The following is a 144179-nucleotide window of genomic DNA, read 5'->3' as shown; positions in this document are numbered from 1 at the left end:
ATTCGTGAAAGATCTCCACTTAGGGTTCCACCCTACAACATCTTGGTAGCAGAGCCATGGTTACTCACGAAATTGGAGCCCCCCTTCTTAGTTTTCTAGCCTAATTTTGCTTGTTCTTGCCCAATTTCGAAAATTTCCCACAAAAAGATCCATACCAATTTTTTTTTGTGATTTGAAGTTCTTGTGAGTTTTCGTTGATTTTGATCTATGGATCTGATGTATAGCAAGTAGATCTAACTCCTATTGCGTCCCCATCCCCCAATTTTTTCTTCCCCCCTTTGAATTTGACAAGAAAATCGCGAAATTTCCGCCTACCCCGTGCCCACGGGCTCCCAGCCCCATGCCCATGGGCCCCCGCGTAGTCCTAGGTGACCCCGTGCCCTCGGTACGTGTACCGTGCGCACGGGACCCTGTGTCAACGGGCCTTGGACCCCGTGCGCACGGCCCTCCCAGAATCAACTGCGTCCACTTTATGTTTTTGGTCATAACTTCCACTCCGGAACTCCGATTTGGGTGTTCTTTGGCTCGTTGAAAAGCTAGCGACGTGCCCGAGCTGCTCATATTGGTTGTACCACCATTTGACTCCATCAAATTTTTTCCATTTTTGCATCTTTTGCTTAGGCCATCCACCATAACTTCCGCACCACCGCATAAAACTTCTGCAACCTAACCCTTTTCGGTTCTTTTGGCAGTTGTGGTTGTTTGAGTTGTGATTTGAGTCTCCTAAGGTGTTTAGGCTACTTAGGGATGGTTACATCTTCATCCACCACCGGTGACTTGTATCGGTCCATCGACTACATCCACCACGAGCTTCCACATCGACGACGACCATCCATCCTTTGAGACCATCTTCAACCGGAAGCAAGGCCGGTTACCCCCGACTTCGTGAAAGGTTAAGTGTGACGAAGGTATCCATTCCGTCATAAACTTTTCCTTCCTTGCCATTACATCTTAATAGCCCCACCATCTTTGTGAATACCTTCATACCTATTGAGACTAGCTATCCGAGTATTGCCGTGCTTCGCGAAAACTTGTGCACCATAGTGATACAATATCATATTGTTGCATCATTAGATATATCATATTGTGCAATTGCTTGCTCCCGTGCATATCTTGTGATACCTATCTCATATGTGTGGTTGAGGCTCAATAAGAAAAGTGGAGAGGAAGAGAAGTGGAAAAAAAAGTCAAAAAAGAAGAACTTTTTAAGCAAGAAAAGGATGATCATAAGCTTATAAGCAAAGAGTTGAGGATGAAAAGAGATACTTTTGCATGAGGATACATGGAATAGGAAACATTTAGCTTGCATACATATAGGTTGGTGCCAAGTGGTGAATCGTGCCCAATTGTGCAATCAAGGTAGTGCTCTCCTAGTGTTTGTGCAACAGGAGCTTAGTCTTCGTTAGGCAATTTTGTATTTCTTATCCCTATAGTTGCACAAGTCCCATTATCCCACCATGTGTGTTTATTTATTTCCCTCCTCTATATTTGTGATCAGTTGCTTTGCATTTTGAGTCCTTTGGATTTATTTCAACATTTACAATATCTTGGACTTCAATTTGCATGAAATTTGTGCCACTTGTCCTAACCAAGCCACTCGATAAGCTTTACTTTGTAGGTGTGAGTGAACAAGTCCAGTACCAATTCGACTATTCTTTCATCTCACATTGAGTGATACGAGATACATCCTCAATGTTGGGAAAAGGTAGCTTGGTATTGTTTATCTCATTTCCTACTCACCTTTGCTCGAGTCTTGTGATGGATAGGCAAAGCACATCATCTCGAGTCTAGAACCACGACGACGAGTTCGATGCTATGAAGAACTTCATCAAAGCCAAGATGGACAAGGAAATGGAGGAGCTAAAGGCCCTCATCATGAACCTCAAGCGGTCTTCCTCATCTTCGAGAAGACGCTCAAGTGCAAAGACTCTCGAGCTACCATCTCCGGCAAGTACACACAAGCATCTACATCGACATGACCATGAAGAACGAGCTTCAGGACACGCGTTGGCTGCTCTACCAACCCTGTGCACACGGGCCTTCGACCCCCATGCACACGGGACCCCGTGCACATGGCCTCCGACAACCCAATGCGCACGGGCTACACAGAGCCATGAATTCGACCTCAAGACTACGGCTTCTTCAACCCCTTTGGCATCTTCGCCAAGTGACTTCAAGGCATCTTCGCCTTCAGACGTACGGCATCTTCGCCTACTCCACGAGCTCAAGTCCACTACTCCCTGGAGCTACTACGACGTCGACATCACCGAGGAGATTCCACTGTTTGGGACTATTAACCCCGATGAATACCTCAAGTGGGAGTGCAATATGGACGACTACCTCAAGCTACATCAAGCACCCTTCAACGATCAAGTGAAGTGCGCCACAAGTACCTTCCATGACTATGCATCGACATGGTGGCTTCATAGATCTTCAACAAGATTCACCATGACGTGGCCCACGATGAAGAAAACGATGCGGCGAGAATTTGTGCCTTCCACATACACGGAACATCTTCAACGCCAATTGGAGAACACCATACAAGGATCCAAGTCCCTCGAGGAGTACTTCAAGAACATGAAGGAAGCCTTGCGACGTGCAGGCGTGGACGACCCCATTTGGATGGAGTTCTACTTCATGATGGGACTGAACAATGACATCTCCAAGACTATCTTCCTCGAGAACTACAAGTCCATCGATGACAACTACATTGGTGCTCTCAAGGCGGAGCAAGAACTCATGAAGGCCAACTCTACTCGACCCCGAGCTCACTTTGCACCGACCACGCTACAAGACGGCGAGAGTGATGATGTGCCATCTTCGGCCTTCATCCACGACGAGAGTGATGATGTGCCATCTTTGGCCTTCATCCACGGTGACGACTACGCGACGGTTGAGCATGGGATTTTCCCTTCGACCACGGTGATACATCTCCAAGGTATCTATAATTTTTGATTGTTCCATGCTATTATATTATGAACCTTGGATGTTTTATATGCATTTATATGCTATTTTATATGATTTTTGGGACTAACCTATTAACCTAGAGCCCAGTGCCAGTGCCAGTTTTTGTTTTTTCCTTGTTTTAGAGTATCGCAGAAAAGGAAAATCAAACGGAGTCCAATTGACCTGAAACTTCACGGAACTTATTTTTGGACCAGAAGAAGCCCACGGAGTATTAGAGATGGACCAGGAGAGTCCCGGGCTGCCCACGAGGGTGGGGGCGCGCCCCCTGCCTCGTGGACAGCCCAGAGGTCCACCGACGTACTTCTTCCTCCCATATATACCCATATACCCTAAAAACTTCAGAGAGCAGAATAGATCGGGAGTTCTGCTGCTAGAACCCTCCGTAGCCACTGAAAACCAATCTAGACCCGTTCCGGCACCCTGTCGGAGGGGGAATCCCTCTTCGGTGGCCATCTTCATCATCCCGGTGCTCTCCATGACGAGGATGGAGTAGTTCTCCCTCGGGGCTGAGGTTATGTACCAGTAGCTATGTGTTTGATCTCTCTCTCTCTCTCGTGTTCTTGAGGTGGTACGATCTTGATGTATCGCGAGCTTTGCTATTATGTTGGATCTTATGATGTTTCTCCCCCACTACTCTCTTGTAATGGATTGAGTTTTACCTTTGAAGTTATCTTATCGGATTGAGTCTTTAAGGATTTGAGAACACTTGATGTATGTCTTGCGCGGGATAACCATGGTGACAATGGGGTATTGATTCACTTGATGTATGTTTTGGTGATCAACTTGCGGGTTCTGCCCATGAACCTATGCATAGGGGTTGGCACACATTTTTGTCTTGACTCTCCGGTAGAAACTTTGGGGCACTCTTTGAAGTACTTTGTGTTGGTTTGAATAGATGAATATGAGATTGTGTGATGCATATCGTATAATCATACCCGCGGATACTTGAGGTGACATTGGAGTATCTAGGTGACATTAGGGTTTTGATTGATTTGTGTCTTAAGTTGTTATTCTATTACGAACTCAAGGATAGATTGAACGGAAAGAATAGCTTCATGTTATTTTACTACGGACTCTTGAATAGATCGATCAGAAAGAATAACTTTGAGGTGGTTTCGTACCCTACCATAATCTCTTCGTTTGTTCTTCTCTATTAGTGACTTTGGAGTGACTCTTTGTTGCATGTTGAGGGATTGTTATGTGATCCAATTATGTTATTATTGTTGAGAGATCTTGCACTAGTGAAAGTATGAACCCTAGGCCTTGTTTCAACACATTGCAATACCATTTGTGCTCACTTTTATCATTAGTTACCTTGCTGTTTTTATATTTTCAGATTACAAAAACCTTTATCTACCATACATATACCACTTGTATCACCATCTCTTCGCCGAACTAGTGCACCTATACAATTTACCATTGTATTGGGTGTGTTGGTGACATAAGAGACTCTTTGTTATTTGGTTGCAGGGTTGCTTGAGAGAGACCATTTGTGCTCACTTTTATCATTAGTTACCTTGCTGTTTTTATATTATCAGATTACGAAAACCTTTATCTACCATCCATATATCACCTGTATCACCATCTCTTCAACGAACTAGTGCACGTATACAATTTACCACTGTATTGGGTGTGTTGGGGACACAAGAGACTCTTTGTTATTTGGTTGTAGGGTTTCTTGAGAGAGACCATCTTCATCCTATGCCTCCTACGGATCGATAAACCTTAGGTCATCCACTTGAGGGAAATTTGCTACTGTCCTACAAACCTCTACACTTGGAGGACCAACAACGTCTACAATAAGAAGGTTGTGTAGTAGACATCAAGCTCTTTTCTGGCGCCGTTGCCGGAGAGGTGAGTGCTTTAAGGTATATCTTTAGATCTTGCAATCGAATCTTTTTGTTTGTTGTTTTATCACTAGTTTAGTTTATAAAATAAAACTACAAAAAATATGGAATTGAGTTTGCCTCATACGCTTCATATTTTTAATATCTTTCGTGAGTATGATGGAAAGGAAAATTGTGCCAAAGTTTTAGAAGAGGAATGCATTAAAATGTTTGGCACTAAATATTTGAATGATGAGCATGATTGCAATGTTGTTAGTATGAATTCCTTGAATATCCATGATGCTAATGATATGCAAAGCCACAAGCTTGGGGAAGCTATGTTTGATGAAGATGATATTTTTAGTCCCCCAAGTTTTGATGAGAAAATTTATTAAGATGAAAGCATGCCTCCTATTTATGATGATTATATTGATGAAAGTGGATTTGGAGAGGTCATGACTTTATTTTGTGATTAATCCACTATTTTGGAAGAGGTTCCAATTGATTATAAGAACAAAGTTGATATCTATGATGATTACTGTGATGACTTGTATGCTATTAATAATAATGATAACCATGAAACTTGTCATCATGATTTTAGTTTTCAATTGGATTATGCCTCACATGGTAATTATTATGTTGAGTTTGCTCCCACTATTATTCATGAGAAGAAATTTGCTTATGTGGTGAGTAACAAAAATTCTATGCTTGTGCATCATGAAAATAGTGCTTTATGTGATACTTATATTGTTGAATTCATTCATGATGCTTCTGAAAATTATTATGATGGAGGAATATATGCTTGTAGGAATTGCAATAATATCAAGTTTCCTCTCTATGTGCTTAGGGTTTTGAAGTTATCCTTGTTTTGCCTTCCTATGCTAGTTGATTATTGTTGTTACCATAAGTTGTTTGCTCACAAAATCCCTATGCATAGGAAGTGGGTTAGACTTAAATGTGCTAGTCATATTCTTCATGATGCTCTCTTTATGTTACAATTCTTATCTTTTATGTGAGCATCGTTGAAATCATCATGCCTAGCTAGGGGCGTTAAACGTTAACGCTTGTTGGGAGGCAACCCAATTTTATTTTTGTTCCTGTTTAGTAATAAATAATTCATATAGCCTCTGTTTAGATGTAGTTTTATGCCTTAATTAGTGTTTGTGCCAAGTAGAACCTTTGGGAAGACTTGGGGAAAGTCTTTGCGATCATGCTGTAAAAACAGAAACTTTTGCGCTCACGAGATTTGCTGCCATTTTTTATTGGATAGTGATATTTAGTATTCTTTTTGAATATGATTAATAGATAAATTCCTCACGTACAGAAATTTATTTGAGAATTTTATGAGTTCCATAAGTATACGTTTTATCTAGATTACTACAGACTGTTCTGTTTTTGACAGATTCTGTTTTCTATGTGTTGTTTGCTTATTTTGATGAATCTATGAGTAGTATCGGAGGGTATGAACCATAGAGAAGTTGGAATACAGTAGATATTACACCAATATTAATTTAGAATGAGTTCACAAAAGTACTTAAGTGGTGATTTATTTTCTTATACTAACGGAGCTTACGAGTTTTCTGTTAAGTTTTGTGTTGTGAAGTTTTCAAGTTTTGGGTTAAGTTTTGATGGACTATGGAATAAGGAGTGGCAAGAGCCTAATCTTGGGGATGCCCAAGGCACCCCAAGTTAATATTCATGGAAAACCAATAGCCTAAGCTTGGGGATGCCCCGGATGACATCCCCTCTTTCGTCTTCATTCATCGGTAACTTTACTTGGAGCTATATTTTTATTCGCCACATGAAATGTGTTTTGCTTGGAGCGTCATTTTAATTAGTTTTGCTTGCTGTTTGAATAAAGTACCAAGATCTGAAATTATTAAATGTTAGAGAGTCTTCAAATACTTGCATAATTATTCGACTACTCATTAATCATCACTTATATCTTTCGGAGTAGTTTGTCATTTGCTCTAGTGCTTCACTTATATCCTTTTAGGGCACGGCGGTGGTTTTATTTTGAAGAAATAGATGAACTTTCATGCTTCACTTATATTATTTTTAGAGTCTTAAACAGCATGGTAGTTTGCTTTGGTTATGAAACTAGTCCTAATATGATAGGCATCCAAGAGGGATATAATAAAAACTTTCATATAAAGTGCATTGAATACTATGAGAAGTTTGATACTTGATGATTGTTTTGAGATATAATGATGGTGATATTAGAGTCATGCTAGTGAGTAGTTGTGAATTTGAGAAATACTTGTGTTAAAGTTTGTGATTCCCGTAGCATGCACGTATGGTGAACCGTTATGTGATGAAGTCGGAGCATGATTTATTTATTGATTGCCTTCCTTATGAGTGGTGGTCGGGGACGAGCGATGGTCTTTTCCTACCAATCTATCCCCCTAAGAGCATGCGCGTAGTACTTTGTTTCGATAACTAATAGATTTTTGCAATAAGTATGTGAGTTCTTTATGACTAATGTTGAGTCCATGGATTACACGCACTCTCACCCTTCCACCATTGCTAGCCTCTCTAGTATCACGCAACTTTCGCCGGTACCAAAACCCACCATATACGTTCCTCAAAACAGCCACCATACCTACCTATTATGGCATTTCCATAGCCATTCCGAGATATATTGCCATGCAACTTTCCACCGTTCTGTTATTATGACACGCTCCATCATTGTCGTATTGCTTTGCATGATCATGTAGTTGACATTGTATTTGTGGCAAAGCCACCGTTCATAATTCTTTCATACATGTCACTTAGGAGTCATTGGACAACCTGGTACACCACCGGAGGCATTCATATAGAGTCATATCTTGTTCTAAGTATTGAGTTGTAATTCTTGAGTTGTAAGTAAATAAAATTGTGATGATCATCATTATTAGAGCATTGTCCTAGTGAGGAAAGGATGATGGAGACTATGATTCCCCCACAAGTCGGGATGAGACTCCAGACTAAATAGAAAAAAGACCCTAAAAAAGAGAAAAGGCCCAAATAAATAAAAAAAAGAGGCCATAAAAAGAGAAAAGGCCCAAATAAAAAATGAGAGAAAAAGAGAGTCTCCTATGTTGTCATGATAGAGAGTCTCCTATGTTGTCACTTTCATATAATAGTGGGAATTTTTCATTATTGAACTTGGCTTGTATATTCCAATGATGGGCTTCCTTAAAATGCCCTAGGTCTTCGTGAGCAAGCGAGTTGGATGCACACCCACTTAGTTTGTTTTTAAGCATTCATTCACTTTGTAACATCCCAAATTTTCAATTTGGAATGTTATACACTAGATCATATGCATATCATATTTTCTTGCATTTGGTTGATCTTTGTAACATCCCAAATTTTCAATTTGGAATGTTATACACTAGATCATATGCATATCATAATTTTCTCGCATTTTGGTTGATCCTAGAAATTTCACGCAACTCAAGGACCCTCGGAGAGAGTTGGAGATTTCGTTATTTTCATATTTGAGAGTTTTCTCGAATTTTGAAAAGAGGATCATTTGATTTATTTATTTTATCTTCAATAATTTTTCCGGTGTCAAAATATATGAGAGAGGGAATAATATGACTTTCCCAAATTTAGGAAAAATGAAGATATAATAAATAGATCAATTTTTGTTTTCCGGTGTTTATTTGCATTTTATTTGGATAGGGAAAAATGCGCGTTTTCAAAAATTGCATTTTAGGTCCGGAGAAAAGTTCATTTTGTTCGGCTCATTTTTAGGAGTTGGGGAAAATTTACTTTAGGTTTTTCGGAGTTCGTTTAGATCTCTTTTTTGTTTTTTTTCTGCGCGAGAACTATTTAAAAAAAAATTTGAGCAGCGCCTTGGGCCAAAGGCCCAAGCCAAGCCACCTACCGCCGCGCTCCCAGGCGCCAGGCGCCGAGCCAGGAGCCGGTCGGCCGCCGCCGCCTCTTGCTAGGACCGAATCCTTTTAGGATTCTAGGGCGCCCCCTTGTCCCCTTTTCCTTATTTCGTTTTCTTTAGTCCTACTCCGTTTATTTTCTAGATCTTTCCTACTCCTATTCTAATTCCTTGTCCTCTACCCCAAGTAAACCCCTCCCCTCCCCAATATAAATACCCAAGCACCCCCCCTCTAAACACATCAAATCAAAGCTCTCCTCCACACCGCGCCTTGCACCGCCGCCGCGCCGCCCACCGCGCCCTGCGTCACCGCCGCCGCGCCGCCTCACCCGCGCCGCCACCCCACCCCGCGCCGCCCGCCGCACCTCCGCCGCGCGCCGCCTCACCCGCGCCGCCACCCCACACCCGCGCCGCCGCCGCACCTTGCCGCCGCCCCACACCCGCGCCGCCGCCCTTCCACGCCGCCCTACGCCGCGCCGGAGCCCCTTCACCGGAGACCTCGCCAAGGTAGCCCCGCGCTACATCTATTCTTTTCCTCGGATCGTTTCTCTTCTAATCGTTCCGATTCTTTTCTTCTCTAAACCGTTCCGGTTTTCTAGATCAGTTTTTCGATCGGTTTTTCTTCTCCGAAACCCTAGATCGGATTCGTTTTCTTCTCCGATTTAGTTGCCTTTGGACCGTTCGCCGGACCGTTCGTCCTAACGAACGTGATCACCGGATTCTTCTAGGTTAACGAACGTCCGTTCGTTTAACCGTTCTTCTTTTTCTTTTCGTCGGATTTATTCCGCGATCGCGATCTCAGATCCGATCTTCTTCCTAGTCTATTTTTCGCTCGTTTATCGGAATCAGGTGATTCAAGCGCCTGGAGTTTTATCGAAACCGCCGTTCCGTCTAATCAACTTGAACAAGCTTTTGTTACAGTAAAATTTGACCTAGTTTCAACTTGCTAGAACCGAGTTGTTTTCTTCCGCCGTTTGTTTTTCGTTCTTTCTTGCAACCGGAGTTCTTAAGTTGAACTACCTGGTTCGATCTCTTGTTCGAGTTTTACCTGTGCATTAGATGAGTACTTATTGTATGCTTGTTGTTTGTCTGTGATAGATTACCCGGATTGCGCCGCTTGTTACTTCGAAACCCTAGGACTCGCGGATCATCAGCAAGGCAAGTAACACTTTGATCATACCTTTTCTACAACCCATGTTTTATTGCATTAGATCAATCCTCACACATTGCATGATTAGGATCTAATTAAATTGTGGGATGGGAAGTAGATGAGGTAGTACCTATTACCTGTATTATTATGAAACCTTTGGGAGTTACTTCTACGTTTGCTTATTATGCCATGCTATGCTAGTAGACGTGGATTGGGTGAGTAATGGTTTATTTAAGGTGGCAACTTAAACACACATCTGGGTGGATTGAGGCACCTGATGTCTATCAGGACTTGCCTGTTTTTTTTGGACCGCCACCCAGGCTCAAAGGGATCATAAGATCTTTCATGCTAGAAACTTCCGTGTGCAGCCACATGCTACTATGGGCTCTGGCATAGTTGACTAAGTTGTGCGAACTCTTACGGGGTGGACTAGCAGATGTAGGGGATGTAGGTGTACCGGTCTACCCCACATGTAAGGTGCTAGTGCTTCTGAAAGACTATGTCTCGGTCATCCGTCTTCTCAAACACCATGTAGTGTGAGAAACCAAACGGAGGCGATCGAGTCATGTGGGGAAAAGTGCGCAAACCTCTGCAGAGTAACAAACTAATCATGATTAGCCGTGTCCCCGGTTATGGACAACTTGAGTATCTAGTACTTGAATATCATTGTGAATCTCAACATGTTACTTCTAATTAATGTTATTGGGTTTTAGTTACTTTTAATTGGGATTGAGAATGCTGTCAACCATTCTCAATGTTTCACAACCACCATGATAGTAAATAAAATTTATTCCTTTGCAGTAGGGAAAAACTGGCTTTACGCAAAACTGTAACCATAGAGCTTTCCACCAGCCATATATGCATGTAGTATAGCTGTTTCATTCCATTACTCTCTATGTGTTACTTTGCCAGCATATTCCATGTGCTGACCCGTTTTCGGGCTGCAACGTTAATGTTGCAAACTTTTTAGACGACGATTGAGGTGCGTTTAGGTCGTGGTTCTATACTCAGTGATGCCGCTGGAGTTGATGGACCCATTTATCTTCCAAGTCTTCCGCTGTTATCTTTAAAATATGGCCTTAAGTCATATTTATTGTAATAAGTTTTTTTTGAGCCATCGATGTAATAAGTGTGTGATTGCAACTCTGCTATAAAACTTCGATGTACTGTGTGGTGTCAGCATTACTGATCCAGGGATGACACCGTAGCACAGTAGACGTGATCCATTCGGGTCAGGTCGCTACAGAGATGGTATCAGAGCACACGCTGACTATAGGACATGACCACTAAGTTAAAGCCATAGATCACCCTTCTCTTCTCATTTTCTAACTCCTCATCTTTTCTACTCTTTTAGGATGACGCACGCGAAGATTAAGTACGCTCAACCGGATGAAGGCACACCTTTTGGATTTCACCTGAAGGAAGTCACCAAGTACCTGAACATTGGATTACCAAGCTTCACGGGAGCCTTCAACGCCACTCTGCCTGAAGAGGAGCACTGGAAGATTCAAGCTCACGTTCCGGGAAGAACATTCGCGCCAATCACGAAGCCCATGGATAGTGTTTTCAATGCACCAACCTGGAATCTAGGAAGGAGCATGGCAGCTCATATCACCATAGGACGCATTGGAGAAGTTTATCAAGAAGACCTCAAGGATACTATCTACCAGATTTGCGGACGCCGTGATGAACAATGGGAGTTAGTCAGGACCAAGAAAGATAGATCCATTGCATCTTTCATCCAGGAGTTAAACCAGCACATTCGATGCCACGAGAACCAGATGTGCAATGATATGGTAGAGTTGAAGAATGCGAAGGCAAGGATCATCGAGCTAGAAGGAGAACTGAAGTCTACACGCAAGGACTACATGGACGAGATCGTAGCTCTAGCAAGGCACAATTGCGATCTTAAGCAGGAGATTGAAGAACTCAAGAGCAAGTTAGCATCCCAGGAGGACGACAAGTACGTCGCATGTCCAGACAACTACATCATCATCGACGACACCGATTCGGATCCAAGTGAACCCGACTTTGAAGACGAAGCTGGAGTAGATATCATGGAGTCTTCCACTGGTTCAAATTTCTAGATGACCACCAGATAGTAATAGTATTCCCCCATGTAAACACATTATAGTCAAGCACTTTTGCGATAGTTAGACCGTTTGTAAGCCCTTGTTTGATTGATTGAAGTGAATTGTGTGCTTTTGCCTCATGTGCATATGGGTAGTGTTTTCCCTTTTGACCCCCTCTATTCTTAATTCTCGTCTTTTCTAAACCCTCAGATGCCTCCAACCCAAGCCCTTAAAACACCTATGCTAGTAAGCTCGCCAGGAGCAGAATACATGGCCAGACAAGGATGTTTCCAAGTACCATTGAGTATAGGAAGGCATGTATTCCCAACGGATTTAATTATTCTGGAATCCCAAGGATTGGATGTGATATTAGGCATGGATTGGTTATCAAAGTATGAAGGGAATATTGAGTGTGCTAGTAGGTCAATTTTGCTTACCACACCAGAAGGAAGAAGGATCAAGTATGTATCCCGGCATGTACCAAAAAGGACACAAGTGAATTGCCTAACAGGAGTTGTGCAAGAGGAAGTACCAGTGGTAAAGGATTTTCCTGATGTATTTCCTGAGGAATTGCCAGGCATGCCACCGGATAGAGACATTGAGTTTTTGATAGAGTTATTGCCAGGTACAGGCCCAATATCGAAGCGACCGTACCGGATGCCAGCAAAGGATTTGGTGGAAATTAAGAATCAGATTAAGGAGTTACTGGAGAAAGGTTATATTCGCCCAAGTTCTTCGCCTTGGGGATCACCCGTACTTCTAGTGGAAAAGAAGGATGGATCATTAAGGATGGTTGTAGATTATCGGGGATTGAATGAAGTAACCATCAAGAACAAGTACCCACTGCCAATGATTAATGATCTGTTTGATCGATTGCAAGGAGCTAAAGTGTTTTCCAAGATCGATTTGCGATCAGGGTACCATCAGTTGAAGATTCGAGAGCAGGACATACCTAAGACAGCATTCACCACAAGATATGGACTGTATGAGTATACCGTTATGTCATTTGGATTGACTAACGCACCTGCCTATTTTATGAACCTGATGAATAAAGTGTTTATGGAGTTTTTGGACAAGTTCGTCGTAGTGTTCATTGATGACATCCTAGTTTATTCAAAGAATGAAAAGGAGCATAAGGAACATTTGCGTTTGGTTTTGGAGAAACTAAGGGAACATCAGTTATATGCCAAATTCAGCAAATGTGAGTTTTGGTTGAAGGAAGTTGGATTCCTCGGACACGTTATATCTGGAGAAGGTATAGCAGTTGACCCCACAAAGGTTGAGACCGTAACCGAATGGGAAGCACCAACAACAGTTGGAGAGATCCGGAGTTTTCTTCGACTCGCAGGATACTACCGGAGATTTATTGAGAATTTCTCAAAAATTGCGAAGCCTATGAAGGAGTTGTTGAAGAAGGAAACTAAGTTCAAATGGACTGAGGAGTGTGAGGCTAGTTTCCAGGAGTTGAAGAAACGTTTGGTTACCTCACCGGTATTGATTTTGCCAGATCAGACCAAGGATTATGAGGTGTATTGCGACGCTTCACGTCGAGGACTTGGAGCAGTGCTTATGCAGGAAGGGAGAGTTGTTTCGTATGCATCACGACAACTGAAGCCTCATGAGTTGAATTATGCCACGCATGATTTGGAATTAGCAGCCGTAGTGCATGAGTTGAAAACGTGGAGACATTTCCTCATTGGAAATCATTGTGAGGTGTACACGGATCACAAGAGTTTGAAGTACATTTTCACGCAGAAGGAGTTGAACCTCCGACAAAGGAGATGGTTGGAGCTCATCAAGGATTATGACATGAGATTGCATTACCATCCCGGAAAGGCTAATGTAGTAGCTAACGCATTGAGCCGTAAGAGCCATGTCAATACCCTAGTGACGGGGAAAATACCAAAGGAATTAGCAGAAAACCTTCGTGAGCTATGTTTGGAAATAGTTCCGAGAGGCTATGTAGCAGCATTGGAGATTCAATCAACATTGATGGATAAGATCAGAGAAGCTCAGAAATCTGACAAAGAGATTGCTGCTATAAAGGAGAAACTTAGCAAAGGAAAAGCAAAGGGATTTCGTGAGGATGAGCACGATACCCTATGGTTTGAGGACCGTGTTTATGTGCCCAATGACCCGGAGATCAGGAAGTTGATTTTGCAGGAGGCACATAATTCACCATATTCGATTCACCCAGGGAATACCAAGATGTATTTGGATTTAAAGGAAACATTCTGGTGGACCGGAATGAAGAAGGATATTGCAGCGTATGTAGCAGTTTGTGACGTATGTCAGAGAGTAAAAGCAGAACATCAAAAGCCAGCAGGATTGTTACAACCACTGCCGATACCCGAATGGAAGTGGGATAAGATAGGCATGGATTTTATCACAGGGCTACCCAGGACAAAAGCCGGATATGACTCGATATGGGTAGTAGTTGATCGTTTGACGAAGGTAGCACATTTCATTCCAGTTAAGACCACTTACACCAGTGCTATGTTGGCAAAGATATACATGAATAGAATCGTTTGTTTGCATGGAGTTCCGAGGAGTATCGTATCAGATAGAGGAACCCAATTTACCTCAAAGTTTTGGAATCAGTTGCATGAAACTTTAGGAACCAGACTAGAGTTCAGCACAGCTTTTCATCCGCAGACAGATGGACAGACCGAGAGAGTCAATCAGATTTTGGAAGATATGCTGAGAGCTTGTGCACTAGATTATGGATCAAGTTGGGATGAAAACTTGACGTATGCGGAGTTTTCTTATAACAACAGTTACCAAACCAGTTTGAAGATGGCCCCTTTCGAAGCTTTATACGGAAGGAGGTGCAGGACACCGTTGTCCTGGAACGAAGTTGGAGACCATCAATTCTTTGGACCAGATTTGATTAAGGAGTCAGAACGGAAGGTTAAGTTGATTCGCGATAGGCTCAAGGTAGCCCAGTCCAGGCAGAAGAGCTATGCAGATTCTAAACGCAAGGAGATAGTTTACGAAACCGGAGACAGAGTTTACCTTCGAGTATCCCCACTTCGAGGAGTTAAGCGCTTTGGAGTTAAGGGAAAGTTAGCACCACATTTCGTTGGACCGTTTAAGATCGTGAAACGTATGGGAGAAGTCGCTTATAAGTTGGAACTACCAGAAGGACTGTCAGGAGTTCATGATGTATTCCATGTTTCTCAGCTGAAGAGATGTCACGCCGAGATGGCGGAGGTACCGCTAAGAGATACAGTGCCATTAGAAGCAATTCAGTTAAAGGATGACCTAACATATGAGGAGAAGCCAGTCAAGATTCTCGATTATGCCAGCAGAGTTACTCGCAGCAAGGTTATCAAGTTTTGCAAAGTTCAGTGGAACCACCATTCAGAGGATGAAGCCACCTGGGAGAGAGAAGAAGATTTGCTCAAAGACCACCCTCACCTATTTTCTAGCCAACCCGAATCTCGAGGGCGACATTCATCTTAAGGGGGGTAGGTTTGTAACATCCCAAATTTTCAATTTGGAATGTTATACACTAGATCATATGCATATCATATTTTCTTGCATTTGGTTGATCCTAGAAATTTCACGCAACTCAAGGACCCTCGGAGAGAGTTGGAGATTTCGTTATTTTCATATTTGAGAGTTTTCTCGAATTTTGAAAAATAGGATCATTTGATTTATTTATTTTATCTTCAATAAATTTTCCGGTGTCAAAATATATGAGAGAGGGAATAATATGACTTTCCCAAATTTAGGAAAAATGAAGATATAATAAATAGATCAATTTTGCTTTCCGTTGTTTATTTGCATTTTATTTGGATAGGGAAAAATGCGCGTTTTCGAAAATTTGCATTTTAGGTCCGGAGAAAAGTTCATTTTGTTCGGCTCATTTTTAGGAGTCGGGGAAAATTTACTTTAGATTTTTCGGAGTTCGTTTAGATCTCTTTTTGTTTTTTTCTGCGCGAGGAAACTATTTAAAAAAAAAATTTGAGCAGCGCCTTGGGCCAAAGGCCCAAGCCAAGCCACCTACCGCCGCGCTCCCAGGCGCCAGGCGCCGAGCCAGGAGCCGGTCGGCCGCCGCCGCCTCTTGCTAGGACCGAATCCTTTTAGGATTCTAGGGCGCCCCCTTGTCCCCTTTTCCTTATTTCGTTTTCTTTAGTCCTACTCCGTTTATTTTCTAGATCTTTCCTACTCCTATTCTAATTCCTTGTCCTCTACCCCAAGTAAACCCCTCTCCCCAATATAAATACCCAAGCACCCCCCCCTAAACACATCAAATCAAAGCTCTCCTCCACACCGCGCCTTGCACCGCCGCCGCGCCGCATCACACCGCGCCCTGCCCGCCGCGCCGCGTCACCGCCGCCGCGCCGCCTCACCCGCGCCGCCACCCCACACCCCGCCGCCGCCGCCCCACGCGCCGCCCCCCCCACCCCCGCGCCGCCGCACCTCCGCCGCCGCCCCACACCCGCGCCGCCGCCGCACCTTGCCCACGCCGCCGCCCTACGCCGACGCCGCCGGAGCCCCTCACCGGAGACCTCGCCAAGGTAGCCCCGAGCTACATCAATTCTTTTTCTCGGATCGTTTTCTTCTAATCGTTCCGATTCTTTTCTTCTCTAAACCGTTCCGGTTTTCTAGATCGGTTTTTCATTCAGTTTTCTTCTCCGAAACCCTAGATCGGATTTGTTTTCTTTTCCGATTTAGTTGCTTTGACCGTTCGCCGGACCGTTCGTCCTAACGAACGTGATCACCGGATTCTTCTAGGTTAACGAACGTCCGTTCGTTTAACCGTTCTTCTTTTTCTTTTCGTCGGATTTTTCCGCGATCGGCGATCTCAGATCGGATCTTCTTCTAAGTCTTTTTTCGCTCGTTATCGGAATCAGGTTGATTCAAGCGCCTGAGTTTCGTCTCGAAACCGCCGTCGTAATCAACTGAACAAGGCTTTTGTTACAGTAAAATTTTGACCTAGTTTCAACTTGCTAGAACCGAGTTGTTTTCTTCCGCCGTTTGTTTTTCGTTCTTTCTTGCAACCGGAGTTCTTAAGTTGAACTACCTGGTTCGATCTCTTGTTCGAGTTTTACCTGTGCATTAGATGAGTACTTATTGTATGCTTGTTGTTTGTCTGCGATAGATTACCCGGATTGCGCCGCTTGTTACTTCGAAACCCTAGGACTCGCGGATCATCAGCAAGGCAAGTAACACTTTGATCATACCTTTTCTACAACCCATGTTTTATTGCATTAGATCAATCCTCACACATTGCATGATTAGGATCTAATTAAATTGTGGGATGGGAAGTAGATGAGGTAGTACCTATTACCTGTATTATTATGAAACCTTTGGGAGTTACTTCTACGTTTGCTTATTATGCCATGCTATGCTAGTAGACGTGGATTGGGTGAGTGATATCCATGACAGATGTGAGATGATAATTTTAATGGTTTATTTAAGGTGGCAACTTAAACACACATCTGGGTGGATTGAGGCACCTGATGTCTATCAGGACTTGCCTGTTTTTTTTGGACCGCCACCCAGGCTCAAAGGGATCATAAGATCTTTCATGCTAGAAACTTCCGTGTGCAGCCACATGCTACTATGGGCTCTGGCATAGTTGACTAAGTTGTGCGAACTCTTACGGGGTGGACTAGCAGATGTAGGGGATGTAGGTGTACCGGTCTACCCCACATGTAAGGTGCTAGTGCTTCTGAAAGACTATGTCTCGGTCATCCGTCTTCTCAAACACCATGTAGTGTGAGAAACCAAACGGAGGCGATCGAGTCATGTGGGGAAAAGTGCGCAAACCTCTGCAGAGTAACAAACTAATCATGATTAGCCGTGTCCCCGGTTATGGACAACTTGAATATCTAGTACCTGAATATCATTGTGAATCTCAACATGTTACTTCTAATTAATGTTATTGGGTTTTAATTACTTTTAATTGGGATTGAGAATGCTGTCAACCATTCTCAATGTTTCACAACCACCATGATAGTAAATAAAATTTATTCCTTTGCAGTAGGGAAAAACTGGCTTTACGCAAAACTGTAACCATAGAGCTTTCCACCAGCCATATATGCATGTAGTATAGCTGTTTCATTCCATTACTCTCTATGTGTTACTTTGCCAGCATATTCCATGTGCTGCCCCGTTTTCGGGCTGCAACGTTAATGTTGCAGACTTTTCAGACGATGATTGAGGTGCGTTTAGGTCGTGGTTCTATACTCAGTGATGCCGCTGGAGTTGATGGACCCATTTATCTTCCAAGTCTTCCGCTGTTATCTTTAAAATATGGCCTTAAGTCATATTTATTGTAATAAGTTTTTTTTTGAGCCATCGATGTAATAAGTGTGTGATTGCAACTCTGCTATAAAACCTCGATGTACTGTGTGGTGTCAGCATTACTGATCCAGGGATGACACCGTAGCACAGTAGACGTGATCCATTCGGGTCAGGTCGCTACGCACTTATAGCTCTAGTGCATCCGTTGCATGGCAATCCCTACTCACTCACATTGATATCTATTAATGGGCATCTCCATAGCCCGTTGATACTCATTCACTCCATAGCCCGTTGATACTCATTCACTTATAGCTCTAGGTCTTCCCCTTTTTGTCTTCTCCACAACCACCATTCTATTCCACCTATAGTGCTATATCCATGGCTCACGCTCCTGTATTGCGTGAAGATTGAAAAAGTTTGAGAACATCAAAAGTATGAAACAATTGCTTGGCTTGTCATCGGGGTTGTGCATGATTTAAATATTTTGTGTGGTGAAGATGGAGCATAGCCAGACTATATGATTTTGTAGGGATAACTTTCTTTGGCCAGGTTATTTGATAAGACATAATTGCTTTGTTAGTATGCTTGAAGTATTATTATTTTTATGTCAATATTAAACTTTTGTCTTGAATCTTATGGATCTGAATATTCTTTCCACAATAAAGAATTACATGGATAAATATGTTAGGTAGCATTCCACATCAATAATTCTATTTTTATCATTTACCTACTCGAGGACGAGCAGGAATTAAGCTTGGGGATGTTGATACGTCTTCATTGTATCTATAATTTTTTATTGTTCCATGCTATTATATTATCAACCTTGGATGTTTTATATGCATTTATATGCTACTTTATATGATTTTTGGGACTAACCTATTAACCTAGAGCCAGTGCCAGTTTGTGTTTTTTCCTTGTTTTAGAGTATCGCAGAAAAGGAAAATCAAACGGAGTCCAATTGACCTGAAACTTCACGGAACTTATTTTTGGACCAGAAGAAGCCCACGGAGTATCGGAGATGGACCAGGAGAGTCCCAGTCTGCCCACGAGGGTGGGGGGCATGCCCACCCCCTGGGCGCGCCCCCTTGCCTCGTGGACAGCCCGGAGGTCCACTGACATACTTCTTCCTCCCATATATACCCATATACCCTAAAAACTTCGGAGAGTGGAATAGATCGGGAGTTCCGCAGTCAGAAGCCTCCGTACCAACCGAAAACCAATCTAGACCCGTTCCGGCACCCTGCCGGAGGGGGAATCCCTCACCAGTGGCCATCTTCATCATCCCGGTGCTCTCCATGACGAGGAGGGAGTAGTTCTCCCTCGGGGCTGAGGGTATGTACCAGTAGCTATGTGTTTGATCTCTCTCTCTCTCTCTCTCGTGTTCTTGAGGTGGTATGATCTTGATGTATCGCGAGCTTTGCTATTATAGTTGGATCTTATGATGTTTCTCCCCCACTACTCTCTTGTAATGGATTTAGTTTTCCCTTTGAAGTTATCTTATCAGATTGAGTCTTTAAGGATTTGAGAACACTTGATGTATGTCTTGCGTGGGATAACCGTGGTGACAATGGGTTATTCTATTGATTCACTTGATGTATGTTTTGGTGATCAACTTGCGGGTTCCGTCCATGAACCTATGCATAGGGGTTGGCACACGTTTTCGTCTTGACTCTCCGGTAGAAACTTTGGGGCACTCTTTGAAGTAATTTGTGTTGGTTTGAATAGATGAATCTAAGATTGTGTGATGCATATCTTATAATCATACCCGCAGATACTTGAGGTGACATTGGAGTATCTAGGTGACATTAGGGTTTTGATTGATTTGTGTCTTATGGTGTTATTCTAGTATGAACTCTAGGATAGATTGAACGGAAAGAATAGCTTCATGTTATTTTACTACGGACTCTTGAATAGATCGATCAGAAAGAATAACTTTGAGGTGGTTTCGTACCCTACCATAATCTCTTTATTTTTTGTTCCCTATTAGTGACTTTGGAGTGACTCTTTGTTGCATGTGGAGGGATAGTTATGTGATCCAATTATGTTATTATTGTTGAGAGAACTTGCACTAGTGAAAGTATGAACCCTAGGCCTTGTTTCAACGCATTGCAATACCGTTTGTGCTCACTTTTATCATTAGTTACCTTGCTGTTTTTATATTATCAGATTACAAAAACCTTTATCTACCATCCATATACCACTTGTATCACCATCTCTTCGCCGAACTAGTGCACCGATACAATTTACCATTGTATTGGGTGTGTTGGGGACACAAGAGACTCTTTGTTATTTGGTTGCAGGGTTGCTTGAGAGAGACCATCTTCATCCTACGCCTCCTATGGATTGATAAACTTTAGGTCATCCACTTGAGGGAAATTTGCTACTGTCCTACAAACATCTGCACTTGGAGGCCCAACAACATCTACAAGAAGGTTGTGTAGTAGACATCACACGGCGACACATGATGACTTGAGTGACTTGTGCCACCATATTGAGAGTGAGAGTGACTTCACCACTAGCCCCATATATGACGAGTTGCCACAAATCCCATGTGAGGAGATCCACAACCCCCACCACTTGAGTGAGATGAGTGACTCCACCATATGTGAGTTTGAGTGCACCTATCTTGAGGGAGTGAGTGAACCACCACATAGAGAGAGTGAGGTAGTTGATAGGTCATGTGAGGCCACTTTCAACTCTAACGACTTGACCTCTACCTCTATTGTGTCTTCTCATTTGGTGCTAGGTCCCATATATGCTGACGCGCCGATACATGATGACTTCGTCCTTCTTTTGGACAAGACGATGGCCATGGTGGAATATGATGCACCCCCCATATGGTCCCATCAAGATGAAGATGATGACCACCATTTGGTCTTTGCCACCTCACCTACACCACATGAGTGGAATGAGAAAGGTAACATAGGTGAAGGTGATGCTCTTGTCCCACTAGTGGACGTTCTTGATATTGATTGCTTGCATGATGTTGATCCACCCATTACCATGCTTCGTGCTAGTATGATTTCCCCATGCGATGATTTACCCATTTATGATGAGTTTGATGATTGCCATGAGGATTCTAGTAGTTGTGGTGCCATGTTACATAGGATTTCTTGTGATAATTCTCTCGGTCACATCATGTTTGACAATCCGCTTGACTTGTCATAGGCTATGCATGAGATCCATCATATGTCATATTTGCAATCTCATCATAGTGACTATGCATATGCCATTAAAATAAACCCAATTTGCACCTATGGCATAGATGACAAGCCCATGGTTATTGGCATTTGTTTTTCTTGTGATGATATTGATATGCTTCCTTTGCATAATTTATCTCATATGCCATGCCATGACCACCTAGCTTCGGATATGCATTGTTTTGGATGTTGTCCGTTTTTTGCATATTATGCTTCCGCTATTGCTCATCAGGAGACCCCTATAGTTTACTCATACCCATTAGGAGATTTTTCTACATCCTATACTTGGCATGATTCCCATGATTGTGTGCACCATATGATCCCCATTAATAACCATGCTATTGATGTGCCATATACTTGTTTGCTCAATTTGTGTCCCCATCGTGTTATACATAACAACTATTCTTTCATGATGGATGACATGTTTATATACCATGCATCACATTTCTTCGAGCAATGCTTATCTTGTGCTAACTCTCACGTGCACATACACATCATGGTGGATGATGTGTACATTTACCACACACACAATTTCTTTCGTTTGTGTCTCTTTTGTGTAGGTGCCCATGAACACTCGTCAACCTCACAATCCCATGAGTTGACGAAACGAGCTCTAGAGAGCAATGATGACTTGGGATCCCGTGGATTGTCGTTACCACCACTCCCTTCGCGCAAAGACTTCACACATCTATTCTACATGGCCCTCACATGGTTATGGGTTATATACCACTTCTCACTTTATGCCCATATTGCCATGTTCACTTTGCATGATATTATCATTCCTACACCTTTGCCATGCATTTGTGACCCATGCTTTGCATTACACATGATGATTGATTCTAGTACATGTATGTGTATTTGCAAGCTTTGTGGAGATATCACTTGTTATTACCATGTTTGCTTTGTGCCCCATGCCTATGATGATACTATGATCTTGCTTTGTGTTCGTTCTTGTGATATGTCATGTGCATTCCCTATGCCTATTATTTTCTCACATGACATGATTGCCATGATTTCCTCTAGTGTGTTGCATCTTTGCTCCACTAGTTTGCATGACATGATTGATATGCTTACTTATGTTGCATCACCGATGATTCATACTTGCTTGTTTCTTATGGTTGATGACATCCATTTCCATGCTTTGCACATGATTGACTTGATTGCCTCACACATATAGAAAAATTGCTCTTTCCTTTGTGTTGAGTGCCATGATATCTTCACTACACCATATGCACATTATGCTTGGATTGTCTTGCACTTGCCCCATGTGTTTAGACATCTAATAATATTTGGTGTTGTGAATGATTCCTATGCATACCATAGACCATTTGTTGAGTGTTTTATGCATGCTTGCTATGACCATGGGGTAGATGCTTATTCTCTTGACACACATATTTGCATCGCTTCCTCATAATTGCATGCTTGTCCCCATGATATCTTTGCTTGTGCTCGATTGATATGCTTACATGCCATGTCACAATCCTTTGTCACACCATATGCTTTGCATGATGACGACACTTGTTTGGTGACTCACCTCTTGAATGCTCGGTTTTGCTTTAATGCCATCCACATTTGTTTTTCCAAGTGCTTGTTATCTTTGCTCCTTTTTAAGGAATTACAAGATGGTGCGACATTGGAGAGTGCCCATTTCAAGCTCCAAGATGATGCATGCTTGGTGATCGTCAACTCCTATACGGCGACACCATCTCATTCCCATGGTGATTTGGATTTCGATCCGAGGTCGGATCTTTCCCAAGGGGGAGGGGATGATGCGGAGCATCCTATGGACATCACCATGTCAGGAGTTCGTTCGGCAAGTGACACGTGCGACATCTACTTCATACATACAAAGGTGAATCATCTCCTTTACACGTGTCCACTTGTACCTTTCGAGGATGGCATACTACTTGACCCCTCTCTCGTGTGCATACATAGGTGTGTGCGGAGCTACACATTCATCGAGGAGGAGTCCAAGAAGAAGAGAATATCTACACCATCCAAGAGGGAAGCCTGGAAGAGGAGAAGGAAGCGCCAAGAAGAAGGCAGCAACTCCCAGGCGACCCCGTGCGCACGGGCCCCTCCGACCTCGTGCCCACGTGCCTCCCAGGCTGGCAGTCCTGAAGACCCCGTGCGCACGGGCGTGTACCATGCCCACGGGACCCCTGTGTCCACAGGCCCCATGGACCCCGTGCGCACGGGCTCATGTGTCAGGTCTCTGGATACCCCGTGCGCACAGGCTCCACTTACCCCGTGCACACGGGGCCCCCTATGTGTGGCTGTTGGGCTTGGCCCTTGTATCCCCATCTCGTCCCTACTTACCCCTTGATCCCTTGGACCTATATATACTCCCCTTCCTCCTCCATTTAGACTAAGCTAAGAATAGATCTAAACATTAGAGCTTAGCTCATGTATCTTCCCTTGTGGGATTCCTCTTGAGAGAGAAGACTCCATTGGAGTATAAGACCTCCATTGGAGAAGATCCCTAGGGATTCAAGACCCCCATGTGGGAAGGATATATCTAGATCATCAAGCCCTCATCTCCTTCATAGGATTTGGGATGAACTCTACCATGTATCTTGTTTCCCTTTGATTGTTCATGTACCTTGTGGATCTTGTGTGTCTGTTGGTCTAGTGCATGTGTGATTGGACTTGTTCTTGAGTGTTCCTCTTGTTTTCCCCTTGTGTTCTTCTTGTTCTTGGGGATTCCCCCTCCAATTCGTGAAAGATCTCCACTTAGGGTTCCACCCTACAACACCTGTGCGCCACTCAGGACACACGAGGCCGGCGAAAGCGGTGTGCGAACGCGAGACCGTGACAGAGCTCCTTCTAACCTGGTTAGAAGTCAGAGTGCGTCGCGGTCCACACGGCTTTCGCCACCGCCCACGCCAGCAGAAGCGCTGGCGCACATGCAATTGCTCCTCGACTTCCCCCCTGCTGCGGAGAATCTAGATGAGTGGAGGGCTACCATCCGAAGCCTCATCAGCTTTGCCAATAAAGACGAGCCGCTCCCGGCAGGACCCTCATGCTGGCGTTCTGTCGAGCAGTGCATCCCGGCGGTGGGAGGACCGGAGACGCTGCGACCATGGTGTGCTCTCCTCCCCCATGGTAGCGATAGCAGCCATCGGCTCGTCGGGCCGACGCCTGTGAAAATGTTTCCACAATGTCGTCCGACCCGCGAACCCGCTGTGACCAACGTCGAGTTCTTCGAGAGCGAGCTCAGGAAGACACTCGAACTACCATTGAGCGACGGCAGGGGGTGCGCCATCAGTCGGATCGGCGTGTAAGGCCTGCTATGGACCACCCTGCGCCGGGGGGGGGGGGCTGGTGACCTGCCTTACGAGGTGGGTCCATCACGATGCAAGCCGCCGGGGCTCACGACGACAAGGTACTTGCCAAGTACTTTCCCTTGGTGCTTAAGACCAACATCATGTCGTGGTTGATGCATGTGCCAGTGGATTCCATCTCTTCCTGATCGGATCTGTGCTATGAGTTTGTTGGCGCCTTTACAGGAGGCCACCAAGCTCCTGGGCAGGCAAGTGACTTGCATGTCATCCCCCAGAAGGATAGCGAGACCCTGCGGAAGTACATACAAAGATTCAGCCGTGTGTTGTACACCATCCCAGATGTTCATCCCGCCGCTGTCATCAGTCTGTTCCATCAGAACGTGCGCAACTGTAAGATGCGTGAAGAGCTGGCAATGAGCAAGGTCAAGGATGTATCCGAACTTTATGTTCTGGCAGATAGATGTGCTCGGGCTGAAGAAGGGAGGAAGTAGCCCGGCGAGGATGCCAGTGCGGAAACCAACTCCATGGATGAAGACGCTGCCGCCCCGACGAAGAAGGGCCGACGCCGCAACAGGAAGCGTAAGGGCAAGACTGTGCTTTCCGTTGAGGGATCTAGCGATCCCGGCGCCGCCAAGAAGGCCAGGGCTGACGACCCCGGCAAGGAGGTTACCAGGTGCGCCCCCTGCCGGGCCTTGGCGGCCGCCGACAAGCCAGGAGGCTCCGACAAGCAGTACTGCAAGATCCACCGCACTAAGGGCCATGACCTCCAGAACTGCCGACAGGTTGAGCTGCTTGCAGAAAAACAAAAGGCTGAATATGAAAGGTGGGACAAGGAGAAGGGTCAGGATGGTGTTGAGTGGTCCGGCAAGAAGCGTGGCGGCCAAGGAGGTCGCTGCGGCAAAGACAATCAACAAGAGAGGCCCGCTCAGGGCCGCGATAAGAAGGAGGAAGACGATGATCACGACGAGGATGATGAGTCCGGCGAGCACGAGTTCCAGAAAGCTACAGAGGCTATGTGCGTCGGCGGTGGCGCCTCGTTGCACACCTCTCACCGCCAACTAAAACAATGGGCACGAGAGGTCACTGCAGCGGAGCCATCGTTCGATGCCCAGAAGCCACTGAATTGGTCCCGCACACCCATCATTTTTGACACCGAGGATCACCCTGATCGCACAACTGCGGTCGGGTGTTTGCCGTTGTTGGTCTCACCAACAATACGCAACCTCAAGGTGACAAAAGTGTTGGTTGACGGTGGGGCCGGTTTGAACTTGATCTCGCCAATTGTGATCAAGAGGCTGCAGATTCCTAATGGAGATCTCGAGGAGACGGGCACGTTTCAAGGGGTCAACCCGAGAAGGAGCCAGCCGAAAGGCAAAATCACGCTGCTCGTTACGTTTGGGGGTGAGATGAACTATAGGACGGAGAAGATCGTTTTCGATGTCACTGAGATCCCCTTGCCATACAATGGGATTCTTGGCCGCCCATCGCTGGCCAAGTTCATGGCGGCGTCACACTATGCCTACAACACACTGAAGATGCTAGGGCTTCTGACCATCATCACTGTCCCCTCTAACAAGAAAGAGACGCTCATCTGTGCCGACCAACTCTACTGAGAGGCAGTTGCAGCAACTGCCACCAAGGCACTTGCTCCTGCCGCTCAAGCCCCGGGAAGGAAGAAGGCCGACAAGACACCTTCCGGCAAGACCTCTTCCGGCAAGACCTCTTGCACCCACTTCGGCAAGCGCGGCTACGCTCCCGTTGAGGACGTGCCAGAGACCTCCACCGGCAAGAGCAAGAAGTCCAAGGCTGCACCACCAGAAACCAAGAAGGTGTCCATTAAGGAGGACGACACGGGTGGGGCTTTCACTATAAGCTCCACCCTCAACAGCAAATAGGAAAGCGTGCTTGTCGCCTTCCTGCGGGCGAATGTCGATGTATTTGCATGGCAAGCATCTGACATCCCCAGCGTTCCCAGGGAGGTGACTGAGCACCATCTTGCTGTCTGTCCTCATGCGCGGCCCGTCAAGCAAAAGGTCAGGAAGCAAGCTTTGGAGCGACAAGAGTTCATCATCGAGGAGATCAGGAAGTTGGAGGCGGCAGGCCTGGTTAGAGGAGTGCTCCACCCTACGTGGTTGGCCAATCCGGTGGTGGTGCGTAAGGCAAATGGGAAATGGAGGCTGTGTATTGACTACACAGATGTCAATAAAGCCTGTCCAAAGGATCCTTTCCCTCTGTCACGCATCGACCAGATTGTGGATCCCACTACTGGGTGTGACCTGCTGTCATTCCTCGACGCCTATTCAGGATACCACCCGATCTTCATGATGAAGGAAGACGAAGAAAAAACAACATTCATCACCCCATGTTGTACGTACTGTTTTGTACGGACGCCTTTTGGGTTGAAGAGCGCTGATTCAACATTTTCCCGAGCAGTTCAGATTTGTTTTGAGCCCCAGCTACATAGAAATATGGAAGCTTATATGGATGACATAGTGGTCAAAATCAAGGACAGGGCCATGCTTGTGCAAGATTTAGAATAAACATTTGCAAATCTGCGCAAGTTCAACCTCAAGCTCAACCCAGAGAAGTGCGTGTTCGGTGTCCCCTCCGGAAAACTTCTCAGGTTCTTTGTGTATCAACGCGGAATCGAAGCAAATATCGACAAGATCAAGGCAATCGAGCAGATTGAGGCACCAAAACGGGTCAAAGACATCCGTAGGCTCGCCGGCTGCGTTGCTGCCTTGAGTAGGTTCATCTCCAAATCTACTAAGCGCGCCCTCCCCTTTTTCAAAGTTTTGAAAAGGCAGGTCCAATAAAGTGGACTCCGGAGGCAGAGGCAGTGCTGCACGATTTAAAAAGGTACCTTTCTTCTACGCCAATACTAGTCATGCCTAAACCACAAGAGCCGTTGCTGCTGTACTTAGCAGCAACGAATGAAGTGGTCAGTGCTGCGCTGGTGGCATAGAGGGAACTTGAGGAAGAAGCAACAATAGCGGTAGAGCCGCCGGATGGCGGGCCAGGGCCTGATGACGCACAAGTATAGGGGATCTATCGTAGTCCTTTCGATAAGTAAGAGTGTTGAACCCAACGAGGAGTAGAAGGAAATGATAAGCGGTTTTCAGCAAGGTATTCTCTGCAAGTACTGAAATTATCGGTAACAGATAGTTTTGTGACAAGGTAATTGGTAACGAGTAGCAAGTAATAAAAGTAAATAAGGTGCAACAAGATGGCCCAATCCTTTTTGTAGCAAAGGACAAGCCTGGACAAACTCTTATATGAAGGAAAGCGCTCCCGAGGACACATGGGAATTATCGTCAAGCTAGTTTTCATCACGATCATATGATTCGCGTTCGGTACTTTGATAATTTGATATGTGGGTGGAGCGGTGCTTGGGTGCTGTCCTTACTTGGACAAGCATCCCACTTATGATTAACCCCTATTGCAAGCATCCGCAACTACCATAGAAGTATTAAGGTAAACCTAACCATAGCATGAAACATATGTATCCAAATCAACACCTTACAAAGCAACGCATAAACTAGGGTTTAAGCTTCTGTCACTCTAGCAACCCATTATTACTTCCCAATGCCTCCCTCTAGGCCCAAATAATGGTGAAGTGTCATGTAGTCAATGTTCACATGACACCACTAGAGGGATGACAACATACATCTCATCAAAATATCGAACGAATACCAAATTCACATGACTACTAATAGTAAGACTTCTCCTATGTCCTCAGGAACAAACGTAACTACTCACAAAGAATATTCATGTTCATAATCAGAGGGGTATTAATATGCATATTGGATCTAAACATATGATCTTCCACCAAGTAAACCAACTAGCCTCAACTACAAGGAGTAATCGACACTACTAGCAACCCACAGGTACCAATCTGAGGTTTGGATACAAAGATTGGATACAATAGATGAACTAGGGTTTGAGATGAGATGGTGGTAGTGAAGATGTTGATGGGGATTGACCGCCTCCCGATGATAGGATCGTTGGTGATGACGATGGTGATGGTTTCCCCCTCCCGGAGGGAAGTTTCCCCGGCAGAACAGCTCCGCCAGAGCCCTAGATTGGTTCCGCCAAGGTTCCGCCTCGTGGCGGCGGAGTTTCGTCCCGTAAGCTTGCTTATGATTTTTCCTCGGAAGAAAGACTCCATATAGCCAAAGATGGGCATCGGAGGGCCACCAAGGGGCCCACGAGGTAGGGGGCGCGCCCAGGGGGGTAGGGCGCGCCCCCACCCTCGTGGCTGGTGGGTGGCCCCCCACTGGTGCTTTCTTCGCTCAGTATTTTTTATATATTCTGAAAATAACTTCCGTTAAGTTTCAAGACTTTTGGATCTGTGTAGAATAGGTATCTAATATTTGCTCCTTTTCCAGCCCAAAATTCCAGTTGCCGGCATTCCCCCTTTTCATATAAACCTTGTAAAATAAGAGAGAAAAGGCATAAGTATTGTGACATAATGTGTAATAACAGTCCATAATGCAATAAATATCAATATAAAAGCATGATGCAAAATGGACGTATCAACTCCCCCAAGCTTAGACCTCGCTTGCCCTCAAGCGAAAGCCGAAATCGAAAAATATGTCCACATGTTTAGAGATAGATGTGTCGACAAAAATAAAATACGGACATGAGGGCATCATGATCATTCTTAGAACAACAACATATATATATATATATTGTCATATGATCTCTTATTCTAAAGTAACAATTCAATGACAATTTCAAGTATGAATCATAAACTTCATTGAAAACTAACAAACTACAATCTCAGTCATTGATGCAATTTCAATTTATCATAACATCGGAAAGAGTCAAATAAGAGCTTTTCAGCAAGTCCACATACTCAACTATCAGTTAGTCTTCCACAATTGCTAACACTAACGCGATATTTATGGTTATGAAGTTTTAGCCGGACATAGAGAAAGATAGGGGCTTATGGTTTTGCCTCCCAACCTTTTACCTCAAGGGTAATGTCAACCATAATAGTTCATGAAAACTCACATCCAATTAGCTATATATATCTGGATCTTTCCAACACATTGTGCATGCCAAAAGGATAAAATGTAAAAGGAAAGGTGAAGATCACCATGACTCTTATATAAGGTAGAAGATAAAAGTAAAAGATAGGCCATTTGTAGAGGGAAGCAGAGGTTGTCATGCGCATTTATGGTTGGATGCACAAAATCTTAATGCAAAAGAACATCACTTTATATTGCCACTTGTGATAAGGACCTTTATAATGTAGTCTGTCGCTTTTATTTCTTCCACATCAAAAGATCGTATAAAGTTTATTTTCTCCACATTAATAAATCATACATATTTAGAGAGCAATTTTAATTGCTTGCACCGATGACAACTTACTTGATGGATCTTACTAAATCCATAGGTAGGTATGGTGGACTCTCATGGAAAAACTTGGTTTTAAGGGATATTTGGAAGCACAAGTAGTATTTCTACTTGGTGCAAAGAACTTGGCTAGCATGAGAAGGAAAGGCAAGCTCAACATGTTGGATGATCCATGACAATATAATTTATCTCAGATGTAAGAAAACATAACCTATTATGTTGTCTTCCTTGTCCGACGTCAACTCTTTAGCATGTCATATTTTAATGAGTGCTCACAATCGTAAAAGATGTCCAAGATAATATATTTATATGTGAACCTGTCTTTCTTTATTACTTCCTATTAATTTCAACAATGACCAAAACTATGTTTGTCAACTCTCAACAACTTTTATTCATCATACTCTTTATATGTGAGCTCATTACTCTCCATAAGATCTCTTTGTTTCTTTTTATTTCTTCTCTTTTTATTTTATTCCCTCAAGATCATAGTAAGACAATAAAGCCCTTGACTCAACACTAATCTTTATTATATTATATATAGCTCACGGGCTCGATTACATAGAAGGATCATAAAGCAAAACTCACAACTAGATCATACTAAAACTTTACTCTACTAGATCAAGATATTATCAAAAGGATCGAAGTAAGAAAAACGGTAAAGATGAAAGTGATGGTGAAACGATACCGGGGCACTCCCCCAAGCTTGGCAGTTGCCAAGGGGAGTGCCGATACCAGATACTCAGTTCTTCTTTGTTGGTGAAGAAGGTGGAGTTGTTGATGATGTAGGCTTGTCGTCTGTCTTCCAAGGCATAGGCTCACCATCATAGAAGGATGATCGAGTTTCCTAAATCCTCAAATCTGCAGCCAAACTCATCCTCTTGAATCTAGATTCATACTCACAGTTTTGATTTTGCAGGTCATAGATCTGGGCTTGGAGGTTCTCGATTTTCTCATGAAGCTTGAAGATGGCCTCCCCAATGTCCTTGACATCCAGCTTGTGGTTGTTGGTGAACTCGGCGATCATTATGTGATTGGAGTCGAGTCCACGCTCCACCATCTCCTGACACTTAAAAACTTGTTGGTCCAATGCCTCGAGCCTTGCCTCCGTGCTTACGGTCCTCCTTGGTCCCTCAACATCGCGGATGTGCAACAACCCCTCATGCATCTCAATGGTTTGAGGGTGTTGCAGCACCTCCGGGAGGTAGGGGTTGATGACCTTCTCGAAGAACTTGTCCTTGGGGGCACTTGAAGACGACATGAAAACCTAGATCTGTCAGAAAAACAGCTCGAAACAAAGACAAGAGATATTTGCATGATACGGTGGTCAAAACCTTTGGGAGATTATATAATGAATTTTTACCGACCAAAAGAAGTATCGCACAAGAAAACGGAGTCCGGAGAGCACACGAGGTGCCCACGAGGCAGTGGGCGCACCCAGGGGGGTAGGGCGCGCCCTCCACCCTCGTGGAAGCAAAGTGTCCTTTCCGGTCTGCTTCTTATTTTCCTATTTTTTATATATTCCAAAACGGAGAAATATTGCCATTAGAACTGTTTTGGAGTCGGTTTACTTACCACCACGTACCTATTCCTTTTTGGAGTATGAAACATTCTGGAAAGTGTCTCTTATGTATTCCTCCGGGGTTACTGTTTCAATAATATTAGTTTCAACATTTATGGGATTACCTGAGATATAATGTTTGATTCTTTGACTGTTCACCACCTTCGGATTTGTGCCTTCGAAGTTGTTGATTTTTATGGCACCGAAACGATAGACCTCCTCGATAACATAAGGACCTTCCCATTTAGAGAGAAGTTTGCCTGCAAAAAAAACAATCTTAAACAAGAGTTTTATAGCAATACATAATCACCTATATTAAAGTCACGCTTTTGTATCCTTTTGTCATGTCATCTTTTAACTTTTTCTTCAAACAATTTGGCATTTTCACAGGCTTGGGTTCTCCATTCATCAAGTGAGCTAATGTCAAATAACCTCTTCTCAGTGGCAAGTTTGAAATCATAGTTGAGCTCTTTAATGGCCCAATATGCCTTATGTTCTAATTCAAGAGGTAAGTGACATGCTTTACCATAAACCATTTTATACGGAGACATAGCCATAGGATTTTTATATGCAGTTCTATAATCCCATAATGCATCATCAAGTTTCTTGGACCAATTCTTTCTAGATCTATTAATAGTCTTTTGCAAAATTAATTTAAGCTCTCTATTACTTAATTCTACTTGACCACTAGACTGTGGGTGATAAGGAGATGCAATTCTATGATTAACATCATACTTAGCAAGCATTTTATGAAAGTCACCATGAATAAAATGTGAACCACCATCAGTCATTAAATATCTAGGGACTCCAAACCTTGGTAAAATAACTTCTTTAAGCATCTTAATAGAAGTGTTATGATCAACACTACTAGTTGGAATAGCTTCTACCCACTTAGTAACGTAATCAACAACAACTAAAATATGTGTATACCCATTAGAGGAAGGAAACGGTCCCATATAATCAAAGCCCCAAACATCAAATGGTTCAATAACAAGTGAAGAATTCATAGGCATTTCTTGACGTCTACTAATATTACCAATTCTTTGACATTCATCACAAGACAAGACAAACTTACGAGCATCCTTGAAGAGAGTAGGCCAATGAAAACCAGATTACAATACCTTATGTGCAATTCTATCTCCAGCATGGTGTCCTCCATAGGCTTCGGAGTGACACTTGCATAGGATCTGTTCCTGTTCATGCTCAGGTACACAACATCTAATAACACCATCTACTCCTTCTTTATAAAGATGTGGGTCGTCCCAGAAGTAATACCTTAAATCATAAAACAACCTTTTCTTTTGCTAGTATGTGAAACTAGGTGGTATAAATTTAGCAACAATATAATTAGCATAATCAGCATACTGTAGCGACCCGACCTCAAACGGTCAAGTCTCCGTGCTTCATTGTCATCCCTGGATCGGTAATGCTGACACACACAGTACTCGAGGATTTATAACAGAGTAGCAATCACACACTTATTACACCAAATGTATCAAAATAGAACTTATTACAATAAATATGGCTTAAGGCCATCTAATACGATAACAACGGAAGGCTTGGAAGATAAAGTGAGTCCATCAACTCCAACGGCATAGCTGAGCTGCACGGCAACGACCTGACGAACCTTACTCCTCGTCTGAAAAGTCTGCAACATAATACATTGCAGCCCAAAAACGGGTCAGCACATGGAATATGCTGGCAAAATAACAAAGTAGAGCAGAATAGAATAACACTATCACTACATGCATATTTGGCTGGTGGAAAGCTCTATGGTTACAGTTTTGCGAAAAGCCAATTTTTCCCTGCGACAAAGGAATATATTTTATTTAACTATCATGGTAGTTGAAACATCATTGAGAAGTTCCTCCAGCTCAATCCCAATTAAAGTAATTAACAACCCAACAATATTATTTTAGAGTGATGATATACTTAGGATACTCCAAGTACTAGATACTCAAGATGTCCATAACCGGGGACACGGCTAATCATGATTAGTTTATACACTCTGCAGAGGTTTGCGCACTTTTCCCCACAAGACTTGATCTCCTCCGTTGGATTTCTCGCACTACAGGTGGTTTGAGAAACAGATGACCGAGACACAGTCTTTCAGAAGCATTAACCCCTTACTCCGGGCAGACCATACCAACCTACATCCCTCTACCTGCTGATCCACCTCTTTGGGAGCTTCACGCAACTTACTCAACTATGATAGAGCCCATAATAGCTTGTGGCTGCACACGGAAGTTTCTAGCATGAAAATATCTCAGTTCCCTTTGAGCCTGGGTGGTGGACCATAGGATTATCACACGGGTACTCCAAGACATCCTAGGACAACACTGGATTCTCCAGGTGCCCAACAAACAATCCACCCATATATGTATTCAAGTTGCCACCTTAAGTTGAACCATTAATTAACAATCTCACATCTGTCATGGATTTCACTCACCCAAACCACGTCTACGAGCATAGCATAGCAGTATAAGCAATTCGTAGAAGTAACTCCCAAGGGTTTGATAATAACAGGGCAATAGGTTCTACCTCATCAATGACTTCCCAACCCACATGTTAATCACATCCTAACCATGCAATATTTGAGGATTGGAACTAATGCATAAAAACTGGGTGATAAAGAGGTATGATCAAAGTGTTACTTGCCTTGCTGATGACCCGCAAAACCTAGGGATTCGTAGTAGCACGCTTCGCACTCCGGGTGTTATATCGCAAACAAACAATATCATACATAAGAAAACAAGCAAAGAAACACGGGTGAATCTCAAACAAGAAGATTTAACCAGAAAGTTCAACCTAAGAACTCCGATTTGCAAAAAGAATCAAATCGAACGAAGCAACAAAACTCAAACTGCGAAAGAAACAAGATCCGTTTGCTAATCTGGATGAAGGTCAAATTTTACAGTAGCAAAAGCTTGTTCAAGTTGGTTAAATGGAAAGAGGGTTTCGAGATGAAACTCTAGGCGCTTGAATCGCCTGATTCCGACAAACGAGCGAAAAGATAAACTAAAATGAAAATCGGATCAGAAATCACGATTGAAAATAATCGCGGGAAATCCGAGAAAAAGAAAACTGACGAACAGGCTAACGACCAAGAATTCGTTGTCTGCGGCTAACGAGTGAACTCCGTTCTTTAAAACGAACGTACGAACGAACGTCCGCAAAGTAACTAAAACGAAGAAAAACCGGTGAACCGATCTATCCAAAAAAAACTAGGGTTTCTAAAAAACCGAACGGCGCTATACCTCTGGCGAGGTCCGGCGTGGCAGGCGGCTCCAGCAAGCGGAGGGGCAGTGCGGGGCCGCGGCGCGGCAGCGGCGCGGCAGCGAGGCGACGGGGCGGCGCGGCTTGCGGCGGCGGGGTTGGCGGCTTGCAGCGGTGGGGTGGCTCGGGGCTCTAGGGGGGGGGGTCGGGGCGGCTTATAAGAGACGGGGGGCGGTGACTTTGAGGAGGGGGCAAGGCGCGGGGGAAACGGAGTCCCGGCCGGACTCTGGTTCGGCAACGGCGGCGGGGAAGCGGGCCGGCTCGGCTGGGCTTCGGCCCAGTCGGGCGCTGCACATTTTTTTAAATAATTCCGCCGAAACTAAAAAAAATCCTAGAAAATGAAATAAAAATCTAAAAATGCCAAATCAAACTTTTTCCGTCTAAATAAAATATTTAGAACAGGATGAACATTTTCTTGGCCCTAAAATGCAACTTTGAAAAACATGCAATTTTTCTAATTCAAATAAAATAGCAATAAACTCCGAAAGAAATCAAATGTTTGATTTTAATATTTTCCCTCCAATATTTCATTTATTTTGGAGAAGTTATATTATCTCCTCTCATATATTTTAACATGAAATATTATCGCAGAGAAAAATATTTAAAACCAAAAATCCTTGTTTCGATATTTGGTAAAACCCAAATATGAAAACAGGGAAATCCCCAACTCTCTCCGAGGGTCCTTGAGTTGCTTAGGATTTCGAGGATCGCAAAACGAAATGCAATAAAATATGGTATGCATGAATGATCTATGTATAACATTCCAAATTGAAAATTTGGGATGTTGCAAACCTACCACCCTTAAGATGAATCTCGCCCTTGAGATTCGGGTTGGCTAGAGAATAGGTGTGGGTGGTCTTTGCGAAGATCATCCTCTTGTTCCCAGGTGGTTTCATCCTCGGTATGGTGGCTCCACTGAACTTTGCAAAACTTAATAACCTTGCCGCGGGTGACTCAGCTGGCAAATTCGCGTATCCTGACTGGCTTCTCCTCATAGGTCAAATCACTGTCCAACTGAATCACCTCCAAGGGTACTGTATCTCTTAACGGTACATTGGCCATCTCAGCATGACACTTCTTCAGCTGTGAAACATGAAATACATCATGAACTCCTGATAGTCCTTCAGGTAACTCCAACTTGTAGGCAACTTCTCGCATACGTTCCAAAATTCGATACAGTCCTACAAATCTCGGGGCTAATTTTCCCTTAACTCCAAAGAGTTTCACTCCTCGTAGGGGTGACACTCGCAGATATGCTCTGTCTCCAACTTCATAGGTTATTTCCTTGCGTTTCAAATCTGCATAACTCTTCTACCTAGACTGCGCTATCTTCAGTCTATCTCTGATCAACTTGACTTTCTCTTCAGACTCTTTGATCAAATCTGGTCCAAACAACTGTCGGTCTCCGACTTCATCCCACATCAACGGTGTTCTGCACCTTCGTCCATACAGGGCTTCGAACGGTGCCTGAGGGAGTCCGGGATTAGGGGTCTCCGGACAACCGGACTATATCCTTTGGCCGGACTGTTGGACTATAAAGATACAAGATTGAAGACTTCGTCTCGTGTCCGGATGGGACTCTACTTGGCGTGGAAGGCAAGCTATGAAATCCAAGCCCCCTCCTGTTACCATCCGCCTTAGACGCACAGTTCGGGACCCCCTACTCGAGATCCGCCAATTTTGACACCGACATTGGTGCTTTCATTGAGAGTTCCTCTATGACGTCGCAGTAAGGAAGGATGCCTCATCTCGTTGTCAAAAACAACATTACCGCCGGAGGAGCCTTGGCTGTTGACCAAACTCTCCGGCTAGGCAGTTTTGTCATGACCGCTTGTTCGGCTGCTGCACTGACGATGACTTCTCGGGTCATCGAAAATAGCCTCCACGTCGGCTCGGAATTCACCGAGCAGATGGATCCAATGGAGCTCTCCTCCCTAAACGAACTATTGGATCGCATCGCCGCCTTGGGAGTCGCTACGAACTATGATCGGATTGGGCTTAAACCCGATCAAAGGGAGATTAACTCTCCACCGGTCACCCATCATGTTGCGGTTGTGGAGGAACAATGTGACAACTCTTCCTCTATCTTGAGGACTAACTATGTTCGAATACCTAAGCTCTCCAAGCCGGATACCCGTTCATGGGAGGACATCACCCAAACCCTGAACCTAGAGTGAGGCAGCGGGCCACTCATCGGGCAACATACCGAAATCCGAACTTCCAAGATCGGAAACCCCTCGGCCCCTGGGTCTCAGATCGGGTAGGGGTCTAGACTCAAATCCACCTACCCCCCAGACATAAACGATCTTTCCAACATCAGGCAAGAGCCCCATGAAACAGTACATCATCATTGGGCCAGATTCCTCCTTGTGTTGAACAAGGTTAAGGACTGTCGTGAGGAAGATGCAATCTCACTTTTCTACAATAATTGCACGGACAAGGGAATCCTTAACGCCTTAAGTCGCCGTGACATATCACGCTCCGCTGACTTGGCGTCCATAGTACAAAAGTACTGTGCGATGGAAAGCGCCTGGAAAACCGAAACGAAATTTTGGGATAATCCGGCCCCAAATATACACCTAGTCCGAAGTAAAAGGGTGGACTATCATAAGACACCCGAGCTAGTTGCCAAAAAACCCTATACAGGGCATGGAACCGTATTGGAGGGATGGCTTAACGGCCCCTGCAAAATTCATAGTACGACACATACCATACCAACAGACAGCCTTAGAGCATGTTGGATACTCCGGCAGGTGGCTAAAAGCGGTGAGGATCTTCTCATCCCAGATGCCGCAGAGCACCATCCCACGGATAACAATACGGTATTAACAGTATTCGAGACCTTCGCATCAAATAATAGGCGCAAGCGAACACTCCGCAGCATTGCCAAAATCTGCCATGTGGCAGCAATAAATCCATGGAGTGACACGGGTATCACCTTCAATGCAAGTGATGAACCTAAATTCCGAACAGCCCAAGCACCAGCCGCACTGGTCCTCAGCCCAATCGTGGAAGGCTTTCCACTCACCAAAGTACTCATGGACGGCGGCAGTGGATTAAACCTCATCTATGAGGAAACTCTTCAAAAGATGGAAATAGACTGGAATCGCATTGAGCAAAGTAGCACAACCTTTAGAGGAATCATCCCAGTTGGGAAGCACGCTGTGCTGGGAAAATCACACTAGATGTGGTATTCGGCACGCCAGATAATTACAGGTCCGAAGAAATTATATTCCAAGTGGCCCCGTTCAGTAGTGGTTATCACGCTCTTTTAGGACGGGAGGCGTTGACAATCTTCCAAGCCGTACCCCATTATGGGTACATGAAGCTCAAAATGCCCGGGCCCAACGGAATCATCACTCTCGCCAGTGATCCGGACACAGCACTCCGCACCGAAAACAAAACAGCCGCACTGGCCCTCGAGGCATTATCCGAAGCCCTCTCGGCCGAGGAATTAACCACGCTACGCTCCATAGTGGACAGGGACGACGTGATACTCGACAAGAGATCCAAGTCCACCTCTTTTAAACCAGCGGATGAAATAGTCAAATTCCAAGTCCACCCAACGGACCCTACAAAAACAGCCTCCATCGGGGCACAGTTAAACCCCGCCGCGGACGCCGCACTACGAGAGTTCCTGCGCGAGAATTGGGACATATTCGCCTGGCATCCCTCAGACATGCCAGGAATCCCACGCAGGCTGGCGAGCATAGCCTCAATATCCTAAAGGGATTCTAGCCGGTCAAGCAAGCTCTTCGGCGTTTCTCCGAACCTAAGAGACATGCCATGGGAGAGGAACTAGCCAAGTTATTGGAGGCCGGGTTCATCAGAGAAATAGAACACCCGGACTGGCTAGCAAACCTGGTGATGGTACCAAAGAAGGATAATCCTGGTGCCTTTGTGTCAATTTCAAGGACCTCAATAAAGCTTGCCCAAAGGATCCCTTCCCCCTCCCCCGCATCGATCAAATTATTGATGCTACCGCAGGACACGAGTCATTGTGTTTCCTCGACGCATACTCCAGTTACCACCAAATCAAGATGGCAGAGTCCGACCAAGCCGCAACGACATTCATCACACCATACGGTCCCTTCTGTTTCAACACAATACCTTTTGGGCTCAAAAACGCCGGCGCAACATATCAGCGCATGATTCAGACATGTCTGGAGAAACAAATCGACAAAACAGTAGAGGCATACATAGACGATGTGGTCGTCAAAACCAAACACATCAACTCTTTAATAGACGACTTGAGGCTCACATTCGACAACCTCCGAACATACGACATCAAGCTCAATCCGGAAAAATGCGTTTTCGGCGTACCAGCCGGAAAGCTCCTGGGTTTCATTGTCTCCAATAGAGGTATTGAAGCTAATCCGGCCAAAATCCGAGCTTTGTCACAGTTGGCTACCCCAACAGACCTCACACAAATCCAGAAGTTAGCTGGATGCGTGGCGGCTCTAAGCCGCTTTATCTCCCGCTTAGGAGAAAAGGCTTTACCCCTTTATCGCCTCCTTCGGCGCACCGACCACTTTGAGTGGACGGACGCGGACACAGCCAGATTGGAAGAAATAAAGGCCATTTTGGCAACCAACCCAATCCTGGCCGCACCAAACATCGGCGAACCAATGCTGTTGTACATTGCGGCAGCTCATCAAGTTGTAAGCGCAGTGCTCGTTGTCGAACAGGAAGCGGACGGACATAAATTCCATCTTCAAAAGCCGGTATACTATGTATCCACTGTCCTCACTCCATGCAAATCACGGTACCCACATTATCAAAAGATAGCCTATGCGGTATTCATGGCATCCCGGAAGCTGTGACACTACTTCCAAGAGTGTTCAATTACAGTAGCCTCGGAAGTGCCACTTAATGATATTATAAACAACCGCGACGCTACAGGCCGGATTGCCAAAAGGGCCATTGAGCTCCTCCCGTTCGACATAACATACAAACCTCGACGAGCCATTAAGTCGCAAGTATTGGCCAACTTCGTCTCCGAATGGACAGAGGCCGAACTCCCTAAAGAGTACAGCGCATACTCCAATTGGATCATGCACTTTGATGGTTCTAAAATGCTGGCTGGTCTAGCGGCTGGCGTCGTCCTGACGTCCCCAACCAGAGATACCATTTAGTACGTACTACAAATATTGTATACAGACTCCAACAAGGCAGCCGAATATGAAGCTCTGTTGCATGGTCTTCGGATGGCAGTCTCCATGGGCATTCAATGCCTGAAGGTGCGTGGGGATTCAAACCTTGCAATATCCCAAATAAATTGAGACTTTGGCGCCAAGGATCCGAAAATGGCGGCCAATCGAAACGCCGTCCTAAAAATGTCAGCTTGGTTCGAGGGGCTCGAATTTCACCATGTGGCTCGGGAAAACAATCAGGCGGCGGATATCCTCGCCCGCATCGGCGCAAAACGCGATGCGGTCCCCCCCAACATATTTTTGGAGATGCTGCTCAAGCCATCCGTAGTATGGGAAGGGGACACCGGTAACAACAGTACGGACCCGGCCAAAATACCCGATACCGAACACTCTGACACAATCGGAGGCTCCGCCACCGAAATAAAACCTTCAGCCCACGTAATAATGGCCATCATTGCCCCGTGGACAGAACCATTCCTGGCCTACCTAACTAGATAGGAACTTCTGGAGGTTCGAAATGAGGCACGCTGCATAGTGCGGCGATCCAAGACCTACAGGGTCCATGAGGGAGAATTGTACAAAAAAAGCACTACTGGAGTCCTTCAAAGGTGCATCTCTGAAGAGGAAGGGCGGAACCTTTTGGCAGAAATTCACGCCGGACTCGGCGGTCACCACGCCGCAGCCCGGGCCCTTGTAAGCAAGGCCTTCTGTATAGGATTCTATTGGCCAACGGCCCGGGAAGATGCACAGGACCTGGTCCAACATTGCGCTGGTTGCTAGCTCTTTACAAATTAAAGCCACATGCCACCCACCGCCCTCCAAACAATCCCCATTACGTGGCCCTTCGCGGTCTGGGGGCTTGACATGGTTGGACCCCTTAAAGGGGGAACCCATAAGAAAAAATACTTACTGGTCATGGTGGATAAATTCACCAAATGGATAAAGGCAAAACCTGTTAAAACAACCGAATCTGGACTGGTGATAGACTTCATATCCGGGGTCGTACACCGTTATGGCGTCCCCCACAGCATCATCACTAACAACGGCACGAACTTCACGGTCGATGAGGTAAAACTCTGGTGCAGCAAAATGGGCATCAAGCTCGATTATGCCTCAGTCTATCACCCACAAACCAACGGCCAAGTTGAGCGACCAAACGGTCTTATAATGAGCGGCATTAAACCCAGATTAGTGCTTTCCTTAACGGAGTCTAACACGCACTGGGTAGAGGAGCTCGACTCTGCACTCTGGGGGCTGCGGACCATGCCGAATCATAGTACCGGATATACACCCTTCTTTATGGTGTACGGCGCAGAGGCAGTTTTGCCCTATGACATAATTCATGACTCACCTCGAGTGCGCATGTACGAATAAAGAGAAGCCGAGCTTGATCGGCAGGACAGTCTGGACACCTTGGAGGAGGAGCGCGACATAGAAAAAGCCCGTTCCGCATTTTATCAACAACAGGCTCGCAGATACCAAAGCAGAGAAGTACGGGCCAAAACTTACAACGTTGGCGAACTAGTTCTACGCCTACCGGATAAGAAAAAGAACAAGCTCGAGCCCAAATGGGAAGGTCCCTTCATTATTGACCAAGTTCTGACCGGTGGAGTGTACCTACTGCGGGATGCATCGACTAATCGACTCGAGCCGAAGCCATGGAACGCGGCCAGGCTCCGAAGATTCTACGCCTAGCGCCAGACTCTGTGTTCGTCCCCTTCCTCTATCCATTTTTTGCATATCATTATCTGTCTTGTGTTTCTTTCTTTATTTCTTTTATTCTTTCTCTAGGCCTTCAAGGGCCAACTTGTGCCTCGCTTGCACATTATAGATGCGCTAGCCGCACTCATCATACCTGGGGGTTCTTTCACAGAAGCTTAAATTATTTATCTAGGCCTCATGCCCCACACATGTGTTATACTTTCACATGTACCTTTTTTCGCCATTATATGCATCGATATGACTTAACTTTTGGCCAAGCTGGGTTGCCTGGCTCTTGTGTTTATGCCCTATGTTCTCATTAATTCGGCTAGGGCATAAGGGGAGCACCTCTACGATTGTTACTGTCGGGTCTGCCAGATGTGTACCTCAGACTGGGTGAAGCCAAAAGCTAGCGTTCTTAAGGGAATATTCGGTCGGTGAACAAAAGATGATTTTTACTTATTTTCCATATGTGCCCCCAGATGTTCTTTCCTGCGTTTCCTATCGCAGTCCGGACATGCACTTTAGGGCATGCGTACCTAGGGAAAGGAACCCTTAACGGAACTATTCTCCCAGGAAGATGTTTCTTACTACCCATGTAATATAACATAACTAGTTGGGCACTTGTCTGTTCAAGCACTAATGACCCCTACGCCTAGTCTCCACGCATACCCCAGTTCTTATATAACTGAGCAGGTATTCGGATACACTCCGGACTATCGGGTCCCGAGGTTGAAGTGAAAAGGTCCGCCATGACAAATGATCTACAATGCATCTAGAAGGCATTATACATGTCACTTTAATTACATAGTCATGCAGACTGACTAAATTCCTCTTCTATACCATCCAACAGGCGATGTAGCTTACAATCCTGTTGGGAATACTTTGCGGCTAACTCTACTTGCCCATAAACTAAGCTAATAGGGATCTCTTTCCCGCCGGGCCCCATAGGTCCGACCTCAGCCATGTGATTTGGGTCAGCCTTGGTATACCGCGTCTTCACCATGGCCTAGGCCTCCCTGGCACCTTGACGGCAGGACGATATCTTCCATAATCGGAAGCGCCGCCGTGCTCCTTTGAGCTTCTCCGTAAGCTCTGCAATGCCTTCCGGCAAGGAGACGGAGGGCCTTAAGGCCTGGGCAATACCTTGCATCACCTTCCGAACTTGTTCGTGCAGTTGTGAGAGCTCGGATAGAAGATTACCTGCAGACCCGAGCATTTCCTCCGCGGGACGACCCGTTAGCATACCTACAGACATAATGTTGTTAGTCGACTTCTTCGCCGAACTCCTTCCAAAGGATTTGTTCAAGCACTTACTGAAAATGCCGCGTCGAAGCCGCTTATTCTCCTTCTCGGAGTCGGCAAGCTGGTCTCGAATGTCTTTTAGTTCCACACTTAGCTTGGTATTGGCATCTTAGAGATCGTTTTTCTCCCGCCTCACCTGAGTCAGCACACGCTCGCCAGCCTGTAGCTGTCGCACAACGTGCTGGTTCTCCGGATTTCCTCCAGATTCATCTACAACATCTATTGTTAGATCTGCAGCCACGCCGCACACTATATGGTAACCATCATTCTTTAAAGTGAATATTACCAGCAGGAGACTTTTTCGGTTCCTGCAATGCGGCAACAGCGGCCCGCAGTTGGGTCTTGCATTCCTCCAGCTCCTGTGACAGCCTAGTATTCTTCTCTGTAAGAACTTGCACAATAAAGATGATCCTTAAATCAGTTCTGCTAACTGTTTCAAGTATCAGGGGCTACTGATACATATAAATCATCAGATTTACTCACCCGTACATCCTTTACATACTGATCCGTGGCTCTGGCTAGACCATCTTGAGCAGCATGGATGTACGCCTCTCTAGAATTGAAGGCATCAAATGCCTCTGGTGAGAAACAAGCGTCACGGAGTACGGCCCGACGGCGCTTATGATTCATGGCACTTTCCACTTCTGAGTTTGTAGTGGATAATCTATCCGCATCCTCTGTAGGGGGATTATCCAGCGCCTGCCCCATATCGGCTTCTGCCTCTATGTCCGGTCCTGGCGCCCGACTGGTGGAAGCGTGATTGGCAACATCGCCGGACATATTACGGCGAGCGTTTTTTCTGTTAAAGAAACACGGGCATCATTACATTTTGAGAAAGACGACAACCATGAAGCGGGGTTTTTGTTATGCCTTTGCGCCGGCGTCTCCATCCTGACCGCCTTCCTTTTTGGCCTACCCGGCCTCGGTGCCTATTGTTGGCGAGTTGCTGCGGGTTCGGCAAGGCGTCCTGAATGCCTTCCCTGTTAAAATGCCATATGTATATGGTGGGTGTAGTGTCTAAAAGGGGATGCCAGTTTTTGGAGTTGGGATTTTCGGTTTTCCTTACGTGCAATGCAGGGAGCAGTCCGGGATAGTCGGCCGTAATGGCCACCATGGCATCATCGCAGCTTAACTGATAGAACTGCCAGTCTATCAGCTCCACAAATATAACTGGATCTTCTTCAAGTCCGGAGTCGAGGGCCCGGTCGGGGTCCTCTGGTTGTGGAGAAGGGCTGCTGACCTCCTTTATGGCTTTTCGCAGTTCCTGCCGCAAAGTAGCAAGGTGAATATTTACGACAAAGAATGCGGGAAAAATGGGAGTGAGGAGATATAACTTACCCAGCTTGGGGGATTGAACATGGAGAATCCATCCCGCGGCTTTATGCGGATGAACTCCTCTTCCTCTCCCTTGAACAATTCGGACAGAATTTTTGCTAAAGCGGCAGCATTGTCCGGACCCTTACGCCCATAGCGGGTGGCGTCATCTGCCCCGTTAAAACACCACAAGGGGTGCCCACGATATTGAAGTGGTTGCACTCCCCGCATTATGCAAATCGACATAACTTCGATTACTGTCAATCCTGATTGAGCCAGTGCTTTAATCTGGTTCATCAGGTAGAGAACTTCTCCATTGTCTTCCACCTGGGGGCTCCGTGGACACCAGCTTCGGCGTTTCTTCAGAGGAGCATTGCTGAAATCAGGTAGACCCCGCCGAACAGGGTCCGGAAGGGGAACGTCCTCCATGTAAAACCATTCTGAAGGCCAGTCTTCAGACGACTTCTTTGGGGTACCGGACAGGTATCCGGTATCGGCGATGTGCCATATTTCGGCTCCGCCCACTTTATAAAGTGACCCCCTTTGTGTGCGGGGGACGAGGCACAATAGCCTTTTCCACAGCTCGAAGTGAGCCTCGCAGCCCAGGAACAACTCGTAGAGAGCAACATAGCCGGCAATATGTAGAATGGAGGCAGGGGTGAAATTATTTAATTGGAGGTCGTAGAACTCCAGGAGCCCGCAGAGGAACGGATGAATCGGAAATCTGAGTCCCCTCAATAGATAGGGACAAGGCATACCCGCTCCCCCGTAGAGGGGCTGGGGAAGCTCTCCGCTTGCTCCCCGCCATTGTAGGTGGCGAGCCTGGCTCGGACGGGCACCATATACGCCGGAGGGAGAAATCCCTTGGTCTGCAGTTCGACCAATCGACTGTGTGGGACTGAACACCGCTCCCAATCACCGGGCTTAGGGCTATGGGGGCGGGAGGAGGAGCTGCGGGAATGGTATGGATCGGATCTAAGAATCCCCATCCCTTTAATAGACAATTTATTTATCTGGCTAGGGGGGTGAATGTAAAAATGCCTTGGCGCCTCGTATTCATTCGACGCGTGGGAGATAGCCCTCATGGGGCACAGAAGCCAAGAGGTTCAACATTTATGAGGCCGGACACTGCTTACAAACACTCGAAAATTGGAGAAGAACCTGTCTTGCAATGCCGAAGACAACACTGCGCGCCGGACTCATCGTCATTGAAGCCTAGTTCAGGGGCTACTGAGGGAGTCCGGGATTAGGGGTCTCCGGATAGCCGGACTATATCCTTTGGCCGGACTGTTGGACTATAAAGATACAAGATTGAAGACTTCGTCTCGTGTCTGGATGGGACTCTACTTGGCATGGAAGGCAAGCTAGGAAATACGGATATGTATATCTCCTCCTTTGTAACCGACCTTGTGTAACCCTAGCCCCCTCCGGTGTCTATATAAACCGGAGGGTTTTAGTCAACAGGACAACATACAATCATACTATAGGCTAGCTTCTAGGGTTTAGCCTCTCCGATCTCGTGGTAGATCAACTCTTGTAATACTCATATCATCAAGAATAAATCAAGCAGGACGTAGGGTTTTACCTCCATCAAGAGGGCCTGAACCTGGGTAAAACATCGTGTCCCCTGCCTCCTCTTACCATCCACTTTAGACGCACAGTTCGGGACCCCCTACCCAAGATCCGCCGGTTTTGACACCGACAGTGCCATTTTCAAACTAGCTTGGTAGCTATGGTTGTATGAGAACTCCACGTAGGGCAAATTGCCGTCCCAACTAGATCCATAATCTAGCGCACAGGCTCTCAACATATCCTCCAGAATCTGGTTGACTCTCTCGGTCTGTCCATCCGTCTGCGGGTGGAATGTTGTACTGAACTCCAACCTTGTCCCCAAAGTTTGGTGCAGCTGATGCCAAAACTTTGAATTAAACTGTGTCCCTCTATCTGATATGATGGTCGTTGGAACTCCATGCAGACATACGATCCTGGTCATATATATCTTGGCCAACTTTGCACTTGTATAGGTGGTTTTCACTAGGATAAAATGAGCTACTTTGGTCAAGCGATCCACTACTACCCATATAGAATCATATCCTGATTTGGTCTTGGGTAATCCGGTGATAAAATCCATGCCAAGTTTATCCCACTTCCATTCGGGTATCGGCATAGGCTGTAACAATCATGCTGGTTTTTGATGCTCATCCTTCACTCTCTGACATACATCACATACGGCTACATACTCGACAATATCCTTCTTCATACCAGTCCACCAGAAATGCTCCTTCAAATCCAAATACATCTTGGTGTTTCCGGGGTGTATCGAGTATGGTGAGTCATGAGCCTCCTGAAGTATTAACTTCCTGATCTCTATGTTATTGGGCACATAAACGCGGTCCTTGAACCATAAGGTGTCGTGCTCATCCTCATGAAAACCTTTGGCCTTTCCTTCGCTTATTCTTTCTTTTATCTCGACAACCTCTTGGTCATCCTTCTGAGCTTCTCGAATATTTCCTAACAATGTAGACTAAACCTCCATTGTTACCACAAAACCTCTAGGAACAATCTCCAATTGAAGTTCCCTGAGATCATCTACTAACTCCTCTGACAATCCCGTGCTCACCAGGGTATCAGCATAACTCTTCCGACTCAAGGCATCTGCTACGACATTAGCCTTGCTTGGATGATAGTGAAGCTTCACGTCATAATCCTTTATAATCTCCAACCATCTCCTCTGCCTAAGGTCCAGCTCCTTCTGTGTGAAAATGTACTTCAAACTCTTATGATCCGTGTACACATCACAATGATTTCCAATAAGGTAATGTCTCCAGGTCTTCAACGCATGTACTACGGCAGCCAACTCCAAATCATGCGTGTCATAATTCAACTTGTGTGGTTTCAGTTGTCGCGAGGCATACGAAACAACTCTTCCGTCCTGCATAAGAACACTTCCAAGTCATAGGCGAGAGGCATCGCAATACACTTGAAACTCCTTACGTATATCCAGCAGAATCAGCACTGGGGCTGTAGTCAAACGTTTCTTTAACTCCTGAAAACTTGCTTCACATTCTTCTGTCCATTTAAATTTGGTATCCTTCTTCAATAACTCCGTCATTGCCTTCGCAATTTTGGAAAAATTCTCAATGAATCTCCGATAGTATACTGCGAGTCCAAGAAAACTGCGGATCTCACTAACCGAAGTGGGTGCCAACCATTCAGTGACTGAATGAACCTTGTTAGGATCTACTGCTACACCTTCTTCTGAAATAACATGTCCAAGGAATCCAACTTCCTTCAGCCAAAACTCGCATTTGCTAAACTTGGCATACAACTGATGTTCCCTGAGTTTCTCGAGAACTAAACGCAAATGCTCTTCGTGCTCCTCCTCGTTCTTCGAGTATACCATTATATCATCAATGAACACCACAATGAACTTATCCAAATATTCCATGAACACTTTGTTCATCATGCTCATAAAGTAGGCAGGGGCGTTAGTCAGTCCAAACGACATGACCGTATATTCATATAACCTGTACCGTGTGGTGAATGCTGTCTTTGGTATGTCCTTCTCTCGTATCTTCAGCTGGTGATATCCAGATCACAGATCGATCTTTGAAAACACCTTAGCTCCTTGCAGCTGGTCCAACAAGTCATTGATCATCGGCAGTGGGTATTTATTCTTGATCGTCACCTCAATTAACACACGACAATCAACAACCATTCTTAGGGACTTATCCTTCTTCTCGACCAAAAGCACTGGGGCTCCCCACGGTGATGAGCTCCGTCGAATGTAACCTTTGTCCAATAACTCCTTGATATGTTTTTTAATCTCCTCTAGATCATTTGCAGGCATCCGGTATGGTCTCTTTGATATAGGCCCGGTGCCTGGCAATAACTCTATCAAAAACTCGATGTCTCGATCTGGTGGCATGCCTGGTAACTCCTTTGGAAAAACATCCGGGTAATCCTTGACTACAGGCACTTCCTCCTGAACAACTCCTGTGAGGGTATTTAATTGGCTACTCCTTGGCGCATGCCTAGATACATACTTGATCCTTTTTCCCTCCGGGGTGCTGAGACAAATTGACTTACTAACATAGTCAATGCTTCCTCCATACTTTCACATCCAGTCCATTCCTAATATCACATCCAATCCTTGTGACTCCAAGATTATTAGGTCGGACGGAAAAACATGGCTACCAATGGTTAAGGGTATCTGGTCGCACCATCGACTAGCCATATACTCTACTCCAGGTGAACTCACTAACAAATGGGTCCTAAGGGTTTGGGTTGGTAGTTTAAACTTATCCACGAATTCCCTTGATATGTATGAATGCGATGCACCAGTATCAAAGAGAACAAGGGCGGTAAAAGACTTAACCAAAAACTTACCAATAACCGCATCTGGCTGCTCTTCAACCTCCTCTATGTTGACGTGGTTCACTTGTCCTTTGTTGAATGGATTGGGCCTCTTTCCAGTGCTCCCATTGTCATTTCCATTCTTCGCTTCAGGGCACTCCATGGCATAGTGTCCAGTCTTCCCGCACTTGAAACAAGTAACATGGCTTAGGTCTCTCTTCGCGGGTGTGGCTGGATTGGAGCGGTTCTGATTGTTGCTTGCTCCATTCCCATTCCCATTCCTTGGGACAGTATGATTATGGTTACTTCCTCCATTATGGGTGTGGCCTCCATGGTTATGAACAAGTCCTCCCGAGTTCGGGGTTAGGCGAGGCTTCTGCTGAGCTCCTGTCTTATACCTTCCTTGTCCATACTTCCTCTTACGGCTCTCAATCTGATGCTGCTTCTCCCTTCAATCATGAGAGCTTTATCTACCAACTCCTGGTAGTTGTTGAATGTCGCCACCATCAACTGCATGCTCATGTCCTCATTCAGCCCTTCCATAAACTTCTCCTGCTTTGCGGCATCTGTGGCCACATCATCAGGGGCATAATGAGATAACTTGCTAAACTCATCCGTGTACTGAGCCACAGTATGGTTCCCCTGGTGTAAGTTGCGAAACTTACGCTTCTTCATACTCATAGCTCCAGTTGAGACATGGGCTGTATGGAAAGCTTGCTGAAACTGATCCCATGTCACCGTGGCTATAGGGTAGGAGACGGTGTAATTCTCCCACCATGAGGCTGCTGGTCCATCCAACTGATGTGCGGAAAAACGCACCTTCTCAGCATCGGTACATCCTGCAGTGGTTAACTCCCTTCCAATCCCGCGGAGCCAATCATCTGCCACTATCGGCTCGGTGCTACTGGAAAACACCGGCGGTTGCAACCTCAGGAAGCGGGCTAAGTTGTCAACTAGTGGTGGTGGCGGTGGATTGTTGTTGTTGTTATTGTTGTTGCCTTGGTTCTGAACTAACAACTACATCAAGGTATTCTGTTGCTGGATCAACTGAGTGAGCTCCGGTGGAAAGGTAAATCCGGGGTCACATCTCGGAGGCACCTGATGGGTTTAGAGGGGAGAGATTAGAATAGAATCAGGTCTAATGAGAAAGAACTACCCATATGCACACGCGACAAACACAAACATTTCACTCAATCAATCAAACAAGGGCATACAATTGATCTAACTATTGTTACAAAAGTGATTGAACTATACTATATACATGGTGGAATACTACTACTGATGTGGTGGTCTACTAAGAATATTCTTCGGTTGAAGACTCCATGATGTCTGCTCCAACTTTGTCTTCATAGTCATCATCTCTATTGTCGGGGTCCGAGTCAGTGTCGTCGATGATGATGTAGTCCTCCGGGCAAATCTCCTTGGGTTCTTCGTCTTCTCCTCCTGGTGCGGGGTCTCCCAGGAATACTCCTAGCTTCATTGTTAGGTCAGCATTCTTATCCACTAGTACGACGATTTCCTCCTCATAATCTTCACGTGTAGCCTTGAGTTCTTCCTCCAGTTCCTTGATTCTAGTCTTAGCCTTCTTCAGATCTATCATGTCGGCGCACATCTGATTCTCCTGTTGTCGAATGTGTTGGTTTAGCTCCAGGATAAAAGCTGCGATTGATCTATCCTTCCTGGTGCTAATCATCTCCCAGTGCTCATCTTGGTGCCCACAAATCTGATAGATAGTATCCTTAAGCTCCTTATGATAAACTTCTCCAATGCGTCCCATGGTGATGTGAGCTGCCATACTCTTTCCTAGACTCCAGGTTGGAGCATCTAAGGAAAACTCTATGGGTTCAGTGACTGGCATGAACGTCCTTCCTGGAACTTGAACTTGAATCATCCAGCACTCTTCTTCCGGTAAAGTGGCGTTGTAGGTTCCCGTGAAGCTTGGTACTCCTATATTCAGGTATCTAGTGACTTCCTTCAAGTGGCGTCCAAAGGGTGTATCTTCATCCGGTTGCGTGAACTTATTCCTTGCATCCGCCATCCTAAAGAGTAGAAAAGATGAGAAGTCAGAAGAGAAGAGAGTGAAAAGTGATCTAGGTCTTTTAGCTTAGTGGTCGTGTCCTACAGTCAGCGTGTGCTCTGATACCATCTCTGTAGTGACCAGACCTCAAACGGTCTGATCTCTGTGCTCCGGTGTCATCCCTGGATCAGTAATGCTGACACCACACAGTACTCGGAGGATTTATAGCAGAGTAGCAATCACACACTTATTACATCGAGTGTCTCATAAGACAACTTATTACAATAAATATGGCTTAAGGCCATCTAATAACGATAATAGCGGAAGGCTTGGAAGATAAGTGAGTCCATCAACTCCAACGGCATCACTGAGTATAGAACCACGACCTAAAAAACTCCTTAATCATCGTCTGAAAAGTCTGCAACATTAACGTTGCAGCCCAAAACGGGTCAGCACATGGAATATGCTGGCAATGTAACACATAGAGAGTAATGGAATGAAACAGCTATACTATATGCATATTTGGCTGGTGGAAAGCTCTATGGTTACAGTTTTGCGTAAAGCCAATTTTTCCCTACTTCAAAGGAATAAAATTTATTTAACTATCATGGTAGTTGTTAAACATTGAGAATGGTTGACAGCATTCTCAATCCCAATTAAGCATCATCATTAAACATAACCCAACAAAATTAATTTAGAGTAACATGTTGAGATTCACATGATAATCCAGGTACTAGATACTCAAGATGTCCATAACCGGGGACACGGCTAATCATGATTAGTTTGTTACACTCTGCAGAGGTTTGTGCACTTTTCCCCACAAGACTCGATCGCCTCCGTTCGGTTTCTCGCACTACAGGGTGTTTGAGAAGACGGATGACCGAGACATAGTCTTTCAGAAGCGCTAGCACCTTATGATCGGGTAGACCGTACCACCTATATCCCCTACATCTGCTAGTCTACCACTGTAAGAGTTCGCACAACTTATTCAACTATGCTAGAGCCCATAATAGCTTGTGGCTGCACACGGAAGTTTCTAGTATGAATAGTCTTATGATCCCTTTGAGCCTGGGTGGCGGTCCAAAAGAAAAACAGGCAAGTCCTGGAATACCCAAGTGCCTCAATCCACCCAGATGTGTGTTTAAGTTGCCACCTTAGATAAACCATTAATTATCAATCTCACATCTGTCAATGGATTTCACTCACCCAATCCACGTCTACTAGCATAGCATGGCATAATAAGCAAACATAGAAGTAACTCCCAAAGGTTTGATAATAACTGGTAATAGGTACTACCTCATCTACTTCCCATCCCACAATATAATTAGATCCTAATCATGCAATGTGTGAGGATTGATCTAATGCAATAAAACTGGGTAGTACAAAAGGTATGATCAAAGTGTTACTTGCCTTGCTGATGATCCGAGAAACCTAGCGATTCGAAGTAACACGCGGCGCACTCCGGATATTCTATCGCAAACAAACAAACAAGCACACAATAAGCATTCATATAATGCACAGGTAAAACTCAAATAAGAGATCTAACCAGAAGGTTCAACTTAAGAACTCCGGTTGGCAAAAGAATCGAATCAAACGAAGCAACGAAAGTCAAACGGCGAAAGAAAACAACTTCGTTCTAGCAATCTGGATCTAGGGCAATTTTTATAGTAGCAAAATCTTATTTAGGTTGGTTAAACGGATAGAGGGTTTCGAGACGAATCCCTAGGCGCTTGAATCGCCTGATTCCGATAAACGAGTGAAAAGTTAAACTAAAACGAAAATCGGATCAGAAATCGCGATCAGAAAAATCACGGATTTAATCCGAGAAAAGAAAAACAAAGAACAGATTAACGAACGAACGTTCATTATCTGAAACTAAATGATGAACGCGTTCATTAAAACGAACGAATCGGTGAATGTTCACTAATTAAGTAAACCAGAGAAATAAACCGATCTAGGGTTTCGAAAAAAACCGAGGCGGTTTCTTAAAAAGAAAACCGAACGGCGAACGGCGGCGGCTATACCTCCGGCGAGGTATTCCGGCGGGCGGGGCGGGGCTCCGGCGGCGGCGGCTATGCGGGGCGGCGGGGCGGCTCAGCAGCGGCGGCAGCGTAGCAGCGGCAGTGGCGGCTGCGGCGTGCGGCGTGCGGCGGCGGGGCGGCTGCGGCTAGCGGGCGGCGGGGCGGCTCGGCGGGCGGCTCGGGGCGAGGCGGGGTGAGGTGAGGGGCGGCGGGGGTCCGGTATTTAAGAGAGGGAGGGGGGCTAACTTTGGGAGGGGGTCGGGCGGCGGCGAGGCGGCTCCGGCTCGGACTCCTCCCGAGTCCGGCAGCTGCTCGAGCGGGAGGCGGCGGCGGCTGGGCCCTTGGCCCAGTCGGGCGCGGGTTTTTTTTAAATATTCCGCTCGGAAGAAAAAGAAAAAGAAATACTAAACGGACTCCAAAAATTCCGAAATAAATTTTCACGGGCTTCTAAAATCAAGCCTCACAAGGTGAACATTTATTTGGGACCTAAATGCAATTTTGAAAAACGCACTTTTTTCCTAATTCAAATAAACACCGAAAAACTCCAAAATAAAATCTTATTTGATTTTATTATTAAATCCTCAATATTTCTTTATTTTGGGAAAGTCATTTTATTCCCTCTATCATATTTTTGTAGTAGAAATAATTGATTATAAAATAAATAAAATCAAATGATCCTATTCTCAAAATTTGAGAGAACTCAAATATGAAAATATCGAAATCCCCAACTCTCTCCATGGGTCATTGAGTTGCGTAGAATTTCTAGGATCAACCAAAATGCAAAAGGAATATGATATGCATTGATGATCTAATGTATAACATTCCAAATTGAAAATTTGGGATGTTACATGACCGCTCCGTACGCGAATTGCAAATATCATGATCCCATCCTAATATTTGGATACAATTTATATCTTTAATCAATGAGTAGAGAAGTCTTTTACATGTAGTTTCACTCTCTATCGGTGGTCTCTCACACATGCTCACACACTCTCTCTCGAGGTGTCTTTCTCGCACACATGCTCTAGATATAACCCTCCCTCTCTCTCGTAACCATTTACAACTGTTTTCACTAACCTTTATCACAAGCACTCTTCCTCTCGCAAACATACACACGCACAATCCTCATCGACCATTTCTATATACATGGACTTGCTTACGTGTCTCATGTACGCACATTATCTTTACGCCTGTCTCTCACGCATTGTCTCACACCTCTCTTCCTAATCGACGAGTATGATTCTAGCAGAGCATTCTGTAGGATGCCCCTTAAAGTTAGGTTGGATGAATAGTAATATCAGAGATAAGGGGGTTACCTTAGTCCGAGAACCTAGGGTTACAAATCCTAGCCGGCTTTGTCAGTGGACACAGAGTCCTTCACAATTCTTCTATCTTTGTCTTGTACGACTAGTCATCCATGGGTCTTCCTAAATGCGTCACGGGCCAACCAATGTAGTGCAGGACGGAACAGAACGAAGGGCCTTACCTCGACCCACCGGACCTCACGCGGTGACACACCCTCTGCCCCCACGTCTCATTATCTTCTCACACCCACAAATACCAACACAAACACCACACACATAGAAAATTTCTCCTGGTGCCTCTATTCCCTCCCCCTTGCATATACACACTCAACGGAATGGAATCTCTTGTCGTGACGTCATATTCGTCTCTCTCTCTCTAGACCACTCTCATTTCTCGTGCTATCTCTCCCACGCCCCCCCCCCCCCCCCCCCCCCCCCCCCCCCCGTTGGCCCCTCTATTTATGCCTCTCTTGAATACGTAATACACACACATACCTCTCTAGGCCCCGCCAAATGCATCAACTACACATTCACACATGTTACATCACGTACCCCATTGATCTAAAAAGCCATCTCTTCACGTTTATTTCACATACAACATTCCTTTTGAATAAAGTGTGGCCAAAAAATATTTTAGAGTTTCTACATATATACAACATTACAAAGTTATATGGAGGAGTACGAACGCTAATTTGCATTGCATGGTGCCCACAATGATATTTATTCCGCACTGTGAATTTGTATATTTTTATACTATATACAAGGTTAGTCATAATAAAGAGAAACGAAGAGCATCTCTCTCTCCATCGCATACCCCCCCTGTACGCCCTTTCACGTATGCATACAAAACTATCTCCAGGTCCTCTAAAAGTAAGCCCCCCAGAAAATCCAGGCATGTTTCATCTTTCTCTCGCGATATATGCAATGATGGTCATTGTATTTCAAGCGAAAGCACGATACGTACATTGGACTTCAGAATCCACTCATTACGGTCACCATTTATGTTTAGTGGTTATTATGCAGTCACGAGCTCACCGTACAACTCTGTATTTGCTCATGACATGACTAGTTGACCAGTTAAACGCTCCACGTGGCACCTCTAGTGTTGCATCACATTATCTCACTACCATCGTGCCCACCTGTCGACTTGTATCTACTCTACATCTACACTCTTATAAAATACATAAAATACACTCTTATAAAAACAGAGTTGGTGATGATGGTGTGCCTGCCATCCTGCAATATAGGCCGTCCGAATTATATCTGACGGATAGGAAAGAAACTATGGCAATTTTGCAAAAAGGTACCCACACACCTCTCCACATTTGCAAATAAGGCCTTCCATCGTTCATCCTTTTCTCTCACAAGATAAACAAGTCATACAAATGCATCTTGATGTTACGTGCAACGCACGGGCATCTTGCTAGTAAGAATGAAAACAAACGACAAAAAAATATTTGGACGGTGGTTCGAAGTCATGACCGCGGGCACAGCGGACAAGGTGGCCTTGTATTGGTATGCTGAGTCGTCTGTTTTAACTCACAGGAGCTGGTGTGGTGATTATACACACACGCACGCATGCACACGAACTGCATCCATGCAACACTCACACAAACACATGCACCCACGCACGCACGCAACACTAACACGTACACACGCAGCCATGCACGCACGCAACACTCACACGCACGCACGCAACACTCACACGCACACACGCACGCATGCATACACACACCAGTACACCACACGACCAATACACACTCTCACGCTCAAGTGCTCAACCTACACGTGCATGCGCACACATCAGGCCTTGACAGACACATACACAACCAGGTGATTCCCGCACACGGGTTGGAGCCTTGTCGCGCCTGCGTAAATTTGTGTTTATCTGACCTTTTGCCTATGCGAACTGATAGGTGGGACCCACAACGAATATGGTCAATTTAACTAGTCAACATGGCGCCACGCAGACTATTTGGCCGGCCAACAGAGTGCAATCCGATGTTGAGCTGTGAGCAAGTGACCGTATAATCATCGCAAAACGTATATAGTGACCGTAATCAGCGTATTCTGAAGTTCGGTGACCGTATTACGCTTTTCTCTCTGTAGGCCCTCCAAAACTACATCTCTACACGTTCTCGCATGTTACATCTAACAACTATGCATTACAGCACTACTACTACACTCTAACACAATAAATCATACGTGTTTTTAGTTTTACTAGATATCATATTGTTACTTATAATTATTCAGTTTGCATACATTAAAATTGCCTTTGAAATGTATGGCCAGTATCATCTACCGCGCGGGAAAAATCCCGCCCTTTCCTGTTTAATCAGGTTTGTATCAACTAATCGTGCGAAACAGCAAAACTATACTAGTACTATACAGTACAAGTGACAGTTCACTAGGCCGTCGTGTCGTCTACTCCTCCGTCGTAAGAGTGGAGCGCTCGCTTTCATAAATCTTCTAGTCCCTTTCGCTGGCATGTGGGACATCAAGCTACCGGGTCCACGTGCCATACCGGAATACAGTGCAGAGCAGCCGGGGTGAAGCACCCCAGTCATGGCGTCGGCATAGTAATGAGCAATGAGGCGTCGAATCATAAAGCTGCACCTTTCCCGCAGTTAAGTTGGAGGGACGAAGCAACCATCATTTCACTCGTTGCTAAATCCGCTTCTCCCTCATCTTCTTCAACTTAACCATGTGTTGCTTCTGCCGTTGTTCTGCCTCATGTCGGACGTGGATCGGCTTGGTAAAGCACTGACACGTGGGACCGCATGTTAGCAAACTGCCAGGACAACATCCTCCGAAAATAAGAAGCCTAATACTAGACTTACAAAGGGCTACGTAGCTGCTACGTATACTTTCCATCTAATCTATATATGCCCCCCTGATTTTCAGGTGGGGTGGGCCTAATCCTCTCCTTTAATCCAATCAAATAGTCCCACATCACATCATTTCGTAACTTTACGTAAACCATTACGTGGATGTACCATTGCTCAAATAAGAAACCTCCCCCGCCATCCGCGCGGCAAAATCACCTCCTTTTTACTAATCTCGATTCTATAATTTTTTAGATCAATATAATTGAGATTTGTATAGATAACACACAGGAGCAAAACCAAGTGGTACGGTTAAGGGCATCCACAATGTGTAGCCAAATGTGAAAATAGCTTTTGGCATCGTGGGAACCATTGTGGATGGTGTTGCCAAAGCGAAAAAGATGGAACCGAAGCTCCGTGATTGATTGATTGAAGGAATAGAAAAATGCAACGTCTCTCCTCTTTCTCCCATGCTTGGACGCATGTAGTACTACAGTATAGAGCGCAGAGTCTACTCCCTTGTCCCTTCTATCACAAATCACAAAGCAGTGAGGCATCAAATCACAAAAGCACGGACGAAGCAACCATCATTTCACTCTTCGCTGACTCCGCTTCTCCATCGTCTTCTTCGAGAAGCCATCTCACCGCATTAGTTACTCCTAGTAGTACTAGTAAAGGACTTCCTGGATGCAAATGGTGTTCTCCGTCGAACGCACTTCGCCAAACCATCACAAAAAAATATCGTCGACGTCACCGCAATGGGGAAGGAAGTCAAATATAGTTACTACCTCCATTTTTTTGTACACAAGGCCAGTATATCAAAATAACAATTTGGAAAGGGCCACTAACACTAATTGAGGCAAAATTGATGGGGTTCGCAACCAAGGACATTAATATCCCCTGCATGCATGCGGAAGTGAGAAGGTTGGTTTGCGTGGCGCTGCATTAATCAAGTGATGAGGAGTGAGATGGTTAGCTCTTTGGTCTTTGGAGAAGAAAATACGCATTAATTGACACGTGAAACGAGGATTTGTATCGATTAAATCCCGTGAAGGAAAACCCAGCCTTTCTTTTTTGACACTAGTACTCCTAGTACGTACTAAAAAGAAACGGAGGGAGTACGTACTTATCTTGTTTGGGTCTAGGCCTTGCATTGCCAAACTTCGCCACACATTTTTGCCAAGCTTGCCTAAAGTTTTCAAAATGAGAAGGAGGTACACTTGCGCACGGCTATCGCGGTCGCACCGCACCCTCACACGGTCGCTCCTGCACGCCGCGGTCGCACCGCACCCTCACACAGTCGCTCCTGCACGCCGCAAACCCAACCAAGGGAACACACCCTCACTGACACGTGTTTTCGCATGTGAACACAACAAACTCAGCCATCCTATCGCTGACACATAATTTTCGTTCATAGAGTATGTTTATCCAACCGCATGTTGGGGAGTATCCGTACGGCCCGTGTGGTGGTCTGTTGGGGAAGAAGATGAGGTGAGGAAGAAGGAAAGAAGGGTTAGGAGACGTAGGATATTCATCCAACCGCCTAAAATGGTAGACTGACCCAAGTCAGGCGACTTGCATAACAAATATATGTTTTTACACAGCAAAAGATCCATTAAAACAACAACATAAAGAAAAACTATCACTGCTCGCGGAAAGAGACGGCCTCGTCGTCTTTGGCTGCTGCCGCGAACCAGCCATCGCTGCCGATGTGTGTCTCCGCACCGTGGTTGTCCTCGGCCTCCAGCTACTCGTTCAAGCGGAGTGTGCGGGCACTCTGCACGGACGAGAGCACAGCCCGGTTCAAGTCGAGGATGTCCGGTTCTGCCTGCAGGAGGGCCTCGATGGCAGCGGCACCCGCGCGCTCTGCGTCGAGTCGAGCCTCTGCCGCCCGGTTCAAGTCCAGGACATCCGGTTCCGCCCGCAGGAGGGCGTCGATGAGAGCGGCATCCGCGCGCTCTGTGTTGAGTCGAGCCTCTGCTGCCCAGTTCAAGTCCAGGACGTCCGGTTCCGCCTGCAGGAGGGCCTTGATGGCAGCGGCATCCGCGTGCTCCGCCTCAAGTTGAGCCTCCGCCGCCCGGTTCACATCCACGACATCCGGTTCCGCCTGCAGGAGAGCCTCAATGGCAGCGGCATGCGCGCGCTCCGCATCGAGTTGAGCCTCTGCCTCCCGGTCCTCCTTTAGTATTGCCATGTTGAACCGCTGGTCCACCTACACCATGCGGGACTCGGACGCCGGCATGAAGTCGACGTCCATCGTCTCATACCCATCGGGGGCCTTCTGCGCTGCGACCTCCGCCATGAACATAGGATCGGCTTCCTCCTCCTCGTAGCTTGGCTCCAGAGAACTCGGGGATTGGCCCGCTGCAAAGCGAGCTTGGGAACGGAGGTCTATGGCGCCGACCGCCACCGCGATTTCTGTGCGGCGCTCCGGCGTCAGCATCTTGTAGTAAGTGATCTTGCAGCGCACCATGGCTTTCTGGCAAACTAGGGGACGCTTGATGCGGCCTAGGGGATCGAAAGGTGGGGGAATGGGCTGGAGATTTGGTGTGTTTTTAGGGCAGTGGCTGGCGTAGGCCGAGCAGCGAAGGTTCTGGTGTGAATAGTGGTTCCGGTGACGACCGGTCAATCGGTTTTGACTGTACATCGCTCTTGTCACGTTCGCGTTGCATCCCGGCACGATGGACCCTCCACATCGCCCACCGAATGGAACGCGCTTCATCTTGCGTTTTCGCTCGCTTGTGGGACCGCAGTTGAGAGCAAACCGACGTCCCTCCCCCTCCCCTGCCCGCGTCATTTATTATACCATCACTCCCTCCGTTTTATGCGGAGTAAATAAAAACAGAGGGAGTATTACTACGGATGAGGATCCCCTGACGTGGCCGAACCCATTGAGTAACTGACATGCGGGGCCTAGCAAGCATGGGGTCTTCCAGTAAGTGACGGAAAGGGAGGGTAAGGCAGGGATACCTACGTCAGAGGATCCACTTCCACTATACTACTTTGACCAAATGTTAGAGTAATAATATATGACATGCAACTTACACAAATGTTAGAGTAATAATATATGACATGCAACTTACACAAAGCATACAGGGTCTAATGCGTTTTTCGAGGCTAACTTTGACCAAATGTTAGAGTAATAATATATGACATGCAACTTACACAAAGCATACGGTCAAATTCGTATGTGAAAGGAGTTTCCAATGATATAATTTTCACATTATACATCTCATGTACTATTAATCTTGTCAATAGTCAAATTGGAAACCATCTCGAGTACAAATCTAGGAGTACGTACGAATCTAACAATATTGATTGGGCGTTGTTGAATGTTGATACCTTTTTATCAAAGTAGATATACTTTGACTACACATAAAACTTATATGTAAACTACTCCCTCCTTCCATCTGTATAGGGCTAATGCGTTTTCGAGGCTAACTTTGACCAAAAGGTAGAGCAATAATATATGACATGCAACTTAAATAAAGCATACCATCAAATTCGTATGTGAAAGGAGCTTCCAATGATATAATTTTCGCATTATACATGTCATGTACTATTAATCTTGTCAATAGTCAAAGGCAGTCTTGAAAAATGCATTAGGCCCAATATAGATGGAAGGAGGGAGTAGAAAGGATAGGAGGGAGTATATTGTACGTTCAAAAACGAAACGAACATTGAATACCCTTTATATATGATTTGCGGATGCTATGATCACCGGTTCAAAATTTTGAATCCGCCTTAGGTATCACGTGCCCCCACTCGTTCCCTCTCGATTTCATCTCGGGTCCGGAGATCTATTGAAAGAGGACTAGGGTGGGTACATGCGAATGATACTCGTCGGAATGTTCAAATGAGGCATGCGGGAGGATGGACTCGACTGGAGGGCGACATGATCGATGGAGAAGAGGGTTGGAGAGGAATGAGAAATAAGCAAACGCCACATGATTATACTTGAACGGCTCAAATAAACAATAAGTTGTCTCGCTTGGCCTACATAGTGAAAGGCCTAATGCGCAACGCGGAGCACTGACGCTCGAATATGGCCGGGAAAACAGGGAAACAGACATGTGGGGCACACCCGTTGGGACGACGTAGCGCAGACTAGTCCAATGGAGGAGCTGGCCCACGACCTCCTCGCCACCGACAACCGTTCATGTGGGTCGTTGGGGCCAACAATGGGGCGCAGCTCCAGCACCGCCTCTGGACACGGCGACCGCGGTGAGCGACACGCTCATATCGTCGCTAGACACGGTCGGTTTCAGTTTGCCGAGGGTGGCGTTAGTGTTGTGGCACGACCAACGGTATGTTTGGTTTGTGCCCAAGGTTACCCCATCAAAGCATTGGGTAGCCAAAATTTTGGTTGAGGTATTGGTTGCCCATGATTTGGCCGACATTGGCAAGAAAAATGAACTTGAGTTGGCTAGAGTTCATTGGCATGCCAAAGAAATGGCAACCATCCAAACAAAGACCAATCTTTGGGTCATGACCAAAATTTTGGTTGAGCTATTGGTTGCCCATGATTTGGCCGACATTGGCAAGAAAAATGAACTAGAGTTGGCTAGAGTTCATTGGCATGCCAAAAAAATGGCAACCATCCAAACAAAGACCAATCTTTTGGTCATGACCAAAATTTTGGCAAGGTGCACTTTGGCCACAATCCAAACACACCCCAACACCCGGCTCGTCGAGGATGCACGGGGCGCCGCGACGCGTCCGCGGAGTGGTGTAGCGCGGCCAACTGCATCCTCTGGACCTGAGACCATGCCGGGTCGTCTTGCTTTTTCAATGACATGCGGGAATCGCATGTGAGCAAAGGGCATCTCCAACGTTGCCACGATCGCAGCTGACTACCCTGGCACACCAAAACCCTCGTCCCTCGCGCCGTCGCGCAGTGCGTTCCCAGCCAGCACCAGCTGCCCGCATTCATGCCGTCCATTCGTATGTCGTCATTAAGAGGCTTGGTGCCCGAGGAACAACTCCGGTGACTTAATGACGCACCGGACGCTTGGCCTCACCGGAATGCGCTACTTAAAGCGGCAACGCCCAGCTAACCTCCACACCATAGCGCATCGTCCTCCTACCTGGAACCACATCCGCCATGACCGCAAGCGCGAACGCTCTATGGGAGAGCTTGTCTTTGGGGATGGAGCTCGAGGTCGCCGCCCTCGCTGAAGTCGCCGCACAAGCGGTGGCCACGCTGGCGGCCGACGACGGGAGCACCGTCAGCCATCCGTCTTACTTGCCGCCGTCCAACGTCCGGCACCGCCGAGGTTGGGGACTCCTCCGAGGATGAGTAGGGCATGGGAGACGGCAGGGCATGGTGTGCCAACTGGCCGGTCTGTCTCCCGTGTTCTACTTTTCCTCGCCGGAGACCCCACCTTCACTTCACGGGTCTTGAACCCCGCCCCCGTACATGGAGATCACAGATGCAGGACGTTGGTCGCCGCCGTAGAATAGGTTTAGGGTCGGGTTTCTTTTATTTTTTTGTCCTATAAAAGTTTGAAATGTAATGAAAATCTGCCGTGTTTGCATTAATCTCGGCTGGTGTATATGAACTTTCACAATAATATACATATTGTAGGAGTACTAGCAAGATGCTCGTGCGTTGCATGGAAGATCAAGATCTTGTGGGAGAAAAGGATGAACGAGGGAAAGACTTATCTGCAAATGTGGAGAGGAGTGCGGGTAAATTGTCATAGTTTCCTTCCTATCCGTTAGATATAGATCGGACGGCCTATATTGCAGGATCGGACACATCTTTCTACTTCTACGGGAACCTACGAAAGGGTTAACGTAAATTGCCTCTCTCTCTCTCTCCTCCCCTGATTTTCATGGTGGTGGGCCCCTCCCTCCCCCCAATCTACAATCAACAACTCACACGTTTCACATTACGTTAATTACGTAACTGGGATTACGTAGGTGTAGCATTACTCGTCCTAAAAAACCCAACTAAGCCAACCTCCCAGCATATCGCGCGGGAAAAGACCCGACTGCGCCGTTTTAGTCGGGATTACCGGATTACTAGTAGTAGTATCGATGGATCACGCGAAGCAACAAATATTTTTTGTGGGGCGAAGCACCTAGTTTAAAAGGAAAAAATGCGGTACACTCACAGCACTCATGTCGCGGTCGCATTGCACCCCACACACGTTCGGTCCTGCACACGGCTCACGCAAACGGAACGTGCTTCGGCTTGCCTCTTCACCACACGTGGGACTGCACTTGGAGAAACCGACCATGCGCTAAACTCCCCCCGCCCACTGCGCAAAAATCCTCCCCCCCCCACACCCAAAAATTCCCCCCAAATCCGATTCAACCGCCCTTCGGCCAACTAGCCAATAATATTCCCCAAACCCCCCTCCCCCCTGCCCTCCTCCACTCCATTCGCTTCACCAAAGCCGCCCTCCCCGCCGCGCCGATACATCGGCGCCGCGGTTCGGTGATCCTCTCGCTCCCACAGTACGCTCTCATAGACTGTCGTCCTCTAGCCGCGCCGCCACCTCTGGCTACGTTCTTGTGGAGGCACACGGCGGTCAACGCCGCCACCGCTGGCGACGTTCGTGTGGAGATGCACGGCGGTCAGCTTCTCCCACGGTACGCGCATTCTAGACTGAGGCCCCGTTCATGTCGGTGTAGCGCTGAATGTTAGCTGATAGACGTTGTTAATCTCACTGTTTGCCGAAGTAGTTTACTGTCAATATGCTCTTCTTAAGAAGCTTCCTTGCCCTGTTCTGCACTCAATTTTCTTAGCTGAGATGGCATGCCAAGGCCGATTAGTTGCTAAAATATCCTGCCATATATTTATTGTCACGTAGATTGCCATGGTCTACTAGCCAATCTGTTAGGTGAAATAGCTCTACACCATTTTATACTCGATCTTTGTTGCTGCTATGGCCTTCGATAGTTCGATGGCTGTGTGCTCGGCCTCATTGACTGCTGAAACAGCCTGCCATAATTAGGCACTCAAATCTGTTTGCTGAATTAGCTTTACATATATTTTGTTACTTAGATCTGCTCGTCCAAATATCTTTGTCGGATTTCGGGTTCCGGCCGACCCTTGAGGTTCGAACACTGGGGTGCGCGCGGAGATCTCGCTTCCTACCTACCTGCACCCCTCCGCCTCGCTAAGATCTAAACTATGGAAAGAACAACACAAGAGACACAGGGTTTATACTGGTTCGGGCCACCGTTGTGGTGTAATACCCTACTCCAGTGTGTGGTGTGGTGGATTGCCTCTTGGGCTGATGATAATGAGTGATACAAGGAAGAACAGCCTCGCGAGAGTCTGTTCTTGGCTGGGGCGATGAACTGCTAGGAGAAGTCCAGTCACCTTTCTCTCTCTCTCTCTCTCTGATCGAGCCCCCCTTCCTCTGTGGGTGGCTGGTCCTATTTATAGAGGCCCTGGTCCTCTTCCAAAATATCGAGCGGGAAGGGAGCCAACAATGGCGGGCTAATTTGAAGGGGGACAGCTAGTACTAGCTACCCTGACAAAAGTAGTCTTCGCCTGCATAAAGCTCTGGTGGTGATGTCGTCTTGGGCTCCACAATGACCTCCGTCTTGCAGTCCTCCTGGTCCTGGTCTTGTTGCACCGGAATGGCAACCTTTGCCTGATGCCTCGGTACTCCGCGGCTGCGCTTGCCCCCTTTGCACCAAAGAGGAAAGGAGGACACTGCGCGGGCTGGTACCCGCCCGGCGCCCTTGGTCATCATGGCTTGCGTCATGGGCACCTCGTGAGGTACCCCGCCTTGATCTCTCCGCCTCTTCACGAGCCAGCCTGGTGAGGTCGTGCCTGAGGAAGCTCTGCGTCGTCCGCCCCGCGAGGCTTGGCCCCTCGCGAGGGTCTCGGGTCCATGTTGGTGAAGATGGGCCGTGCTGGGCCCCCTTTTGAGCCACGCCGCAGGCCGCAGGCAGGCAAGTCTGGGGACCCCCGTTCCCAGAACGCCGACAGTAGCCCCCGAGCCCAAGGCGCGCCCAGGTTTGGCCGTGCAGGGAGGCGGAAGGGCAAGAGCGAAGCGTCGCGGGCCCTAACAGCCTGCGGCCTGGGGCGCCGCGTGGCGGTTGATTGGACGTGGGCGTCTCCACTTTCCCATGGCGCCTCGGCAACTGCACGGATTGGACAAGTCCCTGCATGCAAAGCGGGTCATAATTACCTGCGATCGTGGGGGCCATCGGTTGGCCCTCGCCAGCTATAAGTACGGATCGGCGCGCGCCCTTCCAGTTCATCCCCCCTTGCTTCTCCTTCTTCTTCATGGCCCCTTCGAGGAGGTTCTCGGCCGCAGAGAAGGGGAAGGCTCGCCAGGTTGAGCCCGCCTCTCCCCCGCCCAAGCGCGGCCAAGGGCGCCCTCGCAAACATCCTGTGGCCACCACGGTAGCTCCCCGCGGCCGTGGAGGCGATTTTCAGCACAACGACGGGCGGATTGCTGCGGTCGGGGGGCGCGCTCCGGCTGCGCGTCCCCCTAGGCCGCGCCTTCGCGCTGCTGAATTGCTGCCGGAGTTCGTCGTGTGGTCGGCGGAGCCGACTAGCACCCGGCTTCCACTTCCTCGCTTCCTCTTTGGCGAGCTCCCGGCCGATGCCACGGGCGGCCTCTGGCTTCAGGCCGACGGCTGCTGCAGCCGGGCCTCATGGGTCTCACTGGAGGTCTCCGCAGCCGGGAGCCTGTCCCTGGCCCGCAGTTGGCAGACGTTTGCCCGCGCATGTGGCATGAGCCGTTGGTGCACCCTACACTTCAAGTTCGACGGCGATGCCACCCTCTACGTGAGGGTGTTTGGGGAAGATGGTCGCCGCGCAGGGTGTTGCCCCGAGGGCGACGACCGCGGCTGGGAACCCAGCTCCGGCGATGATGGAGAGGGCAGCGCTCGCGTGGCTGGCGGTGCTCAGGGTTCCTCAAGCTTCTCCGGTTCTTCTTCAGGCGGCGACTCTTCTAGCGGTGGCAGCGGTTAGCCTCCACGCTGTCATATCTGCTTGGGAGGTGGTAGCGTGTCCGCCCGCCGTCGCGCCCTGGTGAAGTGCGAGAGGGAGTCTGCCTGAGCTCCGGAGGCAGCTCGGGCCTTCCCTGCGGGCCGGTGTGAGGCGAGCTGCACCTGATTTGTTCTTTCTTTTCCTTTTTCTTGTGTAAAAAAGACAGTAGTGTGGAGCCCCGCGGGGGCGTGTTTGGGTTATTGCTGTTAATCATCGTTTTGCTTCCGTTATCGTACCTTCCGGCTACGTGCCCGCGCGTGGATAGTTCCCGGCCCCGGCCGTGGGGGGCGACTGACCCAGGCCCTGTGTTTGTGTCGCGGTGCCCGTGGGGCACGGACTGGAGGGGTGCTCCTGTAATGGGCCCAGGTCGCGAACCCTTTGAACGACTAGGATAGGAACACTCGCGAGGGCGCTCGGCTGCCCCCCCCCCTCGCGAGGCCTTGCACAAGAGAAATCGAGGCAGGAGAGTGAAAAGTCGAAGAACCACAAGCCAAAGACGGCAACAACTTCAATAAAACTTCGAATGAGAAGGAACAAGCCAACTACAGAAACCAAATGAAAAGCCGCGTCCGGCACCTAATCTAGTCTTCGACGTCGTCTCACCAGCGCGGAGCTAAGTGCTGCCACTGGGCGTGGGAGGGAGCCCCAGGGCCTGAGGCCGGTGCTCCTGAGACTCCGGGCGTGTACAACCCCAACTCATTATTACGTGAGAGTGTCACGGGCGGCGAGCTTCACAGGCGTTGGCCTTCTTCACAGGCTCCGAGCCTTTTCCAAAACGCGATAGCTTCACAGACATTCGCCTTCTTCATAGGCTCTGGGCCTTTTCCAAAACGCGATAGCTTCACAGGCATTCGCCTTCTTCACAGGCTCTGGGCCTTTTCCAAAACGCGATAGCTTCACAGGCATTCGCCTTCTTCACAGGCTCTGGGCCTTTTTAGGGGTAGAACCTCCGGAGCTGCTAGATGTTCCATGTGTTCTGGACTGGCACCCCCTCCTGAGTCTCCAAGCGCGCGGAGCCAGGCCTGGAAACATGAACAACTTTGAACGGGCCCTCCCACATGGGAGAGAGCTTGTGCAGCCCCTCCCTGGAGAGAACCTGCCTGAGCACGAGGTCTCCTACCTCGAGAGTTCTGGGGCGGATGTTGCGGCAGTGATATCGCCACAGTGCTTGTTGGTACCTCGCCGCTCGTAGCGCGGCTTCTCGGCGACGTTCCTCCCCTAGCACGAGGTCCATCCCCCGCATGGCGTCCTGCTGCACCTCATCGAATGCCAGGACCCGCGCGGAGCGACGTCTGACCTCGTGAGGGAGGACCGCTTCGGCTCCATAGACCAGGAAGAACGGGGTCTCTCCAGTCGGCTTGGTTGCGGTTGTGCGGATGGACCACAACACGGACTGAAGCTCGTCGTACCAACCTCTACCGTAGGCCTCCAGCTTCTTCTTGAACGTCCTGGTCTTGAGGCCCCTCAGGACCTCCGTGTTGGCTCGCTCGGCCTGGCCGTTGCTTTGGGGGTGCGCCACCGAAGCGTAGCATATCTGCGTTCCAAGGTTAGCACAGTATGTTTTGAAGAGGTTACTGGTGAACTGCGAACCGTTGTCCGTGATGATGCGGTTCGGCACCCTGAACCGGCTCACGATGCCCTTGATGAACTTGACCGCGGAACTCGCGGGAATGGTGCGGACAGCCTCTACTTCAGCCCACTTGGTGAACTTGTCCACGGCGACGTAGAGGTAACGGTAGCCCCCTAGCGCCCGAGGAAACGGGCCCAAGATGTCCAGCCCCCAGACTGCGAATGGCCACGAAAGGGGTATAGTCTGCAAGCCTCCTGCTGGCTGATGGATCTGCTTGGCGTGGAACTGGTAGGCCTCACAAGCTTTCACTAGTTCGAAGGCGTCATTGAGCGCGGTGGGCCAATAAAACCCACTGCGGAACGCCTTGCCAACGAGGGTCCGTGATGATGAATGATGTCCACAGTCTCCGTCGTGTATATCTTCTAGCAGTTCCTTCCCTTGCTCCCTGGAGATGCAGCGCAGGGATACATCATTTGGTCGCTTCCGGTAGAGCTCTCCATCCTTGATGCAGTATGCCGTGGCCTGGCGTGCCACTCTCTCCGCTTCCTCCTCCTTTTCCGGCAGGGTCCCTTGCGTTAAGTAACTCCGGAGCTCCACGATCCAACATCCCTCCTGAGGTTCCATCGTCAGGAGCAGGCGTGCTCCTGAGGCCGGGCCACAGGCCGGAGCTCCTGAGGCAGGTGGCTGGGGGAGCTCCTCCTGGGGTTGAGCCGTGTTTGATAATGACGGCAGGGCTGAGGGCTTGAAGAGCCGCTCCTCGAAAATGCCAGGTTCCTGAGGTAACCGCCTGGACGCCCGTTTGGCGATGTCGTCGGCCTCCTGATTGGTGCCACGGGGCACATGCTGCAACTCCAACCCCCAGAACTGCTTCTCCATCCTGCGGACCTCCGCAAGGTAGGCTTCCATGTGCTCATCCTTCGGCTCGTACACCTTGTTGGAGAAATTGACAAGGAGCTGCGAATCGCCCTTGATGGTGAGGTGTTTCACCCCCAGGGCAGTTGCGGCCTTCAAGCCCGCTATTAAACCTTCATACTCCGCTATGTTGTTGGAGACCTTTTCACCTTGCTGGAAACAGAGCTGCACATCGTAATAGAGCTTGTCCTGAGTGGGCGATATAAGCACCGCCCTAGCCCCAGCGCCATGCCTGGAGAACGCCCCATCGAAGTACATGACCCAGCCTTCTAGCGCCTCGCTTCCCGGGGATGGGGACCGATCCTCGTCGGCCTTGAGGCCTGGCGCCTCCGTCCATTCTGCCACAAAATCCGCCAACGCTGCTCCCTTGATGACTCTGGTCGTGCTGAATTCGAGCTGAAACGCTTGCAGTTCTATGTTCCACTCAGCGACCCTTCCAGCTGAGTTAGGGCTCCTGAGCACTCTCTCCAGGGGGTATGACGAGACGACCTTGATGGGGTGACCCTGAAAATAGTGCAGCAGCTTGTGCGAGGCCACCAGTAGCGCGAGGAGGAGTTTTTGAGGCATGGGGTACCGTGCCCTTGCATCCCGCAACACCGTGCTGACGAAGTACACTGGGTGCTCAATGAGGTGGAGTGCGTCAGTGCTGGTGGCTCCCTTCGGAGACCATGGCGCCTCTTGAGGCAATGAGGCCTCCTGAGACTGGCCATCTGGGAGAGGGGCCTCTTCCGCCTCCGGTGCGCCCCTCTGCGGCGGCTGATCCTCCTCAGCCGCGTTGGCGGTTTCGGTGGGCCTTCCTTGTTCCTGTTCTGCCTTGTCCCGGGCTGCTGCCGCGGTTTTTATTCGACGCTCCTCTCTGACCGCCACCAAGGCTGCGCTGGCGGAGTAGGGAGTGGCGGCGAGGTAAAGCACCAGGGGCTCTTGAGGGCACGGAGCCACCATGACCGGTGGGCTGATCAGGTATCTCTTGAGATCCTGGAACGCCTTGTCGGCCTCTTCAGTCCACTCGAAGGGCCCCTTTTTCTTCATTAGCTGGAAGAAGGGCAGCGCTCGTTCCCCCAACTTGGAGATGAAGCGCCCTAGCGCGGTCACGCGCCCCGTGAGCTTCTGCATTTCTCTGAGGGTCTTTGGCGGGCTCATGTCTTCCACCGCCTTGACCTTTTCCGGGTTAGCCTCGATGCCTCGGTGGGACACGAGGAAACCCAAGAGCTTGCCCGAGGGGACTCCGAACACACACTTCTCTGGGTTGAGCCGTAGGTTCACTGCGTTGAGGCTCGCGAAGGTTTCCTCCAGGTCTTGTATCAAGGTCCTGGCCTCCCGAGACTTTACCACAATGTCATCGACGTAAGCTTCAACATTCTTCCCGAGCTGCGGGCCCAAGGTGATGTGCATCAGCCGCTGAAAGGTCGCCCCTGTGTTACGCAGCCCGAATGGCATGCATGTGTAGCAGTACACCCCACACGGGGTTAGGAAGGTTGTCTTCTTGACGTCTTCTACCGCCATCTTGATCTGGTGATACCCATAGAAGGCATCCAAGAAGCATAACAGGTCGCATTCCGCAGTGGAATCGACGATCTGGTCGATGCGGGGGAGCGGGAACGGATCTTGCGGGCATGCTTTGTTGAGGTTGGTGAAGTCGACACGCATGCGCTCCTTCCCTCCCTTCTTTGGCACAACGACAGGGTTGGCCAACCAATCCGGGTATCGGACCTCGCGAATGACCCCAGCGGCTTCTAATTTGCGGGTCTCTTGGATGATGAAGGCCTACTTTTCTGTGGACTGCCGCCTGGCCTTCTGCTTCACAGGGCGCACGTTGGGGCACACGTTGAGGTGATGCTCGATTACACTCCTAGGGATCCCTGCCAACTGGCCAGGCTCCCAAGCGAATACCTTCTTGTTTGCGCGCAGGAACCCGACCAGGGCCTCCTCCTGCTCAGGTTTGAGGTGGGCGCCTATGTTGAAAGTGGCGTTGGTGGACCCGTCCTCATCGACGGGTATCTGCTTGGTTTCTACCTTGTCTTGGGTGAACAACTATTTCTTCTTGGCGGGTGCAGCCCCCTTGGGCTCGGGGGTCTCCAAGTCGGCGGGTTGTGCCGACGCCGCCGTCTTGAAGGCGAGCTTGAGCACCCGCAGCGCGTCCCCGGTGTCCCCGTGCACGGTAAGGACACCGCTGCTCCCGGGCATCTTCATGAGGTTGTACGCCGGGTGCGTCGTGGCCATGAACTGGGCCAGCGCTGGGTAGCCGAGGATGGCGTTGTAGGGGAGGCCGATGGGGGCGATGTCGAAGTCGACCAGCTCCGTGCGGAAGTTGTCGTAGGTGCCGAAGGTTACTGGGAGCCAGATCTGTCCCAAGGAGCTGGACGATCCGCCCCCAACGCCTGAGAAGGGTCGGCTAGGTTGCAGCCGTTCCAGGGGTATGCAGAGGAGGTTGAAGGCCTCGACCGAGAGCATGCTGAGGCCCGCACCGCCATCAATGAGGGTTCTGGTGACAGCCACCTGGTAGATGGTGGGGGTGCACAGCATGGGGAGCGCACCCGAGCAGGCCGAGTTGGAGGGGTGGTCCTCCGAGCTGAAGGTCAGGCTGGTCTCGGGCGCCGCCCGGTCCAGGGGAGCCCCCTGCCGTGTGGAAGCGGCGCTGACCCGGCGGATGAACGGCTTGACGTGGTGACTTGTAGGCGGCGCCTGCGAGCCGCCCAGGAGGGCCGCAACGACCGGGGGTGTTGGTGTAGCGCGATGGGCGGGGAAGAGGTTGCGGGGCTCTTCCCGAGAGGCCACGGAGGCTGTCGGCGGGTGGAGCAGCCATGTGCGCGGAGTGATGGTGAGGGCCATGGGGAGCCAGTTGGCCACGACCCTATCGTCACCTCCGGCTTCGAGGAGGGCCTCCTCGCTCGCCAGCAAGAAGGCCAGTGGATCTATCGCGCCGCCGTAGCGTGGCGGCATCGTTGGCTTGAGCTTGTCCGGCCACCGTACTCGTTGCAGGGCTGGGGCCAGGGCTCGGAGCCCCCTGGCCCCCGTGCTGGCGCCGGCGGTCGGAGCAGGCGACGCGCTACTCATCGCGAGGCGGGCCGTGGCGGTGGCGGAAGAGAAAACTCCGGTGCACCCCTACCTGGCGCGCCAAATGTCGGATTTCGGGTTCCGGCCAACCCTTGAGGTTCGAACACTCGGGTGCACGCAGAGATCTCGCTTCCTACCTACCTGCACCCCTCCGCCTCGCTAAGATCTAAACTATGGAAAGAACAACACAAGAGACACAGGGTTTATACTGGTTCGGGCCACCGTTGTGGTGTAATACCCTACTCCAGTGTGTGGTGTGGTGGATTGCCTCTTGGGCTAATGATAATGAGTGATACAAGGAAGAACAGCCTCGCGAGGGTCTGTTCTTGGCTGGGGCGATGAACTGCTGGGAGAAGTTCAGTCACCTTTCTCTCTCTCTCTCTCTGATCGAACCCCCCTTCCTTTGTGGGTGGCTGGTCCTATATATAGAGGCCCTGGTCCTCTTCCCAAATACCGAGCGGGAAGGGAGCCAACAATGGCGGGCTAATTTGAAGGGGGACAGCTAGTACTAGCTACCCTGACAAAAGTAGTCTTTGCCTGCACAAAGCTTTGGTGGTGACGTCGTCTTGGGCTCCACGAAGACCTCCGTCTTGCAGTCCTCCTGGTCCTGGTCTTGTTGCACCGAAATGGCAACCTTTGCCTGATGCCTCGGTACTCCGCGGCTGCGCTTGCCCCCGTTGCACCAAAGAGGAAAGGAGAACACTGCGCGGGCTGGTACCCTCCTGGCGCCCTTGGTCGTCATGGCTTGCGTCATGGGCACCTCGTGAGGTACCCCGCCTTGATCTCTCCGCCTCTTCACGAGCCAGCCTGGTGAGGCCGTGCCTGAGGAAGCTCCACGTCGTCGGCCCCGCGAGGCTTGGCCCCTCGCGAGGGTCTCGGGTCTGTGTTGGTGAAGATGGGCCGTGCTGGGGCCCCTTTTGAGCCACACCGCAGGCAGGCAAGTCTGGGGACCCCCGTTCCCGGAACGCCGACAATCTTGCCATAGCTTTAGAAATCGACCTAGGTATTTTTTTCTAGACTTCATAAAAAAGCATATATGTTTTTCCTGTAATATCTAGTAGAAGAACTAATTTGTATGTCTAACAGATGGACAGGACTTGGATAACTTCTGCTCGAAGATTCTCCGTTGCATATGTCGAGGGGGTTGAAAACTTCATGAACTTTATCAGAGCTGAGTACGATGGTCCGAAATCAAATGTGCTCTGCCCATGTAGCAGTTGTATGAATTCAGTTACAAGACCCCAGTCAACTGTGCAAAATCATCTACACTTGTATGGGATGTCGGTCACATATACTAGGTGGGTTCATCATGGTGAAGCTGTGAACGTCAATGTTATTGACTACGTGGAAGTAGCAGATCACCATCTTGATCTGCCTGATGCTCAGGTGGAAGAGGAGGAGGAGGTGGTGGTGGCGGAGCCTGTGAGTTTGACCAACATTGAAACAATGCTACGAAATGCTCGTGCATTCCGTGAACTTTCACCTGCAGAAGAAAAACGGTGGGCCCGCATGTTGGAACAATGCAACGTTGTTGTCACCCCAGGAAATAAGCTGTCAGTATTCTCAGCTATGGTCACCTTTCTTCAGGTGAAGACATCTGAGCGGATGACCAACAAATCATTCGATGCGATGTTGGCTACTTTCCGTGAATCTTTCCCACATGCGTCTGAGCTGCCACACACCTACAGTAAAATGAAGAATTTCCTTTGTGCAGTTGGAATTGGATATGATATGATCCATGTTTGTAAGAATAATTGTGTTCTGTTCCGGAAGGATTATGCCAACTTAAGTGAATGCCTGAAATGCAAATCATCAAGATGGAAAGATGGCGTTGCTGTGAAGAGGATTCCTCATAATGTTTTGAGACATTTTCCAATTACACCAAGATTGCAGAGGTTGTTTCATGATGCTGAAACAAGAGAGGATGTACTGTGGCATTCTAGGAACCAGGAGTACAGAGATCAGAATGTAATGAGCCATCCATCTCATGGTAGTGAGTGGAAAAGCTTCAATGATAAACACAATGAGTTTGCTGCTGACCCGAGAAACATTAGACTTGGCTTAGCTTCAGACGGATTTAACCCATTTGGCCACCAGAGCGCCACATATAGCATGTGGCCAGTGCTTGTTATCCCTTACAACATGCCTCCAAATGTCTGCACCAAAGAATCAAACTACATGATGGCCTTGCTCATCCCAGGTCCAAAAAGTCCTGGAAAGGATTTTGATTTGTTCATGGAGCCTCTTGTGGAGGAACTTCAACAGCTATGGAAGGGTGTTCTCACTCGAGACCTATATAGCAGCCCACCAGCTGATTTCTTTCTACGTGCTGTTATAATTTGGTGCATCCATGATTATCCGGCTTTGGGAACTATGTCAGGGCGAACGACACATGGATACAATGCATGTGTTCGCTGTGATAGGAATCCGCTATCATACACAATACTTAGCAAGATCTGTTACATTGGACACCGCCGTTTCTTTGCCAAGGACAAGCCGCTTCCTAGAAAATACCGAAGACATGTGTTCAATGCAAAGCATGAAAACCGTGATGCGCCAAAGAGGCTCACCGCCGATGAGTTGCAAGTGGAATTAGAGAAGGTCAGGCATATTACACCAGGAAACCATCCTGATAATGGTAGCGGGAAAAGGAAGCATGGCAGGGCAGAAGAGAGACTATTGTTTACCCGCAGGTCCACTTTGTGGGACTTGGAGTATTGGAAAGATTTGGATCTGCGGCATAATCTTGATGTGATGCACATCGAGAAAAATATATGTGGCAGCATTATCGGCACACTTCTTAATATTGAAGGCAAGATGAAAGATACCTTAAAATTGAGGATTGATTTGACACACCTGGGTATCAGACAGGATTTGCAGGTGCAAGATGAAGGTAAACCACGGGATATGGCACCAGCTGTGTATGTCTTGGACAAGGTAAAAAGAAAAGAATTCTGTGAGGTCCTGTCACGTCTGAGATTCCCACATGGATTTACTTCCAACCCTGAAAGGAGAGTTAGTGCAGATGGAAACAAGGTACAAGGGTTGAAAACTCATGACTGCCACGTCCTACTTCAAAGGGTTTTACCTGTTATCCTTAGAGGATTGGGCCGCCCTGACTTATACAGAGCAGTTGCAGAGTTGGGACAATTCTTCAGGGAACTCTGCAGTAGGAATATCAGGATAGATGCTTTGGAGCGTCTTAGAGACAAGATACCAACTATCCTATGTGACCTTGAGAACATATATCCTCCAGCCTTCTTTGATGTGATGGTGCATTTGGCTGTTCATCTACCTGATGAGGCACTACTTAGAGGTCCAGTACAGTATGGCTAGATGTACCCTATTGAAAGGCGGCTAGGCACTTTCAAGGGCTATGTTAGGAACAGAGCTAGACCCGAGGGTTCCATTGCAGAGGCCTACATTGCTACAAAAGCGTTGACATTCTGCTCAAAATACATTGAAACAGCTGATCAGCTTAGCAAAGAGGTGGGTGAAGACAATACCGGGCTCAATGTTTTCGATTATTCTATTCGAGTTACAGGGAAGAGTCGACAAGAGGACAAACCTAAAGATTTGGACAAAATGGTTTGGTATGTGTTGAATAACTGTCCTAAGATACTACCTTATATCAAGCAAGTGTAGTACTGCAGCTTATACATCGTAATCTACCAAACTTGCAGCACATTCTTATATATTTAGATGTTTGACGCGATCACTATGTTGTGCAGCATCTACAAAGAGGAGTTACTGCCGCAAAATCCAAGAAACATTGACAAACTGGTTATGGCAGGATTTGCGAAATGGTTCAAGAACCATGTAAGCTTTTGAAGTGCACTGTCAGTTTTTTTAATATATTGAGTACATAAGATGATCATCTTGTCTATTTTCTAACCATAGGTTAAGAAGATGCGGGAGGATGGGCAGGCAGTTGATGATGCCCTTTACTCACTAGCAATGGGTCCTGATACTCGGGTAAGACATTATGAATCTTGCATTGTTGGAGATGTGCACTACAACACCCTTGCACGAGACGAAGGCAGGAAGACACAAAATAGTGCCATCATGAGCACGGATACGTATGACAAAGAGACAACTGAAATGTATGCAAACATAATAGACATTGTTTAGTTGCAGTATATCTCCAGTTTGGAGGATCATCGGTGTGTGGTTCTGTTGTGCTGTCGTTGGTATAACCTGTTTTTCAGGATCGCAAAACCCAGAGCTGATGATTATTTCAAATCCATCAATGTCAAGGCGGCGTACCAGACCAACGAGCCTTTTATTTTGGAAAATCAAGCAACACAGATATTTTTCTTGGAAGACACATTTGCACGTAGCGATGACTGGAGAGTATTGCAAAGGTTTGAGCAGAGGAATTCGTTTAATGAAGTTGCACAACAAGATGATGCTTACACTGCTCCTGATGTACAAGATAACACAGATGTTCCTAATATCTTTGAGAACCATCACGTCAATGACGCCAGTGAAAAGATTGCCTGTCGTCCTGTGGACATACAAGAGTTGATCAAGAAGAAGCCAACGTTCGAGGACGTTGAGGACGAAGAAGAATATGACACCGTGGGGAATTACGATTCAGACTGATAAACATGGCGAAGATGTTGACGCTGCTGCTGCGGATGATGATTACATTGCTTTTGTCGTATTTGCCCGTCAGAAGACGTTTTTTTATCTACTATGTGAAATTGTGTTTGCTATGACAACTGAAACCTGATGAACATGTTGTTTAGTATTTTGTTGTGAGAACATCACTTCTTATGTATGCTAATTTGTGTTTGGTGATGGTATGACAACTAAAACATGATGACATTGTTGTTTAGTTGTACTCATATTTGGCTGTGAAACTTGAATTTGATGACATAGTTTGCTGTTGGACTGCAATTTGCTCGACATCTTCGAATGAGAACAAAGCTGACCCGACAGGGCCTCTGCTATTTATTTATTTATATGAGAAAAAGGGGATACCCCCTGATTTCCGTTAATAGAAATCATTAGATGTTCAAAACACTACGCCCAGCCTGCTACACGGGTTTCATTCATTACTAGTTTCAGCAAAGTGCTCATGTCGTAGCGACTGAATACATCACGAGTGCTACATACACTGCAAATAAAGAGACAATCATCCTACAGAGCACATCGATTTTGCCCATTATCTTTACAAGCTCTTTCATCTCCTCATTGCTGTCAAGGCCGTTCAGCAGCTGTTGCTTGGCCATGATTAGAGGAACTGCATCTTTAACCTTCTGCTCTGCATCTTCCTCTTCTGCCATTCCTTCAGTTACTTATCCAACACCCCAACCTGCTGGTATTGGGATTCCTCGGCTAACCAAATAATCAGCGTAGTTGCATTCCCCCACATCAGCAACTTCCCAGAAATACAAATCACATGAATCTTCCCTTTTCTGCACGAATCAAATTGGTAGATCATCAACCAAACTATTAAAAAAATCAGCAACTGAAAGTAGCAGAACAACACTTAAACATATTATTACCCCATGATTCGGGCATTTGTAGAAGACTCGGCCAGGGTTGCGGATTGTGGTTGAGACGCGACGGATGAATCTGCGTGATTTGCAGCAGTGGCACCACACCAACGGCAGTGGGTTGCGATGAGCAATCGGCTGCGGTGCGCGTGTCGGCGAGGGTGTGATGAGACCCACAGGCGATGGTACGGGTTGCGACTTGCGCATATCTGGTTGTTGCCTACTGAAGAGCAGGTGGACGAGCAGCCAGCGGACATGGTTTCTGCGGCCAGAGCTTCTGATGCTAGGCAGAGTAAGTAGAGAAGAGGAGAAGCGAATGTTGGATATGTCAGTTTCATTACTTGCAGAGTAGCATAGCACCATATATAGTCATAGTCTAGGTTTGGATTTGAACCAGCTACAGGAGCACGTCTTTCTTTTTTCTAAAACTCGGCAACGTCTCTTTACTGGTACACTAGCTTGTTCTGTACACCTTACCAAGTCTTTGATTTTCTTTCCCTTTTTTTGTGAGGACCTGACAGCTGGGACCCACCGGAAGGGCCTCTGTATTTCACAAAAAAAACATTCCCCCCGCTGACATGTCGGACCCACCAGCTATATCTTCGCACTCAAGGAAGTGCCTCCTTATTACGCACAAAAAAATGAATACCCCCCCCCCCCCCCCCCGCGCGCTGCTAGCTGGGACCCACCATAGTGGGAGGATGACTTGTGGGCCAACAAAGTTGATGGGGACGGAGGGCTTTGTCAACTTAGTCAATATGAACAATTGTAGCTCCAGTGACCATACGATGTCCATCCAATGGGCGTAGTGCTTCTTCAACCTCTGGTCTTCTTGCTCCAGCCGCCCAAAGCAGCATCGGTCGTGCCGCATGCTCCTGCCTCCCATGGCCGGCTGTGCTGCCGCGGAGGCCTCACCGCCCCCTACTATTCCCACCGCTGGCCAGGCCCTGCGGCAACCGCAGCCTCACACCGCAGCCGAACCAGTGAACCCTCGTACTCCTCTCCGCGCGGGCTTCCACTGTCGCGTCTTCCCCGGCTCCGCGTCGTCCCTTCCTAGGCCTCGACATCGTCCACCGCCGTGGTGCTCTCTGCGCGGTGTGGTCAACGTGGTCAAGGAACGACTTCCATCGGAAGAGTACTGTACATGGAGAGGCTGATAGATGGGTCCACGGCCACAGCCCAGTTTTTTTGTGATTTGCCAAGTAAGTCGCTTTGTCATGCCTTTTGGGCTGCAAATCTTTCAAGATGAGGAGAGCTTTCATTCGGCTGGCCGAGAAAATGGCCCATCAGTAATGAGAAATGCGATGTACATTTTTAAAACACATCAAACCAGCAATTAGTTTCAAATATCTTTTTTTCATTTCAAGATTTTAAATTACATTAATTTTTATGCGTGGAGAATTTGTTGGATTTTATATTAATATACATTTATTTTAAAAATCAGTTTGAATGTGAGTCGAAATTTCAGGATTAAAAACAGTTCGGACCGCACCGAAATATGCAAAATTTCGTATAACTTTTTAACTATGGCCACAATTTGGGCTGTAATGCTAACGAAAAGAATATGGGCTCCAAAAAAACCTCAAGAATTAGAAAATGGGATGAAAATTATTAGAAATAATGGCAGATGGGCTGTATGCTGTTTTCCACAGATTTGAGGCTTTCCTAAAAAAAGGTTGACGCACAAGCAGTGACTGTTGGATGTCCATCCAATGGCCGTCGTGCTTCTTCAATCTCTGCTCTTCCTGCTCTAGCTGCTCAAACAGGCGCCGGCGGGACTACCTGCTCCCTCCTCCCCGCGGACGGCTCTGCTGCCGCGCAGGCCTCACCGCCCCACCGTACTATCATCGCTGGCCTAGCCATCCCTCTACTCACCCACACCTGCTGTTATTCTCTAGCGACGGCAGACGAACCAGTAAACCCTCATACAGTCATACTCCCCTCGGCGTGGGAAACAACTGCCGAGTCTTCCCTGCTTCCGTGTCATTCCCTTCCTAGGCCTCGCCGTCGTCCACCGCCCTGGTGCTCTCGGCGCGGCCTGGTCAACGTGGTCAACGACCGACATGCATCTGAAGTGGAATATACGTGGAGAGGCCGACAGCTGGGTCCGGGCCGCACGCAAGGAAATGCCTCCTTATTACGCGCAAAATAATGATTCCTCCACCTGACATCAGGGACTCACCGAAAGGGCCTCTGTATTTCACAAAAAAAACGTTACCGCCGCTGACAGCTCGGACCCACCAGCTATATCTTCGCACTTAAGGAAGTGCCTCCTTATTACGCACAAAAAAATGAATACTCCCCCTGTTAGCTGGGACCCAGTATAGTGGCAGGCTGACTTGTGGGCCTACTAAGTTGACGGGGACGAAGGGCTTTGTCAACTTAGTCAATAATGCACGATTCTAGCTCTAGTGACCGTACGATGTCCATCCAACGGCCGTAGTGCTTCTTCAACCTCTGGTCTTCTTGCTCCAGCCGCCCAAACCAGAGCCGGTCGTGCCTCGTGCTCCTGCCTCCCGTGGCCGGCTGTGATGCAGCGAAGGCCTCAGTGCTCCCTACTACTCCCACCGCTGGCCAGGCCATCCCTCTACTCACCCACACCCCCTGTTACTCTGCGGCGACGGTAGCCTCACACCGCAGCGAACCAGTGCCCTTGTACTCCTCTACGCGTGGGCATGCACTGCCGCGTCTTCCCCGGCTCCACTTCGTCCCCTTCCTAGGCCTCGCCGTCGTCCACCGCCCTGGTCCGCTCGGCGCGGCGTGGTCAACGTGGTCAAGGAACGGCTTCCATCGAACATGGCCCCAGCAAGGAAGTGCCTCCTTATTACATGCAAAATAATTATTCCTCCACCTGACAGCAGGGACCCACCGGACGGGCCACCAGTATTTTGTGAAAAAAATCATTTCCCCTGACTGCTGGGACCCACCGGACGGGCCACTGTATTTCGCGAAAAAAATGTTCCCCCCGCTGTCAGCTCGGACCCACCGGAAGTGCCTCCTTATTACGCACAAAAAAATGAATACTCCCCCGGCTAGCTGGGACCCACCTTGGTGGGAGGCTGACTTGTGGGCCTACTAAGTTGACGGGGATGAAGGGCTTTGTCAACTTAGTCAATATAAACGATTCTAGCTCCATTGACCGTACGATGTCCATCCAACGGCCGTAGTGCTTCTTCAACCTCTGGTCTTCTTGCTCCAGCTGCCCAAAGCAGCGCCGGTCGTGCCGCATGCTCCTGCCTCCCGTGGCCGGCTATGCTGCCGCGGAGGCCTCACCGCCCCTACTATTCCCACTGCTGGCCAGGCCCTGCGGCAACGGCAGCCTCACACCACAGCTGAACCAGTGAACCCTCGTACTCCTCTCCGCGCGCGCGCGGGCTTCCACTACCGCGTCTTCCCCGGCTCCCCGTCGTCCCCTTCCTAGGCCTCGCCGTCGTCCACCGCCCTGGTGCTCTCGGTGCGGCGCGGTCAACGTGGTCAAGGAATGACTTCCATCGGACGTGGATTGTACGTGGAGAGGCTGACAGCTGGGTCCACGGCGGTAGCAAGGAAGTGCCTCCTTATTACGCGGAAAATAATGATTACTCCACCTGACAGCAGGGACCCACCGGACGGGCCACCGTATTTTGCGAAAAAATGTTTCCCCCCTGACTGCTGGGACCCACCAGCTACACCTTCGCATGCAAGGAAGTGCCTGACAGTCGGGACCCACCTGGTCGAAGCGTACGTAGCGTTGTCATTCTAGTCATGAACGTGTACGTACATATATACTGGTGGATGTAGAGGCGCGCACATCTCGTAGTAGAGGCACGCACGTAGCATGTACACGTACGTACAGCGGCTAGGGTGCAAGAAAGAAAATACAGTCACGTATGTGTACATACGGGCGGGGTCTCGAACGCCTACTCGCGCATACGTACGGCAAGGGCTCGTGTACATGGCTGGGTCGGAACGGAGAAACAGCGTCGTCATCGTGTTCATGGGGAGGCAACGGAATGCGTCATGTTCATCGGGAGGCAACGCGGCTGGGTCGGAATGAAATGTGTGGTCGTGTTCATCGGGAGGGCTTGGACGGAAGAGGCGATGGAAACAAGGCCTGGCGTACCGCACAACGGAGGAAACAGACCTCCTATGATCGAAACGGGGGTCCTGTTGATCGGGAGGGGTGTGGCGTACCGCAAAACAGAGGAAACGGACCTCCTACGGTCGAAACGGGGGTCCTGTTGATCGAGAGGGGTGTGGCGTACCGCAAAACGGAGGAAACGGACCTCCTACGGTCGAAACGGGGGTCCTGTTGATCGAGAGGGGTGTGGCGTACCGCAAAACGGAGGAAACGGACTTGTGTTGGAGCGCTACGGTCGAAACGGGGGTCTTGTTCATCGGGAGGGGTGTGGCGTACCACAAAACGGGACTCCACGAGATACTGTTCATCTCCACCGTCGACCCCCTCCAGCCTCCACGAGCTACTGTTCATCCACCGTCGACCTCCTCCAGCCTCCACGGGCTCCTGTTCATCCAGCCTCCACCGCGCGCTACTCCACCGGCTACTGTTCAACCACCCCTCCACCGTCTACTGTTCATCCAGCCCTCCACACCACGGGGTCCTGTTCAACCACCCCTCCATGGGCACCCCTCCACCGTCTACTGTTCATCCTGCCCTCCACACCACGGGGTCCTGTTCATCCACCCCTCCACGGGCACCCCTCCACCATCTACTGTTCATCCAGCCCTCCACCACACCATGGGGTCTTGTTCATCCAGAGGCAACACCACCGCTCACTGTTCATCCAACCCCCCCCCCTCCCCCCCGCAACGCTCACTGTTCATCCCATCGATCGGCTTCAGTTAGCAGCAGTAGCCAAGGAATCGCTCGATCGGGTTCAGTTAACAGCCATCGATCGATCGCTCGGGTTCAGTAACGCGTAGCCTGCAGTGCAATCGCTCGGGTTCAGTTAGAGCCCAACGCCTCGCTCGGGTTCAGTTAGAGCCAATGCCTCGCACACACGCGCGTACGTGTACGAGAGAAACGTGCATCGCTCGGCCCCCGACCTCCCACCATAACCGGGAACTCCCCGAAATTTTCCTCCCCCTCGCTTCTACCATGGTTTTTTTCTGTCATGGACGGCCCAAAGAATGCCATGCAGCTGCGTCTCCGGCCCGCCCAGGACGAAAAGCTGCATCCTTAAATCCGTCACCACCTCGGAAGTGGAGAGTGCTATGAATCATCGGCGCCACCGGGCCATTTTACAAGACCCTGGCTTTTCAGAAGAGTCGTTTAACGCCTTCAACTCAGCTGATGCATACGTCTGGGCTGCTCGAGATGGGATTAATAGGGCCACAAAGCAACATTTGAAAGATGTGCATGTAAATTTGCTTTGTCTGACTATGATAACCATATGCCAGTAGCCCCCGAGACATAAAGGAGTTGAAACAACTGATTTAAGGATCAATGCATGACCAGATGCTTATGGAGAAGAATACCCGGCTAGCTCAAGAACTAGAAAAGTGTCAGCGCCAGCTACTTGCTGCCAATGCCGAACTGGAGAAATACAAGGCATCTCCCGGTAATATTTTCCTCTATAAAAAATTCATAATGATACACCGATAGTGTGAATCTGGGTTCTAATCTTTGTGTTGGGTCGTTAGACCAAGTACGAGGGCAGTTGGACGCCGCTCGAAGCGAAGAACACGGAGCCAAAAAGCTACTAGCCGCGGGCGAGCGTGTATTAACAAAATTCGTTGAAGAGAAAAAGAAACTCCAGGATTCGAACACCAAACTGGGCGAAGAACTGAAAGATGTGCGAGCGCAGCTAGCTGAATCTGTTAAGGAGAACAAGAAGCTGCGAGGTGGCATATTCAGTACGTGGCCGCTTTTATCTTATAGCAATTTGGAGGTAGTGGTAGCTGATATAGCTGTAATTGCAGGTGTATTGTCAAACCGCCCCGAAGAGGAAGTGTCCGGATCATCAAACGATCTTCTGCAAGGGCTGTCGCAGTTGCACGAGCAAGCTTGGCAGGCTATGCGAAGTGTAGCCAAGGCTTTATGGTCATCCGACTCTCCTCCAGGAAGCATATGGAGAAGCTGGTAGAGCTGTTCAAGGGAGCGCGGCGGCGTATCCGGCTGTGGAAGATATCTGCCTGCCGAGAGGGTGCGCGAGAGGCCTGGGCCATGGTGAAGACACGGTATTCCAAGCTGGATCCTAATCACATGGCTCATGTCGGACCGGTAGGGCCGAATGGGGAAGAAATTCCCATTAGTATAGTATATGACCAAGTAGAGTTGGCCGCCAAATATTTCCAACAGGATTGTAAGTTAGACTGCCTGTTGGAAGTTCTAGAGGAAGATGTGTTCGAGTCCAAGTGACTGTGTACTTTCCTCATCTAGCTGAATTGTATATCATTTGTCATGGCAGACCTTTTCGCTTCAACCTCTGGACCTGAAGGTGTGGAGTGTTTCCGAATACGGTCGCGGCCGAATAGGTCGGGGTATGCCTGGAAAACTAGGTGTAGGGGTCATAGTTGCTTGAACAGACAAGTTGTATCCGGCTAGCTATGTTATATTACATTGATATCGTAAGAAACATCTTCCAGAGAGAATAGTTCCATTAAGGGTTCCTTTCCCTGGGTGTGCATGCATTTAATGTACATGCTCGAATTGTGATGCGAACACCACAGTTTGTATAACTTCTGGGGGTGCACTATGGAGTGAGTTTAGAAAACATCTTCAATTCACCGACCAAATATTCCCTTAAGAACGCTAGCTTTCGGCTTCACCCATTCTGAGGTACACATCCGGATGACCCAGCAGTAACAATCGCAGAGGTGCTCCCTTTATGCCCTAGCCGAACTAACGGGAACGTAGGGCATAAGCACAGGAGCCAGGCAACCCAGCTTGGCCAAAACTTAAGTCATATCGATGCATATAGTGGCAAAGAAAAGGTACATATGGAAAAAATCATATGTGAGGAGCTTAATGCTCAAGGAATGACAAGAACTTCTGTCCGAGAAGCCCCCAGGTACAAGTGGCCTACATATTTAGAGATGTATGTGTCGATGGTGTGCGGCCTAGCCGTACCAAAGCGTTAAAGCAAGAAATAAGAAATAATCGTAAAAGAGAGAAAAATAATGGAAACTACAGGGGAGGAGGAAACGAACAAGGGGGTTGGCGCTAGGCATAGAATCTCTGGAGTCTGGCCGCGTTCCAGGGGTTCGGCTCGAGGCGATTGTCTGATGCATCGCGAAGAGGGTACGCTCCTCCGGTGAGAACTTCGTCAATTATGAAGGGACCCTCCCATTTGGGCTTGAGTTTGTCCTTTTTCTTCTCCGGCAGGTGTAGAACGAGTTCGCCAACGTTGTAAGTCTTGGCCCGTACTTCTCTGCTTTGATATCTTCGAGCCTGTTGTTGGTAAAATGCTGAACGGGCTTTTGTGACATCGCGTTCCTCCTCCAGGGCATCTAGGCCATCCTGCCGATCAAGCTCGACTTCTCTCTCTTCGTACATACGCACTCGAGGTGAGTCGTGAATAATATCGCAGGGCAATACGGCCTCTACGCCATACACCATGAAGAAAGGTGTGTATCTGGTAGTGCGGTTGGGCGTGGTCCGCAGCCCCCAGAGTACTGAGTAAAGCTCCTCAACCAAGTGCTTGTCTGATTCTTTCAAAGATCGCACTAGTCTAGGCTTGATGTCGCTCATAATAAGACCGTTGGCTCGTTCGACTTGACCTTTGGTTTGTGGGTGGTAGACGGAGGCGTAATCGAGTTTAATACCCAGATTAGTACACCAGGTTTTTACCTCGTCGGCTGTGAAATTGGAGCCGCTGTCAGTGATGATGATGTGTGGGACACCATAACGGTGCACAACACTGGATATGATGTCTATCACCGGGCCAGACTCAGCCGTTTTGACCGGGTTAGCCTCTATCCACTTAGTGAATTTGTCCACCATAACCAGCAGATATTTTTTCTTATGGCTTCCCCCTTTAAAGGGTCCAACCATATCGAGTCCCCAGACCACAAAGGGCCAAGTAATGGGGATTGTTTGTAAGGCGGTGGGGGCATATGGCTTTGATTGGCAAAGAGTTGGCATCCGACGCAACGTTGGACAAGGTCCTGTGCATCTGCTCAGGCCATCGGCCAATAAAACCCTATACGGAAGGCCTTGCTAACAAGGGCCCGAGCTGCGGCGTGGTGACCACCGAGTCTGGCATGAATTTCAGCCAAGAGCTGTCTCCCCTCTTCCTCGGATATACATCGTTGAAGGACTCCGATGGCGCTTTTCTTGTAGAGCTCTCCATCATGAACCTTGTAAGCCTTTGAACGCCGGACAATGCAGCGGGCCTCATTCTGGTCCTTAGGAAGATCTTTCCTGTTGAGGTAGGCCAGGAAGGGTTCGGTCCATGGGGCAATGACTGCCATGATGAGATGCACCGACGGTGTTATTTCGATGGCTGAGCCCCCGACGACGTCGGTGTTTCCGTGATCTTGGATTATGTTTGGTTCTGGACTAGTATTGTCGTTTTCCCCCTGCCACACCACAGATGGCTTAAAGAGCCTTTCTAGGAAAATATTAGGTGGGACAGGGTCGCGCTTAGCGCCGATACGAGCAAGAACATCCGCCGCTTGATTACTTTCTCGAGCAACATGATGGAGCTCGAGTCCCTCAAACCGGGCCAGGCATTTTTATGACTGCGTTACGATACGCTGCCATCTTCAGATCTTTAGCATTGACATCTCCATTTATTTGAGATATTTCCAGGTTGGAGTCCCCGGGTACTTCTAGGCGTTGTATGCCCATGGAGATAGCCATCCGGAGACCATGTAATAAGGCCTCGTATTCAGCTGCGTTATTGGAGTCTGTGTATAGTATTTGGAGAACGTACTGGATGATGTATCCAGTAGGGGATGTTAAAATGACGCCCGCTCCTAACCCTGCCAGCATTTTGGAGCCGTCAAAGTACATGACCCAATTGGAGTATGTGTCGTACTCTTTAGGGAGTTTGGCCTCTGTCCATTCGGCGACCAAGTCGGCCAGTACTTGGGATTTGATAGCTCAACGTGGTTTATATGTAATGTCAAATGGGAGGAGTTCAATGGCCCATTTGGCAATCCGTACCGTAGCATCGTGGTTGTTTATGATGTCATTGAGTGGTACTTCGGAGCCCACTATGATCGAACACTCCTGGAAGTAGTGACGGAGCTTTCGGGATGCCATGAAGACCGCATATGTTATTTTTTGATAATGAGGGTACTAGGATTTGCTTGGTGTAAGGACAGTACATACATAGTACACTAGCTTCTGAAGTGAGAATTTATGTCCGTCCTGTTCTCATTCAATGACGAGTACGGCGCTCACCACCTGGTGTGTTGCTGATATGCATAATAACATCGGTTCGCCAGTGTTTGGTGCGGCCAGGATTGGATTGCTCGCAAGAAGGGTTTTTATTTCCTCCCGTCCAGTTGTTGCCACGTCTGTCCACTAGAAGTGGTCGGTTCGTCATAGAAGGTGATAGAGTGGTAGTGCCTTTTCTCCCAATCTGGAGATAAAAGTGGCTTAGAGCTGCTACGCAACCTGCAAGCTTTTGAACTTGTTTAAGGTCTGTTGGCTTAGCCAATTGTGACAAAGCTCAGATTTTGGCTGGGTTTGCTTCGATTCCTCTATTGGAAATGATGAAGCCCAACAGTTTTCCAGCGGGGACGCCGAAGACACACTTTTCCGGGTTGAGCTTAATGTCATATGCCCGGAGGTTGTTGAATGTAAGACATAAGTCGTCTATTAGTGTTTTGACGTGCCTGGTTTTGATGACGACGTCATCAACGTAAGCTTCTACTATTTTTCCGATCTGTTTCTCCAGGCATGTTTGAATCATGCGTTGGTATGTGGCGCCGGCGTTCTTGAGCCCAAAGGGCATGGTGTTGAAGCAGAATGGCCCATATGGGGTGATAAATGTTGTTGCGGCTTGATCGGACTCCTTCATTTTGATTTGATGGTATCCAGAATATGCATCGAGGAAACACAGTGAGTCGTGTCCTGCAGTGGCGTCGATAATTTGATCAATGCGGGGGAGGGGGAAGGGATCCTTGGGGCAAGCCTTGTTGAGGTCTTTAAAATCGATGCACAGGCGCCAGGATTTGTCCTTCTTTGGTACCATAACCAGGTTTGCTAGCCCGTCCGGGTGTTAGATTTCTCTAATGAATCCGGCCTCGATGAGTTTGGCCAGCTCCTCCCCCATGGCTTGTCACTTGGGTTCGGAAAAGCACCGCAGTGATTGCTTGACCGGTTTAAACCCCTTTAATATATTGAGGCTATGTCCGGCCAGCTCGCGTGGGATCCCTGGCATATCTGAAGGGTGCCAGGCGAATATGTCCTAGTTTTCGCGCAGGAATTCTCGTAGTGCAGTGTCAACTATTGGGTTCAGTTGAGCTCTGATAGATGTTGTCTTCTTGGGGTCCATTGGTTGAACCTGGAATTTGACTATTTCTTGTGCTGGTTTGAAGGATGTGAATTTAGGGCGTTTCTTAAGGATCACATCGTCCCTGTCCACTATGGAGCATAGTGCGGTTAATTCGTGGGCTGCGAGGGCTTTGTATAGCTCCTCTAGGGCCAGGGATGTGGTTTTGTTTTCAACGCGGAGTGCTATATCCAGATCACTGACGAGAGTGATTATACCATTTGGTCCGGGCATTTTGAGCTTCATATACCCGTATGGGTATGGCCTGAAAGCGTGTAAAAGCATCCCGCCCCAATAGGGCGTGATATCGGCTCCTGAAAGGGGCCACTTGGAAAGTTATTTCTTCGGATTGATAGTTCTCCGGTGTGCCGAATACTACATCGAGTGTGATTTTGCTCGCGCACCGCGCCTCCCGACTGGGAATAATTCCTCGGAAGGTTGTGTTACTTTGCATGATGCGGCTCATGTCTATTTCCATTTTATGGAGTGTGTCCTCATAAATGAGGTTTAGTCCGCTGCCGCCGTCCATGAGGGACCTTGGTAAGTCGAAACCCATCCATGATGGGACTGAGGACTAACCCGGCTGGCGCTCGTACTGTTATGTACTTTGGTTCATCAGTGGCATTGAATGTTATAGGCGTGTCGTTCCAGGGGTTTATCGCAGCAATTTGGCAGACTTCGGCGAGCTCGCGAAGCGCCCTTTTGTGTTTGTTGTTTGAAGCGAATGTCTCAAAGACCGTCAATACTCTTGAGTTATTGTCCCCTGGGGGATGCCGTTCTGGGTCGTCCTTGATAAGGATTTCCTCGCCGCTCTTGGCTACCTGTCGTAGTATCCACCATGCTCTAAGGCTGTGGGTTGCCACGGTATCTGGTGTTGTATGTATTTTGCATGGGCCATCGAGCCACCCCACCAGAACGGTGCTGCACCGCATAGCGGTTTTGTGTTTCTTGGCTGTTGGACTGGGCGTGCCGCGAGGGTGCGCCCTTTTTGCTTGTATGGGGAGTCGAGTTGGGACTGACGGTTCCCAGCGAGCTGCCTGAGTTTTCCAGGTGCTCTCCATCGCGATGTACTTTTGTACGATGGCTGCTAGGTCAGTGAATTTCAGTATGCAGCGGCGATTGATGGCGTTGAGGATTCCTTCGTCCATGCAATTGTTGCAGAATGCTAACATTGCGTCCTCGTCATGGCAATCTTTTACCTTGTCCTTGACAAGGAGGAATCTGGCCCAGAAGTGGTGGACCATTTCCTGATACTGTTGTTTTATGCTCATGAGAGCGTCTATATCCACGTGGGTGGGTGGTATTAAATCCGAATTCCGACCTGAGCGATTATCCAGAGTCTGACGACCTTCCGGGCTTAACAGTCCGGGTTCCGGAATATCTTCTGATTGTTTAGGACTGCCGTCCGATGCTATGTTCGGAGGGCTGGTCGCACCCTTTCGCGGGTGCGTATCCGGCTCTTCCTGGTCGGCGATCCAAACATAGTCCGTCTTCTGTATGGAAGAAGACTCGTCGTCCTGCTCCACGACTACCACAATCTGGTAGGTGACTGGTAGGGTCTCGATTTCTCCTTGATCGGTTTTAGGCCCAATCCAATCGTAGTTTGTGGCTATTCCCAAAGCGGCCATGCGATCTAGGAGTTTGTTCAAAGACGAAAACTCTGTTGGATCCATCTGCTTGGAGTGATCGGAGTTGATGCAAAGGGGGTTTTTGATGGCCCGGGAGGTCATCATCGGCTCGATGGACGAATGGGTGATCATAGTAAAGCCGCCCAACCGGAGGGTTTGGCCCGGGGCCAGAGCTCCCCCGGAGGTGATGTTGTCTTTAAGGACAAGGCGAGCCATCGAGCCTTTGGTCGATGGCACAATGGAACTCTCAATGAAAGCACCAATGTCGGTGTCAAAACCGGCGGATCTTGGGTAGGGGGTCCTGAACTATGCGTCTAGGATCGATGTTAACAGGAGATGGGGGACATGATGTTTACCCAGGTTCGGGCCCTCTCTATGGAGGTAATACCCTACGTCCTGCTTGATTGATCTTGATGAATATGAGTGTTACAAGAGTTGATCTACCACGAGATCGTAATGGCTAATTAAAACCTAGAGGCCTAGCCTGTATGACTATGGTAATGAGTGTATCCTTTCCGGACTAACCCCTCTGGTTTATATAGACACCGGGGGGATCTAGGGTTACATAGAGTCGGTTACATAAGAAGGAATCTTCATAGTCGGTCGCCAAGCTTGCCTTCCATGCCAAGGAGAGTCCAATTCGAACAAGGGTATAGTCTTCAGCCTTCATGTCTTCACAGCCCATCAGCCCGGCCCATGGATAACAGGCCAGAAGCCCGAGGAACCCTTAGTCCAGGACTCCCTCACCTTCATCCATCATGACCTCTCCCAAAACTTGAAAACTTCAATCACACAAAACTTAACAGAATGTTCGGTAAGATCCGTTAGTATAATAAAGCAAATCACTACTCTAAGTATTGTTGCAAACCAATTCATATTTTGTTTTTGCATTGTAGATACTGTAATATAACTTGTCCATGGCTTAATCCACTAATAGAAATTGATAGTTTCATCAAAACAAGCAAACTATGCATCAAAAACAGGATCTGTCTTAAACAGGACAGTATGTAGTAATCTGAACATTCACCATAATTCTAGTACTCCAAAAATTCTGAAACAATTAGGAAAAATAAAAAAATGTTTGGAAAGACATTGCAAAAGGTTTCAGAACCGTTTGACGTTCCAGTAAAAAATGTAAAATCACGCACTACAGCCAAAGTTTCTGTTCTGCACCACACAAACCAACAAGCAATGTAAACATCCTAAAGGCAAATCTTGGCACATTATTTTTATAATACAATGGAATTGTACAAGGGGAAAATTATTTTTGTTGAAAAGTTTCTGTAATCAAGATTCACAAAGTTTCCATGAGCATGAACAATGTTCAAGGAGCTCCCCCACTTCAACAATGCTTGTCTCTCTCACTTTCACTTTCCTTTTTGAAAAGTTTTTGGTTCCCCTCATTATTTTTTTGTTTTAAACTATATAAAAGAACTCAACAGAAATAAATTAATCTCTAAAACTTCTGGGTTGTCTCCTTGGCAACGCTTTCTTTAAAGCCATTAAGCTAGGCATAAGGTGCTCAAGTAATGGATCCACCCGGATCCCAAGGTATATCAAAGCCAATTTTAATTAACAATGATTTATGATTTAGTAGTGAGCACAAGGTAACATATATCATGCAACAACGAAGTCTAACTCTCTTCCTATGCATCGAAATGTCATAAAAGAACAATTCATGCACACATAGTAAAGGCCAATGCATAGTATAAACAGTTTCTTCCAATTTTATCGTGTTGGAAACATGGAGAGGCGAAGATGTAGTTCCTCTCTCATAATAATTGCAAGTAGGAGCAGCAAGCACATGCATATTATATCTATCAAAATCATCATGTGTAGTAGTGAAACGCAACCCATCAATATAATCCTTAATAGGGGCAAACTTCTTCGATATAGTGTAGTCGGGAAAATTCAAAAAGATAATAGGACTATCATGTGTGGGTGCAATAGCAACAATTTGATGTTTAACATAAGGAACTATAGCAAGTTCATCTCCATAAGCATAATTCATATTGGCATCTTGGCCACAAGCATAGCAAGCATCATCAAAAAGGGATATTTCAAAAGAATCAATGGGAGCAGAACAATCATCATAGCAATCATCATTCGGTAAGCATGAAGGGAAATTAAACAATGTATGAGTTGAAGAGTTACTCTCATTAGAAGGTGGGCATGAGTAGCTAATCCGCTCTTCCTCCTTTTGTTCTTCGCTCTCCTCATCATCTTTCTCATCCAATGAGCTCACAGTTTTATCAATTTCTTCTTCCATAGACTCCTGCAAAATATTAGTCTCTTCTGGGACAGCGGAGACTTTCTCAATAAATTCATCAATATCATAATTGTATTTATAATTCTCATAGAAATATTTTAGGATAGCTAAATTTTCAGGTCTATAAACTGAATCATCAAAATCTTCAAACTCTTTAAACAAATATTCAATTTATAAGCACCCATAAAAGCAACGATTTTGTCTATTTGTTCCACGTCATAATAATCATATATACCATTAGCATAAGAAGCCAAGGTTTCATCATCATTAAATTCACATGAAAAGGGAAGGTGTGGATCCTTCATCCTAGAGCAACAAGTATAATCATATCTCAAGCATAGTTGCCGAGCATACCAATGCAACATAAATTTGATCCCATAATAGTTTCCCTTTTTGAGTCAAGCGATAATCCCTAAAGTATTCACGTTGATCCAATGTTACTCCCATTATAAAGTTGAATGGGGTTTTCTCAGGATTATCAAAGTAGTACATAACATCTTTCACATAATGAGCATCGAGGATTTTAGGAGGTTCCGCATCTCCATGAGTAGCAAGTAAACCTAATTTTTTTGCTATTTCATGTTCTATATCCATAACTAAATATAGAGAACAACTTAGAACAGCAAATAAAAACTACTTAGTGATAAAGCAAACAAGCACACACGAAAATATTCACCCCACGCTATAACTCCCCGGCAACGGCGCCAGAAAAAGGTTTTGGTAACCCACAAGTATAGGGGATCAATTGTAGCCTCTTTCGATAAGTAAGAGTGTCGAACCCAACGACGAGCTAAATGTAGAACAAATATTCCCTCAAGTTCTATCGACCACCGATACAACTCTACACACGCTTAACGTTCGCCTTACCTAGAACAAGTATGAAACTAGAAGTACTTTGTACGTGTTGTAGGCTAGGTTTGCAAGATAATAAAGAGCGTGTAAATAAAAAGTATGGGCTGTTTAGATAAAGACACAACTAAGTTAATTTTAGTAGAGAGCTTGTTGTCACACAAGAAAGTTATTTGTCCCTAGGCAATCGATAACTAGACCGGTAATCACTATTGCAATTTTATTTGAGGGAGAGGCATAAGCCAACATACTTTCTCTTCTTGGATCATATGCACTTATGATTGGAATTCTAGCAAGCATCTGCAACTACTAAAGATCATTAAGGTAAAACCCAACCATAGCATTATAAGACATCAAGTCCTCTTTATTCCCATACGCAAACAACCTACTTACTCGGGTATGTGTTTCTATCACTCACGCCACCCACCATAAGCAAATCATGAACATATTGCAAACGTATAGCAGGCATCCCTCACGCTTGCGCGACACGGAGAGCACCATAGGACAACACCAATAATAAAACATGCAACTCAAACCAATCACGATCATCAATTAACCCATAGGACAAAACGGATCTACTCAAACATCATAGGACAGCCATACATCATTGGGAAATAATATATAGCGTTGAGCACCATGTTTAAATAGAGATTACAGTGGGTAAAAGAGGGGTTACACCGCTTCATAAAGGGGGAGAGTTGGTGATGATGGCGGTGAAGTTGTTGGTGTAGATTGTGGTGATGATGATGGCCCCGGCGGCGTTCCGGTGCCACCGGGAGAGAGGGGGAGAGAGCCCCCTTCTTCTTCTTCTTCCTTGACCTTCCCCCTAGATGGGAGAAGGGTTTCCCCTCTGGTCCATGGTCTCCATGGCGTGGGACGGGTGAGAGCCCCTCCGAGATTGGATCAGTCTCTCTGTCTCTCTCTGTTTCTGCGTTCCAGATTCTGCCCTTTCACCGTTTCATAAATTCCCAGAGATCTGTAACTCTGATTGGGCTGAAATTTGGAAATGATTTTTATCCGGATATTAGCTTTATTGCGCCGAAAGAAGGGCATAAACTGCCTTACGAGGTGTCCACGAGAGCCCAGGGCGCGCCCCCTGCCTCGTGGCCCCCTCGGGCATCGTCACGCGTTGATTCTTCTTCCCAAAAATCACATATATTCCCAAAACAATCTCCGTCAGTTTTTATTCCATTTGGACTCCGTTTGATATAGATATTCTGCGAAACAAAAAACATGCAACAAACAGGAACTGCCACTGGGCACTGGATCAACATGTTAGTCCCAAAAATAGTATAAAAAGTTGCCAAAAGTATATGAAAGTTGTATAATATTGGCATGGAACAATCAAAAATTATAGATACGACGGAGACATATCACTCAGCTACCCCATTACACAACTACACCAGCACCTCACATGCAACATCTATAACCTTTCAAAATTAGCAACATAGACAGTGCATAGACAGATGTATCACATCTAGAAAACTGCTGAAACAAAATGCGAATATTGAGCCTTCGTTGATGTTGAAGGTCTTTGCTACTTTAGGCCAGTGCCTGTGGATGATTGACCGTCTATCCTTCGTCCTCTTCAGGAACACTTCAATATTGAACCGTGGGTGTTGTATGAATATCTTCCTCGCCTCCTGACCATACTGGTGATTTGAGAGGTAATCATTAGTGAACTACTTTGGAAAGGCCTGAAAACAAGGATGTGCATAAATATCTTCTCTATATTGGAAATGGGGCAAACGAATAAAAAGGCAAGGTGTAATAGTTAGTACCACCCTGTAGCTAGTGAATTGATGTCTTCTTCATTGTGCAGACAAAGATCTTGTTGTTTTTTGTCGCTAATTTCTTATCCTAACAATCTTTCTGTGTTTCTTGACTTGACTTATATTCATGGACAACTCATTTCCCCATATGCAAAAAGGATCGAAAAGAGGGTCAAAACCTCTGACAGCAGGACCTACATGTGCAAGACCAAATTGTTTAAAACCTAAATATTAGAATGGTTCCTGCAATTTCATAATAATGTGCTATTATACAAAGGACTAGGCATGTGCAAACCTCGATTGTAGACCTCGGTGCTTCCCATTGTATCCCTGCAACACATATAAGGTAGTTAGTCATCAGGTTAAGTGAGGGTTCGTATGCTATCAGTAAAATATGTTGATGAAAAATAAACACATTGCAGATTCATCAGATTAATTCAAGCCACATGGAAAACCCATTTATCCAAACCAAGCATGATTAAGAACTAGGAAATGTAGCACTTGTATATGTTTCTCATGTATTAAGTCCAGCCAAATTCAATTTATTCCTCACATGCACAACAATACAAAATTCTACCCATGACAGTTGGACATCGCATTGCATAATTGAACCAAGCAGTTAACTAAACACCACAACAAATGGACCAAATATTAACTAAGCACCACATTGCACAATATAACATACACCTAATAGAAGATCAAATAGTTAACCAAACCAAGCATGCTTAACAACTTGGAAATATAGTAATTGTATTTGTTTCTCATGTATTTACTACAACCAAATTTGATTTATTTCTCACATGGTATACAATAACAAAATGCACCCACAACAATTGAACATGGCATTTCAGAATTGAACAAAACAGCCAACCGCGTCGCGTCATCGGTGTGCGAGGCGTCGACGGTGGCCTCGATGACGAGGTGCTCCTCCAAGATCTGGGGGTCGACATGAATGGCAGCCATCGCGACCTCATCTGCGCGTGCGGCCGTGATTTGCTTCTCTGCTGCCAAATGCTCCTTGAGATCCTGGCTATACTATGCGCACCATGGCTTAGGGCGGCGCTTATTTGGTGGAGGGGTCGGTGATTTGGGTGGATGGTGTCGCATCGGCGGTCGGGGCATGTGGGATGTGAAGGAGGAGGAGGATCAGGGTCGGGTGTGGATACCTGCCTGGATAGGCGAGGCCGAGCATTGTGAAGGAGGGTCGCCGCGAGGAGGCGACTCTACAAGCAAGGAGTGAAGATTTCAACCTGGAAAGGAAGGCGAAAATAGGGGAAATGTGGCTTTTGGTAAGGGGGAGGCGCGGGGAGGTAGATATTTCCGCGGAAGCCAAAAATTTGGAATCGCTTCAGCGAAAAAAACTGGCACGCAAAGTGTCATCAAACACGGTCCCTTATTCAAAACTATGTACGATATGTGAACATCACAAAAGATTTAGATAGCTTAATCCCTGTGTGATGAGTTTGAACGTCAAAAATTTTGGTTTGAATTTACCTGGTTACAGTGGTCATCCACATCGTTGCATAATTTGAGTACACAAAGGAGACTACAGCACACCCACACTTCTTAATCGAGCAAGTTCAGCAATTAAACAGAGCTAGCTGACCTAAACATTACTCTAACAAATTAAGGACCGGAGCTCGTAATTAAAAAAACAAAGAGTACTAGTACGGCTGGTGCTCGTCGATCTCGGTCGCCGCCTCCATGTCCAGCTCGCACCCAGCGGTCTCCTGGGGAATGGGCTCCATGGCATCAATCGCACCATACTCGGCAAGCATCTCGCCTTCCGCATTCGCCATATCTTTGGAATAGGCCACCATAAGCTGGGCGTGGGCAGGCGCGATCTGGGCTTTGGCGGGCTACATCGTGGCAAGGTATGTCGCGCGGGAACGGACGGCTGCTCGAACACTCTCGACGATTGCCAAATCTTTGGCCGTGGGTTGATGACCATTGTCGGAGAAGCTTCGTTCAATTTGTGTAGTGACCGCCACGAGCTAGGCATGGACGGCCTCGACATGGTCGTGGGCGGCCTCCATCAGGGCTAAAGCCGCCACTGCAGAACGGAAAGCTGCTTTTCTACTCTCGCCAGTTGTTATTCCTGAGGCAGATGCTGCTGTCACCGCCTGAGAAGCAACAGGGGCCGTTTGGGCTGCCTTGGCCGCCCGGATGCAGATTGTGGTCGCCCTCACAAAGCTTGTTAGCACGCGCCTAGCGGCTGCGACCGCCCTCTCGCCAGAGTGGGCCGCCGAAGTTGCCCTCACAACGCGGTTCCATGTCCCCATCTTTCACCGGCGACGATTGAACAGTGAAATGATATTTGAGGAGCGGGCTAGTGTGCTTGACACTCCGACGGTGCTCCAAGATATTTTGTGCTGCATCTCACACGGTTGGTGATAATAAATTGTGTGCGATCTACTTGATTTTTCGTCTTGATTTGAATTACATAATGGGGTCACAGCCGCAAACAATGGTGTTTGAATTGCTAGAACTTTTATCTACAGTGAACATGCAACTATAGGTGTGTGGTCAAAAAAATTGGAATTATTCAGGGTTCGTTTGGACGTTTTTATACATTAACTTGGTTTTGTAGGCATTTCAGGTGCATAATTCAAATTTGAACTACATGCACATGCTCCAGAGCATATAAACGGGTTGAAAAATCAAATTGTGTCCTTGGTTGCATGCTTAGGTCCCATGCAAGAAATGGGAATGAATGTCAAACACCCTGCCACTGTCACTCGGCCGCAAACATTGAGATACCTGGTTTTTAAATTCTAGTAAATCCAAAACTCGTCTAAAATTCATGAAAATTGGCATGCTATCAAGGAACGGCATCAAGATGTCGTGGTAAAAATGTTGTCCCATTTGGGGCTGGATTGAGTATAAGCTTCTCACAAACGTGAGCTTCTCACAACAAGCGTGATGGTTTCGGTAGGGAACGTGACACCTTTGGGGACGAAACGATGTCTGTTTCCTCTTATTTCTTTCAAAAAGTTTCTAGTGTCAACATAGAACATCAGGAGTGTTGTGTTCAATTTTGGAATTTTTTGGGGTTCGTTTGGACATTTTTATACATTAACTGGGTTTTCTAGGCCTTTTATGTGCATAATTCATATTTGAACTACATGCACATGCTCCAGTGCATATAAATTGGTTGAAAAATCAAATAAGTGTCCTTTGGTGCATGCTTAGGTCCCATGCAAGAAATGGGAATGAAATTCAAACAGCGTGTCACCGTCACTCGGCCGCAAACATTGAGATACCTGGTTGTTAAATTCTAGTAAATCCAAAACTCGTCTGAAATTCATGAAACTTGGCATAATATCATGGAGCGGCATCAACATGTTGTGGTAAATTTTTTGTCCCATTTGGGTCAGGTTTGGGTATAAGCTTCTCAGAACAAGCGTGATGGTTTCGGTAGGGATCATGCCACCTGTAGGGACGAAACGATATCCGTTGCCTCTTATTTCTTTCAAATAAATTCTAGTGTCAACATAGAACAACAGGAGTGTTGTGTTTAATTTTGGAATTTTTCTGGGTTCGTTTGGAAATTTTTATACATTAACTGGGTTTTCAAGGCATTTTATGTGCATAATTCATATTTGAACTACATGCACATGCTCCAGTGCATATAAATTGGTTGAAAAATCAAATATGTGTCCTTCGGTGCATTCTTAGGTCCCATGCAAGAAATGGGAATGCATTTCAAACACCCTGCCAACGTCACTCGGCCACAAACATTGAGATACCTGGTTTTTAAATTCTAGTAAATCCAAAACTCGTCTAAAATTCATGAAACTTGGCATGCTATCATGGAGCGGCATCAACATGTAGTGGTAAAATTTTTGTCCCATTTGGGGCAGGTTTGGGTATAAGCTTCTCACAAACCAGAGCTTCTCACAACAAGCGTGATGGTTTTGGTAGGGAACGTGCCACCTTTGGGGACGAAAAGATATCTGTTGCCTCTTATTGCTTTCAAAAAATTTCTAGTGTCAACATAGAACAACAGGAGTGTTGTGTTTAATTTTGGAATTTTTTGGGGTTCATTTGGACATTTTTAGACATTAACTAGGTTTTCTAGGCATTTTATGTGCATAATTCAAATTTGAACTACATGCACATGCTCTAGTGCATATAAATTGGTTGAAAAATCAAATTTGTGTCCTTGGTTGCATGCTTAGGTCCCATGCAATAAATGGGAATGAATTTGAAACACCCTACCACCTTCACTCAGCCGCAAACATTGAGATACTTGGTTTTTAAATTCCAGTAAATCTAAAACTCATCTGAAATTCATGAAACTTGGCATGCTATCATGGAGCGGCATCAACATGTCATGGTAAAAATTTTGTCCCATTTGGGGCAGGTTTGGGTATAAGCTTCTCACAAACCAGAGCTCCTCACAACAAGCGTGATGGTTTCGGTAGGGAACGTGCCACCTTTGGGGATGAAATAATATCTGTTGCCTCTTATTGCTTTCAAAAAAATTCTAGTGTCAACATAGAACAACATGGGTGTTGTGTTTAATTTTGGAATTTTTCGGGGTTCGTTTGGACATTTTTATACATTAACTGGGTTTTCTAGGCATTTTATGTGCATAATTTGAACTACATGCACATGCTCCGGTGCATATAAATTGGTTGAAAAATCAAATATGTGTCCTTCAATGCATGCTTAGGTCCCATGCAAGAAATGGGAATGAATTTCAAACACCAGCGCACTATAAACTGCCAGCAAAACATTGCGATACTTTGTTTTTAAATCCTAGTAAATCCAAAACTTTTCTGAAATTCATGAAACTTGACAAGCTATAATGGAATGGCACCCGACATGCTGTGGTATTTTTCGTTTCCATTTTGAGAGAAGGTGCACTCGAATATCAGCCAACAAAGGCATTTTGGAACAAATAGCTGCCACTGTAACATCTCAAATGTTTTGTATAATTTAAATTGTGTGCGCTCTGTTAACCATTCACGTGATGCCACGCCTCACTCTTTTAATGGCTAGGAGGTGTCGTGCGGACAAGTGCTTGACTAAACGGGAGGCGTGCGAGCTGTACTCCAATGTCAAGGCTCACCGGGAAGCGTGCGAGCTATACGCCATGCTGGCTAACCAGGAAGCTGATACGTCCATTTTGCATCATGTTTTCCTATTGTTATTTATGATGTTTTTATCCGTAATAATGCTTTTTGGAGTAATTCCAATGCCTTTTATCTCATAATATGCAAGGTATACTCAAAGAGGGAGAATTCCGGCAGCTTGAAATCTAGACCTGGAAAAGCTATGTCAGGCCACCTATTCTGCACAACTCCAAACAAGTTGAAACTTCATGGAGAATTTTTATCAAATATATGATGAATATTGGAGCAAATAACTACCAATGGGGGCCCACCAAGTGGGCACAACCCACCTGGGTGCGCCCTGGTGGGTTGTGCTCACCCAGGGCCACCTCTGGTGCCCATCTTCTGGTATATAGGTCATTTTTACCAAGAAAAAATAAGGAGATGACTTTTGGGACGGATCTCCACCGTCTCGGGGCGTAACTTGGGCAGGAGCACTTTTGCCCTCCAGCGGAGCGATTCCGCCGGGGAAACATCCCTCCCGGAGGGAGAAATCATCGTCATCATCATCACCAACAAGTCTCCCATCTTGGGGAGGGAAATCTCCATCAACATCTTCAACAGTGCCATCTCATCTCAAACCCTAGTTCATCTCTTGTGTTCAATCTTGTTACCGGAATTATAGATTGCTGCTCGTGGGTGACTAGTAGTGTTGATTACATCTTGTACTTGATTACTATATGGTTTATTTGGTGGATGATTATATGTTCAGACCCAATATGCAATTTAATACCCCTCTGATCTTGAGCGTGATTATAATTTGTGAGTAGTTACTTTTGTTCTTGAGGTCACAGGAGAAATCATGTTGCAAGTAATCATGTGAACTTGATATGTGTTCGATATTTTGATAGCATGTATGTTGTGATTCCCTTAGTGGTGTCATGTGAACGTCGACTACATGACACTTCACCATATTTTGTCCTAAGGGAATGCATTGTGGAGTAGCAATTAGATGATAGGTTGCAAGAGTGACAGAAGCTTAAACTCCGGTTTATGCGCTATTTCGTAAGGGGCCTATTGGATCCAAAAGTTTAATGCTATGGTTAGAATTTATTCTTAATACTTTTTTCATAGTTGCGGATGCTTGTGGGAGGGTTAATCATAAGTAGGAGGTGTGTTGAAGTAAGAACAGCACCTAAGCACCGGTCCACCCACATATCAAATTATCAAAGTACCGAACATGAATTAAACCAACATAATGAAAGTGAGTAGATGAAAACCCCGTGTACCCTCAAGAACGCTTTGCTTATCATAAGAGACTATTTTGGCCCATCCTTTTCCTCAAAAGGATTGGGCTACCTTGCTGCACCTTTTCTACTATTATCGTTACTTGCTCATTACAAATTATCTTGCTATCAAACTACTTTATTATTTACAATTTCAGCACTTGCAGACATTACCTTGCTGAAGACCACTTGTCATTTCCTTCTGCTCCTCGTTGGGTTCGACACTCTTACTTATCGAAAAGAGCTACACTTGATCCCCTATACTTGTGGGTCATCAAGGCTATTTCCAGGCGCCGTTGCTGGGGAGTTAAGCGCCTTCGGTAAGTGGAATTTGGTAAGGAAACATTTATATAGTGTGCTAAAATTTATTGTCACTTGTTACTATGGAAAACAATCCTTTGAGGGGTTTGTTCAGGGTATCTTCACCTTGACCGGAACCACAATTAGATACCCCTCAACCTACTGCACCTATTGGAAATATTGAATATGAAATTCCTTCATGTATGATAGAACAACTGATAGCTAATCCTCATGCAGGAGATGGAACCAAACATCCTGATATGCACTTGATATATGTAGAACAAATTTGTGGATTGTTCAAGCTTGCAGGTTTATCCGGGGATGAAATTATGAAAAAGGTTTTCCCTTTATATTTGAAGGGGAAATAATTGGCATGGTATAGGCTATGCGATGATATTAGATCTTGGAACTAGAATCGTTTGAAATTGGAGTTCCACCAAAAAAATTATCCTATGCATCTAGTTCATCATGATTGGAATTATATATATATAATTTTTGGCCTCGTGAAGGAGAAATTATCACTCTAGCTTGGGGGAGGCTTAAGTAAATGTTATATTCATGCCCCAATCATGAGCTCTCAAGAGAATTATTATCTAGAATTTTTATGCTCGACTTTCTCGTAATGATCAAACCATGATTGATACTTCTTGTGTTGGTTCTTTTATGAAGAAGACTATTGAATTCCGGTGGGATCTTTTGGAAACAATTAAACGCAACTCTGAAGATTGGGAACTCGATGAAGGTAAAGATTCAAGTATTAAGCTTAAGTATGATTTTGTTAAATCATTTATGAATATCGATGCTTTTCAAAAGTTTAGCAATAAATATGGACTTGACTCTGAGATAGTAGCCTCCTTTTGTGAATCATTTGCTACTCATGTTGATCACCCTAAAGAGAAGTGGTTTAAATATCACCCACCTATTAAAGAAGAAATTAAAGAACCGGTACCAATTAAGGAAGAAACCATAATTTATAATGTTGATCCAGTTATTCCTTCTGCTTATATTGAGAAACCACATTTCCCTGATAGGATAAAGGAACATGCTAAAGTTTCAACTGTGGTTAACAAAAGCTATATTAGAACACCTAAACCTGATGCACAAATCAAAGTAGAACATAGTATTGCTATGGTTAAAGATCTCTTGTAAGAAGATATGGATGGGCATGCTATTTACTTCTGCGAAGAAGCTGCTAGAATTGCCAAACCTGATAAAAAGGATAAACATAGACCTGTTGTTGGCATGCATGTTGTCTCAGTTAAAATAGGAGATCACTGTTATCATGGTTTATGTGACATAGGTGCTAGCATGAGTGCTAGTCCTTACACCTTATATCAAGAAATTATGAGTGGCATAGCACCTGCAGAGATAGAAGACATAGATGTTACTATTAAACTTGCTAATAGAGACACTATATCACCAATTGGGATTGTTAGAGATGTTGAAGTCTTGTGTGCGAAAATAAAATACCCTACTGATTTTCTTGTTCTTGGTTCCCCACAAGATGACTTTTGTCCCATTATCTTTGGTAGACCTTTCTTGAACACCATTAATGCTATAATAGACTATGAGAAACAAATTGTCGGTGTTAGTTTTGGTGATGAGTCTCATGAGTTTAATTTTTCCAAGTTTAGTAGAAAGCTTCATGAAAAAGAATTGCCTAGTAAGGACGAAATAATTGGTCTTTCTTCTATTGTTGTACCACCTACTGATCCACTAGAACAATATTTGCTAGACCACAAAAATGATTTACATGTGCAAGAAAGAAATGAAATAGATAAGATTTTCTTTGAACAACGTCCTCTGCTTAAACACAATTTGCCTATCGAAACTCTAGGAGGTCCTCCTCCACCTAAAGGGGATCCTGTGTTTGAATTAGAACAATTGGCAGACACTTTGAAATATGCTTATCTTGATGAAAAGAAGATATGTCCTATTATTATTAGTGCTAACCTTTCAGAACATGAAGAAGAAAGATTATTGAAAGTTATAAGGAAGCACCAAGCTGCTATTGGATATACTCTTGATGATTTAAAGGGCATTAGTCCCACTCTATGTCAGCACAAATTTAATATGGAACCTGACGCTAAACCCGTTGTTGATCACCAACGTCGGTTAAATCCAAAGATGAAGGAAGTGGTAAGAACGGAAATCTTAAAACTTCTGGAAGCAGGTATAATCTATCCCATAGCTGATAGTAGATGGGTAAGTCATGTTCATTGTGTCCCCAAAAAGGGAGGTATTACTGTTGTTCCTAATGATAAGAATGAACTTATTCCACAAAGAATTGTTACAGGCTATAGAATGGTAATTTATTTTAGAAAAGTAAACAAAGCAACTAGGAAAGATCATTACCCTGTGCCTTCTATTGATCAAATGCTTGAAATATTATCTAAGCACACACATTTTTGCTTCCTTGATGGATATTCTGTTTTTTCACAAATACATGTCTCTCAACCTGATCAAGAAAAGACCACTTTTACCTGTCCCTTTGGAACCTATGCTTATAGATGTATGCCTTTCAGTTTATGTAATTCACCTGCTACCTTTCAAAGATGTATGACTGCTATATTCTCTAACTTTTTTTAAAATATTGTTGAGGTTTTCATGGACGACTTCTCTGTTTATGGGAAGTCTTTTGATGATTGTTTAAGCAATCTTGATCGAGTTTTGCAGAGATGTGAACAAACAAATCTTGTCTTGAATTGGGAGAAGTGCCACTTTATGGTTAATGAAGGAATTGTCTTGGGTCATAAAATTTCTGAAAGAGGTATTGAAGTGGACAAAGCTAAAGTTGATGCAATTGAGAAAATGCCATGTCCTAAAGATATAAAAGGTATCCATAGTTTCTTAGGTCATGCTGGTTTCTATAGGAGATTTATCAAAGACTTTTCTAAAATTTCTAGGCCTCTTACGAATCTTTTGCAAAAGGATATTCCATTTGTTTTTTATGATGATTATTTAGAAGCCTTGAAACACTCAAGAAAGCCTTAATTTCAGCACCTATTGTTCAACCACCTAATTGGAACTTGCCTTTTGAAATTATGTGTGATGCTAGTGATTATGCTATTGGTGCTGTTCTAGGATAAAGAGTTGATAAGAAACTGACTGTTATTCATTATGCTAGTAAAACTCTAAACAATGCTCAAAGAAACTATGCAGCTACTGAAAAAAGAATTCTTAGCAGTGGTGTTTGCTTATGACAAATTTAGACCTTATATTGTTGATTCCAAGGTAATTGTTCACACAGACCATGCTACTATTAAATATCTTATGGAAAAGAAAGATGCTAAACCTAGACTTATTTGATGGGTTCTCTTATTACAAGAATTTGATTTACATATCACTGATAGAAAAGGAGCTGAGAACCCCGTAGCTGATAATTTATCTAGGCTTGAAAATGTGCCTCATGACCCACTACCTATTGATGATAGTTTTCTTGATGAGCAATTAGCTGCAATAAATGTTGCTCATAGTAACCCATGGTATGCTGACTATGCTAATTACATTGTTGCTAAATATTTACCACCTACATACCAACAAAAAAATTCTTCTATGATTTAAGACATTACTTTTGGGATGACCCACATCTTTATAAAGAAGGAGTAGATGGTATTATTAGACGTTGTGTGCCTAAGCATGAATAGGGACAAATCCTACAAAAATGTCACTCTGAAGCTTACGGAGGGCATCATGCTGGAGATAGAACTGCTCACAAGGTATTGCAATCTGGATTTTATTGGCCTACTCTCTTCAAGGATGCCCGTAAGTCCGTCTTATCTTGTGATGAATGCCAAAGAATAGGTAATATCGGTAAGCGTCAAGAAATGCCTATGAATTATTCACTTGGTGTTGAACCATTTGATTTGGGGGATTTGATTACATGGGACCTTTTCGTTCCTCTAATGGGTATACACATATTTTGGTTGCTGTTGATTATGTTACTAAATGGGTAGAAGCTATTCCAACCAGTAGTGCTAATCACAACACCTCTATTAAAATGCTTAAGGAAGTTATTTTCCCAAGGTTTGGAGTCCCTAGATATTTAATAACTAATGGTGGTTCACACTTTATTCATGGTGCTTTCTGTAAAATGTTTGCCAAGTATGGTGTTAACCATAGAATTGCATCACCTTATCATCCTCAATCTAGTGGTCAAGTTGAACTTAGCAATAGAGAAATAAAATTAATTCTGCAAGAGACTGTCAATAGGTCCAGGAAGAATTGGTCTAAGAAATTAGATGATGCACTTTGGGCTTATAGAACAGCATATAAAAATCCTATGGGCATGTCTCCCTATAAAATGGTTTATGAAAAAGCTTGTCATTTGCCTCTTGAGTTAGAACATAAAGCATATTGGGTAATCAAAGAACTCAATTATGATTTCAAACTTGCTGGGGAAAAGAGGTTATTTGATATTAGCTCTTTAGATGAATGGAGAACCCAAGCTTATGAAAATGCTAAGTTGTTTAAAGAAAAAGTTAAAAGATGGCATGATAAAAGAATCCAAAAACGTGAGTTTAAAGTCGGAGAATATGTTCGTTTCAGATTCTTTGCAGGAAAACTCCTCTCAAAATGGGAAGGACCCTATGTTAGCGAGGAGGTTTATCGGTCTGGATCCATCAAAATAAATAAAGCCGAAGGTACTAACCTGAAGGTTGTTAACGGGAAACGAATAAAACATTATATCTCAGGTACGCCCATTAATGTTGAAAGTAATATTATCCAAACTTTGACACCGGAAGAACACATAAAAGAGTCCTTCCGGAACACTCCATAATCGTGAAAATAAGGAGGTACGTGATACGGTAAGTAAACGGACTCCGAAAAATCCGCAAAAATATTTTTTTGTCAGTTTTGGAATATTTAGAAAAATAGAAAAATAAGAAACTTCCAGGAAGCGTACCCTGGTGGGCACAAGACACCAGGGCCTGGCGCGCCCAGGTGGGTTGTGCCCACCTGGGACACCTTTCAGACTCCGTTTTTCTTCAGTTTGCTTGTTCCCAAAGATAGAAAATCTTTATATACTCCCCGAACATGTTGATCACCGTATCATGGAGAAATCCTCTGTTCTCTTTTCTTGTTGTTTCCTGTCATATTCAGCCAGGCTAGCCTCATGTCTTCCTCAGCCTCCAACAATGGAGAAAAAGACACATGGGCGATTCAGGAGGATCTAAGAAGAGAGGAAGCTGAAGAGCTGGCTATGGAGGAAGAGGAGGAAAATACTTTTGGGGTTCACTCTGCGGCTTCCAAGAGAGGAACCTTGGCCGACATCTCCACTCACCCGAATCCTCATCAAGCTATGAGGTCACCAAATAATGAAGAGAGCCTCGAAGTGCAAGAAGAAACCCCACCAAGGAGGCCTTTTCATAGGTTACATCGTAACAATTTTGGCAATTTGATTCATAACTATGGGTTCGAGAATACTCCTCGTAGGCACATACCGTCCAATTGGGACATATCTCGCCCAGGAGAAAACAGTGCAGGAATAAACCCTTGGGGCCCGGAAAATAAACACATAATGGCTAAAGTGAAGAAAAACGGTGAGCTAATTCATCAAGCCCTTCGGGAGATCCAAGGCTTGAAGGATCTACTCATGGTTATACTGGAAACTACCACTTCACCACCACCTTCTTCTTCATCACCAAAGGAAAATTGAGTATCGGGTATGGGCACTCCCCTTGGCTTATGCCAAGCTTGGGGGAGGTGTCCCGGTATCGTATCATCCCCACTATCTTTTGCCTTAACTTATTTTAGTTCGATCTTTTGCTTTAAATGAATAAAAGTTTAGTTTGATCCTTTCTTTTCGAGAGTATGCTTAGTGATCTATCCTTGTAATCGTGTGCAAGATATATATAATAAAGTTTAGTTTGAGGTTTTGCTTTCTTTACTTTCATGTTGCAAATAAAAGAAAATAAATAAGGAAGAAAAAAAGAAAGGAAACAATAAAAAAGAAAGGAAATAAACGAAAAAGATCATATGCTAAATCTTATGGTAGGTGATGACACCACATAAGGAAAAGTATAAGTAGAAAAATTTATTAGAGATTGACAAACATGGCATTAGTTAAGATGCAACTCATGAAAGAATTAATAAGGGAAGGGAAGATTCACATATAAATATACTATCTGATACGTCCATTTTGCATCAGGCTTTTATATCGATATTTATTGCATTATGAGGTGTTATTACACATTATGTCACAATACTTATGCCTATTCTCTCTTATTTTACAAGGTTTACATGAAGAGGGAGAATGCCGGTAGCTGGGATTCTGGGCTGGAAAAGGAGCAAATATTAGAGACCTATTCTTCACAGCTCCAAAAGTCCTGAAACTTCATGGAAGACGTTTTCAGAATATATAAAAAATACTCGGCAGAAGAAATTCACCAGGGGGGCACACCATGCCCACGAGGGTGGGGGCGCGCCCTACCCCCCTGGGCGCGCCCCCTACCTCGTGGGCCCCCTAGTGGCCATCTTCTGCTATATGAAGTCTTTCGATGGGAAAAATCATAAGCCTTCTTCTCGGACCACACTCCGCCGCCACGAGGCGGAACCTTGGCAGAACCAATCTAGGGCTCTTGCAGAGCTGTTCTGCCAGGGAAACTTCCCTCTCGGAGGGGGAAATCATCGCCATCGTCATCACCAACACTCCTCTCATCGGGAGAGGGCAATCTCCATCAACATCTTCATCAGCACCATCTCCTCTCAAAACCCTAGTTCATCTCTTGTATCCAATTCTTGTCTCCAAGTCCGGGATTGGTGCTAGTAGGTTGCTAGTAGTGTTAATTACTCCTTGTAGTTGATGCTAGTTGGTTTAATTGGTGGAAGATCATATGTTCAGATCCTATATGCATATTAATACCCCTCTGATTTTGAACATTTTTATGCTTTGTGAGTAGTTACTTTTGTTCCTGAGGACATGGGAGAAGTCTTTCTATTAGCAGTCATGTGAATTTGGTATTCATTCGATATTTTGATGAGATGTATGTTGTCTCTCCTCTAGTGGTGTTATGTGAACGTCGACTACATGACACTTCACCATTATTTGGGCCTAGAGGAAGGCATTGGAAAGTAATAAGTAGATGATGGGTTGCTAGAGTGACAGAAGCTTAAACCCTAGTTTATGTGTTGCTTCGTAACGGGCTGATTTGGATCCATATGTTTCATGCTATGGTTAGGTTTACCTTAATACTTTTGTTGTAGTTGCGGATGCTTGCAATAGAGGTTAATCATAAGTGGGATGCTTGTCCAATTAAGGGCAGTACCCAAGCACCGGTCCACCCACATATCAAATTATCAAAGTACCGAACGCGAATCATATGAGCGTGATGAAAATTAGTTGACTATATTCCCATGTGTCCTCGGGAGCGCTTTTCTCTATATAAGAGTTTGTCCAGGCTTGTCCTTTGCTACATAAAGGATTGGGCCACCTTGCTGCACTTTATTTACTTTTGTTACTTGTTGCTCATTACAAATTATCCTATCACAAAACTATCTGTTACCACTTATTTCAGTACTTGCAGAGAATACCTTGCTGGAAACCGCTTATCATTTCCTTCTGCTCCTCGTTGGGTTCGACACTCTTACTTATCTAAAGGACTACGATAGATCCCCTATACTTGTGGGTCATCAAGACTCTTTTCTGGTGCCATTTTCGGGGAGTGAAGCGCCTTTGGTAGGTGGAATTTGGTAAGGAAAAATTTATATAGTGTGCTGAAATTTACTATCACTTGTTACTATGGAAAGTAATCCTCTGAGGGGCTTGTTCGGGGTATCTTCACCCCGACCAGTAGAGCAAAGAGTTGCTCCTCAACCTACTGAACCTACTGAAAATGAAAATGTGAAATTCATTCGGGTATGATAGAAAAACTGCTAGCTAATCCTTTTTTAGGAGATGGAACAAAACATCCTGATGAGCATCTAATATATGTTGATGAAGTTTGTGGATTATTTAAGATTGCAGGTGTACCTGGAGATATTGTTAAGAAGAAGGTCTTGCCTTTATCTTTGAAGGGAGACGCATCGACATGGTATAGGCTATGTGATGATATGGGGTCTTGGAATTACAAACAATTGAAACTGGAATTTCATCAGAAGTTTTATCCTATGCATCTTGTTCATCGTGATCGCAATTACATATATAATTTTTGGCCTTGCGAAGGAGAAAGCATCGTTCAATCTTGGGGGAGGCTTAAATCAATGTTATATTCATGCCCCAATCATGAGCTCTCAAGAGAAATGATTATTCAAAAAAATTTATGCTCGGCTTTCTGATAACAATCGCACCATGCTTGATACTTCTTGTGCTGGCTCTTTTATGATGAAGACTATTGAATTCAAATGGGATTTATTGGAAAGAATTAAATGCAACTTGGAAGATTGGGACCTCGACAAAGGTAAGGAGTCAGGCATGACACCTAGTTTTGATTGTGTTAAATCTTTTATGGATACAGATATTTTTCATAAATTTAGCACTAAATATGGACTTGACTCTGAGATAGTAGCTTCTTTCTGTGAATCTTTTGCTACTTATGTTGATCTCCCCAAGGAGAAGTGATTTAAATATCATCCTCCCATAGAAGTAAAAGTAGCTGCACCTATTAAAGTTGAAGAAAAGATTGTCACTTATAATGATCCTATTGTTCCTACTGCGTATGTTGAGAAACCACCTTTCCCTGTTAGGATAAAGGATCATGCTAAAGCTTCAATTGTGGTTCGTAAAAGCAATCTTAAAAGATATAAACCTCCTGAGCAAGTTAAAGTTGAACCTAATATTGCTATTGTTAAAGATCTCTTGTTTGATAATATTGATGGGCATGTTATTTATTTCTGTGATGAAACTGCTTGAATTGCTAAACCTTGTGCTAAAGATAAACCTAGACCTGTGGTAGGCATGCCTATTATTTCTGTTAAAATAGGAGATCATTGTTATCATGGCTTATGTGATATGGGTGCTAGTGCTAGCGCAATACCTCATTCCTTATACAAAGAAATTATGCATGATATTGCACCTGCTGAGATAGAAGATATTGATGTCACAATTAAACTTGCCAATAGAGATACTATTTCACCAATGGGAATTGTTAGAGATGTTGAAGTCTTGTGTGGGAAAACTAAATATCCTACTGATTTTCTTGTTCTTGGTTCCCCACAAGATAGCTTTTGTCCCATTATATTTGGTAGACCCTTCCTGAACACTGTTAATGCTACCATAGATTGCAAAAGGGATGTTGTTACTATCGGTTTAGATGATATGACTCATGAATTTAATTTCTCTAAATTTAGTAGACAACACCGTGAAGAAGAATTACCTAGTAAGGATGAAATTATTGGTATTGCTTCTATTGTCGTACCTCCTAGTGATCCTTTAGAACAATATTTGCTAGACCATGAAAATGATATGTTTATGAATGAAAGAAGGGAATTAGATGAAGTGTTTCTTAAACAGGAACCTATTCTGAAAAACAATTTACCTGTTGAAATCCTAGGGGATCCTCCTCCACCCAAGGGTGATCCCGTGTTTGAGCTTAAACCATTACCTGTTATTTCTGTAAAAAGATATATCCTGTTATTATTAGTGCTAACCTTTCAGAGCATGAGGAAGAGAGATTATTGAAAACTCTGAAGAAGCACCATGCTGCTATTGGGTATACTCTTGATGATCTTAAGGGCATTAGCCCCACTCTATGTCAACATAAAATTAATTTGGAAGAAGATGCTAAACCAGTTCGTGATCATCAACGTCGGCTGAATCCTAAAATGAAAGAAGTGGTAAGAAAGGAAATACTAAAGCTCCTTGAGGCAGGTGTAATCTATCCCGTTGCTGATGGTCAGTGGGTAAGCCCTGTCCATTGTGTCCCTAAGAAGGGAGGTATTACTGTTGTTCCTAATGATAAAGATGAATTGATTCGGCAAAGAATTATTACAGGTGTTAGGATGGTAATTGATTTCCGCAAATTAAATAAGGCCACTAAAAAGGATCATTACCCCTTACCTTTTATCGATAAAATGCTAGAAAGATTATCCAAACATACACATTTTTGCTTTCTAGATGGTTTCTCTCAAATACCTGTGTCGGCCAAAGATCAATCAAAGACTAATTTTACATGCCCTTTTGGTACTTTTGCTTATAGACATATGCGTTTTGGTTTATGTAATGCACCTGGTACCTTTCAAAGATGCATGATGGCTATAGTCTCTGACTTTTGTGAAAAGATTTGTGAGGTTTTCATGGACGACTTTTCCGTCTATGGATCTTCTTTTGATGATTGCTTGAGCAACCTTGATCGAGTTTTGCAGAGATGTGAAGAAACTAATCTGGTCTTGAATTGGGAAAGTGCCACTTTATTGTTAATGAAGGTATTGTCTTGGGGCACAAAGTTTCTGAAAGAGGTATTGAAGTTGATAAAGCCAAGGTTGATGCTATTGAAAAGATGCCATGTCCCAAGGACATCAAAGGTATAAGAAGTTTCCTTGGCCATGCCGGATTTTATAGGAGGTTCATTAAGGACTTCTCCAAAATTTCTCGGCCTTTGACTAATTTATTAAAAAAGATATACCGTTTGTTTTTTATGATGATTACGTAGAAGCATTTGAAATACTTAAGAAAGCATTAATCTCTGCACCTATTGTTCAACCGCCTGATTGGAATTTACCCTTTGAAATTATGTGTGATGCTAGTGATTATGCTGTAGGTGCTGTTCTAGGACAAAGAGTTGATAAGAAATTAAATTTTGTTCAATATGCTAGTAAAACCCTAGACAATGCTCAAAGAAATTATGCTACTACTGAAAAAGAATTCTTAGCAGTTGTATTTGCTTGTGATAAGTTCAGACCTTACATTGTTGATTCTAAAGTAACTATTCACACTGATCATGCTGCTATTAAATATCTCATGGAAAAGAAAGATGCTAAACCTAGACTTATTAGATGGGTTCTCTTGTTACAAGAATTTGACTTACATATTGTTGATAGAAAGGGAGCTGAGAACCCCGTTGCAGACAACTTGTCTAGGTTAGAAAATGTGCTTGATGACCCACTTCCTATTGATGATTTCTTTCCTGATGAGCAATTAAATGTCATAAATGCCTCTCATACTACTCCATGGTATGCTGATTATGCTAATTACATTGTTGCTAAGTTTATACCACCTAGTTTCACATACCAGCAAAAGAAAAAGTTCTTCTATGATTTGAGGCATTACTTTTGGGATGACCCACATCTTTATAAAGAAGGAGTAGATGGTGTTATTAGACGTTGTGTACCTGAGCATGAACAGGAATAGATCCTACGCAAGTGTCACTCCGAAGCTTATGGAGGACACCATGCTGGAGATAGAATTGCACATAAGGTACTGCAATCTGGTTTTTATTGGCCTACTCTCTTCAAGGATGCCCGTAAGTTTGTCTTATCTTGTGATGAATGTCAAAGAATTGGTAATATTAGTAGATGTCAAGAAATGCCTATGAATTATTCACTTGTTATTGCACCATTTGATGTTTGGGTCTTTGACTATATGGGACCCTTTCCTTCCTCTAATGGATATACACATATTTTAGTTGCTGTTGATTACGTTACTAAGTGGGTAGAAGCTATTCCAACTAGTAGTGTTGATCATAACACTTCTTTTAAAATGCTTAAAGAAGTTATTTTTCCAAGATTTGGAGTCCCTAGATATTTAGTGACTGATGGTGGTTCACATTTTATTCATGGTGCTTTCCGTAAAATGCTTGCTAAATATGATGTTAACCATAGAATTGCATCTCCTTATCATCCTCAGTCTAGTGGTCAAGTAGAATTGAGTAATAGAGAGCTCAAATTAATTTTGCAAAAGACTGTTAATAGATCTAGAAAAAATTGGTCCAAGAAACTTGATGATGCATTATGGGCCTATAGAACTGCATATAAAAATCCTATGGGTATGTATCCTTATAAAATGGTTTATGGAAAAGCATGTCACTTACCTCGAACTAGAACACAAGGCATATTGGGCCATTAAAGAACTCAATTATGATTTCAAACTTGCCGGTGAGAAGAGGTTATTTGATATTAGCTCACTTGATGAATGGAGAACCCAAGCCTATGAAAATGCCAAGTTGTTTAAAGAAAAAGTTAAAAGATGGCATGACAAAAGGATACAAAAGCGTGAGTTTAATGTAGGTGATTATGTATTGCTATACAACTCTCATTTAAGATTTTTTGCAGGAAAACTTCTCTCTAAATGGGAAGGTCCTTACGTTATCGAGGAGGTCTATTGATCCGGTGCTATAAAAATCAACAACTTCGAAGGCACAAATCCGAACGTGGCGAACAGTCAAAGAATTAAACATTATATCTCAGGTAATACCATAAATGTTGAAACCAATGTTATTGAAACCATAACTCCGGACGAATACATAAGGGACACTTTCCGGAATGTTCCAGACTCCGAAAAGGAATAGGTATGTGGTACGGTAAGTAAACCGACTCCAAAACAGTTTTTAAGGCAATATTTCTCTGTTTTGGAATATTTAGAAAAATAGAAAAATAAGTAGCAGTCCGGGAAGTACACGAGGGCTCCACGAGGGTGGAGGGCGCGTTCTACCCCCCTGGGCGCGCCCCCTACCTCTTGGGCACCTCGTGTGCTCTCCGGTCTCCGTTTTCGTACACGACACGTATTTTGGTCGGTAAAAATTAATTATATAATCTCCCGAAGGTTTTGACTCCCGTATCATGCAATTATCCTCTGTTTTGTGTTTCGATTTGTTGCTGCTGCAGATTAGAGCAAGATGTCTTTGCAAGAGTCAGTCGGGGAGAGCCGGGTGTCTCACCCGGCACCGAGATCAATGACAAACAACAATGCTAACCTATTTGGGCCAGCAACATAGGAAGAGATGGAGGCCGAATTGAAGAGGATATATGCCATGGAAGAGGATCAAGAAGTCACCTCCCGCTTCCGAGCTGGATTCACAATGGGAGAACTACAGAGCTCGGCTATTCCAAACTCGGTTATCCCTTCCAATGTTAGATTTCTTTCTTATGAGAATATGAAAAAGAGTGTCACTGGTTCTCCCGCAGCTATGCAGCACCCTTGGGTGCAGGGAGCTTTGGCTGTTACAGGAAAACTCTGAAAGGAAATAATGGACCTCAAGCAGCAAGTCAATAAGCTCGAGGAGGAGAATCGTATCCTGAGGGGCATCATCGCCAAGAACATCACATCACCACCCACGAAAAAGAGAGACATAATCACCTGGGTATGGGCACTCCCCTTGGCAATTGCCAAGCTTGGGGAGTGCCCCGGTATCGTATCACCATCACTTTTATCTTTACCATTTTTCTTAGTTCGATCCTTTTGGTAATATCTTGATCTAGTAGAATAAAAGTTCTTAGTATGATCTAGTCGTGAGTTTTGCTTTATGATTCTTGTATGTAATCGAGTCCGTGAGCTATATAATAAAGATTAGTGTTGAGTCAAGGGCTTGATTACTTTGCCATGATCTTAAGTGAATAAAAGAAAAGAGAGAGAAATAAAAAGAAACAAAGAGATCATGTGAGTCTTATGGAGAGTAATGAGCTCACATAGAAAAAGTATGATCCATAAAAGTTGTTGAGGGTTGACAAACATAGTTTTGGTCATCGTTGCAATTAATAGGAAGTAATAAAGAAAGAGAGGTCTTCACATATACATATACTATCTTGGACATCTTTTATAATTGTGAGCACTCATTAAAATATGACATGCTAAACAGTTGACGTTGGACAAGGAAGACAACGTAATGGGTTATGTTTTCTTACATCTGAGATAAATTATATTGTCATGGATCATCCAACATGGTTGAGCTTGCCTTTCCCTCTCATGCTAGCCAAATTCATCGCACTAAGTAGAGATACTACTTGTGCTTCTAAATACCCTTAAACCAGTTTTTCCATGAGAGTCCACCATACCTACCTATGGATTGAGTAAGATCCTCCAAGTAAGTTGTCACCGGTGCAAAGCAATAAAAATTGCTCTCTAAATATGTATGACTTATTAGTGTGGGAGAAAATAAGCTTTATACGATCGTGTGATATGGAAGAAATAAAAGCGACAGACTGCATAATAAAGGTCCATATTACAAGTGGCAATATAAAGTGACGTTCTTTCGCATTAAGATTTTGTGCATCCAACCATAAAAGCGCATGACAACCTCTGCTTCCCTCTGTGAAGGGCTTACCTTTTACTTATATCTCCTACATTGCATAAGAGTCATGGTGATCTTCACCCTTCCTTTTTCATTTTATCCTTTGGCAAGCACGTTATATTGGAAAGATCCTGGTATATATGGCTAATTGGATGTGAGTTTTCATGAACTATTACTGTTGACATTACCCTTGAGGTAAAACGTTGGGAGGCAAAACTATAAGCCCCTATCTTTCTCTGTGTCCGATTAAAATTCCATACCCATAAGTATTGCGCGAGTGTCAACAATTGTGAAAGACTATATGATAGTTGAGTATGTGGACTTGCTGAAAAGCTCTTATATATTGACTCTTTCCTATGTTATGATAAATTGCAATTGCTCCAATGACTGAGATTATAGTTTGTTAGTTTTCAATGAAGTTTACGATTCACACTTGAAATTGTGATTGAATTATTACTATAGCATAAGAAACTATATGACTAGAATTATATAAGTTGCTATTCTAAGAATGATCATGATGCCCTCATGTCCGTATTTTATTTTTATCGACACCTCTATCTCTAAACATGTGGACATATTTTTCAATTTCGGCTTCTCGCTTGAGGACAAGCGAGGTCTAAGCTTGGGGGAGTTGATACGTCCATTTTGCATCATGCTTTTATATCGATATTTATTGCATTATGAGGTGCTATTACACATTATGTCACAATACTTATGCCTATTCTCTCTTATTTTACAAGGTTTACATGAAGAGGGAGAATGCCGGCAACCGGGATTCTGGGCTGGAAAAGGAGCAAATATTAGAGACCTATTCTGCACAGCTCCAAAAGTTCTGAAACTTCACGGAAGACGTTTTCAGAATATATAAAAAATACTCAGGAGAAGAAATTCACCAGGGGGGCTACACCCAGCCCATGAGGGTGGGGGGCGTGCCCTACACCCCTGGGCGTGCCCCCTACCTCGTGGGCCCCCTGGTGGCCCTCCGGTGGCCATCTTCTGCTATATGAAGTCTTTCGATGGGAAAAAAATCATAAGCCTTCTTCTCGGACGAAACTCCGCCGCCACGAGGCGGAACCTTGGTGGAACCAGTCTAGGGCACTGGCGGAGCTGTTCTGCCGGGGAAACTTCCCCCCCGGAGGGGGAAATCATCGCCATCGTCATCACCAACACTCCTCTCATCGGGAGAGGGCAATCTCCATCAACATCTTCATCAGCACCATCTCCTCTCAAAACCCTAGTTCATCTCTTGTATCCAATTCTTGTCTCCAAGTTTGGGATTGGTGCTAGTAGGTTGCTAGTAGTGTTAATTAATCCTTGTAGTTGATGCTAGTTGGTTTAATTGGTGGAAGATCATATTCAGATCCTATATGCATATTAATACCCCTCTGATTATGAACATGTTTATGCTTTGTGAGTAGTTACTTTTGTTCCTAAGGACATGGGAGAAGTCTTGCTATTAGTAGTCATGTGAATTTGGTATTCGTTCGATATTTTGATGAGATGTATGTTGTCTCTCCTCTAGTGGTGTTATGTGAACGTCGACTACATGACACTTCACCATTATTTGGGCCTAGAGGAAGGCATTGGGAAGTAATAAGTAGATGATGGGTTGCTAGAGTGACAGAAGCTTAAACCCTAGTTTATGTGTTGCTTCGTAAGGGGTTGATTTGGATCCATATGTTTCATGCTATGGTTAGGTTTACCTTAATACTTTTGTTGTAGTTGCGGATGCTTGCAATAGAGGTTAATCATAAGTGGGATGCTTGTCCAAGTAAGGGCAGTACCCAAGCACCGGTCCACCCACATACCAAATTATCAAAGTACCGAACGTGAATCATATGAGCGTGATGAAAACTAGCTTGACGATATTCCCATGTGTCCTCGGGAGCGCTTTTCTCTATATAAGAGTTTGTCCAGGCTTGTCCTTTGCTACAAAAAGGATTGGGCCACCTTGCTGCACTTTATTTACTTTTGTTACTAGTTGCTCGTTACAAATTATCCTATCACAAAACTATCTGTTACCACTTATTTCAGTACTTGCAGAGAATACCTTGCTGGAAACCGCTTATCATTTCCTTCTGCTCCTCGTTGGGTTTGACACTCTTACTTATCGAAAGGACTACGATAGACCCCATATACTTGTGGGTCATCACTATCCTAGAAATCTTTTTTGATTGTGAGCCCTCATCAAAATATTATATGCCAAAATTGTTGATGTTGGACAAGGAAGACAACTTAACGGTTTATGTTTGTTTATATTTACATAGAAGTCATATTGTCATGGATCCTTTAACATGTGGTGATTGCCCCTATCTTTGCTAGCCAAAAATTCGGCACTAAGTTGAGATACTACTTGTGCATCCAAAAACCCTTAAACCCAAATCTTATTTTCAAGAGTCCACCACACCTACCTAGGTATTGAGCAAGATCCCTCAAGTAAGTTGTCATCAGTGCAAAAAGGCAATAAAAATGCTTCTAAAAGTGTGAGATCATTTAGTGCAAGAGAAAATTGAGCGTTGTACGAACTTGTGATAGTGAAGAATAAAAGCGATAGACTGCATAATAAAGGTTGCTATCACAAGGGGCAATACAACGTGACGTTCTTTTGCACTAAGGGGTTGTGCATACAAACAAATAAGCGCATGGCAACCTCTGCTTCCCTCTGCGAAGGGCCTATCTTTTACTTTTATGTATTTACTTTTATGCAAAGAGTCAAAGTTTTCCTTCTATTCCTTTTTATTTTCTCCTTTGGCAAGCATCATGTGGTGAGGAAAGATCTAGGCACATATGTCCAGTTGAATATAGATAGCATGATTTATTATTGTTGACATCACCCTTGAGGTGAATACGTTGGGAGGCGAAACTACAATCCCCTATCTTTCTATGTGTCGGTTGAAACGTTTTGCTCATGTGTACGCGTGAGTTTTAGCAATCATAGAAGACTATATGATGGTTGAGTATGTGGACTTGCGTAAAGGCTCTGACACATGACCCTTCCTGAAAAGATGATGAATTGTAGTTGCAAAGTTGACTGAGAACATAGTTTGTTGGTTTTTAATAGAGTTTTTGCTTTATACTTCGATTGTGTGATGAACTGTTATATTCATGAGAAGTATATGATAAAAGTTCTATGACAAGAGTCTTATGTTTAAGTTTGTTGCTGTTATAATAATGAACATGATGCTTCTATGTCCGTATTTTGTTTTTATCGACACCTCTCTCTCTCTCTAAGCATGTGGACATGTTTTTCGATTTCAGTTCTTCGCTTGAGGACAAGCGAGGTCTAAGCTTGGGGAAGTTGATACGTCCATTTTGCATCATGTTTTCCTACTGATATTTATGATGCTTTTATCCATAATAATGCTTTTTGGAGTAATTCTAATGCCTTTTCTCTCATAATATGCAAGGTATACACAAAGAGGGAGAATTCCGACAGCTAAAAATCTGGACCTCGGAAAGCTACGTCAGGCCACCTATTCTGCACAACTCCAAATATGCTGAAACTTCACGGAGAATTTTTATCAAATATATGATGAATATTGGAGCGAATAACTACTAGAGGGGGCCCACCAGGTGGGCACAACCCACCTGGGCGCGTTAGGGAGCCCAGGCACGCCCTAGTGGGTTGTGCTCACCCAGGCCCACCTCTGGTGCCCATCTTCTGGTATATAAGTCATTTTTACCTAGAAAAAATAAGGAGAGGACTTTCAGGACGGAGCGCCGCATCTCGAGGCGGAACATGGGCAGGAGCACTTTTGCCCTCTGGTGGAGCGATTCCGCCGGGGGAACTTCCCTCTCGGAGGGGAAAATCATCATCGTCATCATCATCACCAACAACTCTCCCATCTTGGGGAGGGCAATCTCCATCAACATCTTCAACAGCACCATCTCATCTCAAACCTTAGTTCATCTCCTATGTTCAATCTTGTTACCGGAACTATAGATTGGTGCTTGTGGGTGACTAGTAGTGTTCATGACATCTTGTAGTTGATTGCTATATGGTTTATTTGGTGGAAGATTATATGTTCGGATACAATACGCTATTTAATACCCCTCTGATCTTGAGCATGATTATCATTTGTGAGTAGTTACTTTTGTTCTTGAGGTCACGGGAGAAATCATGTTGCAAGTAATCATGTGAACTTGATATGTAGTGTTCGATATTTTGATAGTATGTATGTTGTGATTCCCTTAGTGGTGTCATGTGAACATCGACTACATGACACTTCACCATATTTGGGCCTAAGGGAATGCATTGTGGAGTAGCAATTAGATGATGGGTTGCGAGAGTGACAGAAGCTTAAACCCCAGTTTATGCGCTATTCCGTAAGGGACCGATTGGATCCAAAAGTTTAATGTTATGGTTAGAATTTATTCTTAATACTTTTCTCGTAGTTGCGGATGCTTGCGTGAGGGTTAATCATAAGTAGGAGGTTTGTTCAAGTAAGAAAAGCACCTAAGCACCGGTCCACCCACATATCAAATTATCAAAGTACCGAACACTAATTAAACCAACATGATGAAAGTGACTAGATGAAAATCCCATGTACCCTCAAGAACGCTTTGCTTATCATAAGAGACCGATTTGGCCTGTCCTTTGCCTTAAAAGGATTGGGCTACCTTGCTGCACCTTTGCTACTATTATTGTTACTTGCACGTTGCAAATTATCTTGCTATCAAACTACTCCGTTACTTACAATTTCAGCACTTGCAGACATTACCTTGCTGAAAACCACTTGTCATTTCCTTCTGCTCCTTGTTGGGTTTGACCATCTTACTTATCGAAAAGAGCTACAATTGATCCCCTGTACTTGTGGGTCATTAGAAGCGAGCCCTTTGACTTCCATGGCCGGCCACCTTGCTCGCGTCGTCTCCATTAATGGCGCCCAAGCCGTAATTTAATATGGTTTTTAAATGTAAAACACTCACCGCAAATGTTTTAGTTAGAACACACGTATGCAAACCGATAACTTCCCCAGGGAGCCAAGGGAAAATGTGCCTAGCAGGAGTTGTGTAGCTCTTGATCGCAAACGTTTTTTTAGAACACCCATATGCAAACCGACAGCTTCCTCGGGAAGCCAAGAGAAAATGTGCCGAGCGGGATTTCTGCAGCTCTTGATCGCAAACGTTTTAGATAGAACACGCGTATGCAAAGTGAGAGCTATGGTCTTCCCCCTTAAGTCGAGGGAAAATTTGCAGCACAGGATTTATGCATCCCTTCAATGCAAATGGTTGTTTTGGATGACCCGTGTGCAACCACGTACAAACAATTTGGTAAGATTTGCATCTGTCATATTGGGTATGTTGTCATTTGTCAAACTAGAAAGATTGACATTTGTTGATCTAGTAACATTGCCATATGTCAATCCTTGTAACACTGCGATTTGTCAAAATATGCAGCTAAAAATCACTAGCACTGTCTAATTTTTGCAACTAAAATTCAGTAATTAAGCATACATTTCATTCATAGATTAAGCAGTCATTCTTAATTTATACAAACAGTTCAACTCGACAGCTGAACCAACCAAACTTTTCCCCAATTTTGCCAACCACGTACTTGAATAGCTAGTTCAACAATATATACTAGCTAATTTTAAGTACGTTGTACAGTTCCACCACATCTATAGTTAGATGAACTAAACAAAATAGCCCCTAAATACTACTACTACGGAGGGGCTTTGTGCTACTTCCGGCAGCCTCTCCTCTGTCGAGCGCGCTCAGTAAGAGGCAAAGGAGGAGGAGCCTACCGACGAGCTGAACAAATGCTATATGATGCATGCCGGTGTTGCACGTTTAGCGACGCTCGCCAGCTCGAATGCCCACTGCCACTCCATATGATCCCTTTCGAAGCAGCCGGATGATAACCCACAAGTATAGGGGATATCAACAGTTTTTGAGGGTAGAGTATTCAACCCAAATTTATAGATTCGACACAAAGGGAACCAAAGAGTATTTGAAGATATTAGCAGTTGAGTTGTCAATTCAACCAGACCTGGAGATTAATTATCTCCAACAACATGATCAGTAGCAAAGTAATATGATATTTTTGATAATGGTAGCAGCAGCAATGGTAACGGTAATAGTGATAACAGTAGTTTTCTAACAAGTGCAACAGTAATGATAGCAGCAGTAACTTAGCAAGAACAATATAATATAAATTCGTAGGCATTGGATCGGTGACTTGTTGGATGATATTCATCATGAGACAGTTATAACCTAGGGCGATACGGCACTAGCTCCAGTTCATCAATATAATGTAAGCATGTATTCCGTAAATAGTCATAAGTGCTTATGGAAAGAACCTGCATGACATCTTTTGTCCTACCTCCCATGGCAGCGGGGTCCTATTGAAAACTAAGGGATATTAAGGCCTCCTTTTAATGGAGAACCAGAACAAAGAATTAACACACGGTGAATACATGAACTCCTCAAAGTGCGATCATCACCGGGAGTCGTCCCGACTATTGTCACTCCGGAGTTGCCGGATCATAACACATAATAGGTGACTATAACTTGCAAGATCGGATCTAGAACATGGATATAGTGGTGATAACATAAACGGTTCAGATCTGAAATCATGGCACCCGGGCCTAAAGTGACAAGCATTAAGCATGGCAAAGTCATAGCAACATCAATCTTAGAACATAGTGGATACTGGGGATCAGGCCCTAACAAAACTAACTCGATTACATGATGAATCTCATCCAACTCCTCACCGACCAGCGAGCCTATGAAGGAATTACTCACTCCCGATAGGGAGCATCATGGAATTGGTAATGGAGAAGGGTTGGTGATGACGAAGAACGAAGATCCCCCTCTCCGGAGCCCCAAACGGACTCCAGATCTGGCCTCCTGATGAAGAACAGGAGATGACGGCGGCTCCGTCTCGTGGATCATGATAATTCTTTCTCCTTGATTTTTTTCTGGAAAAATAGGATTTTATAGCGTCGGTTTCAGGGTCTGCGGGCCGCCAGGTGGGGACAACCCACCTGGGCGCGCCAGGAGGGGGCGTGCCTTGGTGGGTTGTGCCCACCCAGGTGCCCCCTCCGGTGGATATTGGCTCTAGAAATTCTTATTTATTGTATAAAAAATCCTCCCAAAGTTTCGTTCCATTCTGAGAACTTTTATTTCTACACAAAAAACAACACCATGATAGTTCTGCTGAAAACAACGTCAGTCCGGAGTTAGTTTCATTCAAATCATGCAAATTAGAGTCCAAAACAAGAGGAAAAGCATTAGGAAAAGTAGATACATTAGAGACATATCACCGGACTGCTCGTAGATCTCCTGATTCCTCGCCTCTATGTCGGCATGTGATGCAGCCATGGCTGCGGTAAGGCTCTTTGTGTGCTCGACGAGGTGCCCCTCCTCCTCCCATAGGAACTCGATGTAGCATGCAAGGTCGCTGACACACGTGCGGGCCTCCACCTCTGCCTCCCTCCTTCGGGCGGCGGTGGCGGAGCGGGTGATGATCCTGGCGGTCAATGATGGGCAGGCGGCCACGAGGCCAACGATGGGGTGGCGGCCATGACGGCCACCTCCCGCCTTCGGGCCGCGGTGGCGGAGCGGGTGATGGCCGGTAGTGGGGTGGCAGCCACGGCGGCCACCTCCCGCCTTCGGGCCGCGGTGGCGTAGCAGGTGATGCCGGCAGTGGGGTGGCGGCCACGACGGCCACCTCCCGCCTTCGGGTCGCAGCGGCAGAGTGGGCGATGGCCCTGGCTTTCGACGGTTGTCTGGCGGCAAGGGCGGCCGGCAACAGCTGCCGACGGGCACTGGTGACGGGGCATGTGGTCCGTGTTTCACGCACACCCAACTGGGACACCACGCGCACTACAGTATGCCGGGGACTGAGCCTCTGCCGCGGTGTAGCCTCCCAGCTGGAGTTGTCCTCTAATGATGGTGGAGCGGCTGAGCGACGATGAGGGACCGGTGCCATTGGCGATTGTGGGAGAAGCAGATGAGATAAGCTAAAGGGAGGAAGGGGAAAATGCGACGCACGACTCGCCGGCCGTGAGGGTTTATATAGCAGGCATGTAAGCATTGGGATTTTGGGGGATTTCACCGAGTCGGGCGGGAAGCTTGTGCGGGAACCTGCGAGGTTGCGCAGGAACAGCCTCACCAATGATTCATTGGCGCCACCGTTTGGCCAAAAGAACGCCCCCGCGCGCTGCGCAAGCTTTTGCTGTAGGCCGTCTGCGGTAGCGGGGTGACAAGACGTGCGGGAGGAGGGCGAAAGGACACGTACACATATGGTTAATACAAAAAAACATTTGCGATTTAATTACCTACTATAACCCCGTCTTGGTTCATAAGTATGATTTAACTAATAAAATACGAATGCATGTCGCCAAAGATTATATCATTGGATTCGTATTTGAACATTGTTCCTAGTTATACAATTTTTGTAACACGCATTAACACTTTTTTGGTTAAATTTAAGGTTATATACCAGCAAGCGTTTGCCCGCAACACACATGGCTTATTCCATCACAAACAGCTCGCATGGATCAACTATATGCCACGTATCGCACACGCAACTCTAATCTATCGTGCTTGATGTCTCTGACATCGCTCGCACGGTTCGTCTTATTTACCACGTATCACTGTGTCGGCCTCTGCTCACGTCCCCCGGCAAGTTCTACTCGCCGTTAGGCGCCGCGGTGCCCTCTGCTCGCATCCGTTGGCGCGCTCTGCTCGCGTCCGTCGGCGCGCTTGGCTTGTGGACAGCTTTTCCTTGCATGTTCAACTGCTATATGCATATTGAGGCGGCGGAGCGCTCTGCTTGCGTCCCTCCACGCGGGCTCTGCCAGCGGTTGGGCGTGCCCATGATCACGTCGGGGGCCCCATATGCATGCGGTTGTGCCGCGTGTGTTGCCACGCGATGCAGTTACGTGTGGCACCATGGAGTTACGCGTTGCAAATTAGAACTGCCATCAGGGCCTGCCGATATTCCTGGCCGTCAAGCTTCCCTTTAATTCCCGCGGCCATTATAACCTTACTCTTTTCAACCTTTCGATCGCGCCCCACAACACAACAAGCACACCCACGACGACACATAGAGAGGGGATGTCTAGCGGTGCTCCAATGGAGTTCGGCAAGCATAGAGTGGAGACCCACGCGAGGGAGACGGATCTCTCGGTGGTGTACACCATCGACCCGGCTGTGGTGGACGACTACATCAACAGCGTTGAGCACATGCTTGCTCGAGACAAGTACAAGGTGGTCGGCATCGACCTTTAGTACACCGCTGGTCGTCCCGACATAGATCAGAAGGTCGCCGTCGCCTAGTTGTGCGTGCGCCATCATGTCCTCATCTCCCACTACTGCATGGCCACAGGGCCTTGCGACCGTTTCAACAGGTTTGTCAACAACACCGACTACAAGTTCGCCACGATGGAAACCACTGACGATGTAAAAGCGCTCAGGGTTACGGGCTTGGCCTGTCAGAACCTTGTCGAAATCCGTGAGCACTATAGGGTCTGGGGCAGCACGAAGGACTCCCTGCTTGAACTCGCCTCGGCCATCATCGACCCCTACTACGGAAAGATGAAGTAGGATGCCAAGAGAACAAGTCCTGTATCCTGGCACAGGGCCTGGATGCGGCAACTGGATAAACCTCACCTCAGGTTCGCAGCCAAAAGCATGTACACATGCTACGAGATGCATAGGCGGATCATTGACATGAGGAAGTGCCTCGTTACCCAAATCGACGAGCCCGGCTTGAGCCACAAGTAGAGCAAGCGTCACAAGAAGTAGATGATGACCAGATGATCGTTTATGCTAGTTAATCATGCATGTAATATATAGTTTACTTTATTGGTGTGTGGAAATGTCATGTGTGTAGTAGCCACCTATGTAATTATGCATGTAATAGTTTACTTTGGTGTGTGCAAATGTCATGGTTGCAGTAGCCACCTATGTAAGTGGATGTTTAATTTGATTATGCAACCATGTGCTTATATATATAGGACTCCTCTTCTGTACTTCTGAAAGTATGTACTCCCATTCTCAATATACCTCATATACGCATTAATTATACCTCTTTATTATTCTCAATATACTTCATTAAATATTCTAAGATACCACAATACGAGTTTTGTTGAAAAAATATCATCTGCGATGTACTTTTTATAATATACCTTTTTCACGTATAAACACATCAGTATATATGTAAACATTTAAAAATATGCAGACTCACATGAATTTTTTCATGGAACTCATTTTGGGTATCTAATAATTACTAATGAAATATATTAAAAATAATAAAGTGGTATAAAAGATTCATTTATGTGGTATATGGGAAACGGGAGTACGTACACAACCATTTTCCTATATATATATACATGACAGAGCTATTTTGTTACTAGTTAACAGACTATTATTTTGTTACCCTCAGTTCTATAAGGGCCCGATCCACAATTTCCGAAGACCCCACCCCGAACAGCACAAAAACAGAACAGAAAGTTACAGGCCGTGAGCCTCACTCGGTCACTCCCCACGAACCCCGCCGCCTCCGTGGCAGCCGCCAAACCCTGCACGGTAGCCTCCTCCCTCCCCTGCCCTCCGGTCAACTTCCTCTTCGCGTGACGACCTCCTCCCAGCACCGCGCTCCGGCCGCCATCCTCCCCGTGCTCCGGCCTCCTTCCTCCCCCGCCTCCGGTAGCCTTCCTCCCCGCGCTCCGGCCGCCTTCCTGGCCGCGCCCCGGCCTCCTCCCTCCCCCGCCTCCGGTCTCCTTCCTCCCCACGCTCCGGCCGCCTTCCTCCCTAAGATTCGTCCACCTTCCACCCCCGAGATCCCAGCGCCGGTGCCCAACCCGTTCGTCCGTGAGCTAGGAGACTGGGACGCCCTCCTCGCCGCGGCGTCATTGCTGGCCGTCAGCGGCGGAAGCGGGGTGGTGGCCGGGACCTTGTCATGCTCGTCTCCGACTACTGTCAAGGTATGCGCGCACATCTGTACTTCAGTCAACAAAAGACAGCAGGGATTGGTATTATGATTTGTGTGATGATTGGTCCTGTGTGTTACTTTAATGTTGGACTGAGGAATCTGATTAAAATAAATTATCTACAAGCTGGAACATGGAGCTTGCAGCTTATGTTTGTTGTACTATGAACTTAGGCTCGTCTCTCTCTCGTGCTTCAGTTATTCTTCAGTTTTCAGTATTGGTGTAGTCTGTATGGTGAAGTATCGTGTACTTGTAACACTAATCAGTTCAGTTCTCGAGAGAGGTAAGCTCAGAGAAAAAAATATAGAAGTTCAAAGTCGATAAAAAAGAGGATGTTATTTCTTTGTACTCGTAATTTGTTATTTCTTTGCAACCAGATGCGACAGACAGAGGCAAGATGCAAAGTGTGCTATTTGTTAGATGTTCAGTACAGATTTTTCTCTAAGAAAAAAGTAGCAGGAGGCAGCAGTTTTAAATGTGCTAGTTGTAAGTCACTTAGTTATTAGATGGTCATTTCAGATTTTTGTAGATGCAACAACTAGTTTGTTTTCTTGTGCTAGTTGAACTAGTCTTGGTTCAGATATTTCTCTCAGAAAAAAGTAGCAAGAGGCGGCAGTATTGAATGATCTTTGTTAGATGTTCTGTAAATATTGTGGATTTTTCTGTGGGACACACCTGAACTGAAGTTGTTACCAACTAAAAGAAACTTCAACTTGTTTGAACATATACTAGCTAGGTTAATTATCATTACTATAGCTCTCTGCTATCCCATTTGCATACCCTATATTCAATGAACGATGTGCGCATACTTCTGAATTGTCTTGCCACCGTGGCCGAGTTAGCTTCAACGTGTGTAGTTTAGTCGCCATATGTCTGATGCATCCGCAGTTAGTTGACCACAACTCGTACAATTAAATGCCACCTCTGGTTTCAGGTTTCTTCATTGTTGTAAGGCTTTTGAAATATCTTACAATTGAGGTTATGGTGCCTTTTTCTTTCAGTAAAAATTCAGGTTGGGAAGCTTATTTTTTCCAAAGTGATTGTTTGGGTACTACAAGCTCTCACAGAGTGGAAGCGGTTGTTACCGAAAAAGGCTTTCGCCCCGCTTTATAAATAAAGCAAACCGCCACAGAGCACACATACATGGACTAGTTCAAACACACGCACCCAAGTCTCACACACAAGTACGAAGGTTCTGCTGAGGGCACAACTCAACAAGCCCAAAAACAACTAAAAGAAAAGAGCCGGAGGGCCCAACAAGCATCTAGTCGGGTTTCGACGGTGGCGGCGGGGGCGGAGGAGACAGACGGACGACCATCGAGCGAAGGTCGGCGATGAAGGCAGAGATGGCGTCACGGTCATCAGGGCGGCTAAGCGGCCGCCAAAGCTGCAAGAAACCAGACAGTTTGAAGATAGCGTCAGTAGCCCATCGAAGAGGAGCACTCTGGATCACAAGCTTATTACGGATCGTCCAGAGGGTCCAAGCGATGACCCCAATCTCAAGCCACCTAATGTGGCGAGATGCCAAGGGGGAGGACTGGAGCTCCGTATACAGGTCGGGGAAGTTGGTGTGGCACCAATTTCCACCCACCACCTCGCGGAAGCATCTCCACACGAATTGCACAGACACACAGGAAAAGATGTGGTTCGAGTCTTCGGGGGTGGCGCAAAGTGGGCAAAGGCCAGAGCCCGGGCCATTACGCTTGCGGACCTCAACGCCCGACGGAAGCCGCCCGCGAATCCACTGCCACATGAAGATCCGGATTTTCAGAGGCAAGCGGATGGACCACACCGTCGCAAGGGGGGGAGGAGCGGAGGAGGGGGCGATGGCATGGTTGAGAGACTTAGTGGAGAATTGGCCCGAAGGCTCGAGCCGCCATCTCACCTGGTTCGGGCCACCGTCCCCCACAGGCTCGTGGAGAGCCACGCAATCTAGTAACTCACGCCAAGCGGCGGATTCCGGGGGACCAAAGGGCCTCCGGAAAGCAAGGCGCCCTAAGTCAATAAGGGCCCTCTCAACTGAGATCAAGGGGTCTACCACTATGGAGAAGAGGACGGGGAAGCGCGCAGCGAAGGGGGAGTCTCCGGCCCACCGGTCAAACCAAAACAAAGTCTCCGTGCCGGACCCCACCAAGATGGAAGTCCCGATGCGAAGGACCGGGAGAAGCTGGACGATCGACTGCCAGAACTGCGAGCCGCCAGTTCTCTAACAAAAGGCAAGGGGTTGTCCATGCAGGTACTTGTTCCAGATGATATCGAGCCAGAGACCACCCTGGCCGCGCGAGATGCGCCAGAGCCAGCGGGATAGGAGGGCGATATTCATGCGCTTGGAGCACATGATACCTAGGCCGCCTTGTTCCCTGGGCTTGCAGATGTCAGGCCAACTGACCATATGATATTTCTGCTTATTGTTGTCGCCAGCCCAATAGAAGCGGGACTGGATTTTGGCGATCTCATGGTGTAGAGTCTCGTGAAGGCTGTAGAAGTTCATAAGAAACAAGAGGAGGCTGGAGGACTTCATGAAGAACAAGCACCCCATCCAGGATGTACCGCCCCTGAATGAAGGCGGATTGGTTGGGGTGGGTAACATGGTCAGTGAGGAGGGTCACCCTATTGGCGTACCCTTTAGCCAGAATCCGGAAGATCACGTTGATGACCGTGGTTGGATGAAACTGGCGGATGTCGGAGGCACCCGGGACCTTCGGGATGAGCGAGATAATCCCATAGTTGAGGCGCCCAAGGTCGATGGATCCAACATAGAACTCATCAAAGATGGCCATGACCTCAGGTTTAATCACGTTCCAGAAGGCCTGGAAGAATTTAACCGGAAGGCCGTCGGGGCCCGGAGCGGAGGTGGGATTCATACCTCGAATCGCGGTCCAGACCTCGCCCTCGGAGAACGGGGCCGTGAGGGCCGCGTTTTCCTCATCAGAAACCAGCTGGGCATCGGTCCAGCAATCAGTCGCCAGGGAGAGGCCGCTCCTAGGAGCGGCAGAGAACAGGGACCTGTAGAAATCGTTGACATGGCTACAAATGTCGCGGGGATCTTGCAATAGGGAGGCACCATCCCAGAGGAGGGGGATGGTGTTGCGTCTACGTCGGCCGTTCGCGATGGCCTGAAAGTAGGCCGTCTTTGCGTCGCCCTTCAAGACCCATTTCTGGGCCCCGCGGAGGCGCCAATATGCCTCCTTATCAGTGTAGATGACGGAAAGCTGGTCTTCTAAATCGTAGCGAGAGAGCCACTCGTCCCGGGAGAGGCCGATTGAGTTAGCCCGCAAGTCCAAGGCTTGGATGGCGGCCAACAAGGCCTTCTTACGCTCGTGGAGGTCATGCCCCAAGTTAGCACCCCAACCCTTCATGAACTGCCGGCCACGCTTGGTGCAGAAATGCCAAGAGTCAATAGCCGAAGGAGGGCGGGGGTGGGGGTGGCCACGGGCCTCCACCCAGCGGGCGCCAGCAGCCTCCACAGAACCGGTTTGGGACAGCCAGAATGTCTCAAAGCGGAATCTAGGAGGAATCGGCGGTCGCTCGTCGGCGGAGGAGAGGAGGAGGGGGACGTGGTCGGATCCAATCCCGGTGATGGCACGAAGGGAGGCTAGAGGGCAATGGAGGTCCCAATCCGAGGAAAACCAGGACCCTGTCCAGAACGGACTTGGTCGGGGAGGCCTGGCGATTGGTCTAGGTAAACCTGACATCAAGCCTATCAATCTCGCGGAGGCCAAGGTCAGCAATGCAATCATTAAACATTTGCATCCGTGCAAAGTTAACGTTCGCGTTGCTCTTGTCCTCCACGAAGCGGAGGAGGTTGAAATCGCCTCCAAGGACCACCGGGAGAGAGGCCTCCGAAATCTTCCGGTGGATCTCCTCGAGGAAGGACGCAGACCTACTATGGTCGGCCGGGCCGTAGACAATGATGACCTCCCACTTAAAGTTGAGCGACCGTTCGAAGAGTTCCATGCTCACAAAGAATTGCCTCCGATCCATGCTCCCCACCTCGAAGGTGGCATCCTTGACACCTAACAAGATGTCACCCGAGTGGCCTATGCTCCCACTAGAAGGGAGCCAATGCCAAGCAAAGAGGTGAGAGCTCAGACGGTCAAGCTCCGGGAGAGAAAATTCTGTACGCATGGTTTCTTGGATGGCGACAATGTCAATGTGTTCATCACGCATGTATTCCATGAGTTGGCGGCGTCGGACATCATGGCCGAAACCGCGGATGTTCCAGAAAAGGGCTCGCATTAAGGCGCCATTGGGGGGCTTCTTGACCCCAGGACACGGGATGTGCTTTGGGCGCGGAGGGCGGCGGTGCGGGACCGCGTACGACCACGAAGCTTGGCCGCGGCGAGGGGGAGGAGGCCGCTGGGCCGTCTAGGTGGTGCTGGGGAGGCGACTACCACAAAAGGGGAGGGGTTAGCAGGCGAGAGCAGAGCCGCGCGGGCCTCCGCTAGCCTACCGTCGAGGATCTCACGGGCCTTGATGGCCTCGATTTGGACTAAGGGGGGAGCAGCCTCCCCCTGAAGATTATCGCGGAATCAGTCACCACCTTTGCGAGGTGACCAAGAGGCACCGACTCGAGAGCAGAAAACGAGCAAGTAGCAGTAGAAGGGGGGACAGGGGGGTACCTGGCTCCAGGTTTCGAGCTGTAGCCCGGAGCTCCGCCCGGGCGGGAATGGGCAGAGCCGGACTACCGTCGGGACGCGCAGCGTCGAGCCAGGCGCTCCGGCGGGAAGCCGTCACCGGGGAGGAGGCAGACCGGCCACGGCGGGAGTAGGCCGCGGTCCGCGGAGGGGGAGGCTGAGCAGCCATCGGGGTGGTCACCCGCGTCTCTCACTCCGCCTCAGGGGCCGCAGCGGGGGCAGGCCGGAGCACCAGCCCGATGCAGTCGAGGAGCGAGGAAGAGGGCAGCGGAGTAGTCGGGGACGAGGGGTAGAGCGCCAGGTCGGAGACAGAGCCGGGGGGATGGCGGCGGGGGCGAGCACGAGGCTAAGGCCCAGGGCGAGCATCGCCGGCGAGGCGGGCCAGACGACGGGAGTCGCCAGCGGAGCCAACCTGGCCGGGGCGGAGGGACCCAGAGGAACGAGAAAATGCATACGAGAAAATGCAGAAAAAGATTAATCCCAAAACTGTTGAATGTTATTGCAGAAACATGCAAGGCGGCACACGCAGCGAGGGTTTGATGAGCCAAGAAGATATGGGGCACCGCCTGGTTGGGTAACACCAGAAATAGCACCTAGATACTTAAACAATACAAGAAGATTTCAAGCTACACCAGAATCATTAGAAGCACGGACAGGTTCTTCTCAGCAAACACCGATATCTGGGAATACAAGCTTTGCCACTGCTGGGTTGCAACAAGGCCAACAATTTCCCCAACAACAAATGTTTTCCTTCCCTAGCGCATGCAGAAAGGCAAGGACACACATGCTTCCCACCAGTCGCTCCGTCAACATCAATCATCTGTGCTGCAAAAGCGGTTGCGACGGGAAGACCAGGCCAAAGAGACAGAAATTTTGGCCACTCTAGCAGGGTGCAAACTAGAAGATATGAGCCATATAGACAGGAGAAACCTCACAGCAAATCTGAGGGAAGACGGTCGTACAATGAGAGACGGAGAGCTTCATCAACATTGCTCCCTCCAAGAGATGCATTGCTGCATGTGCCAAGGGTGACACTACCCGCACCCATACACCAGGGTGAACAGCAAACACCGGAGGCAGCACAGAGCTATACAAATGTAAGTATCCATTCTGAAAAAACATACAAGCACAATCCATACCCTGGTACTGTGACCACCCCATCTAACATTTTCATAACTGCATTTTTGTTTGCTCACTGTTGCGTGCAGCCACCTAACATTGAAGCTTACGTTCTGCCAAGGCTAGAGATGCGCTTTGAAACTTTCAAAGAAGCAAAGGACTTCTACAACGTCTATGCAAAGCACGCGGGTTTTGCTGTTAGGGAAGGCTCCAAGGTTGAGACCAGAGTCTACTTTATTGCACGTTGATACGTCTCTGTCGTATCTATAATTTTTTATTGTTTCATGCCAATATTGTACAACTTTCATATACTTTTGGCAACTTTTTACACTATTTTGGGACTAACATATTGGCCCAGTGCCAGTTCCTATTTGTTGCATGTTTTTTGTTTCACAGAAATCCATATCAAACGGAGTCCAAACGGGATAAAAACTGACGGAGATTGTTTTTGGAATATATGTGATTTTTGGGAAGAAGAATCAACACGAGACGATGCCCGAGGGGGCCACGAGGCAGGGGGCGCGCCCAGGGGGTCAGGCGTGCCTTGGGCCCTCGTGGCCACCCCGTAAGGTGGTTGGTTCCCTTCTTTAGCCGCAAGAAAGCTAATATCCGGATAAAAATCATGTCCAAATTTCAGCCCAATCGGAGTTACGGATCTCCGGGAATTTAAGAAACGGTGGAAGGGCAGAATCTGAAACGCAGAAACAAAGAGAGACAGAGAGACATATCCAATCTCGGAGGGGCTCTCGCCTCTCTGCCGCCATGGAGGCCATGGACCAGAGGGAAATCCTTCTCCCATCTAGGGAGAAAGTCAAGGAATAATAAGAAGGGGGGCCCTCTCCCCCTCTCTTCCGGTGGCGCCAGAACGCCGTTGGGGCCATCATCATCATCGTAATCTACACCAACAGCTCCGTCATCTTCACCAACATATCCATCACCTTCCTCCATCTATCTACAACGGTCCACTCTCCCGCAACCCGCTGTACCCTCTACTTGAACATGGTGCTTTATACTTCATATTATTATCCAATGATGTGTTGCCATCCTATGATGTCTGAGTAGATTTTCGTTATCCTATTGGTAATTGGTGAATTGCTATGATTGGTTTAATTTGATTGTGGTTATGTTGCTGTCCTTTGGTGCCCATCATATGAGCGCACACGTGGATCACACCATAGGGTTAGTTGTATGTTGATAGGACTATGTATTGGAGGGCAAGAGTGACAGAAGCTTCAACCTAGCATAGAAATTGATGCATACGAGATTGAAGGGGGACCAATATATCTTAATGCTATGGTTGTGTTTTACCTTAATGAATGTTAGTAGTTGCGGATGCTTGCTAATAGTTCCAATCATAAGTGCATAGAATTCCAAGTCAGGGATGACATGCTAGCAGTGGCCTCTCCCACATAAAACTTGCTATCGATCTAGTAAAGTAGTCAATTCCTTAGGGACAATTTCGCAACTCCTACCGCCACTTTTCCACACTCGCTATACTAACTTAATTGCTTCTTTACCTAAACAGCCCCTAGATTTTATTTACGCACTCTTTATATTCTTGCAAACCTATCCCATTACACCTACAAAGTACTTCTAATTTTATACTTGTTCTAGGTAAAGCAAACATCAAGCGTGCGTAGAGTTGTATCGATGGTCAATAAAACTTAAGGGAATATTTGTTCTACCTTTAGCTCCTCATTGGGTTCGACACTCTTACTTATCGAAAGAGGCTACAATTGATCCCCTATACTTGTGGGTTATCAAGACCTTTTTCTGGTGCCGTTGCCGGGGAGTTATAGCATGGGGTGAATATTCTCGTGTGTGCTTGTTTGCTTTATCACTAAGTAGTTTTTATTTTGTGCTCTTGTTCTCTATCTTTAGTTATGGATATGGAACATGAATTTCCAAAAAATTAGGTTTACTTGCTACTCATGGAGATGGGGAACCTCCTAAAACCCTCAATGCTCATTATGTGAAAGATATTATGTACTACTTTGATAATCCTGAGAAAACCCCATTCAACTTTATAATGGGAGTAACATTGGATCAATGTGAATACTTTAGGGATTACTGCTTGACTCAAAAAGGGAAATTATTATGGGATCAAATTTATATGTTGCATTGGTATGCTCGGCAACTATGCTTGAGATATGATTATACTTGTTGCTCTAGGATGAAGTGTAACACCCCGGTGTAATGATGCTACAGTAACCCTTGGGGTTAAGCTAATAATTTTGCTAAACAAGTGTTTGGTCATCATTGTCTTCTATCTCTTTCATTATTCCAGTTGAATTCAAATTCAAATTCTAGGTGAATTTCAAAATTTCTCAAACATGAAAACTAAAATGTTCATCATGTGGATAATATTCTTCTGGTAATATTGGTGGTGAACCAACTTTTTTTTCCAATGTGTCTAAATGGCCTAGAATAGCTAAAGCTGAAAATTAAAAAAAAGAGAAAAGAAATAGAAAAGGGAGAGAGAGAGAGAGCAAACTCCTCCCTGGACCGAACCCACCTGGGCCGGCCCACCTAACCCACTCCAGCAGGCTGGCCCACTCCCCCCCATTCCCCCCTGGTCGCCCCCTTCCCCGCGCACTGCTCCTCCGACCGAGCGGGACAGAGCGCGTCCGTCGCCGTCCAATCACCTCGCCGGGAGAGGATAAAGCCTCGACGCCTCGGGCTCCCCTCTACCCTCCCACTTGCCTTGCCGCCCCCACTCGCGCCAGTCCCTATCCCCTCTCCCCTCTCGAGCTCTTTCCCTCTCCTCCGAGCTCCATCACCGCCGTTCTCCGTCGTCACCACGGCCACCGGCCACCCCGTGCCTCGCCAGCACGACCACGAGACGTGTCGTCCTCAGCTACACCCTCTGCACCAACCGGAGCGAGAAGGGAGCCACCACTGCGAGCTCGACGACCCCTTCTTCCTCCTGCGGCCGTCTTCGTCTCTGGCGCCGATTCGCCGCCGTTGGTCCTCCCCGAGCACACTGCCACCTCCCTACGGCTCCTGGTGAGCCACCGCGTCTTTCCCCTCTCTTTCCCGAACCTTTCCGCCGCTGTAGCCCCTCCTCCACGTCGAGCCCGAACGCGGCTCCGCGCGAGCTCGTCGCCGGCGTAGCCACAGCGACCATAGGGTCCCGTGCGTGCCACCATCGCGCTCACCGCATCGCGTAGGACTCGTCTAGCCGCTTGGGTTGCCCGCAAGCGCACCCCAGCCCCGTTCCCGACGACGGCCGAAGTCCGGCGTCTACCTCGCCGCTCACCGTCGACGTCCCCGACCTCCGCAGCCTCTGCCACCACCCTAGATCACCTCGCCGTTGTCTTCTCGTTCGAACGAGCCCGACCGCGCTAAAAACAGTGTCCCGTAGCGCCATTTCCGTCGAGCACCTGTACGCGCCACCGCCTCTGCTCATCGCCGGCGATGATTCTGGCCAAATCCGGCCGCGCTACCGCCACCACTCGACGCGCGACAACGTCCGCGTTCGAACGCACTTGGCTGGGTGTGAAACGGAGCCCTGTGCTCGTTTTCCGGCTGTCTCCGGCGAAGGGCCGCCGTGGGAGAGGCTCGCCGGAGCTCTCTCCGGCGCTGACTCGATGTGGCTCAGTGGGCCCCGCCCCTGGGTCGCTGACCAGTGGGCCCTGATGGCCCAGTTGACTAGGTTGACCCAGTTAACTACTGACTGCGACGCCCAATGGCACTGACATGCGGGCCCGCCACGAATTAAACTAATTAATTTTTTTAATATTTAAAACTAATTAGTTTAGCTAACTAGTCTATGACAGGTGGGGTCTAGTAGCTAATTAACCTAGGTTTGTTAGTTTGATGCACTATTAGACTAACAGAGGCTGACACACGGGTCAGGTTTGACCTGGCCAGCCGTCTGTTGACCTGCTGATGTCACTATGACATCATGCTGACGTCATATATCATTTTCTTTAAATAAAATAAATCCAGAAAATTGGAAAATCTTTAGAAATTCATAGTAATTTAATGGTAGCTCGGATGAGAATGTTTTCTATATGAAAGTTGCTCAGAAAAATCCAACGAATCCGAATACGCGGTCCGTTCATCTGTCACATGCCCCTAGAATGTCGAACATGGAACTTTCCCCCTCTTTTCCTTTGTCTGGAATCCGGCTAACGCCGGGAATTCATCCTCGGATGTTTATCCCCTCCGTCTGCAACGTGTAGTACTACGTTAGGGCAAAGCTAGCTCTGCCCGTCGTCATGTTATGCTTTGTGATGCTATGTTTGCTTTATATTTACTGTTTCTTCCCCCTCTTCTCTCCGGTAGACCCCGAGACCGATGCCGCCCCTGTGATCGACTACGTCGACGACGACCCCTCCTTGCCAGAGCAACCAGGCAAGCAAACCCCCCTTGAGCATTCCGATATCGCCTATTTCTTTCCCTCTCATGCTTGTATTAGAACTGCTACTGCTTTCTGTATGATCCCACTCTGATGCATAGCCTGTTGTTGTTACCTGCTTTCATACCTTACCTGCTTATCCTAAACTGCTTAGTATAGGTTGGTTAGAGATCCATCAGTGACCCCACCTTGTCCCATTTGCCTTGCTTTATGTTCGATGAATAGATCAACGTGATCGACGTCCAGGCCCCAACACCACACATCACCCCCCCTAGTTGTACGACTCTCCAGAGTTACCATCGAGTGCCGAGGGTGGAACCTCTTACATCACTCCTGATGAGATCTCTGTAGTGTAGCTATACGATCGTGGTCATCGAGGGTGATTTCCTCCTTAACCACTTCCGTTATGGCTCTGTCGTGCAACCCCTCAAGTGTGAACCTCGAGGGTGGATCCTCTTACATTCACCTTGATGATAACATCGAGTGGATTTCACCGGGGGTGATTCCTCGGGCTTTCCCCTTGGTGTTAGACACACAGTTACTATGGTTACTATGACTTCGCACTGAGCCATGTTACTAAAGACGGGTCGGCCCTGAGGGGTACCCGCGCGAGCTTAATAGCGAGTGATGTGGAGTCGGGTTGACCTGGAAGGTGCCCGCGAGATACTTACGAGGCGTGGCCGGGCATTCTCAGCCCTTGCCGCAAGTACTCGAGACGGGGTGATGGGGTTACATCGATCGTGAGTCTCTGCTCGTTACCGCGTGCCCCTAATTCACTACGGTTTGGATATTTGATCCGAGGGGCCTCTGGCCAGATAGCACTAACCATCACGTGGGCATAGTATGGGCGTTCTGCATCGTACACATAAGCCGAAGCTTAATAGATGTCAGCGACTGAGCGGCGCGCGCCGGGTTGGACTGGTAAGCACCTGCCTTTTTGAAGGAGGTTGCTAGGTCTGCTCACCGGCCGCGTACACAACGTGCAGGAGTTCCTGGGGAGATGGCCCATGACCCCTGGGGGCATAGGTTTAGTCCGGCGTGCTGGCCTCTCTATTAAGCCTAGGTCGGGTTGCGGCGTATTGTTTGGCTGAGGCCGGGCATGACCCAGGAAAGTGTGTCTGACCGGAGTTAATCGAGCGTGGTGGGTAAGTTGGTGCACCCCTGCAGGGAAGAAAACATCTATCGATAGCCTGTCCTATGGTAACGGACACTTGGAGTTGTATCCCGATCGATACAACTAGAACTGGATACTTGTGATGAGAAGTGGATGGTGATGAGATTCAGAACAAGTTGACACTTGGATAGTATGGCTCTGGGATTGCTTTCTCGCAGAGAGTCGAGAAAGGATCTCTGGCCGAGGTTGATAACATTACTGCTACTTTACTTTATGCTACTCTACTCCCTCCTATTGCTGCAAGATGGTGGTTTCCAGAAGATGCTAGTCTTCTATAGGCTAGGCTTTCCCCTTCCCTTCTGGCATTCTGCAGTTTAGTCCACAGATACAGCCCATTTCCTTTGATACAGATGCATACTTAGTTTAGATCTGATGTAAGTCTTGCAAGTACTTTGGATGAGTACTAACGGCTGCTTTGCTACCTCTTTTCCCCCATACCCGATTGTTGCGACCAGATGATGGATCCCATGAGCCAAACAACACCACTGATGACTACTGCTACCCCGAGGGTGCCTACTACTACGTGACGGCCGCTGACGACTTGGAGTAGTTTGGAGGCTCCCAGGCAGGATGCCTTGCCTTTTCGATCAATGTTGCTTTTGTGCTAGCCTTCTTAAGGAAAAACTTGTCTAACTAATGTCTGTACTCAAATATTGTTGCTTCCGCTGACTCTTGTGTTTTTGAGCTTATGTATTCGAGCCCTCGAGGCCCCTGGCTTGTAATATAAAGCTTGTATTATTTTAATTTGTGTCTAGAGTTGTTTTCTGATATCTTCCCGTGAGTCCTTGATCTTGATCGTACACATTTGCGTGTATGATTAGTGTACGATTGAATCGAGGGCGTCACAAGTTGGTATCAGAGCCGACTGTCTATAGGTAGCCCCCTTTCCAACTCCTTGGCCGAAGTTGAGTCTGGTCACTGAAAAACTTTTACTAACATTGGCTGTGTGTCTTACGGGCCCACGTTGCCATATGGGTGGTATTAGGATCTTTTACTCCTCGATCTTTACTCTGGGACTCTGATCTCTCTTCTATCCGGGTTTAAATGGTTTTACTAACTCTAACATTAGGATCCCGTGACCACATTCACCCCAAAGCTGGATAAGCCATAGTTTTTCTTAGAATAGTATTCTGCATAGTACACACACTATCGTGATGACAACGAAGTGGTATCCATCGTACCTCTTTCATTATGCATGTTTCATCATGAATGATCCTTGTTTTTACAAATGCTCAATGCTGAACTACCCCCTGTTACATGTTAGCAGGATGGTTAGACCCGCTGGTCGTGGCGTGGTGCCAACGATCCACCACCGCCCGAATTCCTTGCTGGAATGATGCAACAATTTGAGCTGAACCGCCAGTTCATGGAAGGAATGATGGCTCAGTTTCCTCGGCCGAACATGAATCAACATCCAACCCCAGTAACTCTACAAGACTTCATGCGTCTGAACCCAACTATTTACCGTAGCTCAACTCAACCCCTTGATGCTGATGACTGGCTCCACGACATCACATATGAAATGGAGTCTGCTAGTGTGGCACCTGCTAGCTATGTCACCTTTGCATCTTTCTTTCTGAAGGGTCCCGCTGCTCAATGGTGGGACAGCCACAAGCGTACCCTGCCTACAGGAACGGTCATCACTTGGCCAGATTTCCAAGCTGCCTTCCGTGCCCGCTTCATTCCTCAGGGAATCATGGACAAGAAGAAGCGAGATTTCCGCAACCTCACCCAAGGCAACAATACTGTAGATGCTTATCAGCGGGAATTTCTGGACTTGTCTCGTTATGCTGAAGAAGACATTGCAACTGATGCTCGTAGGCAAGAAAAGTTCTGTGATGGACTTCACCCTGATATTAAGCTGGCATTGCTCGCTCATGACTTTGCCGACTTCGCCACCTTGGTGAACAGGGCTATTCAGGTTGAGACTGGTCTTCAGGAACACCAGGGATCCCTTAGGCGCAGCCGTGACGCTGGCTCATCTTCGGGCCTGTCAGCGTAGAAGCGTCGGATATGGATTCCCCACAACATGTATCGTCCAGCTGCATCTGCACCAAGATAGACCTATGCCGCACCTCATCTACCTCCTCCACCGCAGAGGCAGCCCCTTCGGGTTGTACCACCCCAAGCTTCTGCTCCCGATCCCAATGATGGTCTGTGCTTCAGATGTGGCCGCTCAGGTCACCTTGCCAAAGAGTGCCATCAGAAAAAGAGTCAGCTAGCTCTGCCTTCAACTGGCCGTAACAACCAGCCCCACAACAACAATGCCAGAACTTATGGTCGCGGTCAGGCTAATCATGTTGATCTGAATGAAGCTCAAGACCAGCCTGCTACTGTGATGGGTACTCTTCTCGTAAATTCAGTGCCGGTTCTGTTTTATTCAATTCAGGAGCATCACATTCATTCATGTCAGAATTTTTTTCTTACACACACGACATCCGATGCGAGCCCATGAACACTCCGATAGTGGTACGCACCCCTGCGGGTCAGTGTTAAACTACCATGATTGGTCGCGACGTCCCCGTTGAAATTGAAGGGTTGGAATTTCATGTTTCTCCCATTATTCTGGAGTCTTCCAACATTGACCTCATTCTGGGACTGGAATGGTTGAAAGCACATACTGCCTCCATCTTTTGTGCCACCAAAGTCATTCATCTCCTACATCCTTCCGAGGAGATAGTAAGCTACCATGCTCAACTTGTTCAAAACGCTGAAGCACGACTTTATGTCTTGAATGCGTTGAATGCATCACCTCTTGAGGGAATTGAAAAGATTCCAGTTGTTCACGACTTCCTAGATGTCTTTCCAGAAGAACTTCCAGGAATACCTCCTGCCCGGGCTGTCGAGTTCGTCATCGACTTGAAACTAGGCACCGTTCCTATTGCCAAACGATCCTACAAGATGCCGCCTCACGAACTCCTTGAACTTAAGGAGGAAATCGACAAATCTCTTTGCAGTGGTTTCATTCATCCAAGTTCCTCAGCTTGGGGAGCACCTTCTCTCTTTGTAAAGAAGAAGGATGGAATGAACCGTTTGGTCCAAGACTATCGTCCTATCAACCAAGCTACAATTCAGAACAAATACCCCCTTCCTCGGATCAATGATCTGTATGATCAACTTGCTGGTTCATCAATATTCTCTAAACTCAACTTGAGGTTGTGTTACCACCAGATCCGTGTTCGTGAAGAGGATATTCCAAAGACCGCATTCGTCACTCGTTATGGTTCTTACGAGTACACCGTCATGTCTTTTGGCTTGACCAATGCTCCAGCCACATTCTCTCGTCTGATGAACTACATATTCATGGATTACCTCGACAAGTTCGTCATAGTCTATGTGGATGATATCCTGGTATATTCGAAGAACAAAGAAGAACATGTTGAACATGTCCGACTTGTTCTAGAGAAGCTTCGAGAACATCAACTTTATGCCAAGTATTCCAAGCGCGAGTTTTGGTTACCCGAAGTCACCTACCTTGGTCATGTCATCTCCAAGGATGGTATTGCCGTCAACCCAGAGCGAGTTCAGGCTATTCTTGACTGGACCCCTCCGAAGACTGTCAAGCAAGTCAGAAGCTTTCTCGGTCTAGCCAGCTATTGTCGCCGCTTTGTCAAGAACTTCTCCAAGATCGCCAAGCCACTGACCAATCTTCTTCACAAAGGTGTTAAGTTTGATTGGACAAACAAATGTCAGGAAAGTTTCCAGGCACTCAAAGACAAGCTGACATCTGCCCAGTGCTTGCTCCCCCTGATTCTCGCAAGGACTTTGTCATCTATTGCGATGCTTCACGTCAAGGATTAGGCTGCGTCCTAATGCAAGAGCGCAAGGTGATTGCTTATGCCTCCCGTCAAATGCGTCCTCACGAAGAGAACTACCTAGTTCATGACCTCGAGATTGCTGCGGTTATCTTTGCACTAAAGCTATGGCGATAGTACCTTCTCGGTAATCATTGCGAGATCTTCACTGATCATCAGAGTCTGAAGTATTTGTTTACTCAGCCAGATCTGAACCTCCGTCAGCAGCGATGGATGGAAGCTATTGCTGACTACAACTGTGGTATATCCTATACCCCTGGTAAGGCTAATGTAATGGCCGATGCCCTGAGTCATAAGTCTTATTGCAATAACCACATGGTTCATAAAGCTCAGCCTCGCCTTTAAGAAGAGCTATGCAAGCTGAACCTTCAACTAGTTCCACAGGGTTCTCTGAATAACCTTGTCTTGGAACCAACTCTTCTGAAAGCAATTAAGTCTGCTCAAGCCAAAGATGCTCATGTTGATCTGATGAAAAATGATCTTGCCTTAGAGAAATCCAGAGATTTTTCACTTGGTGAAGATGGAACCTTATACTTCAGAGATCGCATTGTGGTACCCTGATTCGAGCTTATGACAGAGAAGGTGATGAAAGAAGCGCATGACACCCCTCTCTCTATTCATCCGGGAAGTACCAAGATGTATCTAGACATCTGTCAGAAGTATGGGTGGTCTAACATGAAGCAAGACATTGCTCGATATATTGAAGAATGTGACGTTTGTCGTCGCGTCAAAGCAGAACATCAGAAACCGGCTGGACTTCTACAACCGCTTCCGATTCCATAATGGAAGTGGGATAAGATCCAAATGGAATTTGTCACTGGCCTTCCCAAGTCTCAGAAAGGTAACGATGCTATCTTTGTCGTCATCGACCAATTCTCGAAGGTTGCTCACTTTCTGCCAGTCAAGGAGACTATCACTGCTAGTCAATCAACAAACTTGTATATCTCCCGAATTGTGTCACTCCACGGCATCCCGAAGGAGATCAGTTCAGACCATGGCAGTATATTCACTTCGAAGTTCTGGGATAGTTTCCAAGAGGCAATGGGAACTCATATTACCTGGAGCACTACTTATCATCCCCAATCCCAAGGCCAAGTTGAGCGAGTCAATCAAATTCTTGAAGACATGCTTCGGGCTTGTGTTATTTCTTTCGGCAAGAAGTGGGAAGAATCTCTCCCTTATGCGGAGTTCTCTTATAACAACAGTTATCAAGCCAGCTTGAAGATGGCACCCTTCTAAGTGCTTTATGGACGTAAGTGTCGAACTCCTCTGAATTGGTCAGAAACTGGGGAACGAACGCTCATTGGTCCAGACATTATTCAACAAGCTGAAGAGCAGGTTCGCATTGTCCGGGATAATCTCAAAGCGGCCCAGTCCCGTCAGAAGAGCAACTATGACCGGAAACACCGGGGTTCAACTTATCAACCCGGTGAACAAGCTTATCTGCGTGTCACTCCGTTGAGGGGCACTCATCCGTTCGGAGTCAAGGGCAAGCTAGCTCCGTGCTACATTGATCCCTTCTGCATCCTCGCCCGTCGTGGACTGGTGGCTTATCAATTGGAGTTGCCACCTCAGTTCTCTCACGTCCATGATGTCTTCCACGTGTCGCAACTTCGTCGATGCTTCAAGGATCCGGAACGTGAAGTGGATCCGGAATTGATTGAAGTTCAAGATGATCTCACATACAAGGAGCATCCGATCTGCATTCTTGAAGAAGCTAGACGTCAAACACGCAAGAAGGTTACCAACTTCCTCAAGGTGCAGTGGTCAAATCATTCTAAAGATGAAGCCACTTGGGAACGCGAGGATAACCTCTGTGCTGAATACCCCGACATGTTCCCTTCTACCTCTTAATTCTTGGGACGAGAATTTCTTTTAGAGGAGGAGAATTGTAACACCCCGGTGTAATGATGCTACAGTAACCCTTGGGGTTAAGCTAATCATTTTGCTAAACAAGTGTTTGGTCATCATTGTCTTCTATCTCTTTCATTATTCCAGTTGAATTCAAATTCAAATTCTAGGTGAATTTCAAAATTGCTCAAACATGAAAACTAAAATGTTCATCATGTGGATAATATTCTTCTGGTAATATTGGTGGTGAACCAACTTTTTTTCCAATGTGTCTAAATGGCCTAAAATAGCTAAAGGTGAAAGTTAAAAAAAGAGAAAAGAAATAGAAAAGGGAGAGAGAGAGAGAGCAAACTCCTCCCTGGACTGAACCCACCTGGGCCGGCCCACCTAACCCACTCCAGCAGGCCGGCCCACTCCCCCCATTCCCCCCTGGTCGCTTCCTTCCCTACGCACTGCTCCTCCGACCGAGCGGGACAGAGCGCGTCCGTCGCTGTCCAACCACCTCACCGGCCTCGCCGGGAGAGGATAAAGCCCCGACGCCTCGGGCTCCCCTCTCCCCTCCCACTTGCCCTGCCGCCCCCACTCGTGCCAGTCCCTATCCCCTATCCCCTCTCGAGCTCTCTCCCTCTCCTCCGAGCGCCATCATCGCCGTTCTCCATTGTCATCACGGCCACCGGCCAACCCGCGTCTCACCAGCACGACCACGAGACGCGCCGTCCTCGGCTACACCCTCTGCACCAACCGGAGCGAGAAGGGAGCCACCACCGCGAGCCCGACGACCCCTTCTTCCTCCTGCGGCCGTCTTCGTCTCCGACGCCGATTCGCAGCCGTTGGTCCTCCCCGAGCACACTGCCACCTCCCTACGGCTCCCAGTGAGCCACCACGTCTTTCCCCTCTCTTTCCTGAACCTTTCCGTCGCCGTAGCCCCTCCTCCACGTCAAGCCCGAACGAGGCTCCACGCGAGCTCGTCGCTGGCGTAGCCACGGCGACCATAGGGTCCCGTGCGTGCCACCATCGCGCTCACCGCAACGCGTAGGCCTCGTCTAGCCGCTTGGGTTGCCCGCAAGCGCACCCTAGCCCCGTTCCCAATAACGGCCGAAGTCCGGCGTCCGCCTCGCCGCTCGCCGTCGACGTCCCTGACCTCAGCAGCCTCGGCCACCACCCCAGATCGCCTCGCCGTCGTCTTCTCGTTCGAACGAGCCCGGCCGCGCTAAAAACGGTATCCCGTAGCGCCGTCTCCGTTGAGCACTCGTACGCGCCGCCGCCTCTGCTCATCGCCGGCGACGATTCCGGCCAAGTCCGGCCGCGCTACCGCCACCACTCGACGCGCGACACCGTCCGCGTTCGAACGCACCTGGCTGGGTGTGAAACGGAGCCCTGTGCTCGCTTTCCGGCCGTCTCCGGTGAAGGGCCGCCACGGGAGAGGCTCGCTGGAGCTCTCTCCGGCGCTGACCCGACGTGGCTCAGTGGGCCCCGCCCCTGGGTCACTGACCAGTGGGCCCTGATGGCCTAGTTGACTGGGTTGACCCAGTCACTGCTGACTGGGCCGCCCAATGGCGCTGACATGCGGGCCCCACCACGAATTAAACTAATTAAATTGTTTTAATATTTAAAACTAATTAGTTTAGCTAACTAGTCTATGAAAGGTGGGGTCCAGTAGCTAATTAACCTAG

At 46.6% G+C, this 144179-nt stretch overlaps 1 protein-coding gene across 1 annotated transcript; it reads left to right on the top strand.

Moving 5' to 3' along the window:
• Positions 1-25158: 25158 nt before the first annotated feature.
• On the top strand, positions 25159-131669 carry LOC125506941 (WW domain-binding protein 11-like). The gene is made up of 5 exons (XM_048671651.1): positions 25159-25307; positions 25458-25649; positions 125001-125541; positions 130690-131281; positions 131393-131669. The coding sequence occupies exons 1-4, from the start codon at positions 25159-25161 to the stop codon at positions 131068-131070; spliced, it is 1263 nt and encodes a 420-aa protein (XP_048527608.1). The 3' UTR covers positions 131071-131281; positions 131393-131669.
• Positions 131670-144179: the final 12510 nt, after the last annotated feature.

Source organism: Triticum urartu, chromosome 5 (assembly GCF_003073215.2).
Source record: "Triticum urartu cultivar G1812 chromosome 5, Tu2.1, whole genome shotgun sequence".
In the NCBI taxonomy this organism is placed as follows: Eukaryota; Viridiplantae; Streptophyta; class Magnoliopsida; order Poales; family Poaceae; genus Triticum; species Triticum urartu.
Note: the sequence above shows the minus strand (reverse complement) of the source record. Positions and strands in the feature narration are given on the sequence as shown.

Coding starts and splice junctions, on each gene's coding strand:
- LOC125506941 (XM_048671651.1), top strand. CDS start 25,159: ATGGATGAAGACGCTGCCGCCCCGACGAAGAAGGGCCGACGCCGCAAC. Junction 25,308..25,457: donor CCCGGCAAGGAGGTTACCAG/GTGCGCCCCCTG, acceptor TGAATATGAAAG/GTGGGACAAGGAGAAGGGTC. Junction 125,542..130,689: donor CGTCTCCGACTACTGTCAAG/GTATGCGCGCAC, acceptor ATGTTATTGCAG/AAACATGCAAGGCGGCACAC.